General features: G+C 41.4%; 1 protein-coding gene and 1 non-coding gene across 2 annotated transcripts; one reads left to right on the top strand and one right to left on the bottom strand.

Moving 5' to 3' along the window:
• The first annotated feature begins 1,100 nt into the window (after positions 1–1,100).
• Positions 1,101–100,449, top strand: LOC124604877 (serine protease snake-like). The gene is made up of 7 exons (XM_047136516.1): positions 1,101–1,231; positions 62,470–62,796; positions 63,624–63,778; positions 68,367–68,473; positions 82,315–82,577; positions 90,697–90,860; positions 98,869–100,449. The coding sequence occupies exons 1-7, from the start codon at positions 1,138–1,140 to the stop codon at positions 99,034–99,036; spliced, it is 1,278 nt and encodes a 425-aa protein (XP_046992472.1). The 5' UTR covers positions 1,101–1,137; the 3' UTR covers positions 99,037–100,449.
• Trnal-caa lies at positions 50,297–50,371 on the bottom strand. Its single transcript has one exon. It is a non-coding gene; the product is annotated as a tRNA-Leu (tRNA).
• Positions 100,450–144,179: the final 43,730 nt, after the last annotated feature.

Raw genomic sequence — 144,179 nt, forward strand, 5'->3', positions numbered from 1 at the left:
TTTTGTGGGGAGCATGGGGGCTATGTAAGTAGGCTGTTTATGTTTCCTTATTGGCAACGTTACGTAGCGCTCTGTATGAAAATCACTGGCTGTGCTGTGTGCAGTCTGTGGCTAGTTTGCATTGTTGTCTGCCATTGTAGTGTTGGGCAGCTGGATGTGAACAGCGCGTAGCGTTGCGCAGTTGGAGGTGAGCCGCCAGCAATGGTGGATGTGGGGAGAGAAATGGCGGAGTTTTGAAATTTGTAAGACTGGATGTCATGAACTGCTATGTATATTATGATTTTTCAACACTATTAAAGTAAATACATTGTTTGTTCTGTATTAAAATCTTTCATTTGCTAACTATGCCTATCAGTAGTTAGTGCCTTCCGTAGTTTGAATCTTTTATTTAGCTGGCAGTAGTGGCGCTAGCTGTATTGCAGTAGTTCGAGTAACGAAGATTTTTGTGAGGTAAGTGCTTTGTGAAAGGTATAGGTTAATGTTAGTCAGGGCCATTCTTTTGTAGGGATTATTGAAAGTCAGATTGCGTTGCGCTAAAAAATATTGTGTGTCAGTTTAAGCACAATCATGTATAATTTTTCTAAGGGGACGTTTCAACTTTGTCATGTATATTAGAACTGTATTTAATTTCGCGCCCAGTGACGAAAGACGAACTTTTGTCAGGCAGTTGGCGCGACAGCGCAACACACGCCACAATTTGTTGTGGTGGAGTGAGGGGGGGGGGGGGGTGGTGGTCGGTTGCCGGATGGTGCTAACCGACCGACATCCCTACAAGAAAAGTTAGTCAGTCGCTTGGCCAAGCCCCTACGTCCAATACGTCGGTCGGTCTGGGATGCAAAAGTGAAAGATCTGACGTACACACTGTACGAAAGAAGAAGAGCTGCACTCCCCCGAAGGCTTTCCCGGAACTGAAGAAACATGAGATCCGCTGTCTACAACCTTCTGGAGCTCGAGAACGGAAAGAGAAGCGGCGCTCGGTTGTTAGTTCCTTTCCAGGAGCAGACACGCGCCACGTCATTGAGAGCCAGGGAAGTGCCGGGCAGCGCAGGAAGTGTTTCGGCCGCGCGCCTTGCAACATAAGAGACCGAGGTGACCGCTTGTGGAGGCCGCACAGTGCTGCTTGAGACGGCGACCAGGATGCACGCTCTGTGGCTGCTCGCGACGCTATCCGCGCTGCTGTGTGGGACAGCGCATGCGCAGTGGAACCTCCCGTCAAGACGAGTCGGCATCGGTCAGTATACCGCTACGGTGCATGCCTGGTGCACGGCGCGGAATGTGTAGCATAAACGTGACACTTTGTACGTCACATGTCTATCTTATTGCACGGTTTATTTCGCAGTGGTGGTGGTGCCCGATGTTCTGTTAAGTTTTCAGCTCGTTAGGAAGAAATACGTGGTTGTCCACCTATTCCATACAGAGGGCCCCTCTTGGGTCCCATTCGTGCTTTCCTTGTGTAGTTTTTGGATGTTTATGGTGTTTTTCGCTGCTCGGTAGTATATGAGGAACGTTGCGCTGTTGCAACAAGAAATGTCGAGTGAGTTTCGCTCTAAAAATACCTTAGAACATCGAAACTCGTCTCCCCTGTTGTTTACATATCTCTCGTACGCTGCTGAAAGTCGTAATAACGACTGGAATTATCAAGGTTGCCTAATAGATACTTCACTGCATGGATCTTCCTCCTGAGTGAGCACCTAACGTTAGCGTCTGTGAAACTGCTTGCCATATCCGATAGAAACCGAATGGATTTATTATTATTATTATTATGACAGTAACGCTTGGTGTCAGCCATCTGTAGATTTGTATAGTGTTGTTGACCGTTCGAGCTGAAGTGTATTCACGACGACACAGTGCTTTAAGGATTGCATTAGGTGCGCATACAGTACTGGGTTCCGGGGTGGTGGGGGAGTGAGCCAGGTGTTAAGTTTACGGACAGCTTTCTCCTTCCCCCCCCCCCCCCCCCCCAAATATAGCTTTTCAGCACCCACATTTCTAAGTGCCTCAGATACCTAGAAGCTTAATAATAATTACAATAAAATGTTTTACGTTAACAATTAGTTTGCCAGTGCTTAGTGCGAGTCTTTATCATAACTATCAAGAAATAGTTCAGAGAAATAAATCATATGAAAAGCATTTGTCCGAAAATTTGAGAGTATAAAATTGAAGCGTCCTCTGCGTCATCAGTATTTCACTTAGCACTATGACTGTGAACACAGGTCGGCAGTCTATGGACAATCAGGCATGTAAATGTGAAGAGGGTGGGAAGGTGTTATTTCTTTCAATATTCTCTGCTAGAGAAATTCAGTCATTCTTTCATCGTTATGTGCAGTTGAAGAGCGCGTTTGAACTTTGTAGCTTCGTCTGACAGCTTCCATTTTATATCCCCTTTCCCAAAATCATTTCATGAATTCGCTGTTTCTTGCGTTTCTCTGTTGACTGTTTTCCATTGGCGTTTTTATCCTTGTCTACGAACACGTGATTTGTAACTAGAATTTCAAAGTCTTTTTGGTCTCTGTGGTGTCTTCTGTAGCCTTCATCTCTCTTGAGTCCTGCTTAATTTCTTCTAAAAATAGATTTTTACCTTTTTTGTATTTAGTGTATTAAGTAGTTATAAATCTAGTGTTCTCAAGATCTGACCGTAGAGCTTCTAGCATCTTCTACGTATTGTATCAGTGAACTTGTCTATTACAATGTATAAGTTTGTAGTTCTTTCAGTCCTTATGCCATTTATATTAATGGGACTACAAACTTTGCTTAGAATTTTTCATTCTTTTTTTTCAGATTCCATCAATGTTTCAGTGGTCTCTTAGAGATGTACTTCCTGAGTCATATATTCTTTTAGGCAAAATAGCTGTCTAGTAATACTGAAGCTTCACATTATGAAATATCGCTTGTTTATGGTAGTGATTCCATGTTATTCTGTATGCTTTGTTGAGGTTGGTAGCTCGTTCTAAATTGGCGTTACTCAAAGCCAAAGCATGCTGTAAGTCAAGAGTTATTTAAGACGCACATGAAATTGTCCCATTTTTCGCTTGTAGCCGGTCTTTTTCTCTAATCGAGGGTCTTTCCCTTTGTCTTGCCTTACTCAGCTGCCTGTGGGTTGCTAGTTCTACGTCTGGACACACGAACCGTGTCAGGTTTGTTGACGTCAGCAGGTACAGTCAGCCTATGAATGGGCACTTCTCCTGTCTGGATTGTTTTCTGCAGCCGGCAAGCCCATCCAAGCGGCCTAGCCCTCAGTGCTGCTGAAAATTAGTTCGTTTTAAAAACAGCTTGTAATTTCACCAGAATGCCTGCCATTTTCAAGAGTATTAGTTGTTTAGTTACCTTATTCCAAAAAAAAAAAGAAATAGCGATGTATGTAGAAATATAAACGCTTGAAGTAAACTGTCCTGGGGGCCAGAGAGGGGAGAAAGAAGGGTGCGGCTATCATGATAACCCGTGACACCATTCCGCTCCTCTCTCCCCCCCCCCCCCCCCCCCTCCCCTGGTACTTGAACTGCAACACAAATACGCTTTACCATTAGACTGCCTGTGAGATGAACCTGCACCACCTAATTTCATATGCTAGTTCATCCATAGTTTCAGAAAATTTCCACTTCATAAGAGTACGTTCTGAGTGAGTCTCTTGTGAACATGACAGTTGTGGTAAATATTGTCATCCATGAAATGACTGTTAATTGAAATTGGAGTCAGCTTTGTAACTGCCGATATAAGTTATCTTAAATTTGTAACTGTCCGTGTTATTGACGTAATCGTGTGAGCTTAATGTGGGAATAGGATGGGATGGAGAGGCGGGGACGATTTGTTTCTATTGAAAATACTATTGTATTTTATTCTTTCCGTGGGGAGTAAAATGATACGCTGTGTAATTAGTTGTACTTAATCCAGGTCCAGGGTTTCACAGCGCGTCAAAATAAAAATTCTTCTTCGGTTACGAACCGCGTGAGTTGGAGTTCCCGTCAAGTCTTAAGCACCAAATTCTGTCGTCCTGTGTTATGTCTTACAAGCTTTCATAATGCTTACTCTAGAGTCTAGAGCATGCTGACTAAATATTAAGTTAACGGGATATCTAGAAGAATATGCATTTGGCTTGAACACACGAAATGTTACTGTAAAACATGAGGTGAAAAAAGGTGAGAGTAAGAAGTGCTTTTGGCTCTGAAGCAATTATTAATCTCGCGCACTTGCCCGAAATGCAGAATGGTATACGACAAATTTCCTCTCTGAAACAGACTAATTAAGCATAGATATATCTTTGTGCTGAAATTTTATGTAGATCACTTCTGGAATTTAGACTAAGTTCAGACGACTAAAATTTACTCACAGGAACTGACGAAATATTACCAAAGGCAACTCAGTGTTTTATAATATCGTTCCTCTGAATAAATGTGCCACACAATGCATGAAAAACACGCTGTTTCTTTTTCCTCGAGAGATTGATCACCCATCAGGTGTATTCGCTTAAAATTACTGAATTAAAATTTAATTTCATCTGAAGCTGTTTATGTTCGACTTTAAGCCACTTAAATACCTTAAACGCATTGTGAACGTCCTAAATGAACGTGAAAACTGTGCACTTCTTCCATAACTTGGTTTCTCTGATGTTTACAGCCCTATCACACGTAGCTGCCATTCGAAGCGACATGAATTTGTACTTGTGAGATTTTGCATTATCTGTAAGCCAACTCCGCAGATAATCGGATACGTTAGCAACTCAGTTTTTGCGCTAAAATGATTTGGGAAAAGTATATAAATGTCGAGTGCAAAATTAATATTTGATGTCAGGGCTTCCTGTTGACTGCGATTCGCGTAACTCGATGCGGAACGAAGTTGGAGGGGGGGGGGGGGGGGGGGGACAGAATAGTTTATATATCGCTTTCGGGATTTAGACCTGGTCCTAAACAAAGTTTCGATCCTACCGTCCGCTTTACTGGAGTTTATGCCAACTGCTATTTAAATTCATCTAGGTGAACCATGGACATGGCCATCGGTGGAGAGAATTGCGTGCCTCTGCGATACAGATAGCCATATCGTAGGTGCAACCACAATGGAGGGGTATGTGTTGAGAGGCTGGACAAATGTATGGATCCTGAACAGAGCAGCAGCCCTTCAGTAGTTGCAGGGGCTACGGTTTCGATGACTGTCTGATCGGGGATTGAAACAGTTGTGTAAGACTTCATGCACTTCATGCACAATGGTGAGGAGAGGTGTGACAACTGTCGTCATAGAATGGTGGATAGAAGCAGAAATGATTAGTGTACAAAGACTCACTACAGATAATGAAGCAAGAAGTAGCCCAGTTATTTGTGTCGAGAAGGATGAAGCTCTCTGTACTAAATCAAGATTGATGCTGTTGGAGATGCGACCATATGACATGAGCATAGCGTCACTTAGCAAACAGGCTCCAAATGTGAGTGGGCCAGCTGGCTGCTGATGACGGTCCTATATCGTGGCGGCAGAGTGTGCTCGTGGTAAGGAGCTGCTGGAGCCATGGCTCAGCAGCCATGCTCCATTGGGTGCACCAGATCACACCGTCCACCCCGATAGCTGAATGATCAGCGTGACGGATTCCCGGCTGGGTCGGGGATTTTCTCCAATCAGGGTCTGTGTGTTGTGTTGTCTTAATCATCATTTCATCCTCATCCGGCTCGCAGGTCTCCCAATGTGGCGTCGAATGTAATAAGACCTGCACCAAGGTGGCCGGACCTGCCCCGTAAGGGGCCTCCCGGCCAATGACGCCAAACGCTCATTTCCATTTTACCAGATCCCACTCGACTATTGGCATCTGACGGAAACTTGCAATTCCGTCGCCAAATTTGAAACCCTTCGGGTGGTATCAACACATGATACCCCAGTAATATCAACCAAAACGACCTTGCTGCACTGATAAGGTGAACATCAGAAAGCAATGGGAAACTACAGCTGTAATTTTTCCAGCGCGCATACAGCTATATTGTATTTAAATGACGGCATCCTCTTGGTTTACCGAGCGAGATGGCGCAGTGGTTAGCACACTGGACTCGCATTCGGGAGGATTACAGTTCAATCCCACATCCGGCCATCCTGATTTACGTCTTCCGTGATTTCCCGAAATAGCTTCAGGCAAATGCCAGGATGGTTCACTTGACAGGGCACGGGCGACTTCCTTCCCCATCCTTCTCCATCCTTCCTTAATCCGATGAGGCCGATGACGCCACTGTTCGGTCTCTTCTCCCAAATCAACCCAACTAAACTCTCTAAGTCTACCTCTTCGTTAAAATATTCTGGAGGTAAAATAGACCCCATTAAGAGATCTGGGAGGAGGGGAATACTCAGGGGGACATCATCAGGATAAACAAAACTGGCGTTCTACCGACCAGAGCAGGACCCTGAATTGGGCAGGTAGCTTAGAAAATTTAGAGAGAAAGGCTCAAATGGCTCTGAGCACTATGCAACTTAACATCTGTAGTCATCAGTCCCCTAGAACTTAGAACTACTTAAACCTAACTAACCTAAGGACATCACACATCCATGCCCGAGGCAGGATTCGAACCTACAACCGTAGCGGTCACGCGGTTCCAGACTGAAGCGCCTAGAACCGCACGGCCACACCGGCCGGCTACTCTCCTGGCTCCACAAACTGCAGTCGGTTTTTGGCCTCGTCAGTTAGCCTATTCCTCAGTATTGTCTTCGGGATCTTATTTCCTTGCCCCCGGTACATGGAGAGCCTTGGCAAACTGGTCTGTGTCTCATTTTTGGCCTGCCTTGAGGTCTTCGTCCTTCTGGTTTGTTCTGAGGATTCTCTCAGTTCTTTCTTATTCGCCTTTCTCCTCCCTCATAGATTGGTCCAAATATCTTTCGAGGATTTTATTCTCAAAAACTTTAGTTTTAGAGTTTTAAATACAAAATAAAGTAAGAGTAATGCATGAGTAGGTTTAATAAGGGATAATAAAGTAGGAATGCTGGTAAGCTACTATGAATAGCATAGTGAGTGAATTATCATAGGCCAGATAGACACAGAATGCTCGCGCTTCACATTAGTACAGGTTTATATGCCAACTATCCCTGCAGATGATACAAACTGAAGAAATCTATGAAGGGATAAAAGAAATTATTCAGATAGTTGAGAGACGAAACTTTAATAATAATGGACTAGAATACGATAGTATGGAAAGGAAGGAAAAGTAGTAGGTGAACATGGACAGGAGCAAAGTAGTTCTGTAGTGCTGTATCATCATTTGCTAATAGGTGACCCGTAGTGTCTTTGCTCTGTAAGGCGTTGAGTGGAGTTCTGCTGCCAGACCGGTTCCTGGCTGTTGCCTCACCCAGTTGAGTCAGCGCAGCGTCGTGTCGGCGACGACCCTGAGTCGCCTTGAAGCGCAGTCACGGGGAGCGACTCTGTTCAGGGATTCCCGGCGTGGCCTGCGCTCTCACGCATGGAAGAGGCGCGCATCGTCCCAACGAACAGTTACGAAAAATGCCGGCCCAAAGTTAACGCAGGACGCAACCGGATTTACTATTTCTGTTCAGTTGAGTTTGTAAAACATGGAGTGACAGCAACATACAAGTGATCTCATTTCATTTATTTATTCATCCAGGGATCGTCTTACAACTACATTGGAGTTATCTTTATACAATGAAAATAAATGGCTCAAAAATGTGCGTGCACGTACAATAAACTTTATAAGGATGGGACAGAGGACCGGCCATGACCTTGATGAAGGAACCATCCCAGCAATTGCCTGAAATAGTTTAAGAAAGCCACGGAAAACCTAAACAAGGATGATCAGCCACATTAAGAACGACATCCTTCAGAATGCAAGGCCAGCGCCTTAACAACTGCACTGCCTCATTCGGCAGGTCCCCAGTGTACAATGTCCTTTTGTTCATAAACACACTGAGCGAGGTGGCGCAGTGGTTAGCACAATGGACTCGCATTCGGGAGGACGACGGTTCAATCCCGTCTCCGGCCATCCTGATTCAGGTTTTCCGTGATTTCCCTACATCGCTTCAGGCAAATGCCTGGATGGATCCTTTGAAAGGGCACGGCCGATTTCCTTCCCCATCCCTCCCTAACCCGAGCTTGCGCTCCGTCTCTAATGAACTCGTGGTCGACGGGACGTTAAACACTAAATCTCCTCCTCCTCCTCATCTTGTTCATAAACAGTTTTGCGAGGGTTTGGGGGGAGGGCAGGGAAAGAGCATCGGTGATCGCTCCACTGGCTTCTGAGTGCAGATGCGGAGAGGAAATACCTTGCGTTTAAGTCGGCCATTCTGCAGTAGCACCAGGAGGGCGGCTTCTGTGATTCTCTGAAACGACAATCTCCTTCCGCACGGGCGTGTTTGCGTCATGAATTTGAATTCAGCGGCCCTGCCTTTTACCGATTTTCACCATATTGTGACTTTTTCAAATGAATCATCCGTTTGACATTCAAACTGATTCGCCTCCCCCGCCCCACAATCCCAATCATATGATCTACCATCTAGGAAACATCCGAGGGTCCAGAAGCTGGAAGAGAATTGATATTACCGAAATTTGCCTATCAGTTTTTCCGACTTGTTCAACAGTCAAATGGCCAGTGATTAGTCATCAGATTCGTAATTTTGACTCCTGTACGAATCCGCGATGAAAAAAAGTCAGTTAATTAAATACTATTCCTCAATTAGGAACTGGAATGTACAGCTACTCAAGGAATCTCCACGTGTTAGTGACTCGTCGTGAAAAGTCTCTAGTTTAGACTAGATTTCATAAAAGTGAAGCATTATTTAAAAATGTTATTTAATTGAAATAAAAGGTGAATCACCTAAAACTTGCACCAAACATATTGCGGAAAGGGAAAATGCTACTGATGTGCGGTTTTCGCAGGATGGATTGGTGGTGAGGGGCTCCTATTGTTAGCCAATACTCAGATTGTAATAATACTCAGAAAATGTATCTTTTGTGCAAACATACACCTTTTTGGAACAATACCCTTGTGGAAGGTGTGCTGTAATGTCACATTTTCGAAAATTCGTTATACTTCAGCTGCTGCACGAATTGTTTTGCTTCTTGCAGTCATTTTGGCACAACTACTAAACTGTATTTCTCATTCGCCAGTGTTTACAAATGGAGGTACGTGTGCAAATTTAGGAACTATTGCGTCTTAGCGCCGTTAATTGGCTTCCTGCACGTCGTTTTACCTTCTTTAATAACTTTCAGTCCACTACTCCTAAGATATTTTATTACGTCAAAATCGTGTATGCCAGATCGTGCCGATCATAGATAACTGTTTCATTCTTGTCCTCTCCACCGTGAAAAATTACATCCTACGTGTACTGAAGGAAATGCTATGTTAATAAATCCCTAATTATCTTTTGTACTTGGCCAAATACTTCGTAGTAACTCACATTTACAATCATTTGTTTCCAACCGTATCATATGCTTTCTCGAAGTCTATTAGAATACACAAGAGTCGCCAAATTTAAGACAACCTTTCTTCTGATAGTAATAATGCATTACATCGTCGTTATTCAAAACCAAAGAATTCCGTTACTCTCCTGACTTTTAGGTCTGTCTCCCAGAATTTCACTCTCTTCGTGGCCTATGATGCGCGAAGCTTTTCATGAGCTCGGAGGGTAACGTTGTCAGAGTCGAACCGATGTACCACATTTATCGCTGAGCGTGATTTAAATAATGATAGGTGGATATGTCTGTATTTCTTTTCCTGGCTCTTGCGTACTAATCACCCACGTTCACCATATACCCAAAATTACGACAGAGTTCGCCATTCACCTCTTGGTGGTTTACGAATTGCCATTGCGGTAGTGTACATGCCCTACCCAAACACCACACTTTACCATAAATTTCAACCCGTAGTCACCAAGTCCAGCTACTCTGGTTACTTCTTTCATCAACATTTATCCTTAAACAATCACTAGTGAGCATCGCCCCAAAAGAACCAATGAAGAGGTGTCACGTAATCCTAAATGTGTCCACCAATTTTTATCAGTATAACGGACCTAACGTCCCAATTGGCTATAACTTTACCAATCAGTGACTTGTACTCCTTCGACAAAATTAAAATTTACCGATGAACTGAATAAGGGCATAAGTTTAACCCAGTGCATAAAGCAAGAAATAGCTCGTTTCGTTTAACGATCGGACCTTAAAACATGGATAAAGAACAGACGTACTAAGGACCAAATGGTAAAGGGACATACTTAGTGTATATACTGTTGTGCAGTGGAATGCGCCCAGACTCGGAAGTACATAGGACTAGAAAGCTGTCATGATCGAACTCGGTGGCAGTTTACCATTAGTTCACGAGACTTGGTCAGTCGAGATGGTCATTTTTAAGGGACCACCATCACAGAATTAGTGTAAAAACAAAGTTGATGGCTGGGGTCGCACCGTCATTGTGAAAATACCTAATCCCCAACTTCGTAACTGATATATTTTCGTTCGATATTGTGAATTTACAACAAAATGTAGCCCTTCTCAGCTAGAAACGGTTTGTACGTCGCAGTGTTTTATCAGCTTTGGTCCTACCGAAAATGGCGTGCCCTTATTTTTCTCCGATCTTCGAACGCATTGAGAAACCCAGTTATAGAGGGACCTATAAATTAATATGGACTCAAAACTTACGGCGAAACATTTCTTTTTCAAACTAACAGATCACTGCCATCGGTGAACGAGTGATAACAAAAAAATCTTGAGTCGATTGGACATTTGACACTGAAACTTTAGGTGTGTGCAACTTACCTACTGAGCCACAGTGTGTCAGGAATATTACGGTCAAGCACTTTTCTCGGGAACACCTGTTCAGCCAGTTAACTAACAAACTGTTCTTCGGTGGCTATCTAAACGCATTTAAATAGCCTGTCACATACGATCAGGTTCTCGATCAGTCCTAGCGAATAGAAAACCCAGGCCAACCGTAGATTTATTGTTGGCACACGCATTATAAATGAACTGTAGAAGTTTCAGCAGCGATGTTTTTCCAGTTCTGCTTGAAAGCCTTTTCAGTTATAATGTTACTCTAAACCCTAAAAAATCACTGGATTGTACAAGTTGACGGGCTGCATGATCTACACTCCTCGTGCACACCGAGAAAGGTAAAGGTACTTCAGAACTAATTATATTTCCATTGTTAGGTCACTGCCTATCTGACTACGTCTCTATCAGTAAACGCGGTCGTCGTTGGTAAACATCCTGAAATAACTGTCTGTATTTCCCGTTATGCTATTAGTGCCGCCAGACTCGGGCACGCTAGTGTTCTAACGCACCATTCGGAAGGGCTACAAGAAGACTGCTTTCAAAAACAAGGTTATTCGTGTTCATAATGGTAACGGAGGGAACTGGGGACGGGGCGGGGACGAGAAGGAAAGAGAGGAAGGGAAGGTAAGAACTGTGGAGGGAGACCCAGCCATTAACACAGGGAGCAGGTTGAAATGGATGTAGGTTCCAAGAAATATGGTGGTGCTAGGTACGAAAGTTCGCCGTTTCAAATACTCATTTCCTTTGCTGGAAGAAATTTTCATCTGCAGTATTGCGATGGTGGCGGAGGGAGAGTTGTACAGTTTTTTTTATCTGGTTTCGGAATGTGTCCGTACAGCCATCTCAGCACGCCAAATATTATATTACAGTTGGTGAGTTGGTTTTGACGATTCATGATAGACATTAAGTCGCACACTTGTATGAACTTACATAGGCTTAACGAAGGACTGATTCGACATAAAAAAAGTTTCTCGATGAGTATACAAAAACGAGTAAACAAGACCCAAACCCAACACAGGATACGCTGTGGTGGTATGCTATAAAAGTCCTACTGGTAGCACAATAAGAAGTGATAAATCGCCGTTGGTACACATTTGGGATATTCTCTATTCATCTCATACTAATTTCTGTATCTAAATTAGTAATAACATGCTCTTTTATGTCCTGTAGGAATTGCTTCAAAAGCCGCGAATGGAGAACTGAATATTTATGCAAGTCTATTAAATACTATCTAGCCAGAACATAAGTTTACAACAACAAGACTTGTGTGTTACAGCCAGGCGTATAGATACCCCAGTATTCAGACTTAAACATATAGAAGGTACTTAGTGACGTAAATTTAGAGGCTGTGCGTGGAAAGTCAATTAATTGAGCTGTCGGTTTTCCCCTAACATTCTAAGCACCAAGAGTATTAGATTAGAAGCGCAGGAAGCTACATCTCGAAGAAGTTGCCACTGTTGGCGAACTCGTACACCAGCTTATCCGTTGCTATATCGTCGGGAGCTAACAAGGATTGGATGCTGCTTACAAGCTGATGGCAAAGAGCCCGAAATTTTGAGGTGTACAGTTCATAATACCAATTGCACAACAGTTATCTAAGTCGAATCCCAAAACCCTCTTCGGTGTCTCATTGTGTAATGACACTTCATACCCCTGACCGCTAGTCTCTTTCATGGGAGAGCTCGGTTTGGTGATGATACAAAGTGATAGCCTTTGTGCCTACGCGTGGTTTCACCTTCCTTTAAATCCGTGTCCAACCGTAACACCACACGCTTAACACGTAAAGGCACTTGTTACCAGTCATCCACTCGACAGAGGAAAACGCTTAAGTCATTGACAAACAAGGAAAAACTTTTCATATTTTGTATATCCGTTCAAATACGTGAGGAAAGATCAGAAATTTCTGTTTTGAGATAATGACTAGACAGTCAGACGTAAGGTACATCTGAAAATTTGCGGCAGCATTTATAAGATTGGGTGGTCTTTCTCGGTTCACTAGATCACCTTAAAGTACAAATGTCCGAATGAGGTGACTATATTACTTCTGTGGAAATGTGTATCCGTAAGTCCTGTGACCGAAGTAAGGGGAAGGAAAGCGACGACAGACCTTTACTGAACGAAGAGAGTACATTGGTTAACTCCGCTGATGGCTGAGAGAGAACTTTCTGGTAGGAACCCATGGACTGTGGAGAAACCATTCTTGTCTTATACTTGTCCCCGGGTACGCAATTCCAGCAATGTGGAGTATAGGAGGGTGGTGTTGGAAGACTGAAACTTAATCTGACTGATATTCGTGGTCGGATGTTCAGCTGGTAGGAACATTTCAAACAAATAAGTGTATTTACACTATTCTTTATCTCCTCCCCTCCCATAATAATCCGAAAGTATTGTATTTGTTGTCGGTGACAATCATGCCTTACGATCTTATCAGCTACTACGTGCTCGTACGTCCTTGAAAGATTTTTCGAATCAGACCACATCTAATAAGCCACCGGCTACATGGTATATTCACAGGATGCCATAAAACACCAATAAGCTAGTTTATTGATGTAACAACAAAGGAGCCAAAATCTCGCCTGGACTCGATTAGTCACTCGTTTGACTTCTGAGTATTTGGTGAAATGAGTAATGGAATTGTTTCTAGCTGGTTGTTTTTGGTATGGCGCTGACCACACGAGGAGAGCCCTCATGCTTGTCAACAGTTAGTTCATGCTGTTGATGAGTGCTAATAAATTGAGTTTGGGTTCAGCGATTATCCTGCACAGATTAGCTGATTGTGTCCACTCTGGATGCTCGAAGAATAATGTGGTGCGCACAAGCGCGTAGGACAAGTATAGTTTTATGCGTACTATAGAGATTTTCAAATAATTAACAGTTCAGAAATTTGTCTGGCACCAATCCACACGGCCATTTCTGAGAGAAGTTGTACAGGTCTGTGCATTTTAAGAGATCCCACAGCCACAACTCCCAGAAAGCTGAGAGCGTTTTTGCAATAGCAGGTTCACCATGAGCCTTACCTCATTCTTTGCGTGTGTTGTAGAGCTATAAACAACTGTCTCATGAATCAGTACTGAGAATGTTACGTACGAGTCATCAAATGTGTGATACACTTAAAATATATTTCGGACTACGTCATTCAGTTCTCAAGTGCTTTATAAAACAAGGAAACAAATCAGTACTCGCAATGCTACACATGCTACCAACCATGTAGAGATCTGTATTGTCCTGCAGTGTAACATACCTTAGTTTCTACGTCATTAAGCACGGTTAAAGTAAAAAGCCAGAAGTAAACATGCATTGTCAAACATAGGTCTTCAATCTCATGTTGCACATAATATACTCATAAGGCTCGGTTGTCAATTAAAGATAGCTACCTTCACCTAAGATAGTACTATCATATAACGTATAATGTGTATCACTGCGTCCAACGAAACAAGTGTCAAATTTAGAGGAATTTGAGATTTTTGTGCTCTGAGAGGAGTGTCAGCGTGTTAAATGAGAAGACATAAGTGTTCAAAAGGGCATTTCTTGGCTCACTTCAGCGATGTCCTCATTAATAATCAACCACCAATTTGTTCTACTAAGCAGTGTCCTGCTAGTCAATTACATGGATGCACAAATTGAAAAATAAGTGCTGTATTGGTTTTTAGGATTTTCTAGGACTTGACATATTGTTTAACGATTTTACGGTAGATAGTTGCATCGTTAGAGGCTGTGATACATACGTTACATGATTATATTGTCTTTGGTAGGTGGAAGCAGCTGCCCTTAGTTGACAACTGAGCCTTACGAGAGTATTACACTCCAATGTGAGATGTTCGTGGAAGACTTGATATTTGACAATGCGTATTTGCTTCTGACTTTTTATTTTTGACGATGCCTAATGGTGTAAAAACTTTAAGGTGTTATACCGCAGGACAATTTAAATATTTGCATGACTGGCAGTGCGTGTAATATTACGATGTATTGATTTATTCCCTTGTTAAATAGTACTCGATAATGGGATAATGTAGTCACGAAAAATGTTGTGTTAAATACAGCACACACAGCATAGCTGGTGCGTGACGTCCTGAGCAACGATCTGTTGCGCCGATGGCTCGATCGACAGCAGAGCTACAACAGGTTTGACATGATTTGGTAACGGTCAGTGTAACTTCGTTAATATAAGTGACTATGCGTAGTGATAGTGTCGTGAGAGTGGGAATGGCACTGAAAAGGGGCTCATAAAATATTTTATCCGGAAACTGGTATAGCCTACAGAAAATCGTAATACATACTGCACTTCTCACAAAATTTAATTTTGTGGCCGGTGATTCACACCGTAAGTATACCTGGGTTTGACACAATAATATTAAACTCTTGACATTTTACGGGATAATGTAGACGCCAACATTATTTTTTTCCAATCCTCGCAAACAAAATGCTGCTGCTTTGTGAACTACAGTGGAGAACAGATTCCCTAGTCGTTTTTCCAGTGCAGATGATAATGGCTTGATATTACTAAACGTAAGTTGGTGCATAAGTTCGTAGTGTTTCTTTTGCATGTTGATATTGCGATTACCATGGGTTTATTTATCGATTGTCATTTTGTATTTGTAGTTCACTGCTGCTGTTTGAGTCCGTCATTTTGTCGCTTCGAGATAGTGTTGTGAGCACTAGAAAATTAAGCACCAAGTGGAGAAATAGCAACATTTCCGACATATTCTTCTGAGTTCAATAGAGGGATGAACGCAGTGGAGGCAGCCAGAAACGACAGAGCATGGCAAAAAAATTGTTTTCTCGTTTTAAGGGATTGTTTTGACACTAGTGACTCCCCGCGTTCGGGAAGACCTTGGGGTTTTGACGAAGATATTTTAAACCCATTACTCCACAAAGATACATCTCAGTGTACTCAAGAACTGCTAAATGTAATGAACTACGATCATTCTACAATTGTGACATTTGCGTGCAGTGGGGAAGGTTCAAAAAAACTTGTTTATACGTAGCGCCTGCTCTAAACCAAAATTACATCTCCCACTACAAAGATCTGCACGCATCCACAAGAGATGTTTTGAATCTGCTGCAACAGCGACGGTGTGGTGAACTAGGAATTGCTTCCCCGAGATATCCATCACTGGTGACACTTGTCGTCAACAACTGAGATGAGTGGCGACGACAGCAAGACTGCGTGAAGTGATGTGATGCTACTTCACGATAACATCCGCAGGCATTCTGCTAGACATGAGAAACACTATCAGGAGTCGGACTGGGCAATATTTCCGCACCCACTGATCTTACGCCCTCATATTTTCACCATTTCCGCTCTCTGTCGAACTTCCTATCTGGACGAAAATGCTCTCCGAGCATGGCTCAACGTTTTCTCCGCCACAAAACCACGTGATTTCTACAGTCGCGCAATTGAAAAGTTACCCCAGTGTTGGCAGACTCTCGTAAATAGTGAATGTATTATTTATGAACTAAAGTTTCTGTTGTGTGTCTGTTGTCTTTATTAAACTTGGGGAAAATGCTACGAACTTTTGCAACACCCTGATACTTAACTCACGATGTAGAGACTTAGGCAGCTGTACACTCATTCAACCGACCTTGAACATTTTCTAGGAGCAATACCTGGTCGAGTGGGACCGAGAGGTGGCGCTTACGCCACCTATGGGGTTATCATCCAGAACTAGATTTTCCCGCGATTTCCTTAAATCAAGGGTTCCTTTCAAAGGGTAGTCATCCTTACCTATTCAGAGATTGTACTCCTTGTTGTCGACGGACGTTATTGTTAATCTTTCCTTCTTCCCTTCCTGAGTTAGTGTGCGGAAATATGTAAAATTATCTCATAGCCTCTATCGCGTACTTTTGCTTTTAGTGTGACCATAGTACCCGATGAAAATCCAGATATGACAGCCGTTCGAACGGTTCCTCGACCAGGCTTCACAATTGGAGGAAAACAGGTACTAGCCGCTTTGCCTGTATACGTAGAGATTATCCTGGTCATAGGATGACTAGATAGATGTGTACCGCTTCTTTGAACTGCATAGGACTGTCACTGATTCTTGCTTTAGCCTCCAAAATGACTTACGCTTGTTGGATTTGTTTGTGGGGTTATGCGAAGCAGATGGCTTACATGTTTTTGTCAAAGCTGAACCATGTCTTCTTGTAGTAGTCACTGAAGGGTCATTCAATGGCTACGGATGTAACATTTGTGCAGTTTACAATGGAGTATTAAGATGAAAATAAAGAAAAAAAAAGCTAGACTTGAAGATGACAGTCGTATGTACAGCGAAGGTTTGATGATGCGAGCTTTGTTGATCTGCCACTAAACAACGGAACAGGATATGTTACAGCCGTGACAAAACCTTCACCTTCCACGGAAAGACCCTGGAGCACGTGAGACAGTACGCTCTGCGTCAGGTGCATTCGAGAGGTCTCGGAACTAAATACGATGGCGAGGTGAGTATTGCATTCAAACGGAAAGTGGGCACATTGACAGTGTAAAGTAGTGTTAACATTGGTAAATTGCAGCAAATGGCTAGGTTAATGAACATTTGCTTCAACTGATGACGTAGAATAAGTAGCAGTCGTTACAGGCATGGCACTGTACAACGTAGAAGATCTTAACTTCAACTCTCAAAACGAGTAAAAAAACAGTGCTTCGTCTAGTCCACAGGGTTAGCATGAAGTCTTTTCCCTGCTTACAAAGATTTTACTCTGAAAAAGTGATACAGCTACACGGTTTGTTACAAACGGTAATTTAATTCCTAAGTTTTTTAAGGGGTACGCTCCCACATGTGCTCTGTTTGTTGCCCGTAGGAAGTCTAGGTGGTTCTAAATTTCTCTCCGTGTCACTACAAACATCTCTTATGTAATTGCCTTTATAGCATGCCGTATTCGTGCCGCGAGAGTCTGCACGTCAGAAACTGGTGAACTGAACACTTTATTCTTAACGTAACCCTACAAAAACGTGAAGAGGAGTTTTGTTTGCTCTTCAAGGTGGCCTTGATACCGGACCGTCTCTGCCGATCCATGTGTGCGGAAGGTTTCATGCGAGAACTGGCTAAGAAATAACACCCAGTGGGGCAGTGCCCTTATCATATTGAAGCACTACCCACAGTTGAAATTTCTGCAACTGAGGTACAGCGTAGAGTGCAGAAGCGTGTCCATAAAAACTTCATGACTTAAGCTGCTATTTGCAACAAACAGAATAGCTGTTATACAGCATAGTTCCTTGGAAATAAAAGGCGACGAAGCTAAAATTTCTGAATTCATAATCATTCAGACGGATACAGTCTCTTCCCGCGTACTATGCGAAAATGGGATAGGAAGAGAGGAGATGATAGCGTATGTACCCTCTGCTATTAAGTGCACAGATGTAAATGTGCTGTACGTGGCGCGTCCCATAAATGGGAAACATTTTCTAGACCCGTGTCAGTACGTGCTTTTTACTTTTTATGCAAGGAATGTGACTGCTCGCCATTTTCGAACAAGCTGTCTAACTCCGATGTATTAATAAATAGTTGAAGTAATTTATGTGCAGTCAGTGAGACGGAAATAGTAAGAATTAGATAACTGGATGATTTTACATCTGAGCAGAGTCGGTTCACTGTAGTACGTGAACTGAGTTGATCGTTAACTTTCAAATGCAAAGTTTCACTGAAAACTTTGAGGACGTTGCGATCGCAATTAAATGTGATTTTACAGCATTCCTGGATGTTGTGTAGTAATAGGTCTTTTTAAAGGCGGTGCCTCATAGCTCGTAAATATTTGAAAAAGTTCTGATTCATGCCTAAGAGCTGTTGAAAAATTTCGTTATTATACAAGCAGTTGCGATCCGCAAACTATCATTGTGCATCATAAAATATTTACATCATCTTACAAAAACAGCTGCGTCAGATAAAATCCGTGATTCGTCGCTGTTGTCAGATAGCAACATAAATTGTTTCGCCAGTAGTAAAAATGGCGATTTAATTAATATTACTTTTCGACAACTGTGACGGTTCATGCATGTTATACTGTCTGACGCTGTTGATTTTATATAGTCTTCTAAGCTTTTTGTAGAAATTTTATGATATCTGATGTTGGTCTAAGGACAGAATTGCTTGTATAACAAAAAATTTATATCGGCAGCTCTTGGCAGTGAATCACGACGTTTGTCATCTGAAGTACCCACTTCCAGTTACGTCAGTTTTACTAAAGATAGCTTTATAACAGTGCGCTAAACACACATCCAGTATCGCCACCACCACCACCACCACCACCACCACCACCACCACCACCACCACCACCACCACCACCACCGTCGTCGCCGTCCTCTTCATTATCATATGCTGCAATTGTGAATAAACACTGAACATGTGCAGCCAAGATTTAATTAGGAGCCGTGCCTGAGAATTGTTCAGCATCCGGGAACTTCGCAGTGCATGTGGAAGACTACTTTCTAGAGCTCTTGGATCCAGTTCAACGAGCTCTAGGCCGGTGTAATTGCTCTTTGATGCTTCTGGAGAAGTGGAGCGCCCCCTACCTGTCTACTGGTACACAGGTCTCTTCCTTATGGTGCCTCTAAACATTTAAAGACATTTTTATGCGTTGTTCCCATTTCTTCGGAACCCATGCCATGGCCTTTAAGCAACCGCTTTACTCGTGGTCAGCTTGTATCAGCGCTCTGCGGTGCTAAGTAGAACTTGTTTCACAGCCTGCGGACTACTGGAGAACTGGAACCGAGTCCCGTTGCAGCGTCGGCGCAACTTCATCCTTTCGTAGACCTATAATGCTTTCTAGGCATTTAGACCAAAGGAATGATCACAATTTTTCGGGTGAGGTTACAGACACAGGGTCAGTGAAAAAGGACTTTAGAACTTCGGAATGATATAGAAATTTATTGAGATAATTTACAGATACGTGATTTTGTAGCAAACAACCTCAAGTTGAGACGAGGTACTGGCAGAAGTAAAGCTGTGAGGACCGGGCGTGAGTCGTGCTTGGGTAGCTCAGTCGGTAGAGCACTTTCCCGCGAAAGGCAAAGGTCCCGAGTTCGAGTCTCGGTCCGACACACAGTTTTAATCTGCCAGGAAGTTTCAACCTCAAGTTTCACACAAGTCTAGTGTCGTTTCGGTTCGATGTGAATACCATTTTTGATGCAGCAAACATCCCACCGGTAATCAATTTCTTCCCACACTCATTGCAGCAAATTGAGTGTAGCTCGTGAAACACAGCATAGACTCAACGCAGTACTTCCCAAACAGTCTTTTGTCGAATACCAGTCCCGCGAGACGCACATAGTGTTGAATTTTGTGGACTGCAGGCAAAGCTCTCCCTAACCTATACGACATGATCAACACCTGGTGATCATGTCACAGTGAACAACCCATCTCAACAAAGTTATTGTGCCAAGAGTAAATTGTAGGCCTGCTTGGAGGTTGTTTAGCGTATTCGGCGCGAAATTTAGGCCGAAAATTTGCTGCAGAGTTCATTTCATGAAGCCAAAACACACAGAGCACACTCCGCACCAGTGAAAGTAGACTTTTGTGTGTGCACTACGCTGGTGCTCCTGGTGGCGGATTGGAGTACTGATGCACTACGTGAATATTGTGATGAACCTTTTGCATTTCCTTTATGTTTTCGTCTTCCTTAAAGGCAAAGAGACAAGATGAAGCGGTAGCCCATCATAGAGCCTATGCCTACCGTCATGTATCTTTTGACTTTCAGTTGTTAATAAACAGAGGATTTTTTTCTGGTACCGGTAGGAGGAAGGAGGGATTCGCGCTCAGCTAGTGAAAGAGTGAGAAGCACGTCAATTTTTTAGCGAGTAATTGTAGACCGCCATTTTGGGGTCGCTATGAATAAGTGAGGAGTGTGGATTTCATATGTGCACCGTTTAGAAAAATACAGTATTGTTTTATTAACAGAAAGGTCGTGTGAGTTGTTATTTCAAATAGTACAATAATTACAATAACTGAAGCCCACCTGTGTACTTTGGAAAATTACGAAGATCCGATAAGCTTAATAGGAACACGGTCAAGACTTCAAAGGTGAACGCGGCGACCAAACATAGTATTATAAAGAATGGTAAGCACAAATCTACAGCGGAGAAAGAAACTACTCCGCCCTGCAAAATATATGAACTAATACGGACTTATTTCCAGGCATAGCTCAGCTTATTGTGCTTGTCATTCACGCCGAAAAATTAATCTCATTAATTCAATACATTTTAAAAAGCCACGCATTTTATCATCATCTATTCCATTATTTTATTATAATATCTACCGGTTCTGTATGTCATCGTATCTCAATAAATTTCTGTATCATTCAAAAATTGCGAAGTCGTTTCTGACTTACCATGTATTATTTGAATATTATGGAAAAATGAAAGCCATGCGGACAGAAGGGTGGGTTTAAACGTCGCTTACGGGATTCTGGGAGTAGAGGATGCCCCCTGCTGAACAACGAGGGGTGTGAGCCAGCCGGCCTGATTGTGGTTACTAGGCGATTTCCCACGCCCATATACGTAATTACTGGGCTGGTGCCCACACCCTGCATCAGATACATGCTACTCAAACATTTGGAAAAAGTTCTCACACTTGCGCATGAGATTTACTGTAGACGCAAACAATGGGGCACACAGATTCCGTCGGGGTGAGTATTGGTGCCAGGGAGGGCATCTGGCCAGTATCACTAAAATTGACAAAACCTGTATAACATATGCCGACTCGTCCAGAAACGGGAAAAAATACAGGAGGCGCTGGAGGAGGAGGAAGCAGCAGCTTATGGAAAAACGAACATGTCGAAGTTCTAGTCCTGAAGTATGCAAAGTTTGCAGTCAGTCTGCAGCAGAATGGTGAAGGTGCCTATAAGAACTGTCCTGACTTCAGATAGGTGGAAGTATTTTTTCCGAAGAAAACGTTCTTTAAATTCAAGAACCGAATGTAACACTCACTCATTCACACACCCTAAAACACTCTTCGGAAGCTGAGGTTGACGATGCATGTTAGTACCAGCTGGTTCGAATCCCTGTAATCGAAGAAATTAAATCATTAAGGTTCGGACCACAACAACAAGAATTGTTGTGATGCACAATTCCTCATCACACACTCCGTACCATTGTCCTGGCTTAACCACAAAGCTCTCTAGCGTGTCGTGAAGCGAGGACGTGTTAACGCCAAGGACAATGATTGTCCTTAAGATGAAAATATAGAGTTCGCCAGACTATACAGTGTTGCTCGATTAGAGAGATGTAGACCAATATCTCCCTCCCTGTCTAATTTCGCGAAGGAAATGTTGCAATATACAAGAAACAACGTATCTCAATGACACGAACGAGAAACGCCGAGAAGTATATTCTATTTTTCTTCTATTACGTCAGCATGTACTTAGTTTTATAGAGAACTTCGACTAAATTTGGTGCTCGAGCTTTCATAGCATTACAGCAGCACAAAAAGCAAACTGACCAGCCTATCCTAGATACTGAGATCGATTAGAGTAAAAGAAATATGCCGACCGCAACTGAAGAAAGAAATATGTTTAGTAACGTTCCAGATTTCTCGTGGATAAAGTTTAATTACGTGAGCAGCAACGGTTACGGTATTAGCTAAAGGCAATTGTATAGGTCCTTAGCGACTGATGTTGTTTGTTGCCCGCGCGGAAGCGCAGAGTCGTTAGTCACTTAATAGCGACCTTGCACTCTTGACTGTCGAGAGCAGCAGCTCAGTCTCGCCTGATTAACATTCTGTTCAGTTTGTTTCCAACTCTGAACATATCTGAACGCCGGCAGGTATTTCGCAGCGGCGAAATACTTACGCGAAAAACTTCTTCCATACGCAGATCCTCATAGTCCACATTCGCAACAGAGATTTGAGTGCAAAGCGGTTTTAAGACGAAACCCTTAAAATCCAGTGTTGCATGATAAAGGAAATTTGCTTTTACACCATGAGCTGCATTTCTAATGCATATAATTTCCAGATCTCTATTCGGGCACATAGCCCATCAGTGGCATCTGACACAGAAGACAAAAACAAACGCGTGCGTATCGATGACGGTAGCACAAGAACATTTTGTATAGATTAAAGCAGAGACATAAGATTACTTCGTACTGTGCACGTCTACAGCAAACGATGTGTTTGTCAGGTGTAAAACCTTCATGATGGCTAAAAATAATGCAGAGCTAAAATACACAGAACCCCGTGAAAAAAGAACACGATAGGGCCCATTATGAGTCAGATCAGGGTGAAGAGTCTTTAAAGTTCTGCTATCTTCTTACCTCTAAGACCATAGCAAGATAGATCTGAAGGATGGGCTCAGTGTAATTTAATGTAGCGTTTTACGTTTCAGTCGCTATAAAATCTTACTTCTGATCTGATAAGTGTCTAAATATGTCATTTATCATAGCTACGTACCACAAACCATTAACATCAGACGAAATTTTTAAACTTTTCTTGGTCGATGTGTGAAACGTCTGTTAGGCCAAGTCCAGAATTGTCGAACCTGTTGGACGAAGACGTACACGTGGTGTGTGTAAAAAGGTACGTTGTTTGTTTGTAATTCATACAAATCTAAAGTTTTATTCCGATCTTGATGAAATTTTGCACACCTTATATTCAAGACAAGAGGGAAAAACGTTGTTAAAAAGCATCTCGAAAAGTACTTGACCGATGTACTTAGAAGTTCTTTGCTTTAATTTTTAATTTAAAATGGAATCGAAGCATAATCTATGATGTAATCGTTATTACTAAATTTTGGTTTGAAGTTGGTATATAGTAAGTCAGAATCGGAAGCCTAGAACATGATTTTTATGAATGCTGTAGGTGAAAACGTATTTATTGGTCGCATTCCGTTGACAGGCATTGATTCAAATATACCCTTCGATTTAAAGCGCTTGTATTTTCCCGTTCGGCTTGCATTCGCTACGATGATGAGATCCAGTGACCTTCAGCAGCAGATATTAAACACCCCGGGCCAAGGCAGCGTCGAGCACTGCAGTTAGTATTATCATCTTTGCGAAACTGGATCCTGTCAGTTATACCTAATACTTGAAAGGGTTCAGAAATAATAAACACTACATTCTGTTTGACGACGAATTATGACCGTGACGAAATCTTATATATTTGTGGCAAAACGGTGGCCATTTATTAAAGCTCATGTAATTAATTTCATATCTACAAAAATAGAGGCAATTTTCGTTCAAAAATACTAAAATTGCAAAACATCAGAAATTTACGCATAGATGTCCATTTTTACATATGCTGGGTCGATATGATGAGCAGATTCAGGTACGTGGCTGTTTCGTTTATGCGCAAATTGACTTCCGATGTCTTTGTAATTTTGGTTTATTTTTGTTAGACAAATTGCTTCCGTAATTTTTAGAACGGAAATTAATTACCTGATGTAAAAAAAATTGTGATCCGTAAATGGAAAAAGGAAATTTATATATTTCTTCTCGGATTATTGCGAAAGTTTTGCAACAACTGTGTCAAAACTCGAGATTTGTTACATAGACTCTTTACCCAACTGTGAAACTGAAAATAAACTAGGTATTTATTGTATGAAGTCAACGTAACTGTCTCTTCGTATTTGAGATGTGTGATGATCATTGGCTGGAACGTTGACCCTATTTTGAATTCCCTGTGTTCCTTCTAAAAACAATTTGTCGAAGGAGAATGCTAGAATTTTTCTACGATATTCTCGTAAACTGCTGTCCGCGACAATGAATTTCTTGTAATTAGCATGAAGGCTGACGCGAAACTTTTCTCTGTACATTCATCCAGCTTCCCACACATCATACCATGCTGCGAAAATATATAAAATGCGTGTCTGCTATTTCTTCTAACTGGTAATGGTCCTGCTTGTTAAATAATCAGTCATGAACTGTAAAAAGCTGGAAACTCACTGTAGGCTATCACAGACTATTGTATATTGTTTTCCAAGTTAGAGCCAGCAACGTTGACACGGCAGGCTCTTGTTTGTTATCAAACATAAGAGGTTTACGTAAACTTATCTCACGCTCACTGAACATACAAATCCAACTACGCCTCGCCAGAAACACCCATTTCCTACCATTGGTTCCTGATCTCAAAATACTCATTGTAGGATCCTTTGTCGTCTCAATAATATTGACACAAAACCTGTATATTTAAAGTTACAGGTAACAGATTTCAGTGATTTTTATACGTCGAATAAAGATTAGATTACTTCTCGCTTCAGTAGATCAGTAGTGAGGAGATTCTCGCGGGTTCAGAACATACCATAAAACAAGAATACACAATATATATTTACGAAGGAAAAAGATACTCTAATATACATTCCACAGACCCCGAGCGAAATGGTCCTCGTGGGTTGGAAGACGTCAAAAAATCTTAAATGTATTTTCATTTAAAAAGTAATAAACTTGTCTAAAAAGTGGAAATGTGCAATACGTTGAGATACATGTGATAGTTCTCACAGTATTGTAGCACTCATCATGAGGTGAAAATCAGTTTACAGCACATATTCATATTACTGCACGGAGTATGTACAGAAGTCAGATCTTACGCAGTGCGCGGTAATTTGAGATTATTAGTAACACACAGCTTTTGGTGGATGTAACTGAGTTCAATTACGGGAAATTTTAGAAAAGAATGACATACTCTAGCATCTAATAAATGTAATTCTAAGTGTGTACATAGACAACATCAAAGTACAAAAACGACTTCCCTTTGTGAGAAAAGTCTGTGAAGGAGTAAGACAAGGATGTCCTTTATCACCCACATTTTTAATGTATACAGAGACGGCGTCATAAAGACGTGTAGAATAAAGTAGCGCACCATTATAAGCTTAATTATAAAGTTATAAATTTGAAGAGGATCAAATAATCTTAGATTTGGAGGATAAATTACAGAGAGCAATTTGGTCCTTGCACAGGATAGCAAATGATTATAATATGACAATGTCTAACGGTAAAACTAAGAATGATGGCATTCCACGGTAAGACGAATTTAACAGCAAAAACAACTGATGATAAACGGCAAGAACAAATAAATACTTTTAAATGCCTGGGATGTGAGGTCTCGTATGTCACACACAATTATCAAAAATACAAAATGCAAAACTTCCAGCAGTTCGTAGGCACTGTAAATCGCACTCTCCTCAAAGTTAGAAAAGAGACTGTACTAAAATTTTATAATGTGATGGCAGTGCCAGTTCTGTCAGACCACGACCGGAACCATCGTTCAGAGGAGGAGGATTGAGGCAGCAGAGTGAGACTCCTAAGGCCTATAGCTGGTTACAAATTCATAGATCGGATAAAAAATAATGAAGTAAGGGAAGAGCCGGGTGTCAAAAGCATACTTCAGAAAACAGAGTACGCCAAGAAGTCCTGTAGGCTTCTCTTAAAATGAAATTTATTGCTAGTTACACTTTTTATGGCTGCTAGTAAATTATTGAAAATTTATGTACCTGAATAGTGGACACGGTTTTGGATCAAAGTAGGTAACTCCTTGTGAGGATTCTTATTTATGATTTCATCGACTCAGCTGTTGGATTGAAAAAGAGAGAGAATTTTAATGACATGTTTCAGTAAGGAATAAATGAAGACCTCTGGTGTAAACATCGGTAAGGGACACTGGGTGAGAAACAGTCGTTGCAAGTAAAACATGGTACGTTGTGGGATTTGTTCACATTAGTTGATAGGTACATGATAAACCGAGAAATGGTGGCTCTCTTTCTAATTTGAGATTCTCACAAATGGCAACTCTGTGTGTGTGCATCTAAACAGTGATAAGTGTTGGTTGCCGGATCATGGGGTCCCGGCTTCGACTGCTGGCCGGGTCGGGGATTTTCTCCGTCCGGGGACTGGGTGTTCGTGTTGTCCTCATCATTCGGGAAGTTCCGAGACTGGAAATGGAAAGATTTGGAACTTGTACGGGCGCTGATCACCACGATGTAGAGCGCCGCACAAATAATCGTTATAGTTAGTGATAAGTGTAAAAATGATGGCTGACAGTAACGATTTGTACAAATCTGAGGCTGACGGGGTAGTTAAAACGAAACTCAATCCGAACAGGCCTTGAAGACCCCCAACGGACCGACCACAGGCGTCATTGGATGCGGATATGGAGAGGCATATAGTCATCAGACCGCTCTTCCGGCCGTTGTCAGTTTTCGTGACCAGAGCCGCTACTTCCCCCATCAAGTAGCTCCTCAATTGACCTCAGAAGGGCTGAGTGCACCCCGCTTGCCAACAGCGCTCTGCAGACCGGATAGTCATCCATCAAATTGCTAGCCAAGCCCGTCAGCACTTCACTTCGGTGATCTTACGGCAACCGGTGTTACCATTGCGGCAAGGCCGTTGACACGAGGATAACTAAGGACTCCGATAAAGACCCTGAAAGTGTTCCTGAATGCAAATACGTTTTAGAAGCTATTACGAATCAGGTAAAAATAAATAACTATATTGTTAACAATATGTTCTCCTTCTTACCACTGTTTGTGGATTTACATCAGAGTGTGATGGCAGAAATGTTAAGGGTTATCTTGAACATTGTGCTGAATCATAGGTTAACTTTTGAGATTTCTGTACTCCATTAATTAAAAGTTAGTAATACAAATCTTATTATTATAAAATGAAATACTGCGGACCATTTTTTTAATTTTTGAAATGTTTCACAGTAATGTTTCGTTAACTCGCCCAGCATGTAAAGAGTGGTATTTCAGTGCGAACTGATGCTAAATACACTGTTTGCATGTAAACAATGTTAAGTAACCATTGACGTATTTTTAAGAGTAAAATTTTGGATGGCATTTACGATATTAAAAATGTCGTTTACCTAGAAATATTTGAAAACAGTGACTTATCTGAATTTAAAAAAAAAAACACAATGGAAGTGTTCGAAATATCTTCATAAGGGTTTATGAAACTATGCTGTGCAATTTCTGAAAACAACCTACTTGTCCCTTAAAATTGTTCACAGCCAAGGTCTTCGAATACATTAGGGAACAGTCGTTAGGATGCTAATTTCTTGAACAGGTCTCTGCAACACGTTCTTGAATACACACAAGAAATATTCGTATTACATGATTTTGGAACTGGAGGATTTTAGTTTCGCTTGACGAGTTATTACAAATAGTAATTCCTTCTGACACAATGTAAGGAAAACAAGTATACTAGCTTTTTTATTATGTCACGTGTGTCTGACAACATCCGCATTGGAATAGTAGTTCAAGACACCGACGTGAAAGTATTAATCAGTTCATATGAACTAGAAAATAACTTGTTCATTTCTGTGCCGATTCTTTTCTAGAAAACTGTAAGATGAATCGAGCGAGTCAAATTAAAACAAATGTGGCGGTGAAAGTTGACTATTTAATACACTTACCGAGAGCACTTGCGCACTGCAGAAGTTGCTTTGGAGCGTAGCAAAGAAAAAGTGTGTGTTGTTTATTTAATAGTGTAGCAATATTTCAAAAAGCCTGATTTATTGGACGTAACTCTGCAACGTCTCCGCTTAATAGCCGACTCTTGAGTACTGAGTGCTCCGTTTCCGTTTTGTTAATTTGCTGAAGCTGTAAATCTAGGAGGGGAACCTCAGTTATTAATGTCTCAGGTACTGCGTGCGTGCGTGCGTGCGTGCGTGCGTGCACGTTCATCCACATTATTTGTATTGTATACCACGATCTGGATGATGAATAATTAATAAATAAACTGGTCGCTCCTTTGATTGTAGTTTTGCCATAAATTTCCTTTCCCCAGTTTGATTCAGTACCGTTTCATTAGTAACCCGATTTACCCATATAATCTTGAATATTCTTAAGTATTCTTTATTAGTTCTACTTTTCCGAAGCTCATATTCTCTTCTTGTCTGAACTTTTTAACGCCCACGTTCCACATGCGTACAAGTCTTACAGATAAATATCTTCAGGAAAGACTTAATTATCCTTACATTTATATTCGATGTTAACAAATTTCTATTTTCAAAAAGTGCATTTCTTGCTATTGCCTGTCTGTATTTTATATCATCTCGACCATTTCTGGACAATAGCAAACCTCATCTACTTCTCTTAATGTCTCTTTTTCCAATCCAGTTCTCTCAACATCACCTGGCTTAATTTTACTACACTCCATTAATATTATTTTACTTCTGTTGATATTCATCTTATCTACATGCAAACAAGTTCTTTGCAAAACGCTACCCCCTTCGTTCCATTGAGCTTGCAACTCCTTCGCCGGCTCTGATATCACAATGGCATCATCAAACCTTAAACTTCGTTTCTTTTCCCTGAACTTTAATTCTGTTTCCACATTTCCTCTGTATACCTAATATTACTGCCAGGTATTTAAGCGATGTGGAACGCCATAGTGATTTACCACTGATAGATCCTTGGCAACTGACGATATTCACGCTTCAGAGACATACAGTTATGGTTTCAAAAACGACATGGAAAGCTAATTTTTCTGTTACGCAATTGGAAATATACATCGAATTTTGCTGGCCACTTAGATCAGGGCGCACGTGACACTGAAGTCTGGGAACAATTCCGGACGGTTTGCGCGTAGCGCAGTTAATTGGGCGTTGTGACGCACATAAGCTGGTTTCACGGGACCGCACGTGACCGTGTTAACACGAGAGTCCGTAACCCGTTCTGGAGGACGTGGCTTCAGGATTCTTGCTGACCTTTTGAGGCGGTCGAAACTAAAACACCTCAGGAACAACATAGCCATGATGAGATATAATAATATGCAAGTACATACCTTAGAATTAGAACATTCGCGATTATTTGATATTAAAATCACCGTCTGATAAGAGGGCTGAAAAATAAAGTAATTCGTCGAACACTGATTAAAGAAGAATGATAAAACTAAACAGAATGATAGGAAGATCATGACCTGGATGGTTTGCCTTAGATGAAATGATTTAGGAATACCGTGCGAGAACATAAATCAAGAACAAGAGGATTTAAACCCAGCACTTTTGTATAAGATAAAGATGTCACGCAGTTTAGTTAGTTATAAGATATTCATCGTGTAAAAGAGAAAAAAAGAATTTAATTATTAATCCAGTGTCTTGCTTTAACACTACAGCGTCATTCTGTCCACATGCAAATGTTCTGACTCAGCCACTTTACAGTTTCTTTATAGCTTAACGTCGAATACGAACAAAGAGTGTAATATGATGCAACTTCCGAAACCTTGCGTGAGCGATTTCATACTGAGCGTGAGCAAAAAGAAATATCAGATTGTGAAGTCCAAAGTTCTAGTACAAGAAATGATATTTTTTAAATTTATAATATTTATTATTAGATTTAAAAACAGCCGACCCGTTGCAAAGGATAAAGTAATCTTTACCTAGGTTTCGATAAGTTTAAACCTATCTTCTTCAGAAGTCGGCACTAAAGGGCAATATCTGATTTTGACTAATGGAGCTACGGAGACGTTTGTAAAAATGGCAACGACGTATTACTCCATGTTAATATAATAGTGCCGACTTCTGAAGAAGATAGGTTTAAACTTATCGAAACCTAGGTAAAGATTACTTTATCCTTTGCAACGGGTCGGCTGTTTTTAAATCTAATTACGTGGAACCGTTGCTGTTACGCAGCTATGTTTAAAATAATATTTATTATATTTATTTCATAATACTGTATCAATGCCAGTTGACAGTTGACAGTGGAAATGCCACTGCATTAAGGGGAGTTGGAACGCCCTATCTCGACAGTGTTAAATTAAATGACTGGGCTATCCTATATTTCAGGCACCACTGTAGCCATTGACATGAAACTTTTACAGGACATTAAACTGTATGTTCTGAGTCTATTGAACTACAATAACTGCATTTCAGCCATTACTTTTGGAAGTACAATTTTTAATTACACAGTTAAAATTTTGTGTACCTTTCTTGTGATTTATCCTAAATAATTTTAATTATACATAACATTATGTTCTTATTTTAGTTCAGTAGACTCAGGATATGTTTGTTATTACTCCCAGAAAATTTGAATACTCTACCAGAAGTGGTTTCTGAGATTTATGGAAAAATGTAACAGAAAATGTAAATTTTCAGGAATGGCTTCTAAAGTTTCACAAGACTGTAACTCACTTAATATATACTTAATTTTTTTTAAATTTTTAGTCACTCAGAAGCACCCTGCATCATACTGTATATCATCCTCTTGATCTTTTTCAAAGTTTTTTCTTGTTTTCCTCTTTGTGGACTCCTTGGTGGCCAACTGTGCTGCACACTCTGCTTTATCAATGTGAACCTTGTCCATCCGTTCAAGTTCACTGATACGGTTTGGTCCAGGGTTAGTCCCCACATGCTGTAGAACTTTCACCCTAACAATGTTGCCATCATTAAAAGCAATAACAGCATCACTCACCCCACACTTTAGTGTCTTCATTCCAACAAAAACATTTTTTGGTAAGCGAGTCCATTTAAGATTATTGAACAACTCATTGGGATTTCGAGTGTGACAATGCAGACACTTCTTCAGTAATTCAGGATTTGCCAGGTCTCTGTAAATAGGTTTTACGATATCCATGACTGCTGCTGGGATGGAACGTTTATAGCTGTATGAACTGTTTGAGTACTGGGCATTGCAGTAATTGCACGATGAATCAGGTCCAGGAGGGCAAAGATGCTGTGGCCATCATATAATACTACTGTAGTTCATCAATCATTTTGTCTGTCAGTCTGCCTCTTATGGTTTTACCATTAGAAAGTTTCTTGTCCCTCAAACTTTGTTTCAACTTCCTCAACCTGGTGCAAATCCTCTTGTAGACATGACCTTTATAACACAGCAATCCACAGCCTTCTATATAAAAAAAATACCGATTTTATAAGATCTTGAAGTAATGCATGTAAAAATTTTAACATTTTCAACCAGTGTAAATTATATTAAAAAAAAATTCATATGTGAGTCTATAAGTGATGTAAGTATATATCATTTTATTCGGAAAATTGCAAATTTTATGAAGATAAAAATCCGAAGATGTGAAAAAAATCCATTCTAACTCCCCTTAAGTGAATAAGATACTGTTAATAATATGTGGGACTGATGACCATAGATGTTAAGTCCCATAGTGCTCAGAGCCAATAATATGTGACTATATTAGACTTCGTTACAACTATGTCATCCGTTTCTTTCAACCTCTTTTGAAAGAATCCCTGCCTTGCCAAAGAACTCTTCGCATTCCTCTTCGTCCTTTACTAAAAAGTTTGCTTTGCTCAGTCCTCTTCTCTTTTGTGACTGCCATTCCAGTACTCTCCTGGGCCAATTAGCTTCTCCCCTTCAGATTGTCGATTCTGTTTCAGCCAGCGCTCTATTTCTTCAAGCAAATCTTTTTAAATCATTATCTTTCATTACCCTATCGTTGTAGCCCACGTATTCGAAAACTTCTCATAAAATCATTTTCCTCTAATCTTCGTTGATCAACGTGTCGTCGTCCATCTTTTAAACGACTGTTTCACACAATCTTCCATTTGTCGCCTTCGAAATTTTTCCTGGCTTATAAAAGGAAATAAAATTCATATGTAGCTAGCTTGGCTTGATACCCTTGCTGAAATGTGTTGTCAGTTTCTAAAGAACGTAAATAGTTGTTTCTCACAACAACTGATACGTTCTTCGCTTGCATCAATATCCTCTTTGTGCTGCCCGATTGTCAGTTACTTTGTTTTACTGAAATTTACGGTAAGTCCTTTGTTTCCCGCCAGTAACGACACCTGTTTAGTATTCCGTATTAAGCTGTAACTGCCATAAGATATTCGCCTTGTTTAGACAGCTAACCCTCCCAAATTCAAGCTTGCTGCCATACTTGGAAATAATTTATTATTCCTGACAAATATATTTCCATTGTGCCCACAACTTTCTAGAGCCTCCGCAAATTTACGATAGGTGTTATCACACATCTTCTCTAAATTAATTTAAAAAAATAGGTACGTATGTCAAATGTTTTACTCTTTTCAGACAGCTGTTCTATTGGGAGGCGTCATCAGTACACGCTGTACCTGCATCGAAACCGCACTGTGCTTCCGCAGTGACTTACAACAGTAAACATAGAAAAGATTACAACCGTAAAGATAACTATGCTGGATTTCGTATTTTATCACTATTGAGACATTTCCAAAGTGTCTAGGACTGGGTGACATATCGTCGGATAATTCGTGCTTATCACAAGCTCACGTTCTTTGGTTTGCGCCGGAGTCGCTCAAGCTCGATTTTCAAGTCCTCGTATCATAAGTTTTTAAAGTTGATGTTCGCCGATTCTTCAATCACCTGCGATGGCATTGTCAGTGATAGACTCTTTCTTTTTCTCGACAGTGGTGCACTGCGTTCGAACGTTCTGTATGTATGAAGTCGGAAGTGCCACAGTAATTTACATTTTCATTTCCGAAAACGTTTTTCTGGTTTGTGCCGCCACTTCTTTACCACCAGCAGTTGGTACTTTTGACGTACTTTCCAGCGGATCATTCGTGCCACAGCCTTGTGCCTCTGCTTTTAATTAGTCGTGGCGATGTTTTTTGCAACAGCTCAAGATGTAGTCAGTGGTTTCCTTAGCTTCTCCGCAGAATATGCACTTCTGGGATTTCTCTGTTTTGACTTTGATAGCGTTAGTTCTGATGGGTCGCTGACGCGCAACAAACAGCAGTCCTTCAATTTCCTTCTTTAGTGCTCCGCCGGTCAGGCAACAAACGGTCTTTTTTTAGCTATTTTTGCCTTCGATCTTAACCAAAAACTGTTGTTGTTTCATTGCGCAGGCTGTCAGTCCGCCATCTGAGAACAGTCTTTCCGGCGTCGGTTCTTCGTTTTCTGTGTTTTGAGAAGCTTTCTGTTGTTGTCTTCAATCATAGCTGATTTTTGGCTATCTTTCACACCGAATGCCAGCGCATGCTTCTCTTCGTATGCTTCCTGCCTCACTTGCAAAAACATACTGCTTGCTTTTCTGGAAAAGTACAAACTGTCGACATCGCGAGGGTGAAATATATAGTGGATTATCAAGAGTTTTCTTCTGTTTCTGTCCATATTATCCTAATGTATTTGTCTAGTTCACAATGCCTGCAGTGTATCTGATGACGGGTATGGCCCTGTTATTGGGTGCATCGATGCCATTCAGATTATTTTCAAACTTTTTCTGAACCCCTGGGTGGACTCTTAGCTGATCTAACTTTTTACATGCCCATGCTTGATGGTGTGCCCCTGCAAAAAGTCTATGTATTTGTAGAGTCCTGGTTAGTGGGACTTGACGGCATATCCATTTCGCTTTTCGATGCGGTCACTTCCTGTGATTTTTGCCCTTTTTGGCGCCAGTGTGGCGCATTTGACTAAGCCAAATTCCATGCTGATTTCATTGCTTAAGATTCTGACTGTACACGCCAGAGACTACATTTCGTTTTCTGATTTTCCTTAGAGCTTCAGATAATACACGAACAGCAGGTCGGATAGTTTCCGATAATTTCTTGTTTCACAGCCCAGGTTTACTTTCTGTATGATGGTTGGACAGTGGAATCAAAGTGATGATGAACTGCAATGGAGACATAGTTCATAATATTGACCCGTCCGTAACTTTCTTCTCCAAGAAATAGCTCGGTCTTCCAGGGCTGCATCAGATTTTCTGTGAATTTAGATACATTATTGCCGTCCCCGATGGTTTTCAGGCACTTCATGATTGAACTGTGTGGCAGTGAGTCAAGGGCTTTTTCGTTGTCAGTCCAAGTCATGTATAGATTGGTTTTCCGGCTTTGACAGTTCTCCAGAATTATTTTGTCGATTAAGAGCTCGTCTTTTGCGCTTCTGCTTCTTCGCTTTGTTGCCGTATTCTTGCGGAAAGTTCTGAAGTCTGTCGGCGATGTTGGTGTTTGTTTGTTGTTGTTAAAACCCACAAGTGACCAGATTCCTTTCCTACGGGAAAGTGAGTTCGAAATGCTTCTTTATGAAAATGCTGTTTCATATGTTTGGCGAATTTGCAGTTCCAGAGTTGACGGAACAAACTGCGAACATATAGTTTTTGCAAAAGTCATACTTGGAGTTACGTGTATGACCGAAAACCAAACAACAATCGAACCCGTGAAATAATGCCTCATCACGACTGATGAAATCAAGACAGTTAAGAACCAACGTGGTAACAATGTTGTCTTTGTTTTTCAAAATAAATGTGATAGTCAAATATGAATTTGTTCTAAAAGATATCATAGCTAACCAGCATTACTTCTTTAGAGTGACATTGCAAAAACAACAGTGGCCTACGCTGCGGGAATCGAAAGAGTGGCTGCTCCAGCGCGTCAGTGTTCCAGTCTCTCGGCGCAGTGTCGAGCAGCTCTTGCCCAAAAACAAATGACCACTCTGCTCACTGCATACGTCCGCTTACGACCTTGTCGTGTTCTCTAAAATGGATAGCCGCGCGGGATTAGCCGATCGGTCTAAGGGGCTGATCCCGGCGGAGGTTAGAGTCCTCCCTCAGGCATGGGTGTGTGTGTTTGTCCTTAGGATAATTTAGGTTGAGTAGTGTGTAAGCTTAGGGACTGATGATCTTAGCAGTTAAGTCCCATAAGATTTCACACACATTTCAACATTCTAAAATGGATAGGATAGCGTTTTCAGGACACGGGTTGTAACAAAAATCACAGAGCGCGCGAAGAAACGAGAAACTGACGCGTCGACTTATTTTCTACTGTTGATCGCCATTTCCATTATTTCAAACTAACCAGTTTCGGGCAGCGTCGCCCGTCTTCAGGTCATTTGTCGTACTCAAGAGTAGCCAGTCTTAATGGAACTGTCAGTGAATGGGAGTGAAATTAATGGTTCCCGTAAGATTCATTCCTCTAAAACTAAAAGAAATGATCTGAGGATGAATGGCACTGCCTAAACAGTCAGTCTGAATTAATAAAAACAGCGACCGATAGATGGAAAATACGTCTATGTAGTCCTAAACCACTATTTCGAAACTCGATACCAGTTCAAAATGTTCAAATGTGTGTGAAATCTTATTGGACTTAACTGCTAGGGTCATCAGTCCCTAAGCTTACACACTACTTAACCTAAATTATCCTAAGGACAAACACACACACCCATGCCCGAGGGAGGACTCGAACCTCCGCCGACCCAATACCAGTTGCAGGTTGCCTGCCTAACAGGTTCCAAGGGCAACAAAAAATTGATTTGCAATACATCGCCTAATTGTTTTAAGACAAATGTTAAAGATGCAGACACTGTGTCTTGAGGCACCATAACTGAGGGCGCGCAAATACCCGGATCATATTCAACTAGTATTTGAGAATGAGAGAACTTAACGACTTCCTACAAACTTCACACATAATTTCAGACCTTTACGTAACATTTTCCTGCTGATGTACTTCCCCCCCCCCCATTCCTCCCCCACCCCAACAAGAAGATGAAACAAAAACTGTTTATCGCTTACAGTATCGTTGTTCATGAAATCAATCTGCAGCCTCAGGCGTGACATTATAATGTATTACTGCTCTGCTACCGATTCTATTCCCAGCAGGAGTTGCAGACAGTATCCACAAGTGCCATTTAATATACCTGCAAAATTATGTCGTCATACGATACATAGTTCAGGAAATATGACGTCATAGTGCCAAATATATAAAACATTAACTCTTCTGTGAAGTAATCAGCCGTTTGATGCTGTTATATATATATATATATATATATATATATATATATATATATATATATATATATATGCAAGTTAGGTTCTTCAAAGAACGGGAATTTCCTGGTTTTCTGATAGCAGGGATCTCGGTAATTCCCTGTGACAAGAACGTCCACTTTTGATAAACTTTTCCAAGGAGTCAAGCGATATCCGAAGAGCTGAGCTAAGGTCATCTTCAGTGGCCAAGGCGCTGATGGTTCCTTAATGTCGAGCAGCCAGTAAACATGAGGCCGCGTAGAAAACACAATCGCTTTAAATGTGGATAGCTAATGATCGTTTCAGCAAATTGTCTGTCTGTTATCCGAATGATTCTTTCTTTGAGTGCCGGAAAAATGGAACTTCAGATTATCGAATCTTCCGCGACCATCTCATGTTGTCTGGAGGCCACTTCATAACTCTCCTCTGGTGTCAATAATCAGCATTCCTGAGCAGTCAGTGAACTTAAATTGTTTGTAGCTTCAGTAGCGTCAGTTGAAAAACCAGAGCAACCGCCTTCTTGCAGCTGAAAACTTCAACCTGCCAGTACCTCAGGGTTTTCTGCATTCCTTGTAGCTACCTTGAGAGAAAAGAGAGATACAGGCTAGTGTGTGTAATCAAAACGAATGTTTTGCTTTGTTTCTTTAAAGCTGTACGAAACGGAGAGAATGGAAGCGGTATTTTTTTTTCCACATAGGATGCTTCTTCGTTACAAATCTTCGTTCGGGTTTTTAAGCCATTATCTAGTGCTCATCTAGAACAAGGTTTCATACTCAAAGAAGTGGCAGCGCCTCACATGATGTGCTACCATTCGCGATACTTTACAAATAGTACTTTTATGAATAGCTTGAGTTATTAGGTGAAGTATGTCAAAATATCAGTAACAGTTCAATTTAAAAAACGTGTAAAAATGCTGCTTTCAATCAATAAATTTGTGACTGTGTGGCCTAATATTGAGAAAAGTACCAACAAGACGTACTGTCAGTCTGAAAATGAGTAACATCTTCAGGAGCGATAGGATGGTTTTTAATTTTTAATTTTTTTTTATTGGCTTGTTATCAGCTAAAGGTAAAGGTTCCGCCTAAAATTTTCCAGCCCTGCACGTTGTTTCAATCTGTTACTGTTTGATGTTCATGTTTGATTTGTATGGTGCAGCGAAGTTTTGACATAATAGTTACACTCGTTTACTTAGACGTACTTCGTTGCTATTAAAATTATTTGTATCTTTATGAATATCTAATGTACTCTTGTCAAAGTTAGCCGGTTAGATTATTGAAGACCACCGCTTAACAAATGTTTGCGTTACGCCATTGCCGTGCTTGACAATAAATTCTAGTTTTTACGATATTTTCACTCTCCCTGGCGTAATTCACAGAAGTGATGATGTCAGGTTATGTTAGGCGCTCAGTTGCACCTTAATCAGCGCCCATGGAAAGTCCCATTTTTTCACACAGTCCAATTTCTTTACGCAGTCCAATTTAGCCACTGTCACGAATGATGATATACATCTCAGTGACATGAATGACATTATAGACGTATCAGAGACGCAAAACAGACTATTCAATAATTTTTGTCTTTCTGCTTGCCCGCTAATTCACATAAAACAGATTCTGCTCTAAAGCTATCCATATTTTATTAAAATCTACCCAGACGACACATAGCTGTAAGTAGCTAACGTATGCCCTACATCTGTGCACCGTTTATGTTGTAGGCAAAAAGTATCCGTTGTCTCCAAGAAGTAGGCTAGCCATATTCCATGTCTAAAGGCCTTCGTGATTCAAAAACATCAATCGTTATTTGTCGTTAAGCAAACAAGGTATCGTATCAGCTGCACCTGCTGAATAGTTCTGTAGCGGCAAAGACAATAGTAAAAGTTGTAGCCAGAAAGACACGGCAACACTAATCTGGAGTATCTACCGCCTCGAAAGATAATGGCATTGTATAACTCTTTTCAGCTATTAGAAATGTATTACTAAGGCTGAATAACTTACAGGTGAAATAGAAGGGCCGGCCGGCCGGAGTGGCAGAGCGGTTCTAGGCGCTTCAGTCTGGAACCGCGCGACCGCTACGCTCGCAGATTCGAATCCTGCCTCGGGCATGGCTGTGTGTGATGTCCTTAGGTTAGTTAGGTTTAAGTAGTTCTAAGTTCTATGGGACTGATGACCTCAGAAGTTGAGTCCCTTAGTGCTCAGAGCCATTTGAACCATGTTAAATATACAAGAAATATATTTGAATGAATGTGCGTATGCGGACAAATCCGAGGGTAAGAAGCTCATCCTAAACCCAAAAATGATTTCGATTACACTTGTGTATTGTGTATTAAACCAGGGACCTAGAAACGACGGAGAGGCTTCATCCCGCCGTAGCGTTCACTGGTACACAACGCCACAATAGGGCACAGCAGTCCACCCAGCTCACCACTGCCCCACACCGAGCCCGGGATTACTGTGCGGTTCGCCGCCCCCTCCCCCCTCCCCAGCCCCCATTCTGTGGCCGCACACTTGCATCGTCGTCAGTTTTTCTTATTAATTATGAAACGCCTTGCAGAAGTCATTTTCTCTGTTGTCAATAGTGCTAAGATATTCAGATCATTAGCATATGGTCAGTACCCATCAATTTATCGCAAGTTAATGTTGAAGGACAATGAATTAACACACTGCATAGCATGCTCAAGATTTCACCATTCCCACTCCACTTTTCCTTCTCAATCCTATCGAAGGCAGGCTTTCGAATATATGCTGTGGCAGGCAAATGTTTTAAACCAATTTTTCATCGCTTGCTTTTTGAAACTGACGTGACGTATACAAAGAGCAATGGGGAGCAGTGTCCTTTATTTGACGACCAAGGTTCAAATACCCGTCTGCCAATCTTGATTTATGTTTCCTTCGCTTCCTTTGAATCACTTTAGGTGAGTAATTGTATGGTACCCTCAAAAAAGCCACATTCATCTCCATTACAAGGTGTCTGTTCATCTCTAAGAAGCTCTTAGAAGGGACGTAATACCACTTAAAGTTTTTTACAGAGTCAATGCAATGTATCCAACTACAAAATTGTTCTTCTTTGTTTTTTACGTTTACTTTGTAGGGCTTTTATCTCGCTGAGCGAGAACTGGAATACCTAACCCCTGATTTCACCTTCTCATCGGAGAATGAAAGCATTGCAAGAACTGACGTGCAAAAGGACTTGGGCAAAACACGTCATTAACGAGCAAAAGGAACGGTCTTCGTATATTAGTTATCTACTACTATCTGTAATGACCTTGTTGTTCCTAGGACGCTAAATGCCTGGGAAAGGGCAAGAAACAGAATAGTTCGATGGCGATAACTTATCGAGAATGTTCATGTGGATGATGTGGTTCCTATATGTAAACATGGCGTGGACAGTGGAAATAATGCAGGAAATCTATTCTACGCTGACACGCACAATGTATTTTTTATATATTTCGTCAAATGGACCCGTTCCGCGTTCAGTTGTATTTATTAGTATGTTTCACATGTTACAGTCAGCTATCTGTATTTTTGCTGTTTTTATGTGCAATATTTTATCGATCTCATATTGTGTATACGAACAGCAAAAATGAACACTGTTCAGTTGTCAAACGTGTTATTGGCATACTATTTTCTTGGTTTTTTCTTCTTTACTAATTGTAAGTCTGTCTTCTGTTATTGCTTGGGAGATGAAAAACTCCGGTATCCTTCAAACCATTCATCTTGGTAATGTACACAATTTTCCCAGCGTTTTCGCAATTCTTCGAAACACTTCTGGAATGTCTTTTCTCCAATGCTGTTCAGAACGGTCTGTCTTCTACAGAAGGTCTCTTGAGTGGGCCCTTTTCAGCTACAGAAATAGCTAAAAGTACTATGCCGGTTTAAAAGGAAACAAGACAGACCATAGGAACGCTTCGTTTTGCATACTCGGAATCCATACACACAGCCAAAACTTTGTCGCTCTCGGGTTTTGTCAAATGTTAATTCGTATCGCTGTGGCCGTAAGGCATCTATACCGATGTTATGCACTGCGAAGTGACGAAGTAGGAAATCCAAAGCTTTGCGATATAGATACACAATATGTCATCTACTGACAGATGATCGCATTAAAAATCTGACCTACTGCCTACAATTCTCATTTGCATTCGCTCAAACTCACATCATAGAATAGAATTTCAGTTGTGATACGTCGTCTAGTTACTTGTTAATGAAACACATCCGTGCGCAACATGGCATGTTCTAGCACTCCGAGTGGGAGCTCCATTGTAACAGAAGCAGTAGTATTCGAAGTTAAATGACATCATTTTCTTCAATAAACGTCGGTATACATAGTGATGTTAGCATGAATAAAGTATGAGCATGTTATCACGTCGGAACATTGGCACAGAAAATTTACACGTGATTAATTCAGCACTTGCTCCGAAACACGTCGATTTTCCGAGTAACAGTAAATACAGTTACACCACTTAACTGTCGGATATTTTATGAGATATATTGAGCCTTTGTACTGATCAATCACTTCCAAAGGACTTGCGGAATGTGAAACGTTTACGATGAAGTGACTTTTTTTATAAAACGCCTTGCACTGACAAAGATGATATGTCGAGATTCCGATGTGTAATAGTCTTATGGATATGTCTGGATTGTTACAGCGTGACAAATTCAGTCCATATATCCCTGTCGTCCACAACTTCATTTAACTTCCTTAAGAGGAAAAAGATGACACGAAACGTACTGACACATCTAAGACTGTTTAAGTTACTTTGTAAATTGTTTAATGCAGTAATTCTTTTAAAAAATAATTGTGTTAAGTCTCAGTTGCAAACTGTCAAACTATTACTAACATCGATCATGATTTACTCACAGCTGTATTGTCACTTTACTACACAACCGGACTGCAACAAACAGACCATCTTCAGGTATACTGTGACATAATCAGATGTACGACAGCCTACAACCACTATCAAGCATCCTGTCAGAAACCAACAACTGGATTCACCTACAAACCTGGAGCACCTCTAGCGTGGCAGTAGATCTGTGGTGAGGAGCAAGCCACTTCAGTCTTGTCATGTGCTTCGCCATGGATCTGCTGCATGCTATATGTACCCCAGATATATAGTTGAATTGACATGCCGGTTTTTGACATGATGCTTGATAACGGGCCTGGATCATGGTCTGCTACACTCTATATGTGGTCCACATCTATAGTTGAATTGATATTTTGGTTTTTGATATCACGCTTGATAAAAGGTCTGGGCGGTCATAATGTAATTATCACAATACACTCGAAGAACCTCTGTCTGTGAATGAAGCTGTTTGTGTACTAAAGCGACAATGCAGCTGTGTGCAAACTATGATTTTTCAAAGATAGTTTCGATCACTTTTAGATCATCTTCAGATCTAGTTAATGACGAATTATGAAACGTCAAAATCATCTGATGATGAAATTTCCTGGCAGATTAAAACTGTGTGCCGGACCGAGACTCGAACACGGGACCTCTGCCTTTCGCGGGCAAGTGCTCTACCAACTTTTTTCGTTATGGTTCGCTGTATTTCGTCGTAGCGGACGTCGCATGACATCCGTTGAAGCTCGTTGTTGATCGTTTCACTCAGTTTTTTTTATTAAAGAGAGCGCGCAGCCCTCTGACCGAACACTCTGAACTACCGTGCCGGCGAACCAACTGAGCTACCCAAGCACGACTCATGACCCGTCCTCACAGCTTTACTTCTGCCAGTACCTCGTCTCCTACCTTCCAGACTTTACAGAAGCTCTCCTGCGAACCTTGCAGAACTAGCACTCCTGAAAGAAAGGATATTGCGGAGACATGGCTTAGCCACAGCCTGGGGGATGTTTCCAGAATGAGATTTTCACTCTGCATCAGAAGTACAGCTGTGAGGTCGGGTCGTGACTCGTGCTTGGGTAGCTCAGTTGGTCGAGCACAGCGAAAGGCAAAGGTTCCGAGTTAGTCTCGGTCCGGCACACAGTTTTAATCTGCCAGGAAGTTTCATATCAGCGCACACCCCGCTGCGGAGTGAAAATCTCATTCTGGATTCATCTGATGGTGATTAAGTGATCGAAACTTGTAAGAATTTGTGAAAATTTGTAACTGAGACTGTTAATATTTTTTTAAATGTACGGTTGCACCACTTGTCATGACAATATATCATGCATTACGAATGATTTTTCGTTCTCCAGTACATATCGCTAGGATAAATTAATTGGAGTCAAATGAGACTATAATTAAAATCCTGTTTTGACACTTACAATAGTGGCAAGTTCCCATTAAGACAAATTTCGTTATGAACGTAAAATTAAACCCATTATTTTTACTGGAAATACATTTTCTTCGCTACTCTTCTTAGTGTGGTGATTTTCTACCAATCAATATTTGTTCCCAAATTTCTTGAACGATATACGATTCTTTTCTTTCGACGGAAGAGACGGATGATCAGCCGTTGGCAATCCAGTGTATTTCTAAAGCTCTTGTCTAGGTGTGGCTTAATCTCATCACAGGCACGTACTGTGGAAACAGGGTACTTATATAAAGTGTGAAGATTAATCTAAAAGCACAATTATTGTAAATATGGAGTAGTTGCTTATGTATATATACGGAAGAACCGACACATAAAGACTTCTGGCCGCCGGAAGAACGAATGCCGTCTGTTGGCGTTTGGGTGTGTGACGCGATAAAGACAGTGCACAAGTGGAGAAGATACGAACAGAGACTACTTCTAGCGACGATATGGGCCGCAAATTGGAAAACTCACCAACATAAGCGACTTTGGAAAAAGGCAAACTGTTATGGTCGGGCTCCTAGGAGCGAGCATCTGTGAAACAGTGTAGTTGATCGGCTGCTTGTCGTTTACTTTTGTGAGCTTCTGCGGAAAGTGACTGAAGGATTCTGAAACCGCGAGCAGGCGATAAGGTGTTGGACGTCCACGTTCCATCACATAATGTGCACGTCAGATGTTCGTCCACTATGTAAAGCATGTAAGAGACAGTCGGCGATTTGTGACAAATCTAACAGCATACTACAGTGCCGGTGCTTGTAAAGTGTTTCGAAGTACACCGTTCAATGGACATTGTTGAACACTGGGATCCACACCAAACGATCATTGTGTTGCCAATATTAACAACGTCAGTTATTGCTGTGCTGGGCACGAGATCATGGAGGTTCGACGGTAGATCAAGGAAATGAATCTGCTGGTAAGGTGATTCACGTTTCTTGATACAGGAAGTCGATGATCGTTTCCGGATATAACGACATCCTGGAGAACGGCTGCTCGAAACACGCACCGCGCAATGAACGCCAGCAGGGGGGAAGTAATTATGAGCTACTCGTACATTCACGCGGGCCTCCATGAGACCTGTGGTAATAACGGACGACATGACAGTTGGACGACGGTTCAATCCCGCGTCCGGCCATCCTGATTTAGGTTTTCCGTGATTTCCCTAAATCGCTCCAGGCAAATGTCGGGGTGGTGCCTTTGAAAGGGCACGGCCTACTTCCTTCCCTGTTCTTCCCTAATCCGATGAGACTGATGACCTCGCTGCCTGGTCTCCTTCCCCAAACAACCCAACCCATGACAGTTGGAGTCTACGTGAACAACATTGAGGACCACTTGCATCCCTTCATGCTTGATGTTTTCCTTGACGGTGATGCCTTCTTCCAGCAGGATAACTGTCCGTATCTCAAGACGGTAATCAAGCTGTATTGGTTTAAGAATCGGGCGCACGTATGCGCCCACATATCAACTGTATTGCGTTCCAAAGGTGTAGGGCCTACCCTCACGCTTTTAAGTAGGTGGTCATAATGTTTGGCTAATAAGCGTGTGCTTCGTGAAACTGCAGCTCACCGTGTTGCACCAGAGTAAGAGCCTGATGCTGTGCAACAAGAGACGCGGCGGATGATATCGTCTGCTTGAGAAACGCCTTGCAGATAACGTAAGGCGCTCATCACTTTTTGTCGTGGTCTGTTTGGATACACATGAACCGTTTCTGAAAAGTCAGCTATTTTTTCCGACTGGATGGGTGACTTGCTTCAGAAAAATGTTTTTTTTTCCGAATGAGAGCAGAGGTTCCAAGCTGGCGCAGTTAAAGGGAGAGTCTGACAGTTGCCTCCTTTGACGTAACTGACTTCCAGTGGCGTTCGTCGTTTCGGAGATGTAACTTGCTGACAATTAGATCTCGTCGAATGTAATTTACCAGCGGTTAGCGGCCTCGAAAAAGATAATACACATATCGTACTCGATAGCGGTAGTCAACATGCTAGGGAATGTCTGAGCTGTTCTTTTGTCATACATCGCTCGCGTGGGTTGCGTCAGTGTGTGAAAGTGCTTGTGATCGTTTAAAGTAGCATACATCAGTCACAACAAAGACGTACTAGAGAATTCGACGCGCGTATTGTGTAATCTTTCGCGTGATATCCCTAAAAAATTGTCTGCATGCACACTTCCGTGTGGTTCTTATAGAGAGGTTATTCTGCAATCTCAAGGCTCTTCTTAGTTCCTTCCAGAGCACAATTCATTTCTTTGCTGCAGGTCTGTTTTTCACACCAGCTTTTCATCAGCACCCGAGCAAACAGTGCTGCTACGGTTGCAATATTGAAGACTTGAGTCTCGATAGGCGGGACAAAAACGTTGATTCCTGATTAAATGTTTGGTAAGGATAAATAAAAAAATTTGGGACAGCATCTGTATCAACCAACTGCTACTTTTCGCATTCTTATTAACAGAAATATGAATGAAGAGGTAGAGAACTTTCAATGAGCGCCGATGTCCGACTGCGAGCTACTGCGTTGGAAATTTCATATTGCGTTGAGAAGCAAACTGTCTGAATTTCTAAATAGCAACCATGTAAAATCTCAGTTTATCCACTTGCCTAGAGCTAATAGCAGTTTCATTTCGTTTTGAACCGTGTCAGTCATAATATTCGTGTCTCCTTTCCAACATTTTTTTTTTCCTGAAGGGTAGAATGGCCTGTTCAAAATCAGACCCCAGGCATCGCTGACTTCGTGCGTTGACTTGAGCAGCAGACGCTGTAATTCTACAGGCGCGATGTTGTTTTCTCTATTAATGTTCCGTTTAAGATTGTCTATTGTGCGAGGATTGTCAGCATACATCTTGCTTTGTAATGTGCCCCATAAATAAAAATCTCACGGTATAAAGTCCGAAGACCTTCGGGACGCAGACGCTCTTACCGACAGTCTGTCTTCAGGAAACATGTTGATGATGTGGGCCGTACTTCGGTTGGATGTGTGGCGGTTGCTCCATTTTGTTGGAGTACTGGATACAGCTTCTCTGCATCTGTTAATTGTGCGTACAAAGAGTCAAATATCTCTAGATATCTGGCATTATTTAAGATGTAATTGGAAAACATGGGACCTATCATGCACGTGCCGGACCACACACACACACACACACACACACACACACACACCAAACAAACATCGCCTTATCTTCTCTGGGTGGAGCGGTTTTTCATCCAGAATATGTGTGGTATCCTACGACTAGTATCTGCAACTCTGGGAGTTCAGATCTGACAAACGAAAACAGGACTCATCTGACATGAGGTAAAGCAAGGATCCAAGGAACCGTTAGCAGTTGATGTGAACTGACATTTGCCACAATGAACTCTTTTTTTCTGGTCTTCTGACTTCAGTTCTTGCACCACACTCACACGACAGGCATTTAATTTCATAACTTTTAGTGAACAATGACACGACATACAACATACGCGGACTTGCGAGGATTTCTCGTAATGTCCATGCGAATTCTGTCTACAGTTTCAGGGGGTCCTCACAGCCGTCGCCTAGTCCTCTACAAATACTGAACAGATACTCCAGCCTTCATTTCCTGTACAAATGTTGAATAATGCTGGTCGTGGGGAGTTTCCTACCAGCATATTTTGCTTGAAAAATATCCTTACATTCCTTGATGGAGCCCTTCTGTAATACTCCACAATATCAATTTGCTCTTCTAATGCAAATTGCCCCATTTCTGTAACAACAATACGAGCTTCTCACAACAACTGATTCCAAACACACAGCTGCACTAAACTTTCCGACAAAATGCAGTGTAGCCAACTGCCCAGACAGTGTTGCCACTTCACAAGCAATTCGACTAGAGATAATTAACTGGTAAACGAGGTGTACCGGTTTTATGTGGGACACCCTTCGTCACACCTTTTACTTGACTGCAGTTAATGAAAATGAAGTAATTAATTTTTGTACCATCTTTCAATGGCACAGAAGTACTAATTTTAGAAAAACTGTATCTTTCCGTACTTTACATGAGGTAACGGTCCTACCGACCGTACGCCTGATCTACTGTAAGAGCCTCTTGCTTTCGTGCTTGTCGAATGCACTGTTTATCCGTTCTGTGTTGATGTTCATCCTAGCTATTTCAACCTGGGTGTTACCTCGCTACCTAATTCTTCTTCTTTGCCTCCCTCTCTTTCCATCTGTTGGCCTACCGAATGCTATTTTGGAAGTCTACTTTCCGTTATTCTTGTTTTATGACCCGCCCTGTTCAGTCTTCCTTCTTTAGCACCTCAACGATGTGACTGTGTTTGTTCAGCTCTATTGATTTTTCATTTTTTCTTATCCTTCATACCACGTCATTTTCATCGTATACTGGCTAAAAGTTTTTTTCTTTTGAATTTTAAGTTTTCTTCATCGTTATTTCTGAATATTAATATTCGCATCGGTATAATGTTACTGGTGCAATATTAGATTGATGTAAGCTGTGTTTGAAGTTCGATGATCTTTTCTTTGCGATTCTCGTAAAAATAATTACTGTTTTGTTCACTGTTGCGAGGTGGGCATCTATTTCCATACCCGTTCTATAGTTTTTACGAAAAAGACTAAGTATCTGAAATGATCAACTGTCTTTAAAGTGAATGCATCTACTTTGGATTTTCTTATTTATGATAAGATATTCTGTCTTTTCTTCATTAACACACAATCTGGTTTTGTCAGCGATTTTGTAATAATCCTGCATCGTTCTGATTAATTCTGTTTTGGAACTACTTTCATCATCTGCATAGGTAAATAGGAATGTTCGCCTCCTGCATTTCGATCGCTTGTGGATTAGTTTAGCAAAAGTTTCCATCGACCTTCTACAACATAAGGTTAAATAAAGTGGGTGAAATGACGTCCCGTTCCTTCGATCCAGTGAACACCTTAAAAATTTCGGTGTCCTTATATGACACGAAGTTTCGTCTGTACAGATTTTAAGTAATCTAATTAGTGTTGTTTGGAATTTCAGATTCCCTCTTTATATTTAGGGGTGTCTGTCGGTGTTTGCTATCGTAGGCCTGTTTCAAAACTGGAAATAATACTAGTATGTGGTCATCTACACTAAATTCCCACGTCTTCTCAGTTATTCGTCTTAGTGTGAATATATGACCTAATGTGTATCTACTTCTGCGGAAACCGCCATTAGATCTTCAGTTATTGGGATCAATCTGTTTAACAGGCATATTTCTAAGATTTTATAAGTGGCATTCAGTAAAGCAATTCCTCTGTAGTTATCGCACATAAGGGGAACATTCTTCTTAAACATGGGGCGTAGAATTGCGGTTTTCCAGTCTGGAGTTATGTTTTATGTCTTCCATATTGTTTCTGTTAAATATGTAGTTCTAATTCCAGCTACGGCGATCTATTCTTTAATAACTCAGCGTAAGTCTGATCTTCACAAGAAGCCTTGTCATTCTTTAATTTAGCCGGCCGCGGTGGTCTCGCGGTTAAGGCGCTCAGTCCGGAACCGCGCGACTGCTACGGTCGCAGGTTCGAATCCTGCCTCGGGCATGGATATGTGTGATGTCCTTAGGTTAGTTAGGTTTAAGTAGTTCTAAGTTCTAGGGGACTGATGACCACAGAAGTTAAGTCCCATAGTGCTCGGAGCCATTTCTTTAATTTATTTATTGCTGACTGCATTTTTACAGTCTGGTTGGTGACTTGTACATCAACTGTATCAGGTTTTTCAAATCAGTCTGAGTCACTACATCTCCATCTGGTGATACCCATGTCCCTGAATGAATGCGTTTGTTTTGAAATTTTGTGCTGCTTAGAATGAGATCATTTGTCGTAGCGAAGTTTATAAGCTAAGCCCTATTATCTGAACTTTCCTTGTGTAAGCTGTAATTGCCAATAGTTAGCCTGTAACGTACCTAAAGCTTAAAATTCCATGCTTCCGGGAAATTCATTTGAAGTTTTGGATACGATCTGTTCAAGCTACACTTCTTCAAAGTTAAAACTCACCAGGTCCATAGCCGTCATCCGTGCGGGTTTTAGTATACTCCAGTTTACGCTTGGAGTGCCTCTTTTGAATTCTGGTCGCTTTTGTAATTTGTAGGGCACTTGTCTCGTCTCCCGCACCCATGGTTGGTTAATTGACTCAAGCGCATTCTTAAAAATCATACCAAGTTCTATACATATATCACTGAAAACTTTCACATGATTGAAACATCACAATGCGTCCACGACCACAATTTTTAGGGTTCTAAGGCTCACGAATACTGTTTTAGGCTTGTTCCCCACACATTTATCGGAACTTTCGTTAGGATACTGAGTTTTACCATGGATGCATTTAGCAAGCAAGTTTATGCCATCTAAGTCTCTGTAGACTGGTTGCAAAACATTTGGCATTGACGTTGGTAGGGGATGCTTGTGTCTATATATATATCACCAGTTACGCTAGCTCTCTGATATTTACCCAAGGACTAAGGACCTTTGGACAGGCGAATGACAAGGATCCTCGTCTGTAGCAATCTTGTGAAAGGTGGACCACACAGCTTTTGTCATTCCCTTTAAATTATTAGTATTTCTCCGTATTATTTGGTTCGCACTTACGATCTTTACGGATAAAATAAAACTATAAACACAGTGAGATTACTTCTTGAAATCAACTGTCTTCTTCAAATCACTACGGTGAGTAAAACGTAAACTGAATGCTCAATTGTTTTGACGTCACGCACAATATCTACGAGCGCAAGAACTGCTATCAACTTTCGTTAGCGTTCGATACTGGCCTCCTAAAAGACGTCTTGCACACATGTTGGAATTTTATAAAAACTCATCATTCTTGGTACGATTTATTATGGTTATTGTTATGATTCAAAGTCACATAATGATTTATCGAAGATTAATGGTTTCATATACGTGTGTTCTCTCAGGAGTAAGTTATCGTCAATAATTTACAAATTAAGCATGAAGCGCGGTTGTATTAAAATTTAATGTATCACAAACACGTCAATATTCCCCATTAAATGTTAGTTAATAATGAATCAACGATATTAACCTTCAAAAGATACTATAGCAACCGAAACAGGAGTCTAAAATCGGATGTCCAGACGCTAGTATTATGGATAATGTCATTTATGGAGTCAAAGTATGTATATTAGAATAATACTGCTACAAGCAAACTTTTTCATCGTAGCATTGTTAACAAATTCTGTGATTTTTTTATGAATTTAATACAAATATGTTCTGCAGTATTCGATGTTATTTGCATTTCCGTCTGATTAGAGAACGAAGAATAAAATAAACATTTGGTGATTTTTGAATGTGTGCTTAGGCAGGAATCTAAGAGCGCAGCTTAAATAGCTACGACTGAAACGAGAAGCAATATAATTCATAATCTTCCTTTCGACACAGGCGATAGCAGTTCCTGCGGTTTTCGATAACTGCGCGTCAAGGCAACTAGAATGCGCGTGACGTCAGAATGAGTATTACCCTTGGCTCTACGTCTTTTTGACGTCACGCGCAGTATGGACGACCGCTTGTGACACGGCAGAATATGAACTTTATTGCTGCTCGTTTCAGTCGCAACAATTAAATCTGTACTCTTAGGTTCCTACCTAATCACACCCTCGGTAAACGCCACACATTCGTAAACAAACAACGAAATCCAGAATGAGATTTTCACTCTGCAGCGGAGTGTGCGCTGATGTGAAACTTCCTGGCAGATTAAAACTGTGTGCCGGACCGAGACTCGAACTCGGGACCTTTGCCTTTTGAGGGCAAGTGCTCTACCAACTGAGCTACCCAAGCACGACTCACGCCCCGTCCTCACGGCTTTACTTCTGCCAGTACCACGTCTCCTACTTCCAAACTTTACAGAAGCTCTCCTGCGTACCGTAAAGCTGTGAGGACGGGGCGTGAGTCGTGCTTGGGTAGCTCAGTTGAACGCCGGCACGGTAGCTCAGCGTGTTCGGCCAGAGAGCTGTTTAGCCCCTGTAATAAAAAAACTGAGTGGAAGGATCAACAAAACGAACTTTAACGAATGTCATGTGACGTCCGCAACGACAAAACACAACGGCCAACAACGAACAAAATTAAAAAAAAAGTTGATAGAGTTGAACGCGAAAGGTAAAGGTCCCGAGTTCGAGTCTCGGTCCGGCACTCAGTTTTAATCTGCCACGAAGTTTCAAACAACGAAATACTTCCTGCCTAACCACATACCCGGAGATCGCTAAATATTTATTTCGTCCTTCGTTCAAAGATCAGATTGAATACGATAACATCCAATACTGTAGAACATTCATAAGAAAGTAACAGCGTATTAACAACGCTAACATAAGAAAAAAAGTTGTATGTAACAGGATGCGAGCCAACAACTTCAGACTCTGGAAACTACGACGTTATTCTTTACGCTTACACTTAACCATTCGATGTTTAACTCCGGCCTCCGTTAACATATTCTATGTTGAAGGCTCGTATCGCTGATGCGTTATTAAGTGGCATATAAGGATAATGGCAATGAGTTTGTCATAAATATTGAATGCTAAGTGTGTTTCATTCTTAATTTGTTAATTTTTTGAAAATAGTAACTCGCTCTTATGTGAAGGCATTCATCATCGGTAAATCATTATGTGACATTTTATTATAGCAATAATTACAATAGTCATTCCAAGAATGTCGAGTTTTTGTAGATCTACGGTGCGCACGCATGGAATCTTCTGAGAGGCCCGCATCGAATGCTAACAAAACTCTATAACCTACCATGCGGTCGACGGTCGTAGATACTGCGCGTGACGTCAAAATGACGTCACGTTCGCGGGAACTGTGAAACGAGCATTACTCTTGAAAAGTAGCGGTCAAAGAAACATCAAACATACAAAAACCATACATATTCTTGTTCAGGAACTACTGGGGTATAACTTAACACGATAACAATATTTCGACGGATTTCTCTTCCTGGTTTCGTTGAGTAGTCACCGGGGAAATACGTACCAGCCGGACTGGTAACACCCAAATTTAGCAATTTCAAACGGTTCCTTCCTGTCCAATTGCTCCATCGTAATTCTCAGCCTGGGGCAACACCATGTAGCTGGTGGATCCTCACTGCACTGTCAGCGAACATAGTCATAATGACAGAGTTATCTCAGTGACACTAAGCGGCGTCGCCAAACGGCGATGCCAGCGCAGTGGTTCTGTGCCAAGCGGGAACTTAAGATGTGGCGGAATATCGGGTACAAAACTAAGACAGTAAAATACTATTTTCCTAGATCTGGAAGGCAATGGTAGTCGAATGCTTAAGAGTTGACGTTTCTTATTTTGATGACGTGAGGTGGCTGGTCGTCTGGTTGTCAAGAGGTTCTCGCGAGTTTTAAGTGTGTCAGTAAATAGTCTTTACTAACAAATTTTTATGATCTGGCAAGCTGAGGAAATATGTTCCGTCAAATAGTATTCTCTTTTAATTTTGCGGGGAAATATAAAAGTAGTATCTATGTGAACATCGCGACCATGTAACTATGCAAAGAAAGTGAAAAGTTTATACTGGCAACCTTGATTTGGATTTCTATTTTTTATGAGCACGTGTACTTCTAAACGTTGAGAGTTGCACATTTCGAATGTCGTCTGTGTTATATCCGTTTCCGTACTATCATCATGCTCTACCAACAATCGACACGGAAATTGTATGAAATAAAATGTATTCATTTATTTGGATGGCTAGGTAAAATTGTTCGAAAGATATTCCGTATAATATATTTTTTAATTACATCAGAATTCGTTTTGTCATTAAGATTTTCTGGTTTCGCATTGCGTTCCACTGTGTTTTTACAAGACTTGCACTTTGTTGTAAGATGTATCGAAATTCCAGTGAATTTGACCGTTAATTAAACTTATTGGATTGATAGGAGGTTAGGGTTTAACGGTCCGTCGACAAACGGAACCGAAGGATGGAAGAGAAAACTGGCAGTGCTCTTTTGATGGGTATCATTTCAGCATTTGACTTAAGCGATGGGTTCTCACTAGCCTACTCAGATAAACCCACTTGTATCCTGCAAGACCATTAACTTACCACTGATGCCTGGAACTAATTTTTATTGACATGCATAGTTCTACGTATACAGGTCGCAGGGAAATGGAATTAAGCAACAAATACTTTTAATATCTAGCCTACACGCTTATCAACCTGTTTCATGCCCTTGGCGTCTCATCTTTCTCATTTATACGACGAAAATCTCAATTTCCTTCATACATCAACGAACCGAGAAGGAAGTGTATCTTAAAACTACATGTGAAATTTGTTAAAGAAACGTCACCAAACGGCCTATGATTTCAGAACTTAATTTTATTTAGACAACCAGTTCCGGTATCTCATTAATCCCATCTTCAGGCCCCCTCTGCACTCCATGTATACAGAATATGGCTCTGAGCACTATGCGACTTAACTTCTGAGGTCATCAGTCGCCTAGAACTTAGAACTAATTAAACCTAACTAACCTAAGGACATCACACACATCCATGCCCGAGGCAGGATTAGAACCTGCGACCGTAGCGGTCGCTCGGTTCCAGACTGTAACGTCTAGAACCGCACGGCCACTCAGCCGGCTACACAGAATAAGATAGATCGATACATGCATAACTGGAACCAGAGAGTTGTCAAGTTCTACAAAAAAATTCACGGAATCCAGATATTGATTGCTCCAGTTGTGTATGTATCGATCCATCTTATTCCGCATACATGGAGAGCTTACGGAACTGAATATGGGATTGATGAGATGCCGAAACTGTTTGTCTAATCAAAATAACTTCTGAAAACACACGGCTACTTGGCGACTTTCCTTTAGCAAATACCTGACCAGTCGCTTTCCCGTATCCATGGTGGATCAACAGAGATTACATTTGAAATGGATTTTCTGATCTGTGATCCCTCCGCTTAGTTTCTGACGCAAAACCGTCAAGAATGTATTGCGGCATTTGTGTGTTCGTTACCTCAATGGGCATTCGGTTAACCTCTGTGTCGTTCCCCGTGTCTCGTCCTAGCTGTTTGTCACTCGCAGGACAGTGTCGTGACTTGGAAACACTCGGCCCCTTTTCTAAGAAGTTTCCAAGTGGAGCGTTATGTAAATTAAATGCGTTGCCAAATGTGGAGACGACTACACTTTCTCGCCGCGGGCTAGCGGTGCTTGATGCAGTGACGCGGAACGCGTGCCGCCGCGAGGTGCCGGCTGATCAGTGGCTGTGGCCGGTGATGGGGGAAGAGTGGGGAGGGAGAGGGGGCAACGGGACGCGCCAGCCGCCAGGTGCCTGTCACCGCTCTGTCACCAAGGCTACGCCGGCTGTCTGCTACTCAAGTGATAGTACCAACAGGCTACCTTCAAATTCATTTCTCCATCAGAACATGTGTCTGATACTCTGCCACAAAACCACTGGAACTGGCAGCAAAAAGGAAAACAATGTGTTGTGTTAATCCTGTTCTGAGGAAATGAAGCCTCTAGAGGCGCGAATAAGTAAAGGTATCCTCTATCGCCGTCACGTATTTTGCCCTGTGGCCAGTGTCCTTTCGCTACAAGCTCGGCATCTTTCATTATTTCCTCATTTTGGAAGTTCCATGCGGCTTCTCGCGGATGATGTTGTAGTATACAGAGAAGTTGCAGCATTAGAAAATTGCAGCGAAATGCAGGAAGATCTGCAGCGGATAGGCTCTTGGTGCAGGGAGTGGCAACTGACCCTTAACATAGACAAATGTAATGTATTGCGAATACATAGAAAGAAGGATCCTTTATTGTATGATTACATGTTGGCGGAACAAGCACTGGTAGCAGTTACTTCTGTAAAATATCTGGGAGTATGCGTGCGGAACGATTTGAAGTGGAATGATCATATAAAACTAATTGTTGGTAAGGCGATTGCCAGTTTGAGATTCATTGGGAGAGTCCTTAGAAAATGTAGTCCATCAACAAAGGAGGTGGCTTACAAAACACTCGTTCGACCTATACTCGGGTATTGCTCATCAGTGTGGGATCCGTACCAGGTCGGGTTGACAGAGGAGATAGAGAAGATCCAAAGAAGAGTGGCGCGTTTCGTCACAGGGTTATTTGGTAAGCGTGATAGCGTTACGGAGGTGTTTAGCAAACTCAAGTGGCAGTCTGCAAGAGGGGCGCTCTGCATCGCGGTGTAGCTTGCTGTCCAGGTTTCGAGAGGGTGCGTTTCTAGAATATATTGCTTCCTCCTACTTATACCTCCCGAGGAGATCACGAATGTAAAATTAGAGAGATTTGAGCGCGCACGGAGGCTTTCCGGCAGTCGTTCTTCCCGCGAACCATACGCGACTGGAACAGGAAAGGGAGGTAATGACAGTGACACGTAAAGTGCCCTCCGCCACACAAAGTTGGGTTGCTTGCGGAGTATAAATGTAGATGTAGATGTAGAACCTCCCCTTAACCATACTAAACTAATCTACAAACAAACATGTGCACTTCTGTGAATATGCTCATATTCCCAGTTCGTCCTATTTAGTATGGGTCCCACACACTCGAGCAATGCTCTAAGTTGGAACGCACGATTGCTGTCAGCAGTCTCCTTTGTAGTCTAATTGAATTTTTCCCAGCGTCCTTGTAACGAACATAAGACTGCCATGGGTCAAGGTAACCATATACGGAGAGTCATTGATTATTGTAGAAGTAACTTCATGCTTGCCTGAGGAAATTCTTTGGAATCCTTGGTGGTCATGTTGTATATTAATGACCTTGCAGACAATATTAATAATAAACTCGGACTTTTTCGGAGATGATACATTTCTACAATGAGGTAAATGTAAAGTCTGTGGCGTGAGCCTGTCACTCGGCTATTGACCTAAAGCAGGGAGCCCAGCCTTCCATTGCCGCGGCACTAGATGGGGAGAGTGGCGAGCTGATCACCACGGCTGCCTCCCCCGCCCCCCCCTTTTTCGCGAAAGATCGCTGTTACTGATTTGACAGCAGGCAGAGTGTACTTGTAGACGTCCTGAAGGGACTGGAACAAGGAAAAATTCCCGCCCGTGTTCGGGATTGAAGGCGAGACTCCAGGTTCGGAGATAGGTGCTAGACACTATTAGCCTCTCTGTAATGATGTAATGAGGTACTACACGAAAAAGCTACACTAGTATCCAGTTACATCTTGACAACAGTTCGAAGTGATGCAAACATTGACAACTTACTTTAAATGCACAGAAAAGTTAAATTCGCGCTTTACAAGACGAATAAACATACTGTGACTAAAATACCAATGAGTCACCATTGCAGTTAGTCAACCCACACAAATACCTGTGTATAACAATGAGTGGGGAAAATGAAGTGGAATGGTAATATAGGCTCAACTGTAGGTCAGGCTGGTGGCGGATTTCATTTCTTTGGAGGCACTGGGAAAATGCAGTCATTTTGCTTAGGAGTCTGTTTAGAAAACAGTAGGGTATCTCTTCTTAGAGTACTTTTCAAGCGTGTGGGACCCATATCAGATAGGATGTTAAGCTTGTTCAAAGAAAGGCAACAAGAATGGTCACAGGTTTGTTTTTCTCAGAGGATAGCATTACGCAAATCCTGAAAAAAATACATTGATAGGGTAACACTTTTAGCTGGACATCAATTATTCCGTGAAAGCTACTGCAAAAGCTTGTATATAAGTATTCAGTGAAGAGTCTATAGAGATATTTTTATTTATCACTGCTGTAGGTATCGTACAGACAAAATTAGTCCAACTGCAGCATGCACAGACTTGTTTAGCATTCATTATTCGCGCGTTCCATTCGTGATTGGAAAATGAAGACACTGTAACGTGGTATCATTCTAAGTATCCTCTGTCATCCGATTTACATTGGTTTGCAGAGTATAAGTGTAGATGTAGATGTGATCATTCCATTGCATATCTCCATAAATTGATACACTTCGTTGTAGGACTTGTCTGGTTGCAGTTGTGGCTCACTGGCATTATAGACGCAGGACACTGCGTTTTTGCCTTTTGTGAAATGCACTACTTTACATTTCTGAACATTTAAAGCGCGTTCCCAGTCTTAGCATCATTATGAAATCTTATCAAGATCCGACTGAACATTTGTGCAGCTTTTTTCGGACAGTATCTCATTTTAGATGGCTTCATCATCTGAAAAACTCAGAGCTTACAATTAATGTCATCACGTCATTAATATACAATCTGAACAGCAAGGGCTCCCATATATTTTCCTGTGGCACTCGTGAAGTTACTTCTAGATCTGGCGATGACTCTCCATCAAAATAATCAGGTGGTGCAGTAATTAGCATACTGGAGCCAGATTCTTGTAGGGGAGAGGGGTGATGGTTCTGATCCCTGTCCGGTCTGGCACCCAGATTCAGGTTTTCCGTGATTTCCCCAACTCCTTCGAATGTTTAAAATGAGGAAGCTGCAACCAGCGTTCGGTTGGCGTTGGAATCGTGAATCATGCTGCTTGCTGTGTGGTCCGTCCTTGTCTCGACTGCCCAATGTACGAAAGAGTTGTTAACAGTGATCGCAGCTAAACATTTGTCTCAAGAAAGAATATAAATGCAATTTAAGCTGCCCTCTTACGTCCTCACTATAGGACTACTTTCGAAAATACACACATCCGGAGAAAACGGCCAAATATTTGTGGTCAGCTGCTGGTCTCACTCGCAGGAGTTTAACCTTTTATTTTTTAATCAGACTTAAGTCGCAAACTCGAAGAAAATCATTCCTGAGAGAGCATGCTGTTACATGTGAATATCAAGCCTATAGCAGGATGCAGACCTGCTTTTTTCAGTTCAGTGGCAGCTAGTGCAAAATGTCACCAGTGTGCTGCAATGTGGTGGCGTAAAGGCTTTTGGCTTAAAAGAATAATAATCGTAACTAAATTGAATATATTAATTTTAGATGCGTAAATTGAACTGTTTAAATGTATTTAAATTTCATAATTAATCGTTTAACATTGTGAGAAATAAAAGAAAACGACAACAGTGAGAATCGAACCCACTTTGATGAACTGCTAGTCCACGTGCTTGACCAGTAGGTTATACAGTTATTTGTACCACTGCTCAAAAATTCCTCATACTCTAATTTTAAAGAACTTAAGCATTGTTGGCTTGTTTACATGTCTTGTTCCGCCGATCCTCTCACTGATGCAGACGAGTTACTTCCAAATCTTGCTGAATAAAATATTTTCGAGTGTTTATCATAAAATATAGGTGCCTCTTTGCGTGCTATCGTTTCTAAAATACCTCTTCTTGATATCTTGAATCGTTTATGAAATATGACTATTGTTATGGCCATATGATTCCCGATGTGCAGGTACAGAAATGGGCTCGTCGTATGTAACAATCACACAGATATAAAAACAAATGTTGTAGTCTATTTTGACAGCAAACTGAGATATCGTTCTGCACTGTTTTAAACAAAACTTTTGATCTTGTCTACATTTCACACACAGGAATTATGGGCTAAAATCAACCAAACGCAAAGTTTCCACAATACCTCTCCAAGCTCTTTAAAATTTCGTACTATGCTTTACTTATTATGCAGCAAAGTAACTATGATAAATATCGAAAAGAAATTGTCCAGCCGGCCGAGGTGGCCGAGCGGTTCTAGGCGCTACAGTCTGGAATCGCGCGACCGCTACGGTCGCAGGTTCAAATCCTGCCTCGGATATGGATGTGTGTGATGTCCTTAGGTTAGTTAGGTTTAAGTAGTTCTAAGTTCTAGGAGGCTGATGACCACAGAAGTTAAGTCCCATAGTGCTCAGAGCCATATTCAGTCCAAACTGGAAGATGTGAAAAAAATAAAATTATTTCACTTTATAGTTTTATTAAAATCATATGATAGATACCTAATAGTGGCCAGAACGCCATGTGTCTGTCCAGGCAGCAGCATTAGGGGAGAGCACAGTGACGACATGGCTGGTCTCAGCACGGGAAGTAGAGAGCATGTTTGTAGCACTCAAACTGTTAGTTTAGCATTGAGAGAAATAAAATTAAATAAATAAAAATGTTGGTAGCATTGGGATTAGAAATTAGGCTGCCAAACTGCCATCCTGTGCACTAAACCACCTTGCCATGGTGCCTTTGTGACAAGTATTGCTCTAAAATCCATCATGCTCTGCCCATGCACAATACTTCACCTACAGTGATCATAGAAAAATACTTACCTGGCGATGTGAGCAGTGTAGCACCCCCATTGCCGGCAGAGCATGCACAGTCGAAAACCAACAGCTGTGTCCCTTTTCTGCGCTGATGGTAGTGCAGTTGACGATCATTTGGCACTTGACATTGTTTTCTATTTATTGACATTGTTTTCTATTTATTGCCGAGAGAGCACTAAAAAACGTTTTCGTCTGTTTTCTTTTCATGCCAGCATGTATTAGAAGAGAACTGGCGTAATTTTAGTGCAATTTTTGGCTCGCTTTCTAAGAGAAATTGCGTAATTGTAGTGTGATATTTACAGTGTGCTGCAGCACATTAGCTCATGATTATCGGCCGCCATAGCTTGAACTAAGTAACTGCACGTCTTTAACCACAAGACCACACCAAAAACCTACGTCGAGCATTATCCTTCACGTTAGAATTTCCTGAAGACTTTCACTTTCCTTATAAACTATATTTTACATTACAAATGAAATGTGGTAGCATACTGCCCTTGTATTCAGAAGGGTGGGAGCTCCAATATTAATCTAGCGATACTGATTTGGGTTTTCTGTGGTTTCCCTAAACCACTTGAAATGCCAGAATAATTCTTAGTGTAAACCCAAAGCTAAATACCTGTCACATTCTTTTCAAACTAGATCTGTAGGTATGTAAACGTCTGCATATTTGAATAGTGTCATTATCATTGTTCTTAATTTAATACCAAGACATGTCTAACATCTTTGTACCAACACTCCTCCTCCTCATACTACTACTACTACTACTACTACTACTACTACTATATAACCTTTTACAGCTGCATAATTCAACTGGAAGCATCACAATTAGTAGCGGTCATGTGGGGCACCATGCTGCAGCGGACACCAAGGGCCTAGCACAATTACAGTGAAACCCCACTGTAACACTTTTCAAGGGACTTCAAAAGAAATGGTGTAAAATGCGGGAAAATGTAAAATGTGGGAAATAATGTTTTAAGCTGTAAAAGTTACCTATAGGAGACCCCCTTGCACTTTATGTATGATGTATGTACATAACAGGTATCAAATACTTGACAGGGACTTTTTTATTATCTATGAAAGGTTTATTATCTAATAAAAATAGCTGATGTAGCCGGAATTGATCTGTCAGGGAAGTAGAAACATTTGACTTAATTTCAAACGCCATAATCGATGTTTTTGAAAAGCCTGCAGATGTCATTCATTATTTAAATAATGAAATACGGCGCTAGTTACATATTTTTTTCATGCTTAGCACGACGCGTTTCGAGAATTTTTTTCTCCTTGTCAAGTGTAAATAGTAAATACGTAAATAAGTATTTTGTATAGTGTTTGAATATGTGTTATTCTCGTTTACTTGCACTGTACTCGTCTTTTTGAGGTTATCAGGTACTGTGCCTCATCAGTTATGTAGAACACACACACACACACACACACACACACACACTGTTTGTTTGTGTAACATCACAAAAAATACATACGTAAATACTACACTTGACAACGAGAATAAATTCTCGAAACACGTTTTGCTGAGCATGAATACAATACGTAACCGGCGCTGAGTTTACACTAAAATCATTTGAGCAACACAATGTGAATGACGATGTCAACTAGCGATCCACGTGGCTATACGCCGAAACGCGCTAAATATGGTTCAACAAAGGTGTCACGATGATCACAACAATGACGAAATTGCATTTGCGTAGTAGACACAGTCTGAAAATGGTTGTGATAGGTCACGATAGCTTCATTCGAACGAACCTAGTTACTCCCATCAGCCAACACGCCACGTAGAGCTCGGCAGCGGCGGGAGATATGGCACAAATTGTTACAACTTTTACTCGTTTACCCATTTAAATCCGCTGAATAGAGTGCCCTGGTGTCAAGAAACTTAACCATTTAATATCTGTAAACACTACTGGACGGCCAACATTATACCAGCATCATATTTTCTCCACAAACATTTTTTCGTAATGCGTAAATCACAGGAAAATTCAGTATGTTGAACCAAAATCAGGTGCAAATTAACATTGTGGGCGTAGGAAATTTGATGGGACCGATAAAAAATTTCGCAAACAGCGGGAAAATGTTAATTCCAGGAACGTAAAAGCGGGGTTACACTGTAGTGCCAAAAGTAGACAAAGTCTACAAAGGACAAGGGGCCAAAGGGGGCAGGGCTGCCAAATAAGAAGTCAATTTGTGGAAAAGGTTCTCAAACCAGCCCTGGCCATGTTAAAAGGTAGAACTGTCGATTTAGAACTCTGCTAGAAAGATTTTAAATGGTTTCTGGTATGCATCTGGTGAGTTTGGTCAAAGTCGTAGAAAAATAGAGGGGGAGAATCTACTGAATGACACCACCCTGCTTAGTCTGCCAACTGTGTTCACAAATTCTTGACGTGTGTTGTGCAATTTTTTTTTTTTCAAGGTCATGGCACCTGCAGACTTTTCACTTTCAGTAACTGAGGAGAATCCTTATGGGCACGTATTTTGTACATATACCACATACCAGATTTAATGAGTTTCCAGCAGCTTTATAAACATTGTTGGCAGTATGCCTGAGGTCGATGGAGATTACTTTGAAGACAGGGAAAGGTATTGTTTCTATCTTCCATTTTTTTGTTTCATAACAATATAAGTATTTCTTTTACACACACATTACAGTTGGCCTCATATTTGATGCCAGAGTGATCTTTATACTGATTCTCTGCTATGCCCAGTATATCAAGGGCCACAAAAACCTACTGAGCAGGATGTGAAAATCACTGTCTCATTGTCTCCAGAAGGCACCATGTGTTCTTGTATAAATGGGAGCAAAGAACCAGTCTTCATGGTGTGTCTTAAGTTCTGTGAAATAAAAGCTTTAAAGAGAATGAAATGCTTGATAATAATTCAGTGAACCACACCACGTGGATGTTCCTTTGACACCATTTCTGAGCCTCAAATGGGAATTCATTCACTTAAAGTGCTTTCTCATGAGAACTGTTTACAAAGTAAAACTTAAGTTCGACTGTTATATTAATTAATCTGCAGTAACTATGACTACTACTATGGGCATGGATATCTGCAGAAATTTATCCAAGACGGAGGTAAGATTCTAAATTTGCCATTTTTATATAATGTGAACTAAATTTGAGAAAAATGTAGTAAAATTATTTTTTTCTAGTGACTGATAGTTATCTATGGTTATCTACACAATACATTCTTGAAGGTAAATTACTCCAATATCTAAAGCACATTTCATTAGTATATATGAAGTACGTAGTACTTTTATTTTATTAGCACAGAAGCATTTTGATTTTGAACTAATTATCTTCCTACCTCATTTATTTAAATTACTTGATGTGATATTTATGTGTAAAGCACTAGAGAAGAAAAATTTCAGAATAGATAATTAATTATAGTAACATTAGATCTTGCCAGGTTTCAGCTGTATATTTGGGAAACATTGTGGGCCTTAACTTCGTTGATATGATATTGACATGATAGATTTTACACTTTTCTTGGCCACAGAAAAATAACAAGATAAAAAATATAGCGACTGCACTATTAATAATTCAACCTTTCCTTCCACTGTCAACTGTAAGGTGATAGTGAGTGCATGTGCATATCTTTCTTTTACATACATGCCCAGTGTTCATGTACTGCGTCTTCTACATTGTTGCAGCTGCTGTAACACCAGACCATCTTTCCTTTTTTTTTTTTTTTTTTTTTTACAGATCTATTATTAGAAAGCAAAGCTAATATTAATTATTATGTATGTGCAGGATCCTCTTGCGCACTGAATGATGGAAGACAAGGTGTATGTAAGAAGTTTGAACAGTGCCGAGAGGCCATTGAGGAACTACGGAAGGGGATCCAGCCTACAACCTGCTTCTTTGATGGTTTTGTGGGTGTCCCATGTTGTCCAGTGAAAGGACTGTCAACTCCGTCAACACCTGAAACTCCTCCCAGAGTGACAACACCATCGAGACCCATACCAACTCCAACTCGACAGCCAACACAAGGACAGCCATCTTCATGCCACGATCCTATAGAAGACTGGTCACCAAGTCCTGCAGAGGAACGCTCACTACTTCAGCTTGCACAGCAGAGTAAGTACTTGTGCAGTTGTGTGTTGTTGCTGCATCATAGAATTTCGAATAAATTTTTGCATTCTTTAATAATGAATTACTCTTTCTATTTTACTTTTGAGGACTATTATTCAAGTAGTATTGTATAAAAGAAAACATTCATTGAGAAAAATAATAATTTATGAGACAGCATTGCTGACAAGTATTCACCTTCATTAGTACTGCAAATCGTTTTCGTCTTCATCGTTGTCATCATAACCTGTATCTTCATAGGGTTTGCATATTAATCTGCATTTAGCAAATTTAGTTGCAGATGGGATCCAGATGCAATTCCTGCCACCACCCCTTCTTCCCAGGGACAGAATTTATGCATTCCATCTATGCCTGTCTCTTAGTGTTATCCCATGTGAAATTGTCAGACTGTTTCTAAAAAGTTTTCAAATTGTGTAACCAAGGTGGGACCATGAGGATCAGGCCAGTATTCACTCAGTCATATATGGAAAACTCCCTAAAAACTACATCTAGGCTGGCCGGCACACCATCCTTCATTGTTAATCGGATACGTTTGGGCCCAATGCATCTCCCCAAATCCAGAAGTGGCATGCTAACATGAACAGCTGTTTGGGTGGGTGTGGGCCTTTAGTAGTGTGAAAAGGCACACAGTTTGAACATCCCATAACTGAGCCTTGTATTTATTTATACAATAAATATTTTTTCTCAAGCAGAATGTACAAATATTACATTATACTACAGTTTTACTTGAAAATGCATATTAACAAAATATTTAAATTTTTATCAGGTCTATTGGTGTACATAGTGCTTTCAGAGAACTTTCTTTTGTGTTATAGAGTGTGTTGAGTATCGGCAACATGTTTACCAGTTGGTGCCGGACCCAATTCTCATAGATAATCCAGGACTCCTCAACCTGTCAACGTGTGGTATGGACAGAGAACCACTCATTGTTGGAGGTGTTCCAGCTTCTCCACGAGAATTTCCACATATGGTGAGAACTGTGTAATTTTAATGCTTTTTGTCTGTTGCAGGTAACATCCCAGTTTAACTTAAATTACTTGATTACTACTTGATACTTTCCTTACAGAGAGAGGAGACAAGCAGACAAGGGTAAAGAACTTGTAGGTGCATTGGTGGATTAGAAGAGGTGTGTAGTGCTGGTGTCAGAGTAGGGAAGGGCTTAGGTAGGTGGCAGACAGGGCTAGTGAATTTTTAGGATGGAGGGTTTACAGGAAAGGGGGATATGTTGTAAGGAGTGTTCCATGAGCTCAGATCAGAAGAGCTGGTGTTGGCAGAAAGAATATAAGTGACATGGACTGTGAAGCAATCATGAAAGTGAAGCACATCATGTTGGACAGCGTGTTCAACAACTGGATAGTCCAGCTGCCTCTTGTCCACAATTTGGTCATGGTCAGTCTTGCAAATAGCTTATTAATTTTCATGCCCTCCTAGAAAGTGGCACAGTGGTTGCAGCTTAGTTGGTAGATCACGTGAGTGGCAGAACACCACTGTGGGAGGGTGGAGATGATGGTCCTCATTTCAGGGTACACTGACAGGTAGTGAAACCCTAGCAGAGAATGTGATTCACTTGCTGAAATTCTGGGTGGTACTGAGTTGAGAGATGTGTTCTTTTGTGGTCAGACAATAGATATTTAGGATGGGGTAGGTTACTGGAGAGACAAGGCATGGGAGAACTGGGTTGGGTGATTAATTGTGGTCTGAGGAACCTTTGGCCTTTTTGGAGAGACTGCTCATAACTACACATGTGATGGCCACAGATGGCTAGGTTATATGAAAGGCTTCTTAGTATGGAATGGGTGGCAGCTGTTGAAGTGGAGGTATTGTTGGTGGCTGGTAGGTCTGATATGGAGAGAGGTACTGATGCAGCCATCCTTGAAGAGGAGGGTGTAATGCACTACTTCAGTGCTGCATATTCAATGACTCATCTTCAAACCAGATGTTAGTCTTTCTTTTTGAGTGAGTTGCATCGAAGGACACATCCACTCACAAAATTGAGTAATATCTTGTTGATAGCTTCATTGTCCATTGTAGGAGCATCATAATGTTGGCAGTTCATCTTTATACTACAAAGAACATTAATTAATAAAAGTATTGGGAAATTAAGGTAACTTTTAAAAATTACTGAATGAAGTAAAGTTTCTGAACTTCAAAACATTTATATTCAGCAGTATTTCATTCTCTGAACAAACACAAAAAATACAGCTGCTCTCGGCAGTTTTACAAAAGCATTTGACCTACAACCACTTTCCACCAGTTCTGACCACAACATAGAAGAGATACTATGCAAGGTAAAGAGTTTACATCTTCATCAGTGATAAGTGGTGGTACATATTTAGCAAAATTGATGAAATGAATTTAAGAAAATGTGTGTAAAAATGACAACATTGTTTTAAACACATGAAATATAAATATTTATGCATCTAATAACACATTTTTATAAACATGGATTTACGTGAATTTATTTTTTATGCAAACGAAGATACTGATACCCTTCTGATATTGTAGGATTTTTAATGTATCATTGGCTTGATTACATGAAAAGTTCAACATTAAGGAAGGTGGTTTGTTAGGTTGAGGAGGACCAGGTGAAGTGAATGAGGAAAAGGTGTTGAGTTTCTGGAGGACTCACCCTCAGTCCAAATCGCAAAGATGTCATCAATAAATCTGAACCAGGTGAGGAGTTTGGGATTCTAGATGGTTAGGAAGGATTCCTCTAGATGAGTCATGAATAGACTAGCATAGGATGGCACCTTGTGGATGCCCATTGCTGTACCATGGATTTGTTTGTAGGTCATGCCTTCAAAGAAGAAGCAGTTGTGAATGAGTTTATAATTGGTCGTGATGATCAGGAAGGAGGTAATAGGTTTAGTGTCAGCTGGGCATTGGAAAAGGCAATGTTTCATAGTCAGAAGCCCATGGATGTTCAAGAATACTTTCGGACAAGATTCTTCCTCTGCAGTAGGAAGCACACAGACATTCACATAAGCACAACTCGCGTGCACACACACAGCCACTGTCTCTGGGCACTAGTGTAATAAGTGACTTGAAAAGTAACTATGGGTACTAGAACTGCAGACACAACTCACTAACATAAATTTGCTGTAAAGTTATGTAACCAGTTTTGTGCTCACATATCACAACTTCCTTTTTAGGAAATGTGGGTGTCCAACCACACTGATTGTGCTTGCTCCATTTGTTCATTTAACCCAGATGGCTTTAGACAGGGGAGCCTGGATTAATGTTGTTTTCTTGGCTTCTGAAAAGCCTTTGATGAAGTACTGCATTTTAGTAAACAGAATGCATTCGTACAGAGTACTGAAATGTGTAGCAGTTCAACAGAACACTTCCTCACTGTTGAATGTGGTGTGTGGTTTGTGCTGATGAGACAATGCCAGAAGTGAAAGGAGCATCTGGAGTGTGGGTAGCTCAGGGAAGTACGACAAGAATATTATCGTTCACAATATGCGTTGTGTCAAAGAAGTCTCCATACTTAAATATCACAACAGTAGACTATATTGAATTAATATGTACCCAGCAATCTGTATCTACACCGTCATGTTTTTGTCTTCTTTGAGATACTGCAATGAACTGCAGGTGTTTTGCTTCAAAAAGCTTCCTTAGCACTCTTGTGCAAATCTTCATTGATCTTGCACTGATCCTGAAATATCTGCCATGGCAAAGTCCAGCCTTTGTAGAGGCCATTAAAATGAAACTGAAGGTGTTGCTCAATCACAGCCACTCCAGCACCCTTGAAATTGTTATTCCATTGCATGAGTCCCTTAATAAACAAATTGTGCTGGAGCTCTATCCTGTTGCAATTACACATAATACAAGATTCTGACACATCTGACATCTGCAACATGTCTGCACAAGAATTTTCATTCATGTCCACTTGAAAATGGTCTGAGCACACATCATGTAATATTCCAGCCAATATCATAATATGAGGCAGGTTTTTTTCCAACACTTGCTCATATTGGGAATTTTCCTTAGATCATAAAACGACATTCCTTCTGTACAAACTGCAATGTATCAGACATTTATCAGAAAGCAACACAGTGAGACATGGAATTTGGAAATTGTGTGAACAAAGCATGACAGGCTGGAATTTGCTGCTCTGACATTGTCAGATAGTTCATAAACAAACATTGGTCTAAATAATTATATTTATTTATTTATTTATTTATTTTTTTTTTTTTGTAATGTGGTCATGGATTGTTGACTGCAGTTTTTGAGGTTCAGGGAAATGGATACTACTAAAGCAGCTATTTTTTTTCACCAGTTGTGCAAAGTGAGGAGGGGTACAGAGACTTTGACACCCTGTATATAAATGTCCTAACAGAGCATGGTTTTAGATTTCTGAGGCTGTCCACAAAAACCTACAGTTGTATGTTGTTAGAAAATGGTTGTGAATTGTAGGAAGACTTGAAGATAAGTGGCATTTGCTGCGAAGAGTACCATCTGACTCTCAAAAATAATGTTATGCACAGTATAGGTCAAAATATTTAATATTGTTGTGAGTGCATAGTCATTAATCAGTGATTGATCACTGATATCGGACACCATTATCAAACACCAAGGAGAATTGGTTTAGACTGATTTCAAATGTAACGACAATGTACATCTAGCCACAGGGAAAATATCAAGATTACTCAGCAAAGGGCTTAAGTAGTGAATCAATAGCTGCCTTTTAGATCACGTCCTCCCTCTCATAAATACCGTTTCTTTTTAACTATACAGTAGGAATAATCCATCCTACTTAAACTTTGTTGTTGCCGTTCTACTAAACTAAACTCTGCTGGGTCCTTTTCCGCTCCGTTGCCAGTTCAATTACTTTCCCTCTTGTTATTTTCTCTCATCTTATTTTCCACAACCTTTTTTTAATTACAACATTTTAACAGAATTTTGTTTGTTTGTTTGTTTGTTTGAATAGAGAGAGTAATTTCTAAAGGTGATAGTATACAACAAATATTACTAATCATTGATGAGAGATCACTCTTTACATTGTCAAGAAGTGAAGCATCGTAAGTTCACACATTGTGAGTGAAATTTGCTTGTCATTTTTATCTAAGATACAAAACAAAAAAGCTGAAGAAAAGTCATGAAAGTGCTACTTAAGGTTGTATTTGAAAACAATAAAGTATATGCTTTCTAGAAAGAAATTCCGGTTATTTTTTGGTCCCCCCTCGTAAATATAATGTGTGTTTATGACATTAAAACCATGTCACATGTTTTTTATTTTTATTTATTTATTGATATTGTTTTTAGTTTCCAGATAATTAAGATTTTTGATAGTCCATATGACCTACAGTCAAATCTGCTACCAGATAAATGTGTTTCCATTGTATTTGTATTTTGTTTGTATAGTAGTTTGGTGCTATATAGTGAGCGTGTGAAAGTCACACTGCTCTTATATGCATATGATTTAGTTTCTGAATGTTACTTTCTTTTGTCAGTTATGCTTTTTAGCTTACTGATAACAATCCTGTTACACTTTAGATTGTGAACATGTTTTTATCTGTGCCCTTGATACATAAATAATTACTGTATTGCTTCAGGCTGTTATAGGTTATGGTGATGGGAAGACAAGCTGGCAATGTGGTGGAAGTCTTATTAGTAGCAGACACATCCTTACTGCTGCTCATTGCGTGACGTCTCCTAGTGCGTGAGTGAAACATTTATATGTAGTTCAGTGTAACAGTTCATAGAAGGATAAATTTAGTTCAAAGAAAAGGCAGATGGAAGTACAGATTTGTTTTTTTAACAAGTGAAACAGGAGAAGGGCAAGGATCAAAGTAATTCTGCAATACATTGAGACTTAGGGGATTATTTGTTTCCCGTAAAATTTTACTAAAATTTAGAAAAGAAAATGTATGGAGTTATCAGTAAAGGTCACCCAGATGCTAACAGTGTATAACACAAATCCATAACAGTTAATCTTAATAACACAGTACCTTTACCCTGCTACACACATGCTTCATCTGGTATTTAGTGTGTATGTTTACCCTAACACAGTGAGAAAAGTGTCCAAATAGTGATATTATTATTCTTAGCTATCTTTACAATCTTGACACAAAGATGCTGTTAGCTTTTCTGTTGTAACTTAGATTGACAAAACCAGTAATATTAATAAAGGTCTGGGGATAATGGATAATTAACAATGGAAAATTTAGAATGGAATTGGAGGATGGGCTGTAAATAATCTCTGCTTGCTTTTGCATTGTTTTACAGGTGACATACAGAATTATATGTTGTCATAAACATGAGAACCAGTAATTAAACCATTTGTAGTTCATTCTGCTCTTCAAAGTTTTTGTCCCACTATCTTCTCTTTAGACTTCCAAACTTTCTTTCCCCATATTTTGGCTTACAGTTCAGCACTGTTTTTTGTACTGTGGTTCTCTTCATGAGTTCCTCACTTTTCTTACTATACTTTATTATTTTCTGATTCACGTTCAGCATCTTTAATTCTTGTCTGTTGTCTTTCTTTCTCATTCTATATGGTAATATGCATTGTGCCACAATTACATTCTCATCTCTGTATAAATTATTTGTTCTGGCCTGTTGTTTAGCTAGTGTGTCTTATTCATATTCATAAAGCAGTGTTGGCACCACCAGTATTTCATCAGATTTAATCATTATTTCCTGTCTGTTGTTCCTGACGTGGGTGTGTACATAAGGTTGCATTCATAATGTACAAATTGAAGGTCTTGCTGCATAATGCTGGTAGCTCTAATTTTTCAAGTTTCCATTAAACCAACAGTAACCTTCTAAAAACAATTTGGATTCTGGGTTGTGTGAAAATTTTGTATGATCCTTAATGGTTCTTATATATTATGACAGTATTTTCACACAAACATTTATCCTCCAGATCTTCTGGCATGTGTTTCATTATTAGAGTTACCTCTTTCTTGCCATAAAACAGGTCTGTTTTTGTGAAACAGATTCCATAAAAAAAGACCATACTTCATCTCGAAAGTTATGCAAACATCATGTACAGCTTGCAAATAATGTTAATAATACTACTGTTTTCTTTTATCTGGTCAACAAGGCTAAAAGTTGCACAGACACTATCATGAAAAAAACTGAAAAAAAACATAAAAAGATAGCACAGCTCAGGAGACAACAAAATCACAACACACAAATGTGAACCATAAGGAACCTAAGCACATGCACCAGTTTTACCCAAGACTGATTAATCTCACAGCCACAAAATTAAACAATGAAGAAAAAGAGCTGTTAGGAAAAGGATTGAAATATAATGTGAATGCAAAAGTAGATGAGCGATACATGGAAAACCTCATACAGTCAGAAGCTATTTTGAAACGGGAGTAGTAGTGTGAAAACACCAGTGTGAACACTGGGCTAGCAAAAGAACTGATAAAAAAATAAATTCTTAAAATTGAAATGGGCATGGAAAAACAGAATGAAAAAACAATAAAACACAGAATCCATAATGCTCAATAAACTCAGAAAGAAACTCTGAGATGAAAACATCATTATTTATGCAAACAAAGGAAATACAGTTGGCCTTACAGAAAAACAACAATACACTGACAAAACACAAGAGTTCATTTCACAAAATAATAATAGAAAATCGAAATCAGATCCAACAAACAGATTTCAGTGTAAGGTAAAAGATATCTTTGAAAACATATGCTACACATTAGATGACTGAGGAAAAGGAAAACAAATACCAAGTAAACCCACTGTACCCATCCTTCGATGCAACCAGTGATCAATAAACTAAATATCCTTTACGTTTGATTGTAAAGTATAAAAAAAAAACTCTGTCCAAACAGGCTTTGGAAGGCCCAACGGTGTCGACTGGCCGCTGTGTCATCTTCAACCCACAGGCCTCACGGGATGCGGATATGGAGAGGCATGTGGTCAGCAAACCACTCTGCCGGCTGCTTTGTCAGTTTACAAGACCAGAGCCGCTGCTTCTCAATAAAGTAGCTCCCCAATTTGCCTCACAAAGGCTGAGTGCACCCCGCTTGCCAACAGCTCTAGGCAGACCGGATGGTCACCCATCCAAATGTTACTCCAGTGCGACAGCGCTTAACTTCGGTGATCTGACGGGAACTGGTGTTACCACTGCGGCAAGGTCGTTGGTGATTGTAAACTATGAAATTTATTTATTTTATCCATCTTTCAGCGTTAACATGCAATTGATGTGGTCAGAAGAATTACAGCTATTTGTACATTGTTTTACATAATGAAGTTCCCTCTTACAAATTTGCAGGATACATGTTGAAATTACTGGCTGAAACCTATAAAATGGAAGAACTACTATAAGAAACATCTCACAGTTACCACAACTCATAAAAGTTTTGCCTGGGATTTTTATATCTATCCTTCTCTCTTTCAACATAGAAAACATGGCTCTGACATACCAGCAGCAGAAATAATAGACATCATACAACAAAACCTGAAGGATAACAGTCAGCTACCACATGAATACGTCACAGAAATACACAGATTGTTAGAACTGATGACTGAACAGAACTACCTTCAGTTTAATAATGAGTACTATTTACTAAAAGATGGGCTACCAATGGGATCCTCAGTGTCAGGTGTCCTAGCCAACATTTCCATAAACCATGTAAAAACCAAATTTTTGGAAACATTATCACTAAGAATTAAAACGTACTTTATTGGATCAGATATGTGGATGATATCCTTTGTTTAATTGGTGAATGTCCAGCAAAAATTGATAAATTGCATGCAGATATAAACACAATACAAAAAATATGAGTGTCAGAATGGAGAAAGGAGTAACAACCAAATAAAGTTCTTAGATATAACCATAAAAAAATAAAGCAATCAGCAGAGCTTTGAAATTTACCGTAAACCTACAACAGACATTTTCATATGTCCGACTTCAAATCACCCACTCTCACAGAAGCAATCAGCACTCAGATTATGTGCTTCATAGACTCAACACAGTACCAGTCAGCACAGAAAGAACTAGACATCATCACACAAATAGCAACAAACAATGTGTACAACAGCAATCTAGTCACAAAATTAAACAAAAACATTAAACAATAGATACAGGCAATAAACATGACACATACTCACGCAAAACCAAGAGCACAACAAACAATCGCACAACCAAGCATGCACAGCAACAGAACAACACACCACAGAAACAAGCACACACAGCAACAGATCATAATCATCACACAGAATACATCAAAACAAGAAAGAAGATTAAAGATGGTACACAATGACCTACAAGCACAAACTCGCACATAAGGTAACAAACATTTTCAAAAGACATGACATAAACATAGCATTCAAAACACAGTTTGGTCCAAAAGTACTTTCCAAAAATAACAAAAGACACAGATATCTAACAGAATGAAGGAATATACCAACTACAATGCAACATATTTGATGAAAAATATGTAGGGCAAACCAGCAGAACATTTGTCACCCAGCACAAAGAACTTATCATAGCCTGGAAATATGGGACAGGCCACTCAATTTTTGCAAAACATTTAAGAGAAAATAATCAGAAACCTACTAGGAGAGAGAGAGAGAGAGAGAGAGAGAGAGAGAGAGAGAGAGAGAGAGAGAGAGAGAGACATGAGTATAGTTAGAATAAATGATGAGACACCTCCTAACCTTATAGGAAAATTACCACACATACAAAACAAAGACTGAAAGGAAGAGACTACTAAATGACCAAGCAAATATGATTGGCTACTAACTGTTTACACTGATCATACGACAGACAGTAATCTCAGTTGATGATCAAAAATCCCATTTATATCACAAGAATAAAACCATAGTAATAATAATAAAAATTAAAAAATGTGCGCACACATTCTCTCAGTTCAAACTGGTCTCTCTCAGTTCAAACTGCGTAAACTCATTCTGGAACCTGGAGTATGCAGTGATGTGCTTTTAAATTAGACCAGCAGTTTACTCACTCTATATTTAGGAAGAGGACAAAGATTTAATGGCTCATAAGAATGCGGAAATGTATGCCAATGACCTGAGGCACTTCAGCAATGTATAGGTTTTCTGAATTTAGGGCAAACATTGGTTGAAATAAGAAAAAAATATGGCTTAGTGGACATTAAAAGCTACATCTGGGGGTATGAAATATAAGTGTGAAGAAAGCTTAGTATGAAAAAAAAAGTGTTTCTTCTTTCATATGTATACTTTTTAGATTAACATAATATGAAAAATGAACTTCGTGTTTGTTAAAATGCATTTGGCAAATTTAGAATTGAACCATTTTGGGCACTTAGAATGAATTCAGCAAGTCTGCAATACGTATCCTGGAAAAAGTAAAAACTGGTATAACTGGGGTCATACTTGGCTGAAACACAAAAAAGCTAAGACATATTTAGGTTTTTAGATGCAAATGATCTCAACTTTCCCGAAATGGTTCAACTTACTTCTGTATTAGAGCTGACCTGATGCTGGTTCAATTTCAGGGCAGCCAGCAGTAGCCAAAAGGGTATGAAGTTGCAAAGAAAACCATTCATATCAAAAGAAATAAGTAAGCCATAATACTCCAAAAAGAAAAAAGGGAAAATAAAATCATTTTCTGGCCCACAGCGATTCAAAATGAATATATATTTCATTGCATCCCTTGATTAAAAAATGAGTTCTCATCAACTTAAGAACCTTACTCATAACTTTACAATGAAACTGTATAGAACCAACTGCTACATAGCGTAGCAGAGCGAGCCTGCCTGTTGTGCCAATAACATATGGCAGCCTGCCTGCCTGTGAACAGGCAAGCACGTGCAGGTTGAAAGTGGAATGAATAAGCTTCTGGTGTGTGCAAATCAAAAAATAGTGTAATATTTCAGGACACGCACTGAAAATGCCTTGTAATTAAGGCTAAATGTGTCTGGGTGTACAAGATAAGAAAACTTAATGTGCAGGATGCAAAGGACATTTCTCTTTTGAACCACTGTAATTTATATTATTTTTTGATTTGAAGCAATGTGATTCAGCACTGTAAACAGAAAGTATGACTGAGAAAGTTCTGGCCTGACCTTACCTATTCTTCACTCTTCTCTGTTGAATGTGATTGAACTAATGATGTATCCTGAATAAACATGGTGTACCCAATGTATCAAAAGAATCTCATAGATGTATTTTTTCATGATTGGCAAATTTTACGGTAATGCAATTTCTCAGTTATATAGTCACAACCAGCAGCTTGGAATAATTTATCTTATGCACTTACAGTTCTGTACATCTTACAGCCAATCATTTGTCATTTATTTGCATCATATATCTGTTCACTTTCATTTCAAAACTTTCCACTTCTCCTGCACAGAGATGTGGTTGCTATTTCTTCACTAAAAATGATTCTTTCCCATCAGTTGACTCCTGTCTTTGAACAAATGCACTATTATGTTTATTAGGGCCAAGAATACAGGTCATGATTCAAAAACACTTAAATGTTAATAACACTGTTGCATAAGATATCTGTAAAAAAATTGCATCAGTTAATCTCTTGAATAACAATATTTCTAATGACTGGAGCTAAATATTTACTAAACAAACAAGAGAAGTGTCATCATCTTCCTGCCCCCACACCTTTGTCTTAGCCCATACTCAATCATTTTCTTTAAATGCCAGAATTTAGTGTTGGTGGTAGTGAGATTCAAATTGTATTGGAATGCTAGGTTCATCAGGGTTTTACATTCTCTGCTGAAATTCACCCTCTAATTCATCTAAAATCATTTGGTCACCTGCAAAAGAAAGATTTACATAAAAGTAATCGTAAATATTTGAAAGAATTTTAGAGAGACAACACAGGGTCAGGGGTCACCATAATGATTAATTGAATTAAATTTCCATGTAAAGATAAAAACTAAAAATCTACTCAGAAGATATTCTTCGATACTTCCATGGATTACAATAATTTTTCACTCAGAAAAGCTCTAGACATTTTCAAGGATTCTATAGCCTCAGAGTTTAAAAACACACAAACAAGCTGTGTGTTAAGGTTATTAAGACCCAATGGATGTTGGCTGATACCATATCATCCTCTTGCAATGCAATGGCATAAAATGGATGCAATATGAAGGGGCATATGATCAGCGCACTGCTTTCCTGGCCATGTTGCCGACTTTCCAGAACTTGGAGCTGCTAATTCTCAATCAAGTAACTCCTCAGTTGGTATCACAAGCTGAGTGTGCCCTGTAGCAGTCCTTCCATCAAGAAAAATTGATGGCAGTACCGGAATTGAACCTAGATCCCTTGTATGTACAAACAAGTTTTTCCACCATATTTTATTTTACTTACTGATGTTCAGAATTTCGTTTTGTCCCTTCTTTGGTGTAACAATGATTCCCTGGTGATTCTCTTCTCTTTTTTTTCTGTAATCAATCCTGATTGAAAGTTGGTAATTATTTTGTTTTTATCTGTATGAGGATAGCTGTTATTTTGATTTTCGTACATAACAAATCTCTCTTTATTATTGGTTAGACCTTACTTAACAAGATGGGAAATCTTCTTGCTTTTAAAATGAAAAGAAGCAGCAAACTACAAAATAAACATTTCAGTTTTAAGGCACTGGGTACCTGGACAAGTCATAAACTTAGGTCTCTCCTACAAGAAAGCAGTAATTATTTCTCATCTTAAACTATGCCATAGCATCCTACATGCCTAAAAAGTACCAATAATTACAAACTGAGTCTAAAAATGGAGGGAAGTCTGAGTTAAACAGCTTATCACTTATATTTGAACAAAAAGACTAAAGGGCATCCAAAGAAAGGGAAAAATATGTGCGAGTGTGAGTGGGGTGTGTGGGGTGGGGGTGAAGGAGGGGGTGCCTACAAATGTGTGACGATCTCTTAAACCCCAAGCTTAATTGAGCCAGAGACACAAATGTAGTGAGACTGCTGTATTTGATGACATACTTAAAGATGCAGTTTAAACATTTCGACAAGTAGCCTGAAATGGGTCCTGTATCTCTTCACTGTTTCCAGTATAAGTACATGCCAAAAGCACAGCCTAGGAAAAATCCCAATAGTTGCCAGATCAAGAAAATAACTGTGAGTGACAAAATATTAGCTTGTATAAGGGATTGGGTAACTGGGTGAAACATGCACAATAAGGAAACTGTAGATAGGACAGATAATGATGATGCTACACAGGAGCTCATAATCCACCCAATATGATTGTCAATGAATGTTGAATATTTTGTAGAAAAAGGCTACAGAAAACTTAAGTCAGAAAGTCTCGTATCATTAATCGTAAGGCTACTTGAAGAGAAAACTAAAATGTCTTCAAAAGCTCAAATTACATAGAGGCACACTCGTAAAGCTTATGATCCTTTTATCAGTGATTGGACGAAAGTGGTAGTTGCTTATTATTAGTTATTATTTATTTCTAATTTGTTAGTCATTGCTCTTTTGTTAGTCATTGCTACCATTTATTTGTTACTAGTGCCATATTTGGCAGATGCCACACTCCATTTAATCGAGGAGACAAGATGAACCCATAAATTATGGACCTTAGCCCAGGGGGGCTGGTAGTGGACTTTAGCTCCTTAATGTAACAGATAGCTAAACTGTAAGTGCACCTACATTGGCTGTATCTGTGGAGAGGCCAAACTAACATACCATTCTTCAAGAGCGTCAGCAGTCTTTTCAGTAGTTGCTGGGGAACAGTCTGGATGACTGACTCATTGGGCATAATAAGATTTAAGCAATATTGCATAGCTATGTTGGTACTATGAATAGCTGAAACTAAGGGGAAACTACAGCTGTTGCACTTCCTGAGGACATTAGTTCTACTGTATGTTTTAATGATGACATTTTCTTGGGTAAAACATTCCAGAGGTAGAAAAGTCTTTCTTTCAGATCTCTGAGGAGGAACTACTCGGGAAGATTTTTTTCACCCAGAAAGACAAATCTGCAGTTCTCTGGTCTGGAGTGTAGAATGTTGATCACTTAATCAAGTAGGTGAGTTGGAGGATTTAAAAAGAGCAATGGACAGGTTGAAACTGAATACAGTAGCAACTATTGAAGCATGGAGCCAGGGATAACAGAGCTTCTGGTTATCTAAGTACAAAGTTATCGTATAGTGCTAGTGGAGGAGTAGATCTCAAGATTAATAAGAAAACAGAAATGTAGGTGGGCATCAATAAATAGTATAGTGAATGCATCTCACAACTGAGATTAATAAAATACCAACATTCGCCACAGTAGTACATTTTTATAGACCTACTAGCTCCACAGGTGAGGAAGAGATTGAAAGAGTATGACATTAAAAAGTCAGGTTGTTAAGAAAGACAAAAATTTAATTGTAATGGGGGATGGATTTCAGTAGTAGCAAAAGGAGGAAAACAAGACAATAGGAGAACATGAACTGTAGGAAAGAAATGAAAGGAGACGCACAATTCTATCACTGCTAACACTGGGTTGAAGAATCATGAAATCAGGTATATAGGAAAGATTTGGTGTTCGTATAATGGTAAGACAAGAGATTTTAAAAACCAGATTTTAAACTGGAAAATATTTCAAGGGCTAGACATGGACTGCCCATAATTTACCAGCTACAAACTGAAGATTAAAAAAAGTAGAAAGTTAGGAAATTAAGAAGTGTCAGATAAATTGAAAGAATCACTGCTTGTGGAGAGTTTTAAAGGGAACTTCAGGCAACAATTGACTAAAACAGGAAAAGATAATACAATAGAAGGCAAATGGGTAGCTTTGGGAGATGAAATAGTGAAGGCAGCAGTGGATTAAATAGGCAAAAAAAAAGTCCGTACAGGTCCTTGGATAACACAAGAGATATTGAATTTAAATGACAAGAGGAAAAAGTATAAAAATGCAGTAAAAGAAGCAGACAAAGAGGAATATAGATAACTAAAAGTGAGACTGACACCGTACAAAATGGCCAAGCAGCAATGGCTAGAAAGAAATGAAAAGTTGTAAAGGCTTGCCTGGCTATTGCAAAGATAAATTGTTGCCTGTGAGAATATTAAAAAAACTTTCAGAGAAAAGAGTAGCAGCTGTATGAATATCAGGAGCTCAGATGAAAAGCCAGTGATAACCAAAAAGGGGGGTGGGGGAGGGAGACTGAAGGTGAAAGGAATTTATAGAAGAGCTGTAGATTGAAACAAATTTGAAGACAATATAATGAAAAGTGAAAAGGAGTTAAACAATGAAATGGAAGATATGGTACTGCAAGAAGAATCTCGCAGAGCACTGAAAGGTCTAATTCAAAATGAGCCACTTTGAGTAGATAACATTCACTCAGAATTTTTGGTATCCCTGGGACAGCATGTCTTGACAAAACTACTCAGCTGCTATGCAACATTACAGAGATAGGTGAAATTCCCATGGACTTCAAGAATAATATATAGTTCCAATTCCAAAGAAGGTGGTGCTGCCAGTGTGAATATTACTGTAGAATCAGTTTAATAATTCATGGCTGCAGGACACTGATACAAATTATTTGCAGCAGAATGGGAAGACAGGTAGAAACTGACCTCAAGGTAGATAAATTTGAGGTCTGAGGAAAAATATGCACATGAATGGCATTACTGATAATAAGAATTTTCTTAGAACATAGACTGAAGAAATGAAAACCCTCATTTGTAGCATTTGTAAATAGGGAAACACCTTTTGACTGTGTTCACTGGAATACACTTTTTGGAGCTGTGAAGGTAGCAAGGATAAAATTCAGGGAGGAGAAGATAGCCTGCAACTTGTACAGAAACCAGACCAGTTATTAGTCAAAAGATATGATAGGGAGGCAGACAATCAAAAGGGAGTGAGAATGGGTTGTAGCCTACTCCAGTTGTTACTCAGTCTGAACATGACCAAGGTGAAATTTGGGAAAAGGATTTAAGATCAGCAAGAAGAAATTAAAACTTTGAGCTTTGCTGAAGACATTGAAAGTTTGTCAGAGATAGTGTTGTGTTTGGAATAACAGCTGAACAAATTGGATATAGTCTGGAAAAGGTATTATAAAACTAATATAAACAAAAATAAAACAAGAGTAATTAAATGTAGTTGAATCAGATCAGATGATAGTAAGGAATTGAATTAGGAAATGAGACAGTAAAAATAAAAAATAGTAAATAGCTTTTGCTATTTGTGTAACAAAATAGCTGACAGTGATTAAAGTAGAGGGGATATGACACGTGTGTCAGTAATAGCAACAGAAATGTTTGTGAAAAATACAAAGTTCTTAACACTGAAATTTATTGACAGCAACTATAAATTTAAGTGTTCAGAAGTAATTTCTTCAGATATCATGGCACAGTTCAAACAAAAAAAGACTAGCAACTTTTGAAATGTGGTGTTACGGGAGATCATTTAAGATTAGGTGTGTAGAGTGGATAACTAATGAGGAGGTACTCATTCAAACTGGGAGAAAAGAAATTTACTGCACAACTTGGCTTAAAGAAGGGCAGTTTTGTAGGGCACATTGTGAGCCTTCAAGGAATCGTCATATTGGTAATGCAAGGTGGTTTGCGGGTGCAAGGTAGAAACTGTAGAGGAAGATCATGGCTTGTCCATAGTCAGCAGGTTCAGATGGATGTAGATTGTAGTAGTTATGAAGAGGATTGCACAGTTTAGTAAATCAACACAGTCTTCGGACTGAAGGCCTCAGCTATAAGATGGTGATCATTGCAGTTGAGCATGTTTTCCTTTCAACTCTCTCTATATCTACTTCGTAAACAGTGACAGCATTGTTAACATTTGCTATGGCAACTTGGTGCTTTATATACCTGACCAGGGACCTGGAAAATAAGATGATTCAACCACAACAGCTAGTGTACTTTATGTATCTTGATATGACATTTATTTCAGGGAATAAGTACTCTCAGCTAAATATGAACTTTTACAATGGGCTCCCCATAACCTACTTTACTCTCATTCTGGCAACATTTTGCTTGCATTAAAATATTTTCATGATGAGTAAACAGAAACATACAACGTTACGTCTCAAAGAAAAACTGAATGCACTGAAGCGGATAGACAATGGTGAAAATGTATATAAACTGGCAATGGAACTAGGTGTTAGTAAAGCAACCATTTGTGATTGGAAGAGGAACCGAGTGAAGCTTGAACAGTCCTGTGCAACGTCTTCAGGGAAAACACTTGAAATTCGACACTTTGAAACAGTCCCAGTATGATAAAGTGGATGAAGCTCTTTCCCTTTGGTTTACGCAAGAAAGAGGAAGGGGAACTCCTTTGAGTGGAACATGGTTCAGGAGAAGGCTGTTAACCTGTACAAGTTAATGAATGGTGATGAGTCTTTTAGTGATAGTATGGGTTGGTTGGACAGATTCAAAAAATATCATGGAATCCACCAGCTAACAATTACTGGAGAGAAATTTCTTCTGACTGTAATGCAGCAAAGAAATACTTGGGCGAGTTTGAAAAACAAAATAAGAGAGGAAATGTATTCTCCCCAACAAATTTATGACACTGACTAGAGTGGCCTTAATTTTAGGGCATTGCCGACAAAAAGCCTGACATCAAAAGCAGAAGACAATGCTCCTGGTTTTAAGATGTGCACAGATCATGTGACTTGATTAGTGGGCAGATATGCTGCTGGTAATCACAAGCTGCCTTTAATGCTGATCAGCAAATCTGCTACGCCCAGATCTTTTAAAAACTGCAACGTGGAGTCCCTACCCGTAATTTATCACAACCAGACAAAAGCATGGATGGGTGGTAAGCTGTTCAAACAAATTTCGGGCTTGCAGCCGCTAGTCGTTCAATACTTCGCACGATATTTCAACTGGGCACCTGCCAGTCATCTTCAGGTGAGCCATCACAGACTGGCAATAATGTCCTCCGCTCCGCAATATATAGCGTACTGTAACTATTCTGTGCATGCGTCGAAAACTTGATAGTTGAGCCAACACTGCCCGCTGGCAGTGCCCTCGCTGGTGGAATAGCGGAACTCAGTCGCCCTCCGCGTTGCTGTTTGCCACGGCCGTCGACGCACTCTGTCGTCTTCGATATGAGCAAATCGTGGAGATGATGGGATTCCATGCACTGTCCAGCTGGTAGCTGCTGTCACGGTTTAACAGATTTTCTGCCAGTCGTATTTCTATGGATTCTTTAATAATGGAGTCCCAGAAAGACGTTGCTATGGACAAAATCATTGTTTTCTCATACTCCATTGAATGTCCAGTAGAAATACAATGTTCAGCAATAGCGGACTTGCTTGGCTGCAAAAGGCGGGTGTAACGTTGATGTTCAGTGCAGCGTTCTTTCACGGTGTGTGTGGTTTGACCTATGTAAGCCATACCACATTGGCACGCTATCTTGTGGTAAGCTGTTCAAAGAATGGTTTCATGGCAAGTTTGTTCCTTCTGTTCGACAGTTTTCTAAGGAAAATCATTTGTCTTCCCATGCAATCATTTTGATTGATAATGTGCTATCTCACCCCAGCACTGAGGAATTATATGATGGAGAAATTGTGGCGAAGTTTTTGCCGCCGAATGTTACACCACTTCTACAGCTGATGGACCAGGGCGAGCTGCAAACATTAAAACAGATTTACAGAAAACAATTTTTAAGAATGCTGGTCCAAGATGATAGCATTCCTTTAGTGGAAAAAATAAGAGACCAAAAAAGACCAATGTGAAGGATGTTGTTTATTGGGCCGCTGAGGCATGGCAGAATATTTCAGAAAATACTCTGAGAAAATCATGGAGAAAACTGTGGGCATCTCTTGAATTTCAGGACAACTTAGTTGCAAATGAAGAGGAAAATCTACTACAGATGATACAGAGACTCCCTAGATGTGAAGAAGCTAGTGAAGGAGATGTTAGATGAGCAGATGGCAGCGGATGGGGCATGTGTGAAGAACCTTACTGACACTGATTTAGTTGCTGCTGTGACTCAAGACCAGGAAGAAGTGGACTGCTGTGACGGAAGTGAAAATGAGCCTGAAAGCGACAAAGGAGAGCTGGTGCCACACAGTGAAGCAGCAGAATCTCTTGACTCGCACTACGTTATTTGGAGCAACAGCCCATTGCTACACCTGCTAACTTGATGTTTATGAAATGATGGCACAACTATGTGTCATATGACAGACTGTCTTCATTATGCCAAAAAACAAGGACTGTGTTTCTGTCATCTAAAAAGTAGGGAAAAAATGTCTGCTGTATTTTAGTAAGTTTGACAGCTTTTCTTTCATTGTTATGTGTTGTTTAAATCTAATGTTTTCTTGCCAATTTTTCTAATACATGTTTACTGTACTGTGTAAATTAAAATAGTGTGTATGTACAGCAGTTAACCGCACAATTTTCCATACTTAGATTTACATTTTTCATATTCACATTAACTGAACATTCAGATTACCGGGGTTTGGATTAGTGGGACTCGGCTGTATATTTCAAATAAAACAAAGTAGTATTCAAATCATCTTTACATGTGTTCTCTGTGGTTTTCTTGGCATATTTATTGTATTGAATAGACTTTGTTTTTGTATTTTTTGTTTTGGTTAATAAACTGCAGTATAAAAGTAATTGGTTTTTGTATCCAGGGGGTGTGCTAGGCGAGTACTTCTTGGAGCCTTGTTGTTGAATGAAACAAATACTAATACAGAGCCCCAGGAGTTTAATATTGTACGTCGGATACGCCATCCAAGATACAATCCGCCCAAACGCTATAATGACATTGCCATCTTTGAGCTGGACCGTGATGTTTCGTTTACTGGTTTTGTAAGGCCTGCATGTCTGTATGACACTTTTGCCCCTCCAACGTCTGATAAGGGCATTGCCACAGGATTTGGTCGTCAGGATTGGCGTAAGTTTGTTTTATATAACAATTTTAAATACCATTGTAATGCATGCTTACAAATGGCTTTCTATTAGTTTCTCTATATAAGTGTCTAGCATATTTTGAATACTCTTACAGAGCTTAACTGTTTCACTCCTATATTGTCCCCAGTATGGACAAGAATAAACAGATGTAAAAAAGACGCAGGGTGTGTACATCAGTTTCTCATACTTTATCTACCAGCTTCCTCTGACCGGGGAAGCTACTAAAGTAATACGCAATCAAATAAAAACAACACAGATGGGAAAAAAGTACTATGTATACTGTTTATTATTTCAAAAGCAATCACCACAATTGTTAACACATTTAATCCACTATGAGATAAGATGGTTAATGTTATCATGGAAAAATTTTTGTGGTTGCCTATGGAACCATGATTATACCCACAATATTGTTGTACCTGTGTTATTCTGATTACGATGTAAAGTTCCATTGGCCATGCATGGATGTCCACAGGAACTGGCACTGTGGTGACCACAGCTGTTACAAAACATGTGAAATGAATTCGCAATTGCAAATAAGTGCTGCTATCACCTGTAGAATGGTATGATGACAACGAAAATGGGTGCCAGACTGAGACTCCAATCTGCCTATTGCAAGCAGTCACCTTATAATTTGGCTATCCATGCATGACTCATGGCCAGACCCAAACTTCCATATGTTGTCAACCATGTGTCTATGACTTGTACTTGTACATCCGTTGTGTATATTCCCATATGGTTTAGGCATTGTGCTTGGAAGTCACTTGCCCAGTATTGCAGTGCCTGTGTTACTCTGATTACAGTGCAAATTTCCTTTGGACATGCAGGCATGTACACAGGAACAGGCACTGCAGCGACCACAGCCATTACGAAACACATCGAATGAATTTGCAATTGCAAATAAGGACTACTATCAGGTGTAGAGTCATGCACAGATAGCCAAATGGTAAGGCAACCACTCACAAAAAGCAAAAAATCAGGGTTCGATTCCTGGTGTGCCACAAATTTTCATTGTTGTCATTCCAGTCTACTGCCAATGGTAGTCTTTATTCACAATTGTGAATTCATTTTATGATTATACCCAGCTGGACACCTCTTCATCTGAAACGAAGTGTTGCCATGAATGTTTTTCTTCAGAGCTCCAAAAATATGGAAATCACACAGGGAGAGATCACGTCTATACAGAGGATGTGTAAGAGCTTCCCAGCTACACTTATACACCATACTCAAAACAGCCTTTTAAACATGTGTGGAGACCCTTACACATCCTCTATACAGTCCCAAACTCACCCCACGTGATTCCCATATTTTTGTAGCTTTGAAGCAAGACATTTGTGGCCATTGATGTGCTTCTGATAAATAAGTACAATCACTGTTTCGTAGGCAACTGCAAACTTTTTTCCATGAAGGTATTGACTGCCTTGCATCACAGTAGGACAAATCTTTTAACAGTTGGTAGAGCACTTGCCCATGAAAGATGATGATCCGGGTTTTGAGTCCTCATTCATCACAGTTTTAATCTACCAGGAATTTTCATTACCTGCATTCCTTCAGCATCTTAATTCATTCCATGTGATTATTTACTTTATGATGGAGATGGAAAAAGATCGCACATTACTCTTCCTGGATGTTGTGGTACAAAGGGAAGCTGATGTAACACTGGAGCATAGCTTTTGGTGCAAGCCTACTCTCACTGATTGCAATTTGTAGGCTACAAGTTATCAATACCCTGCATGACACGATGGTGAATTGCATGCCCTTGTTCATGGAGCAGACATTGTATCTGATCTTGACAGTTTTTTGGGTAAGCTTCAACAACTGCAGACAGTTTTCTGACAGCATGGACATTCTGAAATATGAATTCATCTCACTCTGCAGGAAAAAGAAGTCCAGCTGAGGGAACAAAATGAAGAAACAGAGGCACCCTCTATCAGAGCTTTCTTATTGTACTTTTATTGTATTTCCTCAACTATCATAAGAGTCTTCAACTGGCACAGCATTAGATTTGTCCATTATCCTCTTGCCAACTGAGAAATTCATTGAATACTATTAAAGGTGAATTCATCTTAAAGAATCAATGTGTGTTAAAGATTCTTTGCGAGTGTGGAATGGTATCTATTGGACAGATAGGGAGGGAAACCATCACCATATAAATCTGTAATAGCAGAACATTGCCTTGGTACAGGATAGCACATAATGTATGAGAAACTATGATTATGTCTTCATTTCATTTATATGGGACTCTGTGATAAAGGAGGCAATACGTATTCAAATGGCAGATAACTGAATAAAAAGGGACTCAGGATTCCAATTAAGTACAGTGTGGAACCCTGTACCTGCTGTCTTTCTCTATACATAAACTTGGGAATTTTTTGATGACAGTTCCACTGTAACATGATGGTGAAACCATCTAGCTGCCAAGTTTTGGTTTGATTCACAGACACAGCAGTACTCAGCAGGAGCACTGCTGACCTGGTGCATGTCTGAATGCCACAGCTAAGCTCCTGCTAGGGGTCTCTGAACGTCCAACATTCATCAAACTGGAAGCAACTGAGTTGCACATGCACAACTTTCAGATGGGGCTTCCTTAAGAAGGCAATTTGCTATTTATCAGCAGTAGCCTCACAATGTCAAGCAGATGCCTTGAAGAAAATTGTGGGATTTACAAAGTGTGATCTGGCACCAGATCTGAGAATCATATATTGAATCTAACTAGATATTTCTGCCTGCCAGATCATTAACATAAAACATGAATGGCATGGATTCCAATCATAAACTTTTTTTGTTACCCCATATAATAATATTTTTGTTAATGAACATCTATTTGGTCATGAAAAATATACAGAGGTTCCTTGACTAACTTGAAGGCTCATAAATATGCTTGTCAAATAAAAAAAAAAACTCCAGTTGTGTTAGCAAAACAGCCTGAAAAATAATGTATAAAGAGTGTGAGAAACAGCAATATTGTAAACACAATAGCATAACATTAAAATAAAGTAATGAAATAATAAATAATATGAAATAAGCGTTTGTGAAATTCTTACAAAACTTCATTAAGATTGGCACAAGTAAAGTACATGACTAGATACACAATTTTTATGTTAGAAACAGCAGCCAATCTTTTCTCACCCACAGAGTTACCGAGAGGGGCCTCCTAGCTGTTATCTCAAAATGTCAAGCTAAGATGTCCAGAAACCGAGATGACATTTCACCTAAGCTGCTAAAGAAATGCGGAAGAGAATGAGTGAAACGTATGACACACATACTACATACCTCCCTCTGCCATGGTGATTTCCCCAATCTCTTGAAAAATCACTTAAATTCTATGAGTGTACTAGAAAGGAATAAAACTGACAAAAAACTATGGGCAAATATCATTAACATCAGAACAGAAAAGAAAACCTACTATGATTGCAGTAACAACTTTTATGTATGAAATACTAGTATTAAACAAGGTGGCTGAAGGAGACAAGGTAACAGCCACTTTCCTCTGTATGAATAATGCTTTTGGTACCATTAACCATACCATTCTATTACATAAATTAGAAGACAACAGGATGAGCGGAGCAGCCTTAAAACTACTTACCTCCTATTTGAAAGACATGAAACAGTGTGTTAAGCTAACTTACAAGAGGAATGAACAGTTACTAACAACTAAGTCAACCTACAGAGGACTTCAATGTGGTATGCTTCAAGGATGTATGTTAGGGCCTTTCCTGTTCATTGTTGTATGTTAATGATTTAACCGAACACCAAAATTGCAAGATTGTAAGCTATATGGATGACACACCCCTTGTTAGCTGGGGCAGTGATATGAAAAGTGCTGCTAACAGAAGTGAAATTAATTACAACATTCTGTTTACTTAGCTGATTGTAAATAAGCTACTTGTAAATGAAGAGAAACAGTGACAGTGCAGTCCTGCATGGTTATAATCTAAATATAAATCTTATTCCATTCACAACTCCACTGGCACTTAGATATACAAATAAACACACATTTTTGGTTGTTACTGTTGATGAACACCTATCATGAATAGAGCACATAGATCAAAATCAGTACAAACGTGTATATACTGAAACTTGTCTTGGTTTTCCTATCCTAAGATACTTTAAGGCAAATATATTTTAGATTGATACATCTGCATTTTCAGTATGGTACTAAGGTCTGGGGTGGGGTACCAGCAGTCTATACAGACAGGCTTCTCAGACCACAAAAAAGACAGTAAGAGTGGTAGCTATGGTAAACAAGAGAAAGCATTATAGAGGAATCTTCAGAAAAAATTAAATACTTACCGTCTATTCCCCCCCATGAACCATGGACCTTGCCGTTGGTGGGGAGGCTTGCGTGCCTCAGCGATACAGATGCCGTACCGTAGGTGCGACCACAACGGAGGGGCATCTGTTGAGAGGCCAGACAAACGTGTGGTTCCTGAAAAGGGACAGCAGCCTTTTCAGTAGTTGCAGGGGCAACAGTCTGGATGATTGACTGATCTGGCCTTGTAACATTAACCAAAACGGCCTTGCTGTGCTGGTACTGCGAACGGCTGAAAGCATGGGGAAACTACAGCCGTAATTTTTCCCGAGGACATGCAGCTTTCCTGTGTGATTAAATGATGATGGCGTCCTCTTGGGTAAAATATTCCAGAGGTAAAATAGTCCCCCATTCGGATCTCCGGGCGGGGACTACTCAAGAGGACGTCGTTATCAGGAGAAAGAAAACTGGCGTTCTACGGATCGGAGCGTGGAATGTCAGATCCCTTAATCGGGCAGGTAGGTTATAAAATTTAAAAAGGGAAATGGATAGGTTAAAGTTAGATATAGTGGGAATTAGTGAAGTTCGGTGGCAGGAGGAACGAGACTTTTTGTCAGGTGATTACAGGGTTATAAATACAAAATCAAATAGGGGTAATGCAGGAGTAGGTTTAATAATGAATAAAAAATTAGGAATGTGGGTAAGCTACTACAAACAGCATAGTGAACGCATTATTGTGGCCAAGATAGACACGAAGCCCATGCCTACTACAGTAGTACAAGTTTATATTCCAACTAGCTCTGCAGATGATGAAGAAATTGATGAAATGTATGATGAGATAAAAGAAATTATTCAGGTAGTGAAGGGAGACGAAAATTTAATAGTCATGGGTGACTGGAATTCGTCAGTAGGAAAAGGGAGAGAAGGAAACATAGTAGGTGAATATGGATTGGGGGGAAGAAATGAAAGAGGAAGCCGCCTTGTAGAATTTTGCACAGAGCATAACTTAATCATAGCTAACACTTGGTTCAAGAATCATAAAAGAAGGTTGTATACCTGGAGATACTAAAAGGTATCAGATAGATTACATAATGGTAAGACAGAGATTTAGGAACCAGGTTTTAAATTGTAAGACATTTCCAGGGGCAGATGTGGATTCTGACCACAATCTATTGGTTATGAACTGCAGATTGAAACTGAAGAAACTGCAAAAAGGTGGGAATTTAAGGAGATGGGACCTGGATAAACTGAAAGAACCAGAGGTTGTAGAGAGTTTCAGGGAGAGCATAAGGGAACAATTGACAGGAATGGGGGAAATAAATACAGTAGAAGAAGAATGGGTAGCTCTGAGGGATGAAGTAGTGAAGGCAGCAGAGGATCAAGTAGGTAAAAAGACGAGGGCTAATAGAAATCCTTGGGTAACAGAAGAAATATTGAATTTAATTGATGAAAGGAGAAAATATAAAAATGCAGTAAATGAAGCAGGCAAAAAGGAATACAAACGTCAAATTCTGAAGGTGGCAGGGGTAAAATACAGGGAGCGAAAGGCTACTTACAATTTGTACAGAAATCAGATGGCAGTTATGAGTCGAAAGACATGAAAGGGAAGCAGTGGTTGGGAAAGGAGTGAGACAGGGTTGTAGCCTCTCCCCGATATTATTCAATCTGTATATTGAGCAAGCAGTAAAGGAAACAAAAGAAAAATTCGGAGTAGGTATTAGAATTCATGGAGAAGAAGTAAAAACTTTGAGGTTCGCCGATGACATTGTAATTCTGTCAGAGACAGCAAAGGACTTGGAAGAGCAGTTGAACGGAATGGACAGTGTCTTGAAAGGAGGATATAAGATGAACATCAACAAAAGCAAAACAAGGATAATGGAATGTAGTCTAATTAAATCGGGTGATGCTGAGGGAATTAGATTAGGAAATGAGACACTTAAAGTAGTAAAGGAGTTTTGCTATTTAGGGAGTAAAATAACTGATGATGGTCGAAGTAGGGAGGATATAAAATGTAGACTGGCAATGGCAAGGAAATCGTTTCTGAAGAAGAGAAATTTGTTAACATCGAGTATAGATTTAAGTGTCAGGAAGTCGTTTCTGGAAGTATTTGTATGGAGTGTAGCCATGTATGGAAGTGAAACATGGACAATAACTAGTTTGGACAAGAAGAGAATAGAAGCTTTCGAAATGTGGTGCTACAGTAGAATGCTGAAGATCAGGTGGGTAGATCACGTAACTAATGAGGAGGTATTGAATAAGATTGGGGAGAAGAGAAGTTTGTGGCACAACTTGACTAGAAGAAGGGATCGGTTGGTAGGACATGTTTTGAGGCATCAAGGGATCACAAATTTAGCATTGGAGGGCAGCGTGGAGGGTAAAAATCGTAGAGGGAGACCAAGAGATGAATACACTAAGCAGATTCAGAAGGATGTAGGTTGCAATAGGTACTGGGAGATGAAAAAGCTTGCACAGGATAGAGTAGCATGGAGAGCTGCATCAAACCAGTCTCAGGACTGGAGACCACAACAACAACTACCATCTATTCCCATCTATTCTATGTACATCCTACTGACAATCCTGTTTCTGAAACTATATTCAGAATGTAATGCATTAAGCAATAAAATCAAACCATAGAAACTCCAGGTTGGAACATCAACAATATTAGGAAATGATCCAAACCTCAACCAATGGTGACCTACTGTCCTCACATCGTCCACCCACCAGTTTCTGCCCCCTTGTCCTATCACCTCCTCTCTTTTCACGTTCCCTCACCCTCTGTATGTGATGCCCTCTGCCAATGTACCCATCCATCTTTCCCCCTTCCCCATCCTCTCCTTCTCTCCTCCCTATTTTCCCCCCCACATCCCACATCCTGATGCTCACTTGGCAGTCTGTAGTCCCCGCATGCCCCACGAGACAGCAAGCTCTCTTCTCTCCTCACACCTATACCCTGCTATCTATCCACCTTCCCTGTCTCACTCCAGATTGCTATTCACGTGAGTCATATCCCGGTCGGAGCTGCCAGTGGTAGCGGTGATATGTGCGTGAGGTGTGCTTGCTTGTGCAAGTGTTGTGTGTGTGTGTGTGTGTGTGTGTGTGTGTGTGTGTGTGTGTGTGTGTGTGTGTGTGTTTTCTGAACAAGGCTTTGGCTGAGAGATATCAATATGCATCTTTTTGTTGTGCCTGTCTGCGACTCAGTGGGACATGTTTTAGAGAGCAGCAATGTATCCTTTTCCTAATATTGTTGGTAATAAGCAGGATTGTACATAGCTACAGTACACAGGAGAGGGAAAACTTTTACAGAATTACAAGTAATAAAAAGGCTGCAGACCGCAGTCCACACACACTAAGAACAACTTTTTACAAACTGATCTTAACATAGCTAATTTAGAAGCCTTAAAGAATAAACTGAAACATTCATTAATAGAGAAAGGCTGTTACTCAAAAGAAAATTTTAAGCTGTAATCTGTCTGCAAAATTGTTAGTGTCTATTGCCATAAGTTTGTTTGACTACAAAAAAAGGTAATTATTAATCATAACTTTTTATATCAACATATGCATTTATGTGTATGCAAACTAAAGCCTTGTGCATGTGAACTAAAGCCATGACAATGTCTGAAAACTGATTGTTAAACGGACAGCAAAAAAAATTATTTCAGGAAATTGTGTGGGGAAACAACTACTCTGCAGTTGTCACTATTTGCCTGCAATGTTCATTTTTCACAGAATGACTGGAATGAAACTTTGTAATAACATTTTTTTTTTAATCTGGCACTTAAAAATTATTTTTCTGATATCTAATAACATGAATAAGATCATTATAGTCATAAAATACTTTTAACTTATGTTTCAGTTGATAGAGAAGGCAGCAATGAGCTCATGAAAGTGACATTGCCATTTCAACCCTTCTCTGAGTGTAATGGGACATACAGAGCAAACTTCAGGCTTCCAAATGGCATAGATGATAATGGTATGCTTTGTGCTGGTGATCCAAGGGGAAGCAAGGATACATGTCAGGTAAATTTATGTTAATAGAGGTCAAATATGTATTTGACAGTACAACATAACTCTTTAATGTAGTTATAATGTAGCACTCATAACTTCCTAATTGACCATAAAATACTTAAAAAATTTCTGCTGTTCTTGCATTGAGGGTCAACAGGCAGTTCATAAACATAAAATTGATCCTATGAGGATGTGTTTGCAGACTGATACAATTGTATGTCATTAAAAGTTTCCTATATACAACACCATTGTCCATGAGGCCCTTTATATACATCAACATCACTAGAAGTGTCATAAAAGCAGATGCCTTTTGAATAGAAATGCCATTTATTGCATTTCCAACAGGTGATGAACAGATACACAAATCGACTAAGGCAATCACAAAAGACAGACTCCCACAGCATCTGATATAATGTAATGACAATTAAATCATTAAAATAATGACATATAAATAACCAAGACAGTTAATTCTAGACTTTTAAGTGTTTTCACAAAGTTTTATGTTACACTCTTTTTCTAATATTTCAATATCATCTTGAGATTTGACAACTACATACCTTTTCATAATAATTCATAATTTCTTACTTGACAAATGTGTACAGTGTTTTTGTAATTAAATTTTTCATTAGTTTTGAATCACAGTTCACAGCTGTACAGTGATTATTTGGCCACTTTTGTGTAATTGAGGTTTTCCATATGGAATAACTATTCCCATAAGAAATAAAGAAATGCTTCAAGTTTAACGATCAACTATACAGTGTTAGACTTGCAATATAAGTTACACATATTGTGAAAAATGTTTCACACATTATAAATTAGGCCAATAAAGTACTATACCTTAATTACCTAGCTACACAAGAATCCAGAATCTACCTCTTAATTTCAGAAAAAGCAATATTTTTGGTCATGCACATATTAATATTGTACACTAAAATTGGTCTTGCTATTGGGTACTTTATTTACTTCAAATTGCATTAATTAGTGTAAAGCTCTCTTTACTTTTGCAACAAGTCCTTAACTTAGCTTCAAATCACAGCAAGTCTTGCTAAACCATATCAAACCATACCAAACCATACTAAACCATATCAACCTTCGCATGTTAAAAACCTGTTGAAAGCATGCTGTAGAGCAATCTTGAACATTTATGATTGGCAGCTTTGAACATTTGTCACTGATCTGCCACCTTTTCAATCTCGTCCGGTCTGTGTGAGTGGTGCATACACCTAATAGCACCCAAGGGACTTGCTTCCATCCAATAACTGCAATGACACATAAGGGCGGCTTTAATTGTACAGTGTGATCGAACCTTGAAGTCATTGCTCTAAGGGTGGTAGGCCATTGTGCTGTAACATCATACGCAACAGGTTGTATAGTTTGTTAAATAGGACTAATTCAAACTGTCTTCATCAGTCAGTTGTTATAGAGTTCGGGCAGCTGAAATTAGATATTCATGTGTCAACAAATGCTCTTGCAATCAGCTCTGTCATAATTCCCTTGAGGAGAATGGCTTCCACCCAGCCCGTCACGTGATTGATAATGTAGAGTATGACCAAGTAGTGGTTGTACATGATGACCCATCTTGCTGTGATGTCAATACATGCATATACATGTGCAGTATATGCACTCCTTTTAAATATTAGGCATTGTAAGACAGCATAAGCCATTTCATGTCAGTGAATGTATGCCAGGGTGAGACAAATTGGATTTGGAAGAATATGTCCTTCCTTATTGATGTGGGCACAAAAAGTTGAATTAAGTTTTGCAAAACATCACTCAGTACTTGCCTGGTGGAACCAGGGATGGGAAACTTTCTGTAAGTAAGTTGATTATAGAATCTTGAAGGAGTTGCATAATTTACCAGTCTTGCACTGTGCCTCTGCAAATTTGTTGGTTTTGACTTGGGTGGCAAGGGCATTTATTCTTGACAGGTAGTCGACAACAATGTTGTCCACTCTATGGAGATGTCACACATCAATTGTGAATTGTGTTGTAGTCCAGGGGATGGAACTGCTGAGGGTAGTTTAATATTACTGGTATTTAAAAAAAATGGAATATTAAATTCATCACTTTTGCTGGTGGCTATGCTTCAGAAATGGTAAAATGGTGCATAGAAAATTTTTACTTGTGTGTAATGAAATTATATATTCCACCAACCGGCATCAGATTCCCATCAGACCGACGAGAATGTTGACAGACGGCATTGTTTATAGGCCAGTGACCGATCTAAAAATTGCGTCATTACATTGCCCGGATACTGACAGAAAAGATTGGTAAAAGAGATCTCGGGGATGCTGGAATAAAAGTTCGCTAAAGTAAAAGCCGACTGAACACTAGTAGCATTTGGCTGTGGCCACCAAACAATTTGTTGGCAACTCTCTGTTGTTGCAGCCTACAATAGTTCTAAAATGCAGCATAATAATTTGATATGTGAAATTGTTTGCCAAACTTTACAGAGCGACACTTACTTTTTTGAAACAGCCATCAAAAACAAATGAGAGAGAGAGAGAGAGAGAGAGAGAGAGAGAGAGAGAGAGAGAGAGAGAGAGAGAGAATGTCCATGAGGTGAGGTACTCATATTCAGACCCATGACAATCAGAAAATATGGTCTACATATGCAGTCAAAGACGCAGAGTTTTACACTCTGCTAAAGAAGTGGCATGTGTAAGATGTTTCATTGAAATACTACAGGATGAGATGGCTTGAATCATCACTGTGATCGAGTGCATCTATTGTGGATCATGCTTTGTTTTCAGATTATCACACAGTGGCTGACAGTTGCAATCAATGTTGCCAAACTGTGTGTGAACTCAGTTGAGCCATCCCCATAAGGAATGTCAGTGCACGAGGCATGGTTGTCGGTTGTCTGAATGTTTGTTATGGTCAGCTGAAGGTCATCACCTCTAGCAGAGTTGATGTCATGTTCTGCATTGGTTTGGCTGCACCTAAGTGGTTAGTGCAGCATAGCTGCTGTGAGTCGGGCTCAGAGACATTTTTACCTGCATGTTTATACATTGTTGATGATGCAAAATAGTAAAAATCCAGCCTACTAAAATGAATTTGCTTTCCAATGATTCACATTCATTTGAAATCTTGACCAGTTGTCTTTGGGATGGCATCTTGAAGATCCGTAGTCTAAAATGTGTGATCAGGTATGGGGTTAATATCCCAGAGTGTACATAACTGGCACCAAAGTCGTGAGAGTTTATTGCTGTCTTGGGGGAAACAGAATAATATCACTGATTCTGTCTGTGGCTTAGCAAAGCAACAAATTGTACACTGTCATCTCAGAGGCCTTAGGTGACCAGAAGGCACTCAAAAATTGTGAACTACATCACTGGTTGATCTGAGCAGAACGGAGACAGCTTGAGTTGTGAACCAAAATGGATGGAGGAGTTGTCGGTGAATGGTTGTGCAGATGGACTGGATATGGCATGGTATTCACATAAACATCAGTGAACATTTGAGAATTGCCATGTGCAAGAAGCCGGTGTCCAGTATGGGGATGATATGCAAGCATAGTGAAGTCTGGGACAAAATCACCCAAAAGATTGTCTTTAGGAATCATTGTTTGGTGCTGTAGGTATCATTACCAGCACTGTTAACACTGCACTGAGAATGATTATTTTTCTGCTTAAACAGTGTTTGTTACTGGGTATTTCACTGTAAAACACAGAACACATGCTTTCAAATGTCACTGCCCTGTCTAAGGAATTTAGGTACATGACAGGTGCAAATTATCACAATCATTGACATGAAGTATCCAAACTGAGAATGTAAAAAGCATTCAGATGAGCTGTACATGATTATCAAAGGTCACCAATGTGGATTTTACCCTGGAATGGACACAGTTCTAGGTAGGATGCACTTTATTTCATAAGGGACACAGGACAAATACAGGCATAAGTTTGTGGTAGGAATAAAGCACACTGAATCATTTTTCCTCAGATATCCCACATCATGCTGCTGTTGCTAATCAGTCTCCTCTCTGTGGCAGTTGCTGTCACCTGCAGAGTCCCCACACCTACAGAGCTCAGATGAGAACATTACCACTGAAAGGCAAGGTTCCAGCTTAAAATCCTGGATTAGCACACAGTTTTAATCTTCCAGGAGCTTTACAAACACCACACATGGCATTACAGAGTGAAAGATGCGTTTTTGAATTTTTTTCTGTACTTGGAGGCCAGAATTATTTTCTTGCCCTTCTTAACCTAATCACATCAAATGATGAGCTGTAGTTGCAAGAAGTTGATGTGGCATTTAAATCGTATAATAAGATCTGCTCACAAATGCATGCTTCACTATGTGGATGCTCAGAGTTGAAGTTCTAGCAAATAGATGGCTCTTTACTGTATTCTAAACTGGAGCACAAGCCAAGTGTGTCACATGGTAGTTGATCTTAACTGCCAGTCAGCATGGTGAAGAGTAGGTTGTTGTTGTTGTTGTTGTGGTGGTGGTGGTGGTGGTGGTGGTGGTGGTGGTTTATAGAAGCTTGTTGATTGTTTTCAAAAATGATGATGAAGCAAGTCATGTGTCCTTCAGTGATTCAGATTTTTGAAGAACTGAAACTGTTTAAAGTGAATCTAGTTGTGAAAGTAGTGACAAAAGTGTTGGTAATGATTTTAAATACTATCTCCTTGGATTAATATGCCTTTCATCAATTACAGTCACTGATAGCCTTATCAACACTGGTACCCCCTCCTAGGTCTATGAATCAAAACACTTGGACCATTTATCATGTTGTTATGTAAGACTTCATCCTGTCAGTTGTTTCTCTAATTACACAAGCTAATTTTCAGCTAAGACATTTGGCACAAAATCCATCCATTCTGGTCCTAATCACCTATCTAATCACATAAAACTTACAGTTTGTAGTTACTAAGTGGAAATCTCTTGTCATTACATTATTGGGAAATTTACACATGGCCATCTTAAATTTTTCCCTGAAGAGTTCTGCCACTGCAGTACCTGAATCTGGTGGTCTATAAATGTTACTTTTGATTTTTGTCTTCAACAAAATAATTTCACACTCATGATTCATTATAACCACAATATACAAGACACTTACTGTAGTACATATGCCACCAGTATCTATCCCAGTGTTATTTATATTTTAAGATTTAAAATTTTACTGCTGTTTGCTCTTGGTTTCAGCCAGATTCCTAGAACTATATGGGCATTAATTCTGGGTTTTCCTGCAGGCAACTAACATCATATTAACATTTTGTCTTCTTGACCTCCCACAATGAACATTCCTCTCTGTAATTAATGTGGGTGATTTGGTAATTAATCAGAAATTAAATGTGTAATTAATTGTACCTATGTAGGCATTTATGTAATAAAAAGAAAATCCCGTATATTTATACCATACATATTCTTTAGCTAGCACAAGCAATTTCTGTTCATTTCATACCTAACTTACTCAGTAATCTGAATGTTAAGGCCAGGGGGTTTACAGGAACAGAATATGTTGCAAGGAACAGTCAGAGTGGCATGTTCAGCAACTGGGTTGTGCACCTGTCTCTGGGGCATATTTTGGCAGTAGCCATTCAGGAATACAGACAGCTTGTTAATAATCATGCCTATGTAGAATGCAACACAGTGGCTGCAGCTAAATTTGTAAATGATGGCTGCTTTCACTGGCAGCTCTGCCTTTGGAGTAGGAAATGTCTGAGACAAGGTTGGAGTAGGGTGAGAAGAGTTATCCTATGTGGCCAGACTGTAGTGCGACCATAGGCATATTTTGAGAGGGATTACTTGTCACTAAAGATGCAACAACTACAGGTGGCTAGGCTGTATGGAAGGGACTGCCTGGTGTGGAATGAATCACAGCTGTCAAACTGGAAGTATTGTTGGTGGTTGGTATGTTCGATGTGGATGGAGGTACTGATGTGTACTCATGTAGCCATCATTCAAGTGAAGGTCAACATCAAGGAAGGTGGTCAGTTGGGCTGAGGAGGACCAGGTGAAGTGTTTATACATCTGGTTGTGTAAGAACTTCTCATGCACAGAGAGTTTCAAAAACACTCTTACAGACTTTGGGGATAGGTTCCTAACACAAAAAACTCATATAAATATATGTCCAAAAATGATTAGTTTTCAAGTTATTAATGAAAGTTGATGTTGAATAGTTTGCCAAATACTGCCCAACTACTTCATGTATCTATGCACTCATTTGACTCATTATATCCTAGACTGCCTTGTGTTGCCAGGAAGACTAGTTTATGTTCATCATTCATCAGGCATTATGTACATGTACAAATGTAGTGAGTTGGCTAAAAGCAGCTGGATATTCATTTCATGAGAAGGTACACAAAATTTTTAAGTGTGGCAGTGGTAATGCTATGTAAAAAAGGCTGCAGAGGTTTTACAGGCCAAAGACAACTTGGTTAACCAGCCTTTGGTTCTCTGTACCATTGTCTTACTGAGACAGGCTCTGTAGCACCATAGACAACTGAACGAGGAAGACCAAGTGCTGCACGTACACCTGCCCAGCAAGACCACTTTCTATGGACTGTCAAAGAAGAGCCAGGTATCAGTGCAAGACAAGTGGTTCATGCGTGTGGTGCTTCTCAAAATTCAGCATGGAGGGGCTTCACAAGCAGCTCGTGTATCCATATCATCTTCAGCACTGTGCGGGGCTCTATGCCTGCTGGTCACTGACTACAGGATAACTTTCATCTATGGTTTGTTGTGCAAACTGGCAATGCATTGTTAGTCTCTTCAGTTTGCTTAAGGATCAGGCAATGACTGGAAGAGATGGAATAACAGATTTCCACAACCAGATCATATGAGCTGATCATAATCCCCAGACTAAAATACAGGCTAGACTTAAGCATCAGTTTAATGTTAATGTGTGGACTGGAATTGTGGGAGACTATCTAGTAGAGCCATATGTTCTCCCAGCATGTCTTACAGGTGCTGTCTGTTGGGATTTTATTCAGAACATCGCCAAGACATACTAGATGATGTGCCACTGTAAATAAGAAGAAACATATGGTTTATGCATGATGGAGTTCCAGCAAATTTCAGCCTCGGTATTTGAGATACACTGGCTGGTATCTACCCTGACTGATGGATAGGTGGAGGAGGATTGGTTCCATGACCTATACATCCCCCATGACCTCAATCCTTTGGATTATTATCTCTGAGGGCACCTTAAACAGTTGATGAAGCACACCATCCAGATGCAGAAAATCTTCAGTGTGTGTAAGGGAATCCTTCAAAACTATCAGGAAGTATTTGAAAGGGTGCAACAATCCATCATGTGATGACTGCATGCACGTTCAGAAGTAAGAAGGCATTTTGAGCGTTTATTATGAGTTCGTGTGTTGATTAACTCCAGTCACCTAAACTGTGGACTTTCATTAATAACTCAGAAATAAAAGATATATGCTTAAATAAACTTATTTCTTGTTCTGATGTAAGAAACCTGTCCCAAAAGCTTATAAAAGTATTTCCAGTGCCCTAAAATATGATGTGGCAGTACACGCGGTGTAGTTGCCAAGCAAAGTGTGCAAAGGATTGTGGTTATCTATGCACTGTGCTAGTGAAGTAGGTATGCATTATGCAATGTGTACATTTATTTAACAAATTGAATAATTTTTTAATGTAGTTTATGTTCATTTATATAAAAACGATGTTCAATTCTGTACTACAACCTTTTAGTGCCCCTTTTTTTGCAGTTCAGTCATGATAAACAGACATAGTTACTCTCTCATTTAATGTTAGTATGGATGAGGAAAGGAAGTAGTAATGTAACAGTCGTGGAATTCAATAAATATGCCATACACAGTTAAGAAGTGCAAATATCTAAATCTACATCCATATTCTGCAAACTACTGTGAGGTACAATAGAACATACTTTCCGTTGTACCAGTTTTGAGGGATTCTTCCTGTTCCATTCACGTATGGAGTATGGGATGAATACGTAATTACTAACACAGAACAAAATTTAGTTTAATTTCCTACAAATATAGATGTTGGTAATATGTAATATATCTCATTGTTGTTACTTCAACAGGGCGATTCAGGTGGACCACTGCAGGTACGAGACATTGAACACTGCATGTACAAGATAATTGGAGTCACATCATTTGGGAGTTCAGTATGTGGAGCTGAAAATACACCTGCAATATACACAAGGGTTTCCAGTTATGTTCCATGGATAGCAAAGATTGTTTGGACTTGATTAGTTTTAACTTTTGTACTGCTAATTCATTGTAAAAAAAACTCATCACATATGAACGAAAACCTAATATTTTATTATTTGTTTCATGTAATATGTATTTAAGTGTAAAGTTAATTTTTCAAAAGACTGAATATCAGTTGATTATTGCTCAAATGTGAATGCATGTTATGTAGAATCATTGTCAAGTAATATGATGAAACTTCCTAGCAAATTAAAACTGTGTGTCAGATTGGCACTCCAACTTGGAACCTTGCCTTTCACAAACAGTGTTCTTGGAGTTTAGATACAGATAGAAATAGAGCTGTAGGCTTGGGTCACCAGTCATGACTGGACAGCTCAGTTGGCCAGAGAACTGCCCAGGAAACGCCAGGTTTCAAATTAAAGCCCCAATTCAGCATGCAGTTTCAATCTTTCAGGAAGTGTTAAAACAGTACACACTCTGTTGCAGAGTGAAATATTGTTTCTGGAAGGCATGTATAATTTTTATTGACTTGGTGCAAAAAACAAAGTCATGATTAATTCTTCTTAGGCCAACACCTGCATAAAGTTTTTCATGCGCTATAACAGCCTGAGTCTTTTTACTTATCACTTTCATTGGTGTATATGTGGATAATTATTTCATGTGGCCTTAAACTAATCCTTGATCAGTTGTATATTACTTACTTTTTGTCTGGTTTTAGTCTTAGAAATTTTCCCATGTCTAATGAATTCATTTATTGATGAGGATACTGATGTCTCTGCTGTTGTTGTAATTCATTTCCTGTGAGCTGAACATTGTGTGGTGTCTTTGTCAACAAGAAATTGTTCTATACTAGGGAGCAGTGAAACTAATGACTGGATGGGCAAATATAGAAGGTACCCACTCCACCTTTTCCGCACACTTCCCTCACTAGTGTTACTCTTTAGGGCTCAGTCGTTAGAATTTTCGGTTTTTGTGTTTAAAACCAAATTTGGCAGACTATTGGAAAGGTTTGCTGGTGGCAGCATAAATGGACAGTGCTGATATATCAATCCTGTTAATGAGAAGTGCCCATTCAGTAGCTATTGATTCCTATGATGCTACCCGGACTGTACCTGTGGCAGATATGATACAGTGAGAAATGTGTGCTTAGACATGAACCAAGTAAAGCTGCCACTTTTGCTGCTCCATAGTATAATGTTTATGTACAGCTTTCAGCTAATCTGTCACATGGAAAACAAGCTCGGAAAGACTAATGAGAGTGCTTAACAGTAAAAATAAAATTCCATAATCATTTGTTAAATTTGATGTGTAGTAGCACTAATTTATATAGTTATGACTGGTACTTAGCTGTCTAGGAGATTGTGGAAATATGTTACTGTAAAGACATAATTTAAATTAATTTACTTTCCTATTTAAATGAAATAAAAATGTATTTTTATGATAAAATACAATTTCCAGTTTTGTGTAGTATTCAATGCCAGTGATCCTAAGCATTATGTAACAAGTACTTATACCTTATAAACAGAGTACGATTATGCTAGCACATGTGTAACATCAACATATGCTGATTTAGAATTAAATGCTTCTAGGGAAGAGGTATATATTTTGCAATCTGGACATGCAAAAACAATTCATTTGGTAAAGGAAACAAAATCCTAAGTTGGCAAAGCTGTAGGAATAAATGTGTAGATGTCATCATTATTCCTTGTTTACAACTACAGCCACCATCTTCTTTCTTTCATGTTGTGCAATTGTGCTTCAACTCATACAATTTACTAATGTCTTCCTGAATTTGCTCTCCTTATTTTCCTTGTCGTCCTGTTGGTGCAGTTCACAAAGTGAGTTGGTACAGTGGGTATGACACTGGAATGTACTCATCCCAAATGCAAATCCGAACTCCTTTCCAGCCATCTTGCATCAAGTTCTCTGTAGTTTCAGATATTCCTAGGTTGAATGCTGTGATGGCTCCTTTGAAAACATCATGGCCAGTTCCCTTCCTAATCTGTGCTCAATCCAATATAGTGCTCCTTCTCTAATGACCTCATTGCTGATGGTAGAGCACCACGTAGCCTTCATTCTTTTAACTATATAAAGCCCTGTCACAACTGTCATTTTGGCATTTTTTTGTCAAAGTTTCTTCATACAACCAGGCACCTTCCTTCTTTCTTCTGTGTATCCTCATGTGATTATTTCAATCCATTTTTAACTCTGGTGCCTTTCCTTAGCTTTCAGTATATGATACAATTTTTTTGTAAAAATGCAATTATTATTTTTGCTTAGTGTTAGCACTAAGTGTTAGCACTAAGTGTTAGCACTAAGTGTTAGCACTAAGTGTTAGCACTAAGTGTTAGCACTAAGTGTTAGCACTAAGTGTTAGCACTAAGTGTTAGCACTAAGTGTTAGCACTAAGTGTTAGCACTAAGTGTTAGCACTAAGTGTTAGCACTAAGTGTTAGCACTAAGTGTTAGCACTAAGTGTTAGCACTAAGTGTTAGCACTAAGTGTTAGCACTAAGTGTTAGCACTAAGTGTTAGCACTAAGTGTTAGCACTAAGTGTTAGCACTAAGTGTTAGCACTAAGTGTTAGCACTAAGTGTTAGCACTAAGTGTTAGCACTAAGTGTAATATACAGTTATGGTGACCTACAGTAAGTTCAGGGTATTATTAAATAAATAATGGAATTTTTTCATGTCGTAATGTATGTTGATCTACATTTACTTACTGCATGTTTACAGTGGTCCCGAGCTTTTTAATTCCATGTGCTCAGGCATTAACAAGCACCATTCTATATAGGTTTCTTTATTGATAGTTTTTGTTTATCTTCTTTATTTTTTGTACTTTGAATGCCTCACTCTACTTCAGTTTTCTTTTTTAAGTAATATTTCCTCTTGCATTTCTTTCTATAGCCTTTGAATGTGAAACAGCCTTCAACATCTTCACTTTTCAACCCTCTATGCTGACTTGTGTTGCATTGTGACAAAAAAATAGGGCTTTTGTTTTCATGGTTTCTCTGACCACTTCAAATTTTTTTTCCATAGGGCTATGTCTGAATTGATACCCAATTACTGGCCAACTAACCTAGTATGGTACTCTACAGCTAATGACCACTTACCAACAGGACAAAAACTCATATCTTCCCTCCTTCAGAGCACTACAGTCTGTTTTGACCTACAGTATTAATATTACTCACAACATAGATAAGCTCTTGCTCCACCACTTACTATCACAGTTCATCTGAAATAACAAAAACTGTCAAGGGTTTAATGTACTGGGAAGTGAATGTAAGAATTCCAAGATGCTTAAAAACAGATCTGGGGTACAGCCATGGGAAACAGGATGGCTCCTTTCTATGCCAAAAGTTCCATGGGTTGCTAGGAGGGGGCTCCTGGAATCTATAGGTCTTCAGCCCCTGGTCTGGTTTAGGTACATTGGTGACATCTTTACCATATGGACTCATGGTGAGGCTGACCTGTCAAAATTCCTGGAATATCTGAATACCTCCTCTCAATTAAATTTCACTTTGTCCTATTCTGAATCCTGAGCTGCTTTCCTGGATGCTGATCTTGTCATCTGTCATTTCATATCCCTACCAAGCTGGCAGATTCCAACAGTGACTCATTTGTATTATAGTTATAGGATGCAATGTTTTTTCATTTTTGGACGAATTGGATTTTTTGTTGTTCGGAACAATGTCAGGATAATATGTTCCTAAATGCTCACACAAATACCACTGGGTGTATCTTTTATGATTCCTGCCAAAAGATCAGAAATTATTTGTGTTTGAGTAAACCTTCATCAATTGGATTGATGATACCCCTTGTGGTATTTCATCTGCGATGTTGTTCTCCATCTCTTTTTTTTTTTTTTTTTTTTGATAGTATGGCAGTGTTCAACAACGCTGGCACATTTGTGTAATTATTTGCAAATTATTCTGGTTTGCCTGTATCATATTGTGATCATGGCGAAATCATGTTTGCATGATTATTTCGATAGCTGACCAATTCTGGTTTGTAGCTACAGATGGACTGTTTGAACTATTCTTTTGTAGTCAGTGCAGTTCTTAAAATAGCCCCAACAGCTATAGAGGGTAAGGGTCCACATTATTGGGAAACAAGTGCATGACACGAGGTCATTGTGCACAAAAGTTTTGCGCTCACCAAGGCATCGGGGAGGTGTCAGCTGTGGGTGTACCATGTAGTCTTGGAGATGCTGAATGTAGGCTGGGATAGATAACGTAGCAGGGAAAGGTTGTGGCTCAATAAAGTCACCTGGCAGGACCAGGAGCTGTCCATGTACCCCGTTGGTGTGGGAAGATTCCACGTCGGGGTGAGCAGCCTGCATGCCTAACAATACCAGTGGCAAAGCAGTAGACCATTTGCCATCACAGCAGGTAAGAGTGGATTTCAACATGCAGTGGAAATATTCCACCACACCATTTACTGTAGGATGACAGCTAGTGGTAGTGTGGACCAGGGTACTGCAGGTCTAGGCGAGGATTCTCAACAAATGTGACGTAAATTAGTGCCCGTGGTTGGACGTTATGTGGTGGGGAACTGAAACGTGAATCCCATATTTTGATGAATGCAGCGGCGACTATTTTGGCCAAAATGTCCAGGATGGGCATGGCTTCTGGCAGTGTGTGAACCTGTCTATCATAGTAAGGAGAAAGCATCAGCCATCTGAAAGGGGGAAAGTCACTGACAAGGACTTTGAAACGTTGGCATGTGACGCAGACACACGTGGCAGTCCCATTAGACACTGGGCCAGAAAAAATGCTCCTGGACAAGGGCAGCAGATGCAGACCCCAGGATGTGCTAACCATGCAAGTGGTTGAAAACCGGTTTGTGGAAGGCCAGGGGAAGGTAGGGGTGGATGCTGTCTTTGAAGCCGGTGGGATGCACGGGGTCAGACAGGAGATCACACCAAACCAGCAGGTCAGTGCCTGTGACTGGGTGGAAGTGGAGGATGAGATCTGAATTTGGATCCTGATGTCAGTGGGCTAGTATGGGGTCGGTGGTTTGGGCTTTTGCAAGGGCCTCGTAATCTAGCATAGGGCTGAGGGTACATGAACAAGTGAGGTAACCGGCAACAAAGTTGTTGACGCCAGCTACATGTCACATATCAGTGGTAAGTTGCGCTATGTGCTCCTGGTGGCTGAACTCCTGAGGTGATATTTGATCACTGTCTTTCTGGCAAAAACCTGCCGTGAGTGACCAGTGGTCTGTAAAAATACAGAAATCATGACCCTCAGCAGAGGAGCGGAAACACTTCACTGCCTTGTACATTGCGAGCAGCTCCCAATTGTACGCAGCTCATATGCATTGCAGCTAGACAGCTTGGCTGAAAAGAAAGCCAGCAGCTGCCAAGCATCCCCAGTATGCTGCTGCAGGACCATGCCAATCACAGACCGACTCACATCAGTGACAATAGCGAGGGGTGCAAAGGGGTTGGAGTGCCCCCAGGAGGGCCACCTAGGCAAGGTCATGTTTGGTGTGCCCGAAACTGGCTGTAATGCCCACGGTGCAGGTCTGTCACCTTTCATTTAGCTGTCTCGCAGTGTGGCAGTGATCGGTTCCTGCAGAGGCTGTCTTTTAGAAAACGGCGAAAAAAAAAATTGCCATCCCCAAAAGTCTACATAGTTCCTTGTATGTTGCAGGGTGTGGAAACAAGGCGACCGCAAGACTTTCTTGGTAGGGGGGGGGGGGGGGCGCAAACAAGATATGGAAATGATGTGTCCCAGGAATTCAATCTCGGCTATCCTGAACAAGCATTTGTTGATGTTGAGGATGATTGCTGCTCATTCCAGACATATAATGCCCCCCCCCCCCCCCCCCCACCGTGGAGGTGTTCAGTGTTCGGTTGAGTTCTGGGCATAAGTAAGAAGTTGTCCAGATAGGTAAAACATTCCAGTGTGCCACAGAAGGCCGGCCGGAGTGGCCGTGCGGTTCTAGGTGCTACAGTCTGGAACCGAGCGACCACTACAGTAGCAGGTTCGAATCCTGCCTCGGGCATGGATGTGTTTGATGTCCTTAGGTTAGTTAGGTTTAATTAGTTCTAAGTTCTAGGCGACTGATGACCTCAGAAGTTAAGTTGGATTGTGCTCCGAACCATTTGAACCTTTTTTTTTTTTTTTTTTTTTTTTTTTTTTTTTTTTTTTTTTTTTTTGTGCCACAGAGGACATCGCCCAGGAAACACTGCCACATTTGCATGGCATTACGGAGGCCGAAAGGCATAGAGGGGCTTTCGAAGAGACCAAAGGGTGTAAAATGGCTGTCTTCTCGACACCATCTGGTGCAACCGGGATCTGCATAAAAGCTTGTGTGTAGTCTACCATACTGAATATGGCAGAACCCAAAATTGATTTGCTGTAACCACGCAAAAGGAGGAATGGGATAACGGTCGAAAATTGATCATTTATTCGGGTGCCAGTAATCACCACAAGGGCACCAGGTGCCATCCTTCTTGGGAATTAAATAGAGTGCAGAGGACCATGGGCTTTATGAAGGTCATAGGATTATGGCAGCAATGTAGGCTGCAATTTCTGCCTGCACGAACTTGCTTACAGCCAGTGGGAGAGAATGGATGTGGCAGTGTACTGATGGGCTCAGTGTGGTCATGATATAGTGCACTGTGTTGTTCTGATATAGTGCACTGCGTTGTCAAGATATAGTGCACTGTGTTGTGCCCGGGGGGGGGGGGGGGGGTGAGGTGGGATGCGGGACTGATGGTGTAGAGTGCAGAGCGAGCGATGTGCTGCTCCATTGATCAGGCAATGAAGCATGAGGTTTGGGGGGGGAGGGGGATTGATGTGGGAAAGGAAATCCACACTGAGGATCAGGTTGGTGACGTCAGCCACAGAAAGACCAGAGAAACACCTAACTAAGGCCAAGTTCAATACGATGGGTATGGGGCCATAAGTGGAGATCACGGAACTGTTTGCAGCATTGAGCAGTAAGAGGGAGGATGGGTAAGAGCCTGCATGGGAAAATGGACAAGTCCAAACTGGCATCGATGAGGTAGAAATAGGGAGGGTGGAGTAGTGCTGGTCCGATAGGAAACAATTGCTGTGAAATTGTGGAGCAAGCAGGTGTAGCAACCACTGGCCGCCGTGAGCACGGCAGATGGCAGTTTGTTGTGTCACTGGCAAAGCCCTTGTGTTACCAGCACACATGATCAGCATCACATGGCTCCTCCTGCTCGCTAGACGGGTCGAGGAAGGGGTAGAGATTGTTTGACCTGCAGGGACTTATGTGCTGGCTGTCATGCAAGCCATGTGGGTAGTAACTTTGGGCTGTGTAGGACGGAGGTGGGGGGCATGGGGTGGAGGTGGGCAGATATGAGCATGTGAGGGCAGCAGTTAGGTTGGCCATCTCACTACTGACGCACACCATGATCTGTGCTAAATCAGACTGCTTGTCCTGAGGCACAGGCAGTGGTATCCTCTCCAGCTGTGTGGCTGGGAGACTTGCTGCTCTGATGGTGGGGGGCGTTCGGGATGGCGGAAGGCAGATGAGAAGAAAAGGTGGTGGCTACTGCCAGCGTGAGGTTGAGGGATTTGAACACCTGATCTGCCATCACGGTGGTCACGTTAATTCAGTATGATCCTGCATGGCGAGGGTGGTACAGATGGCCGCCAGGAAGTGAGAACTCCAGTTGGTAAGAGGAGACTGTCCTGCAAGATATGGGGTTCGGCTAAGGCATGGAGGTGCAGTAGAAGCTGAGTGGGCCTCATTTTGGAACATTTGCCTGATGGAAACAAGGCCTGGGAGTGCTGTTTTTCTAACAACACTAAGCATGTGATCAGGCGCTTTTTCATTTTATTGCAGCTGCCGGACAGTGGAAGTTTAGTGATTATGTCAAGAGCTTCCGCTACGACCATGGGTCCAAGCTGAGCTGTGATAAAAGCGAATTTCGTTGCGTCACTCATAATTCCAGATCCAGAGAAGATTGGATGCAAACCATAGGCGCGGGTCACAGACATCAAATGCGAGGAGGTGGGTGGAAGTTCTGCCCGGCTGACTGGTCAGCACTAGGGCCTGTGCAAGGGGTGCAGTGGCGCTCATGAGTTGGGAAAACTGTGAAGAACTCATTAAAGCCAGCCACCTGAGATTGCAGGTCAGGAGGCGCACTTGCATGGCCAAGATCAGGGGGAATGCTTCCCACTGCAGAAGAGGTTCTGAAGGTTTGTTCTGTGGAACCACTGCCCGACATGCTGCACCTCAGTAATAAGTGTGGCTGGATAGATGGGAAGACAAAGATTGCATGCTTGGTGCCAACATGAACGATGTGTAGCACAGAAGTTTACAAAGGGCACTCTGAGAGATGTGCTGCATGGAAAAAATTCAAGAATCGGGATCAACAGGCTGGGTACATGTGCAGTGCCCCCATTTCTTACCGGATGGCTCGCCTTGCCACTTAATCTAAAGTAGTAGGCAAGAATGCAATGGAATGGGATGCTTGTCTTAGAAACATGCACGAGGGCAGAAATTTAACCACACGTTTATTTATTTAAGCACAAACTATACACAATCAAACTACTTATGAATTGTTTGACCATCTGTTCACTACGGTTTGTGTCCTTGTTGGCACAAAATTTACTGTCTCGGCATCTGAAAAGGGTGCCTACAATGACAAGACGGTTGTTTTAAGGTAGGTAGCTCGAATCACGCCGGTGGGAGGTCGCCACTGATCCTGTTCGGCAAATGAGGTGCGCCTGCAAGCTAATTGCACATTACAAAGCAAGGCCGACTCATCGAAATAAATCCGTGCGCTGCTGGCAGGACGCCATCGGGTCGCAGCAATCACAAGTCTTCGTATGGCACTCGGGTCCTCATTGAAAACACTGCACATTCACTGAAATTGTGTAGGTGCTGTTGCTACCGCTCCACACATGTGCACACACAAGAATGGTGGTGCCGCCAGCTAGCAGGAAATCCGACGGAAGCATCAGTTTTTGCACATTGTCGTAGGGGAAAGACATTCCTGTCAACAGTTGCCTTTCACGCACGGGCTGTTTTGAGAAAGAGCAGGTGCGGCTGCGTGGATAGCGTCGCTGCTAGGGCAGACTGTGTGCGTCTCGAAATTTGGAGTTTAGTGGCGTCACATTATTACTGTCACATTGGGGGATATTTCAAATGTGAGTGCAGAAAATTTTTAGCAAAACTTGGCACGAAAATGATACTTCCGAGCACCAGGCTTTGGGTGCAGAGCAAGCGAATGATTTTTGCCCCAGGTTACGAAAATATTTGGTTAGCTGACAGTGCTGCATCAAATCATATGAAGTCACGCAAATATTGGTTCAGCTCTTTTAAACCAATTCAATATGATGACTCCTATGTTCAAATTAAAGACAACTCGATCGTTAAAGCAAAAGACAATGGACCCGTTGAAGTATTATCGTTAGTTGAGGAAGAATGGCAACCTCACACTTTGGAAAACACTATGTAGGCCTATTCCTAAGCTAAAGTAAAATTTATTTTAAGTGGAAGCAATCACAAAAAGAGGAACGAAAGTTATCTTTCACAAGAGAACGGAAGTTCGCAATTCAGGTCTCACTGCAGCAGGAATATAGATGGGCAATCAGTGTTACCGGTACCAAATTTTGTTTAAATGTCCGGATCTACTACAGACGAACACTATTTCTTCGAATTCCACAATGATTTTGCATGAGATCTAAAGAATATAGCTGACATGAACCTAATTCCTGGTCTAAAAGTAAGTAAAGATGAAGAGCCTCATTGTGAGTCATATCAGTATGACAAGATGAAGAGAGAACCGTTTAATTCAAATTTGGAATCAAGATCAAAAGTACCTGACGAATTTATTCATGTAGACTTGAGTGAGTGGATGTGAAAAAACTTTTCTTGGAGGTGCGCACTTGCACATAGTTTTCAAGAATGATTGCAGTTCTACAGATATGTATATTTTCTTAAAAGCAAGCATGATATTTTGCTTACGTTTTGGAGATTTTAGAGACTGGTTGAAAGGCAAACAGGAAACAAAATCAGAGTTTCGAGAAGTCACAATGGAACCGAGTTCAAAAATAAACAATTTGAAGATTATTTCAGGCAAAATGGAATAATAAATGAGAAAACAAAGCCCTAAACACCACAAAGGAATGGCTGAATTGAGTGAGAAAACAGGTCCATTGTTGAACGTGCACGCACTTTGTTATTGAGTACAGACTTGCCCTACGAACTGTGCGCATGTATTTTAAACCGACGACCATATAAAGCGAACAGTAACGTTATGCCGTGTGAAACATGGTTTGGAAAACCTCCATCTATAAAACACATGAGCACGTTTGGATCAGCAGAATATGTACACTTTCCTGATCAGTTTAGATCAAAATGGGATAGTAAACAGAAGAAATTGATTGTGGTTGGCTATGATGGATATAGCGACATATATGACATTTATAATCCTGAGTCGAAGATAATTATAATCAACTGCAATGCCTCTTTCAATGAAGAGGAAACCCTTGACTTGAACATGGAACAGAGATATGCTGAATTTTACCTAGGAGGCCATCCTGCCGAAGATGTTAAAGAGGAATCTGAAGATGATGATACTAGAGAATAAGTCAAAGAAAATGAAAGGATGAACCTGCTCGTTTTCGGGACCAACAAATAGCCTGTTATGCGATTATCTTTGAGCCTCAAACTTTTGAAGGAGGATTGGCGTCACAAGCAGTGGGAGAGGAAAATGGTCTCTGAAGAAGAACAAAACTTGGGATCTGGTACCATTACATACAGTTTAAGGCAGTTGGATGTAAGTGGTCCTATCGTGTGAAGCAGAATAGTGAGGTAAAAAAGGACCACTTTAAAGTAAAAGGTTATTCGCAACGAGATGGCATCGATTGTGAAGACATTCTCTCGTGCAATGAGATGCGACATAATTAGAGTTTTACAAGCCTTAGTAGCTTCACAAGATATGAGAATCAGGAAGTTTGATGTTAAGACTCCATTCCTTAATGTTCTTCCTCCTGAAACAAAGACAGAGATTCATAAGTAGAGTAAGTTTAAGAAAGAACTAAAAATATTTCTGCTAGAAAAAGCTTTCTACAGTCTAGATGAATTTTTAAGTAAATAAACTGTAAAATTTTAATAATACCAGTAAGAATATTATTTAACTTGAGCTCTGTATCTGTTTGTGCTCTGTATCTGTTTTTTCCGTAGTGCTTTAATGATTCTAAGAAAATATGTATAGTCTTTTTTCTGTATTGCTGCTTAAAGAATTTACTGTACAAATTTTGATATAATTAAGTACTCAAATGTCTGTATATTATCAAATTGTATTTGTAAAAAAACTGACAGGTTCCACGTCCTTGTGAACCCAACACAGTTGGACCTATGGAACACGAAATAAAATAAATCAATCAATCAATCAATCAATCAATCAAAACACACACACACACACACACACACACACACACACACACACACACACACACACACACACACACACACACGAGGATTCGAACCTGTGGATAATGGAAAATAGTTCTGTGGACTTGAAATTGAAGGCAACCGTTCTGAAAAAGAAATCTACATAGGTCAGCAAGGTTACATTAATCGTTTACTTCACAATTTAAACATGGGTGATTCGAAACCGAGCTCCACTTCTTTTGATGCTGGAACCATGCTGCAAAGTGAACAATCTCCTGCAAACCAAAGTGAGGTAAAGGATGTGGACAGTAAGCCCTATCGACAGGCAGTTTGTAGCTTAATGCTTGCAGTAACTGTCTCGCGGCTGGACATCACCTTCGCTGTGAGCATGGTGAGCAGGTTTCTATATAATCCAGGTCATGATCACTGACATGCTATTAAAACGATTACGAAGTATCTGCAAGGTCCAAGGTCCTGGCTGTAAGGTATAAAGCCGACTCAACTGGATTGGTGGTCAGGACTTTGCTATCTGCCGTTAATGACTCACCAGTGTGTCAGTACAGGACACATCACCTCACAGTACATTTTAGATTGCGGCGCACTCGCAACTGGAATTTTGTGATTGCCGATGTATCTGTGCCAATTATAAGGGCCTATTTTCTTCGTCATAACAAACTTTCACTAGACTTAGCAAATGGAATGGTTAGTAGCACTACTCTAATGGCCATTAAAATTGCTACACCAAGAAGAAATGCAGATGATAAACGGGTAATCATTGGACAACTATATCACACTAGAATTGACATGTGAGTACATTTTCACGCAATTTGGGTGCATATATCCTGAGAAATCAGTACCCAGAAAAACCTCCTCTGGCCGTAAAAACAGCCTTGATACGCCTGGGCATTGAGTTAAACAGAGCCTGGATGGCGTGTACAGGTACAGCTGCCCATGCAGCTTCAACACGTTACCACAGTTCATCAAGAGTAGTAACTGGCATATTGTGACGAGCCAGTTGCTCGGCCACCATTGACCAGACGTTTTCAATTGGTGAGAGATCTGGAGAATGTGCTGGCCAGAGCAGCAGTCGAACATTTTCTGTATCAAGAAAGGCCCGTACAGGACCTGCAACATGCGGTCGTGCATTATCCTGCTGCAATGCAGGGATCGAATGAAGGGTAGAGCCAGGGGTCGTAACACATCTAAAATGTAACGTCCGCTGTTCAAAGTGCCGTCAATGCGAACAAGAGGTGCCCGAGACGTGTAACCAATGGCACCACATATCGTCACGCCAGGTGATACATCAGTATGGCGATGACGAATACACGGTTACAATGTGCGTTTACCGCGATGTCGTCAAACACGGATGCGACCATCATGATGCTGTAAACAGAACCTGGATTCATCCGAAAAATGACGTTTTGCCATTCGTGCACCCAGGTTCGTCGTTGAGTACACCATCGCAGGCGCTCCTGTCTGTGATGCAGCGTCAAGGGTAACCGCAGCCATGGTCTCGGAGCTGATAGTCCATGCTGCTGCAAAAGTCGTCGAACTGTTCGTGCAGATGGTTGTTGTCTTGCAAACGTCCCCATCAGGGATCGAGACGTGGCTGCACGATCCGTTACAGGCATGCGGATAAGATGCCTGTCATCTCGACTGCTAGCGATACGAGGCTGTTGGGATCCAGCACCGCGTTCCGTATTACCCTCCTGAACCCACCGATTTCATATTCTGCTCACAGTCATTGGATCTCGACCAACGCGAGCAGCAATGTCGCGATACGATAAACCGCCATCGCGATAGGCTACAATCCGACCTTTATCAAAGTCGGAAACGTGATGGTACGCATTTCTCCTCCTCACACGAGGCATCACAACAACGTTTCACCAGGCAACGCCGGTCAACTGCTGTTTGTGTATGAGTAATCGGTTGGAAACTTTCCTCATGTCAGCACGTTGTAGGTGTCGCCACCGGTGCCAACTTTGTGTGAATGCTCTGAAAAGCTAATCATTTGCATATCACATCATCTTCTTCCTGTCGGTTAAATTTCACGTCTGTAGCACGTCATCTTCGTGGTGTAGCAATTTTAATGGCCAGTAGTGTATTACTGGCCATTCAGTGGAGAGACACGTGAACAATATAGGCGCAATAGCACAGGGAGATCGCCAGGACTCGCAGTAGGTTACAGCAGGCGGTACAGCAGAAGGCGTCACTATGTCAATTCACAGTTACAGGAAGCAGTAACGAACCGTTATGAGCAGCTGGACAGCAACCACAAGAGATTAGAAGATTGGGAGCATCAGGAGCAGCAACCTCAGCCTCAGGTGCAGCGGCTTATCGACACACTAGGCTGGCGTGACGAAATACACAGGTCAGCGGAATGCAAGCCACCACGAGTTTTAAACGAACTTTTGCACTCAGGCATAGTTCAGTCTTCTGCTAGAGTGGGTATCGTCTATCCATTTGGTACCTAAAAAAGACAGTTCTTGTAGATTATGCGTAGATTACAGATCACTTAACTAACGCATTATACCGGATAGGTGTCCCATACCCAATTCACAGAATTTTTCACAAATTCTGGCAGGTACCAATATGCTTAGCGTGACAGATTGCAAAAATGGCTATCATCAAATCCCAAAGCCGCGGCTAAACATTCCAAAAACGGCAATTATCACGCCGTTTGGCCTCCTCGAATTCGTGCAAATGCCTTATAAAGGGGGAAAAAAATGCAGCCCAGTATGAGGAGAGTTCCCGATCTGTTTTTGTTACTTGGATGATATACTGCTTTTCTCAGAATCGGCGGAAGAGTTTCAAACGCATTAAAAAATTATTTTTGATACTCTGAAGATACATGGTGTCGTGATCGATGAAGAGAACTGTCAACTTCGGAGAAATGAGGTAACCTTTTCGGCTCATTCTGTAACTACATCCGGTATTGGACCTGCAGCTGATAGGATTGAAACTATCCGCTCCGTGCCTAGACCTACAGCTTTCAAAGAGCTGCGACGATTTCTTGGAGCAGTCATCTTTTACAGGAGACGTTTGCCTCAAACAGTGCATTTGCAGGCTACCTATGACAGCCATCATGAAGGGGAAAAGATGATCACGGGTAGCGTGTGCTGAAGTGGTCAGATGGTATGCAATGGGCTTCAGAGAAGGTCAAATGCAGCTCTGAACAGGCAGTTACATTAGCACATCCGGTAGTGGGTGCCCCTTTTGGCTAGGCGCAAATTGAGACGCGTATAGCGCGTGTGGCGCGGCACTGCGCAGCGCAGCGCCCTTTTTTTTAACTACACAGGTTCAAATTGGATCGCGTAAATTGCGATGCGACGCGACTGGGACGCGACACGTGCCTGCGCCAGATAGCGGGGCGCTGTGTTTGTGGCACAGTTCTCTCGGCGCGCGTCGTGGTTAGGGAGGGGTGAGGCGGGGAGCGGGAAAGCACTCCTGCCATATGCTCACTTTGGCATGGCGCATATGGGTAGTGGAAGTATTGCCCATCCGAAAAGTACGGCCTTGCGGTATACTGACTTTTATTGTCAATGAGTAGTGTTTCGTTTTTCGCTGTTTAAGCGCTCCATCTCTTGTCGTTAGTACACTACAGTTTTCAGTTACATATATCTGTATACTTTTTTGTTTTGTTTGTTTTTTGCCAAGAACAACGCACAGTTCAATAACTGGTGAGCCATTAGCCACTATAATTATATCTTTGCATCCACAATGTTTTCAGATCGTAAAAAGGGGGAGACGATTTATCGTAAGGGTAGTGAATAAGGAAGTACGGAATATTATAAAATAATGTTATCTAGAAGCAAGGCAGGATAGTAAAAGAAGGTTATGTACTTGCTGCCTGCTGACGTATCTCTACGATCTGTTAAAAAAAGTTTGAAAGGCGTAATTTCCACAGGTATGACGCCTTTGCGCTCCTGATAAAAAGCGTCCGAGATATGAAGTACACAACTTTCACTATCATTATTTGGATTTGGATGTAATAAGAGATATTATACTACGCACATGTTTCGAGTGCAAGCTGTAAACAGTCGAGAAGCCCTCATGAATAACGAAGTTTTAATCGGCTCGCCGTGACGAGAAGCATTTTAGTGGTTGCATACACACTGTCAGCATTAATAAACTAATTATACAACAGGTTACACAAATGAGGTAGTGGTCGGTATTATTTCGAAAGTATGAGTACCCTGAAAGAGTGTGGTGATTTGGTATATTTAATTTGTTGAAATGTATTGCTGATAAAGACAGATCTAATTACATGACAACGTCATTCGAAAGACACGAACTCTTCCTCTCACAAAGCACACTCGGCTAGCTTCCGCATTCCTGTCGCGCGCATTATTCTCAGGTGCTGATGATACACTGACCATTGTGTTGTGTCACGTATCAATTCTTTGCTTTTTTCAATAACAACCATTTTATTCGCGAATCACACGTTGTCAGTTTGGCAAGGCATAGGTGAGTAACCAGCATCTGGTATGTGCGAGTCACATTGCCCGAAGGGTACACTCGTCATTATTTTAATATTACTCAGACGAAGAAAAGGAATAAAATCCTTTGGTAAGTTTCCATTCCAGTCTCTCAGTGTTAAAAATACGATGAGTTATGTGATTTAACCAAAATTCCAACAGAATTGGCGATTTATTTTTGTGTGAATTGTTAACCTTTTCTCCTTCAAAGAAGCATCAACTATTTATGAGTAACGACCATATTTCTCTTTTTGACAGTTCAAATTGTACTCACTTTGCCAATACACAGTATAATTTGCACAAATTCATTTTCGCAGCGGCTACTGTGACAGAATTGTGAAACAGAATGTCTCATTAAACAGTTAACGAAAAACCTAATTGTGTCGGTTTGTGGTAGCATAAGAGAAGAAATTTTATGTTTATTTTCATACTATGAAACTCTTGTTTCACTAGCTGTCGATAACTCTTAAGGAATTACAGTCACTGGAATGGAAAAAAAATATACAGTACAACTTCAGATATATCGCCATAGATTCGAAAGTTCAATGTGTAGACGAACTGGTAAAGGACTCTCCTCCTTGTGTTTCATCATTCGCCAAAACCTCGTTTCGGTGTCTCGAGCGGTTTATATATAGGGCAATTGACCTATGTCAGAGGGGGTACGGGAGGACAGGTATGGGACATCTAGCTACACTGCATCATCGATAATGTCACTGGAAATCTCGCAACAGTGCACCATGTTCCGGAACTGTGACTGTCTATCTACTTGCCATTGTGTGTAACACAATCTCCTCTGGTTCGCATAGCTAATATTGGGACAGGAGCCATTACATTTCTGATGTGGTGAGGCCAATGGCAGTGTCCTATTTTCAAGGTCTATGTGGCATTACCTTTCAAAAAGACCACATGTTGCCTGTGCTGTTCTGACCTATCTTGAAGCACAGCCGTTTAACTTGCCCTGGTCAACACATTCTCTAGATTTTTCACCACTCATCAGTCATAGATTGTCGAGAGACTGGCATGTCACTACCCATCAACCACTTTGAATGATGTGCTGCCAGAGGAGGCAATTATAGTACTACATGTGGAATCCTATGTACCCCATGTTGTTGTTGTCTTCAGTCCTGAGACTGGTTTGGTGCAGCTCTCCATGCTACTCTATCCTGTGCAAGCTGCTTCATCTCCCAGTACTTACTGCAACCTACATCCTTCTGAATCTGCTTAGTGTATTCATCTCTTGGTCTCCCTCTACGATTTTTCCCCTCCACGCTGCCCTCCAATGCTAAATTTGTGATCCCTTGATGCCTCAGAACATGTCCTACCAACCGGTACCTTCTTCTTGTCAAGTTGTGCCACAAACTCCTCTTCTCCCCAATCCATTCAATACCTCCTCATTAGTTATGTGATATACCCATCTAACCTTCAGCATTCTTCTGTAGCACCACATTTCGAAAGCTTCTATTCTCTTCTTGTCCAAACTATTTATCGTCCATGTTTCACTTCCATACATGGCTACACTCCATACAAATACTTTCAGAAACGACTTCCTGACACTTAAATCTATACTCGATATTAACAAATTTCTCTTCTTCAGAAATGCTTTCCTTGCCATTGCCAGTCTACATTTTACATCCTCTCTACTTCGACCATCATCAGTTATTTTGCTTCCCAAATAGCAAAACTCCTTTACTACTTTAAGTGTCACATTTCCTAATCTAATTCCCTCAGCATCACCCGACTTAATTCGACTACATTCCATCCATTCCCCATATCAACTACAAATTCAGTCCTGTATTCTCCCTGCTATATTGTAAATGAATAACAAGTAAAATTTCGTTACTCGCTATCCTTCTTGGTATTGCAGTTTGAGTGGCCAGAAGTGTAGTATCACTACACAAATAAGTTACGACCGGAGTGATTGCAATGCGGTATTCCCATATAAATTTTGGTGCCAGCCTGTGCAATTTATATTGAAATGACCTTGTATTAACTGTGGCAGTTCCGAGACACAAACCCCCAAGTGCAATACCAGAATATCATATTAAATGGTTTTCTGCAAAAACTTAAACTGATGCACCAAGAGCGCATCTGCTCGGAAGTAACACCATACGAGTGGTAACCACAACGTTTTAACTATCGCCAAATATATATAACTATGCAATTAATTTTTTATTTGTTTTTAGGTAAATGTCAGATGTCCTGGCACGCAGTTACATCCCCAAGCCTGAGTTCATCAGTACTTCGCCAGAGGAGCCAAAACAAAATAGCGCTGCTGATCCTCACTGTATTTCAATTTTTAACAGGATTTCAGACATGTCGCTATAGCAAACCAAACATTAATTATCTACGGGGTGGTTATAATTAAACTCCAGCTACTGTAGAGAGTCCCCGTTAAAAGCGAGTTATTAGGACAATGAAACATTGTGGAAACATTTTGTAACGACATGAGGAAGGGAAAGAGTGAATACACTATTGAAGAAAACACATTTAAATTTCCACATGGAAGGGTAACAGTTGTTAACTGCATAACATATTTATGTTCCAGGGTACAAATTTGATCAATGTAATGATCATCTGCGTCCGCAACAACCTGGATACGATTTCACAGCTGTTCGCAGGGCTTTTGAATGGGGGACAGTGGAATGTTCAGCTGTCGTGACACAGCTCGTGCACTGCTTGAAGAACGCACATTGCGTCCGGCATTCTCAGCCATGGTAACAGTGACTTCTTCAACAATTTGTGGAGCAATTGGCAGTCGGCCTCTCCCAGGAGAATATCCAAATTCAGCAGTTAATTCGAATTTTTGAGCCATGTTCTTCAACCCTGACGCCGAAAGATGTCTTCTCTGTATTCCATCAGCTTGTCGATACTCGTCAAGAGCAGCAGCACTATTGCTGTTGTTTTGATAAAACAGCTTAACGTGTAAACTTTTGTCTGCAACCGTAATGCAGACTGATGGCTGTGGTTCAGTCCTACGTCGCCGTACTAGCACCGGCACCTAGCGGCAAGTCGCCACATTGTAAATCATGCAGCGCTCAGTTTGAACAGCACTCCTATAAACTTGGGTACTAAACTAAACCCCGTACGAACAGGCCTTGGAAGGCCCAACGGTACCGACCGGCCGCCTGTCAACCTCGGCCCACAGGTGTCACTGGAGGTGGATATGGAGGGGCATGTGGTCAGCACACCACTCTCCCGGTCGTATGTCAGTTTACGAGACCGGAGCCGCTACTTCTCAATCAAATAGCTCCTCAGTTTGCCTCACAGGGGCTGAGTGCTTCCCGCTTGCCTACAACGCTCGGCAGACTGGATGGTCACCCATCCAAGTGCTAGCCCAGCCCGACAGCGCTTAACTAAGGCGTTCTGACGGGATCCGGTGTTACCACTGCGGCAAGGGCGTTGGCCTCAAAGGTGGGTACCCATACAGTAAATAGTTTTACTCTAGAATAATGTTGGAGTCGATGCTCTGGGCCTCGGTGCTTGTGGCTGCCAGTTCGGGGGTCCAGGGTGAGATGATGAGTACTTAGACATAGGTGGCGCGGTTAGTGCGCCTCCAGATGTCTCCAGTACTGCCACAAAGGAAAAAGGGAGATTGATATGTTTCAAGCACACACACATGCAATAGATATACATGTTCATCAATAATTTCAGATACTTTTTAAGCTTTCTATACAAATGTATCGTCTTTATATGAGAAAACTGAATACATTGGTTTGAAAAACTTTCCCCTCATGTAACGTGTGTTTTAGAAAAGTATTCAATTGCTAAGCAAAACTGACGGTTGGTTGCCCTGTGTTTCCTATGTGAACAGTGTCATGAAATAGAACTTTAAACTCCATGAAATGCAAAATTTGAAATAAAAAAATGAATCCAATTAAATGCCAAAAGAAACTAATTCTGATTGTGCCGCGCGGGATTAGCCGAGCGGTCTAAGGCGCTGCAGTCATGGACTGTGCGGCTCGTACCGGCGGAGGTTCGAGTCCTCCATCGGGCATGGGGGTGTGTGTTTGTCCTTAGGATGATTTAGGTTAAGTAGTGTGTAAGCTTAGGGACTGATGACTTTAGCAGTTAAGTCCCATAAGATTTCACACACATTTTTTTTAAAATTCTAATTGTGTGCTCAATGAAAACTATAAAACTCAGTACCGAAGCACATTATTTAACGACACGTGGTATAAAGTACAATATTGGACTAAGAATATGCAAAAATAAATTGCTGCTGTACTCGTGAGAAAATAACTGTTTCAAATTATCAACGCTGTTCACTGAAAATTAATGTACTTGCTAGGACGACACCAGCAATCCTGACTGCACAGTGTTTGCACAAGAATGCAAGGTGAGATCTGCCCTGAAATAAAAGTGACTTACCTCAACACGCTGTCCATTTTTTTTTTTTTTTTTTTTTTTTTTTTTTTTTTTTTTTTTTTTTTTTTTTTTGTCTGGAGTACTGACGTTCACGAAAGGAAATACAAATCAGCAGGTGCAGCAGCTAATGATAAATAATCTACTCTAAGCTCTTTTTTGTCAGAAGCAATCTGTTGCTGGATGTGGCGTAACGTGTAATGTACACACGACAAAAATCAAAACTTTACCATGACTCATGGACGTAGGTTTTACTTTAAAGAAAATCATTTTTGATATATCAAACTCTGATTATTGACAAAAAGACTGCACAACATAACAAGACTAACAATTACAAAATTCTCTCATTACAGAGAAACAACAAACATACCTTTGAAATTGCTCCAAAATCTTCTCTGTTAACATAAATAACAGGAAAGTATTAAATGAATTGCCATTTCCAAAATAAAGTATTCCAGATAGCTTCTCCCAGATTCACAATAACAGATCTTTTTTGAAAAACTCAGCTGCACGCTTCTGTGCCCCAAATAAGAATATTTCACCGCTGTACAACTGACTAGCTGGTCACCCATAGATCATACTAAACACAGGGTCAAGGATCTTATTTACTACTTCTACAGTGCGCTCATTCATCTTTGTCCCAATATAGAAAAGGTGAATTATTGACAACAGCAGAAAACACGTGAGAACTGTACAACTTACGACTTACGTTATGGTTCACAAAGTGATTTTAACCATGTCAAACTTACGTCATCTGGGATATTATTAGCCATATATTGATTCATTTTCTCATTCATTAAAACGACCTCACCACTGGCTATGTTGTCGTCAAGTGCGTGTAAAGGAAAAAAAAACACATTGTAAGCACTTTATGCAAGCATAATTTTTGTTGGCAGAATAAGTAGTAATATTCATACGCGCTCCTCATTGATTTATGACATCCCCCACGAACACAGTCTAGAGAATGGTGCCATGGCCTGCGGTATCTCCTCGGCTATATTGTTATTAACTTCGTATAAAGGAAGAGGTGCGAGCAGGACTCGCGCATCGACACTTTCGAACAAATTTTATTGTGCAAGAGGGGCAGTCAAATGAAAACCAAACACCCGCCGTAATGAGGCAATTGAATGCTTCCATTCAAAGCGATAATCACCACACTCGTCACGACATTTACCCCACTGGGAGACGTGAGCGATCGGCTGCTGATGGATCCACAACACTCTCGAACTTCCTCGTCCGATTGATACCAATGTCCATGCAAGTCTTTCTTCAGGTTGTCAAAGACGTGAAAATCACAGAATGAACGATCCAGGTTGCACGGAAGATGTTACAGTGTTTCCCAGCTAAATCACTGACATGTAGCCTAGCCATTCCTCCGATTAGCACTGTGCGGGCTGCCGTTATCGTGTGATTCCGTCCGACAGCATTCCTGGGCATTTTGACGTATGGTGCGTCACAGTTTCTGCAAACTGCCTTCATAGCACTGCACATTGATTGTGGTTCCGTGCTCGAGCTCGAGAAACTCTACCAGCAGAGTGTAATACCCCTTTCTAATAAATTTCTCGTTTGTGTAAAATTATGTGTAAAGATTTACATTATCTGTGTAGTGAAAGAAGTTGCAGGCTTCATATTTACGAGGGTTGGAACCTTAATAGTGGCAACTATTTATTTACAGCTCGTACAAAATAGATACGTGTTTCATACTTTTACTGGCCTTCAAAGTAGTCACCAGCATTGTGTATAAACCGTTGCCAGCAATGTGAAACTCGTAGGATACTCTTAGCAGTGCCAGTTGTGTTGACAGTTCGAGCGGCGCGGTCTACTGCCCGACGAATTTGTAGCAGTTCTGAAGCGAATGCTGTGCAGTGTTCCCTTCAGTTTAGAAATCGAGTTGAACTGACAAGGGCTTAAGTCATGGGGTGCAGTAGGTGGTATAGCACTTAGCAGCCCCATCAGTAACAGCTTACACTGTGCGTGCTTGAGCAATGTCCTGCAAAATGACGGTCAGGTCCCGCAAAAAGTGTCATCACTTCTGTCTCTATGCTGTTCATTTTTGGAACACAACGTACGACCAGCTTAGAGACAGAAGTGATAACACTTTCTGCAGAACGACACTTTCTGCAGGACCTGACCATCATTTTGCAGGACAATGCTGAAGCACGTACAGTGCAAGCTGTTACTGATGGGGCTGCTAAGTGCTATACCACCTACTGCACTCCTCTGACTCAAGCCCTCGTGAGCTCAACTCGATTTCTAAACTGAAGGAAACACTTCACGGCATTCGCTTCAGAACTCTACAAATCCGTTGGGCAACAGACCGCGCCTCTCAAACTGTCAACACAACTGGCACTGCTAAAAGTATCCTACGACATGCACATCGCTGGCAACGGGCTATACACAATGCTAGTGACTACTTTGATGGTCAGTAAAACTTTGAAACACGTATCTTTTTAGAGTTACTTATTTAGAGTCACTAATTCATTGATTCTTCATTAATCCACCATATCATACGTTCACCTCAATATTTATTGTATTACGAGTTCTATTTTTCAGCATTTCTCGCAGGGAATCCACAACGCTTCGATGTGGCACCGATTTGTTACTGGACGACAAGAGCCTGCAGCCACTCAGAGAAGTAGCCTGGGTTTCTCAAATCAATCATACTGCACAGAACGATCATCGAATTGCGATATGGAAGTTACATTTTATGAAAGTCCATCGGTCCACATCCTCTGTTGCGCCACTCCCAACACGTCTGGGAGGCTTACAAATTTCATTTTGGTAAAATTTTGAAATATTTCAGTTGGCGAACGTGGAATCCAACTAACAAGAGCCTCCCTACAGTCGAAGAGGAAGGTCATCATAACTTTACGTGGCGCTACCATTTCGAGTCCGAGAGTATACGGCAAAGATGACAGTGGAAACATTTCACATCGCCCTCGCCAAAGAAATCAAAAGCTGTTCACGGAAGTGCCAGCAAGGTCACGATGTATTTGAATGCATGGTGCCTGTTCTTTCGGACACGTCCGAAAGAGCAGACACCAGGCAGAATCTGCAGCTATGAAACATTGTATGTAAATTGGAGGAGCGGCTAACAGTGATTCCGCGTAATGTCCAGCTACACCTGATATCAGTGACATCCTCCAATTTACATATAATGTTTCATAGCTGCAGATTCTGCGTGGTGGCCGGCCGTTGTGACCGTGCGGTTCTAGGCGCTTCAGTCTGGAACCGCGCGATCGCTACGGTCGCAGGTTCGAATCCTGCCTCGGTCATGGACGTGTTTGATGTCCTTTGGTTAATTAGGTTTAAGTAGTTCTAAGTTCTAGGGGACTGATGACCTCAGATGTCAAGTCCCATAGTGCTCAGAGCCATTTGAACCATTTTTTATTCTACTTGGTGTCTGTTGTTTCGGATATGTCTGAAAGAACAGACACTATGCATTCACATAATTGATACCGCTAGCTGGGCAATGGATCCACCTTATTCAGTGTTGATGCGCAAATACGTCCGAGCTCCTGTGGGAATTTCAGAGTAGCGAACATGGAGTCAATGGACAGGGACTGGGGATGGTGGCGCTCGGTGGGAATGTGGATAGGCCGTGACGCGTGCCGAGGTAGTCCTTGCAGCTGCGATAACGGTGTCTCGGATGGCGCAGCGGATGACGCACCTGCCTAGTAAGCCGGACATCCCGGGTTCGAATCCCTGTCCGGTACACAAATTCACTCGTCGCCACTGATTCCGCGTAATGTCCCGCTCCAGCTGATAGCAGTGATCCTCTTGAATTTATATGTAAAATCATGATGACCTTCTTCGACTACAGGAGCCCCCTGCTGGTCGAGTTCCTCGAGTATCGAACCACAATCAACGAGCAGCACTATGAAGACGCTTTGCTGAATTTGCGACGCGCCGTAATATCAATACGCCCAGGGATGTTGACGGATGGAATCATCTCGTATGTTATTGCGCGCACACATACTGCAAATCTGAAGAAGGTTACACTTCAGTGATTTGACTGAGAAACACTGCAACATATTCCGTACACCCTGATCGTTCACCGTGTGATTTTCACATCTTTGGCAACCTGAAGAAAGACAGGCATGGACGTCGGTTTCAATCGTACGAGGAAGTGCAAGAGTAGGTGCGACTGTGTATCCGTCAATGGCCGACTGCGTTCTGTGAAGCAGGAGTTAATCGTCTCGTCTCCCAGTGAAATAAATGCCTTAACGCGTGTGATGACTACTTTTGAATTCAACCATTCGACTGTCAGGTTGTGGCGGGTGTCCGGTTTTCATTTGACTGTTCCTTATATATAGATCATCCACCGCAGGAATCGAGAAACTGGACAGTTTTTGCGTATTATCGAAGTTGATACTGGCATCATAGTGCTCCTAGGAATTGCAAGATTTTCTAGAGGGTGTTAATTTTTTTGGTTTAAATTCTTTCTGTAATTTCACATTTGCTAAGATGTGTTGACTTCGTCTGCTCTCGTCCCTATTGCGATTTCTGATAAGCCTCGACAGAAGTGTCTAGAGAGGAAAATGGTGCAGCCGATCATAGAGCTAATGTTTTCATGCAGAGGTCGAATTATTCTGCGGAACGCTAGACTGTATATTCTATGGGATATAGTAGTCGGGGCCCCATACGCCTATCACCGCTAGTTGATATAGGCCCCGTTTTCACAGCGGCAGTGAACTTCATTTAATCACAGTTCAGCCAATTAGCACGAAATACTTGTCAATTAAATACAAAAACCTTCCTTGTACTATATATTATTGAAAAACAGTTTAAAATCCCTACAGTAGTTCCTGAGATTCTTGAGAGACTACGAATGCAATGTAAGTTTGTAATGGTAAAAAAAGAATTTTTATGCGATATAATTACAGTTGAATATCAGGAGTTTCCCCTTCACGTGCACTTTGAAACCTTTCTTATTGCCAGATTTCCTGATTCCAGGTCAGCAGAAAGTATCCTATAAGTATCGGTAAGTGAGTTTGCGAGTATCAAAATAAGTGACATATACGGCCGTATCTTTCGATTTTATTGGAGTAGAAAATTAAATAATCTACACCGACAAGGGACCTTAGACATCAGTATGTGACACAAATTTCAACTTGATACGTCTACCCGTTCCTTTGTAAAGGGTTTCTTCACTGTCAGACAGACCTGCGGCATGCATGTCCAAAGGAACTCTGCATCGTCATCAGAATAATATAGGCACTGCAATATAGTATTTATCTGCTGATACTGGGCAAGTGAGTTTCAAGTACAACGTCTGACTTGTACGGGAATATACATAATGGATGTTCGAGTATCGAGTATGTTCGAGTATCGAGTATGGTTGACGCTGTATGGAAGTTTGGGTCTGGCCGTAAGTCGTGCACGGATAGCCTAACAATAAGACGACCGCTTGCGATAAGTGAGAAACCCGGATTCGAGTCCCGGTCCGGCACAAATTTTCACTGTCGCCATTCCTTTCTAAAGCTGATGGTAGTCCTTATTCGCAACTGCGAATTCATTTCATGTGTTTTTTAATGGTTGTGGTCGCCGCAGTGCTTGTTCCTTTGGCCCTTTCGCATCGGAAAGCCACGATCAAGCTGCAGTTCGACGCTACGTACTCTAGATCCAAGGGCCACGAAGTAGAGAGATTTTTACGCGACGTGATACATGTTCACCCGAAAAAGCTGCTAGGTATCCACTTATCTATTGTCTCCAGGTTGTATATCTTAAGTTTGTAACGTCCCCTTAGAAAAATTAATGAACGATTGTGCTGATAAACCTCTTACATTATTTGATTTTCAAACAGCTGAGCAAAACTAAACGTACTCAGACATTCACTAAAGTGACACACAATATTTTTAGCGCAACGCAATCTGACTTTCAATGATCCCTACAAAAGAATGGCCCTGACTAACAATAACCTATACCTTTCATGAATCACTTACCTCACAAAAATCTTCGTTACTCGAACTACTGGAATACAGCGAGCGCCATTACTGCCAGCTAAATAAAAGAGTCTAACTACTGAAGTGACTAACTACTGATAGGCATAGTTAGCAAATGAAAGATTTTGATAAAGAACAAACAATGTATTTACCTTAATAATGTTCAAAAGACATCATATATATGTATCAGTTCATGATATCCAATAATACAAATTTACTGTCTCTGATGGACACACGTCCAGATCATTCGCTCTCAAAACTCCGCCATCTCTCTCCCCACATCCACCACTGCTGGCGGCTCACCTCCACCTGCGCAACGCTACGCGCTGCCAACAGCCAACTGCCCAACACTACAATAGCGAACAACAATGCAAACCAGCCAAAGACTGCACACAGCACAGCCAGTGATTTTCATACAGAGCGCTACGTGGCGTTACCAATAAAAAAACCTAAACAGCCTACTTACAAGTTCACTGTCGATGAGGTGTGTGACAAACTTCACAGGCGCTCGACGGAAGGTTATAGGTTCTGCCACTCTGACGGAAATGTGGGTGTGGTAACGCTTGAAACTGCTGGACAAGGAATACAAAACGTGCGCGTGTTCGAGCTACCATTTGAAGTTCCAGCGGATCTGGTCACCCTTCTCTTCAACCCTATGGCACAGTCCACGGCCATACGGCCGAAAAATGGAAGATCTTCGATACTTACCCTGTCCCTAACTGGATGCGACAGGTCCGTATTGAAGTGCACCGCCATATACCTTCGTATCTCACGATCGCTGGTTGCCGGGCGATAATTATTTACAACGGCCAGCCGAGGACCTGCTCCGGATGTGGACAGGCAGGACACGCACCAACGCAATGCCTGCAACGGCCGGCCTTGTGACCGAGTGGTGCTAGGCGCTTCAGTCTGGAACCGCGCGACCGCTACGGTAGCAGGTTCGAATCCTGCCTCGGGCATGGATGTGTGTGATGTCCTCAGGTTAGTTAGGTTTAAGTAGTTCTAAGTTCTAGGGGCTGATGACCTCAGCTGTTAAGTCCCTTAGTGCTCATTGCCATTTGAACCATCTGCCTGCAACGCAGTCTCATGCAGACGGCCTCAGCTGGTTAGATTCGACCGCCGATAGCGACCTCTGTGCCAATTACGTATGTTGGTGCGGCGAGACGGGAGACTCCAGCTGTCTATGACGACCTTTCTATATTGGTACAAGCCTTGGAGGCCGCTGCAACAGTTCCTCAGGAGCCCCCACCGTCTTCCAGCGCCGATGCCTCTGCTGCCCTCTCGTCGAGCCTAGGCGCACTGCTACAACGACAAGCCGACGGTGCGGTGGAAGTTGAAGAGCAGGATGCCGCGTCCACCCCCTTGCCCTGCGCCGGACACAGAGGCGAGACAGCGCAAACAGAAATCGCGGAGGTGTCATAAGAAACGGAGCATATCGACCGACGCAGTGCCGGCCGGCGTAGCCGTGCGGTTCTAGACGCTACAGTCTGGAACCGCGCGACCACTACTGTCGCAGCTTCGAATCCTGCCTCGGGCATGGATGTGTGTGATGTCTTTGGGTTAGTTAAGGTTAAGTAGTTCTACGAGGGCAGTTCAATAAGTAATGCAACACATTTTTTTTCTCGGCCAATTTTGGTTGAAAAAACCGGAAATTTCTTGTGGAATATTTTCAAACATTCCCGCTTCGTCTCGTATAGTTTCATTGACTTCCGACAGGTGGCAGCGCTGTACGGAGCTGTTAAAATGGCGTCTGTAACGGATGTGCGTTGCAAACAACGGGTAGTGATCGAGTTTCTTTTGGCGGAAAACCAGGGCATCTCAGATATTCATAGGCGCTTGCAGAATGTCTACGGTGATCTGGCAGTGGACAAAAGCACGGTGAGTCGTTGGGCAAAGCGTGTGTCATCATCGCCGCAAGGTCAAGCAAGACTGTCTGATCTCCCGCGTGCGGGCCGGCCGTGCACAGCTGTGACTCCTGCAATGGCGGAGTGTGCGAACACACTCGTTCGAGATTATCGACGGATCACCATCAAACAACTCAGTGCTCAACTTGACATCTCTGTTGGTAGTGCTGTCACAATTGTTCACCAGTTGGGATATTCAAAGGTTTGTTCCCGCTGGGTCCCTCGTTGTCTAACCGAACACCATAAAGAGCAAAGGAGAACCATCTGTGCGGAATTGCTTGCTCGTCATGTGACTGAGGGTGACAATTTCTTGTCAAAGATTGTTACAGGCGATGAAACATGGGTTTATCACTTCGAACCTGAAACAAAACGGCAATCAGTGGAGTGGCGCCACACCCACTCCCCTACCAAGAAAAAGTTTAAAGCCATACCCTCATCCGGTAAAGACATGGTTACAGTCTTCTGGGACGCTGAAGGGGTTATTCTGTTCGATGTCCTTCCCCATGGTCAAACGATCAACTCTGAAGTGTATTGTGCTACTCTTCAGAAATTGAAGAAACGACTTCAGCGTGTTCGTAGGCACAAAAATCTGAACCAACTTCTCCTTCTTCATGACAACACAAGACCTCACACAAGTCTTCGCACCCGAGAGGAGCTCACAAAACTTCAGTGGACTGTTCTTCCTCATGTACCCTACAGCCCCGATCTCGCACCGTCGGATTTCCATATGTTTGGCCCAATGAAGGACGCAATCCGTGGGAGGCACTACGCGGATGATGAAGAAGTTATTGATGCAGTACGACGTTGGCTCCGACATCGACCACTGGAATGGTATCGTGCAGGCATACAGGCCCTCATTTCAAGGTGGCGTAAGGCCGTAGCATTGAATGGAGATTACGTTGAAAAATAGTGTTGTGTAGCTAAAAGATTGGGGAATAACCTGGTGTATTTCAATGTTGAATAAAATAACACCTGTTTCAGAAAAAAAATGTGTTGCATTACTTATTGAACTGCCCTCGTAAGTTCTAGGGGACTGATGACCTCAGAAGTTAAGTCCCATAGTGCTCAGCGCCATTTGAACCATTTTTTGAACCGACGCAGTAGAACGGCGTGAGGCAGCAAAGATGGACATCATCCATCGTTGAGGTGCGTCAGTCGATAAACTGATCCGACACGGCCGATACTAACGTACCACACGCTTCGACGTCTTCTCCCGCTACCTGTGGATCTACGCACTGTCGGGATGCATGAAGTCACCGAAACTCCGACCCCGGGGATGCACCCACCACTATGTCTGCCTCTAGAGATCCACTGGTACGACATTCCTGGGAGACTCGGTTCAGGAGATGGAGATGCAGGATGCGTTTCAGGAGTCTGACGATACATCGATGCCTTTGGCAGCATCTACGTTGACGGCGACAGACGCCTAGGCCGGCATGACCCACACCCGTCGCTTCCTAGCTCTATGCCCTGAAGACTCTCCACACAGCGACTACTGCCCACCTGTAATACCACGGACAACCCCCGCGACTTACTGGAACAGGCATACCGCCTCGCCGCGATCAATGTCAACGGCGTTACTTCTGCTCTCAAAACCCGTATGCTGCAAGATATATTACGAGCTTCGGATCTGGATGTTGTTTTCCTTCAAGAAGCCCGATCAGGACTCTGTATCGATACTGCGGATATGACGCCTACGCTATGTAGGCAGAGGAGGTAAGGCTATTCTGCTGAGGGATGCTGATGTATCCTATTTACCGTCGGCCCGGGGGTCGCACTCACGGTTGGTACAGCACGTCTAGTGAACTTGTATGCTCCTTCCGGCATCGATAGAAGGAGAGAACGCCGCAGCTTTTTTGCTGAAGACATAGCACTGCTCTTACAGGGAAATGCCGACCACTTGTTAGTAGTAGGAGATTTCAATTGTGTGCTCAGACCATCCGGTCAGATGCCGCACTATACCACCTGCCCAGCACTTCAGGCGCTTGTAAAGGCTTTGTCGGACCCTTGGGTCATACAAAACAGCGACCGAAAGGCATACACCTACTCTACTAGTCATTCCGCGAGCCTTTTGGATCGAGTCTGCGTCACACGCTCCCTGCGATCGGCAGTTACCGACGCTGAGATGTGGCCGGCAGCGTTCACGGACCACTTAGCGTACGTGTGTACTCTCACCTCACCCCCCCCCCCCCCCACCCACCCCTCGCCAACGTGTCCGACGAAGCAGAGGTCCGTGGCGCCTCAAAGTAGCCCTTCTTGAAGCGGTAAATTGCAGACGCGAAGTTGCCACCGGCGATTACCCGCCTACGGTTCCGTACTTCAGTGGTGGTTACGGTGTGTCAAACCCGCGTTGTGCCGCACATTAGCCAGCTATGGACGAGATAGAACGCGCTGGTATACCGCGACCACTGATTTCTACTACACTGCTCCCCGCGAACTGGCTGTGCAACCGCCGTCGCCGGAACGGCAATCGGCAGAACACCACATCAAGGCACAGTTGCTACGTATCACCGCCGTACGTCTCGCGGGTGTGCGGGTGTGAGCGAGGACAACTGATGATGTTAGTGGAGAATGACATTCCGTCCACCATATCATTCAAGACAGGAGAAGGCGCAAGAGGCAGCTCACTACCGAACCCCGATTTTCAGGTATCATCTGATTTCACTGAGGGTCTCTTGATTCCGGTGCCCAGATCTGGAGGAGACTGTCGCCCACTTGATTTCCGCTCATTGACAATGATAAACACCGACTACAAGCTGTTGACACGCATCCTCCGTGAAAGGCTCAAATCTGTGGTAATGGCGGCCATCCACACTGATCAAACCTGCCTCGGAAGCGACAGTAATGTGTTTACGACTTTAAGCACCTATAGGGACGTGGTGGCGCTCGAGCAAACATGCCGCCTCCACGGCGCTCTTGTTGCGCTGGACTTTGACCTTGGGTCGAACATGGTTTCCTACATGCAGCTATGAAACACATCGGTGTCCTACGCAAGACGCCAAGTGTTGTGCTTCGTTTGATCCATGGGGCGGTCGCGAGGATTTTGGTAAACGGATATCGGTTCGCCCCCGTCCGTGTCAACAGGTCCGTCAGAGAGGGTTGTCCTCTTTCTGCCATGTTATTCACCATTGCCCGCGAACCAGCTCTTCACGCTCTACGGAGACGCTTGGAAGGTCTTAGCCTCCGTTCCGTGACCTTTCGATGTAGCGCGTACGCCGATTATGCGATGCTCTTAGAACGGACAAGTGACGATATATGAACGGCGCTTTCCTGGCTCCAACAGTATGGGGCGGTGGCAGGCTGTGTGATCAACCTCCGGAAATCACGCTACATGGAGGTGGGACGAGGCATGCCTGCAGAGCTGGATGTACCCTGACAAAGGTCCCAATGCTCAAATGTTTAGGGATGTCGCTCCATCGAGAAATACAACGTACGGTGGCCTTTGCGTATCGTAAGGTCTTACGACGATCCCGCATATTGGCTCGCCTCAAAAAATTGAAATCGTTGGACATTTTGCAACGCTCTCAGTACGTCAATGTGTACATGGCTTCTCAACTTAACCATTACGCCTACGTATTACCAATGACAGACACGATGGCTTCCATGATACAGGCAGTGTTTGGACACGTGGTGAACGCTGGTGCAGTTTTTAAGACCCGTTTTGTTACTCTTACTTTACTCATCCACGAAGGAGGTGTTAGACTCACTCACGTCAAGCACAGAGCGTTGGCGCTGTACCTTCGCTCAATGCGGCGACTCTGGCTTTCACCAACAGACAGTCTTCATGGCATCCTGATAGCAGAGGTGGCCCCATACACGCTGTGCCCACCGGTACCTGTTGGACATTTATCACCCTCATTATCATGGTTTTTCGTGGAGCACAGCTGGGACTTATACCTGAGACACGGAATCCGACAGCAAAGATATATTATAGTGTTCTCCAACGCTGGAAACTGGCTAACGACATTGTACGACGCAAACCCACGTTCGACTGGACGAGGATTTGGCGAGCCCACGCGGCCTTCCTGTCAACTTTCGTGCGGTCGACATGGTATGTTGCTATGTAGTCACTAAAGAGAAAATTCCGACCCGACCAAGGCTACGTGCCTGACGACCGTATATGCCCCCGTTGCACGACAGTAGTCACAGACGAACACAGACTGAACTATGGCCCCGCACGCGAGTGCTGGAAACTAATCCGCCAGATACTGGCTTCCATGCTACGCCGCCCCTATGTTTCGATTGTGCCGCTGGACCTCTTTCATCCCGACGCCGTCTATTTCCCAATGACCCGGATGAATGCGGTCAGTTGGATACAACGAACAGCGATGCACTACATGTACCGTGACGGCGAAAAGGAAGTCCTCAAATTGTAGCAAAACATGATCGACGAATTACTGGTTTTAACGAACAGAACGCAATACTGGAACCTTTTTGCTAACTGTTTCGGGGCCTTAATTCATGGACCCACCGCCCAGCTGGGGTGTGAAACGTGTGAGAAGAAATTGACTTGCAGACGTGATGTTTCCACGATTCTCCTACGGCAACAGAAACAGTCTCTGGCTGTGTGCAGCGGCCCCGGACGCTCCGACGGTTGATGACTGGTGACGCCCATTGCAATTACGACCACCTCTTACTGGCCGCCCGCTTCGATAAAGCGATCCCAGCGGGCAAGATGGCCCTTTTTAGTTCGCATTATCGGCATAATTTTTGGCGTATGGGTCATTTGTTTTTGTTGCTTATTATAAAAAATTAAAAAGGAAACAGAAAAAAAATGTGATGGTGCGTTTCGGTGGTAGGAGGAGAGAGACATCGTGGCTAGGCCTCGGAGTTCAACCCCTACCTGCCTTGCTTCCTCGAGCCTGCCGCTGACTGAGCTATTAAAATAATTAAAATAAAATAAACTTGAGAGTCGGCTGGGTTCGATTTCCGGCCGATGTATTTGTTTTTAATTTATTGTTAAAAATGGTAAGGCGACCGCTCGCAATAAGCGGGAAATACGTATTCGAGTCCCGGTCTGGCGTAAATTTTCAGCGTCGTCATTCCCTTGTACAGCTGAAGGTAGTCCTTATTCGCAACTGCGAATTCATATCACGTGTTTCGTAATGGCTGTGGTGTCCAAATGAACTCTGCATCGTAATAAGAATAACACAGGCTCTGCAATATCGTAGGTATATTTACGATAGCTCTCCTGGAATCTTATAAGTAGTGTCTACAGAATTTTTTAAAAAGAAAACACAGGCATACGTATACTTCCATTCCTGGGGGAAAGCCATACTTTGTTCATCAAAGAGTGGTCACGGTATATCGTCGTCACTCAATAAACGATACCAACTGACCTGCACCTCCGCCATTAGCACTGCCGGACTGGCGCTTCATTTTCGCACGAAAGTCGACGATAGTAATGGAAGTGAAAAGGGGCTGCTCAGGTCGTCTCATTTGCGTCTAGCACCGTCATGCATGCCCCATCCTGCTCATGCTGATATTGTAATAGTCATCTTGCTCGTAACACGTATTTCATTATCTCGACATATTCTTCAAAGGAAAAAGTGCGACTGCGTATTGTTTTTTTATGGTACGAAAGCAGCCAGCATGCATACGCAAATTTAAGAACTCAAATCGCCTCATCAGTGTTCTTCTTCAGTCTGCTTGCGGATAATACATATTTAATCATTTCTACGCTACCTGCTAGGAAAGCAGTCGGCTGTGCGTGATCTCATATACTCGGCGTTCCTTTTTCTCCAACTAATGCTCCGGCTGTGCACTTACACGCGGTATCCGAAAGCCTGCGTGGATTCATATATTGAACGATTGGCAGGGAGGCCAGCATTGGAATATGGCAGCCTGCAAGACCGCCTCCGATTTAATCGTCACACAGACGAACTTTTGAAATTTATTTTCCTCACTTTTTCAAAAGCAGCATAGACGATGTATGTTACTTACCTGAAACCTGAAAGCGAGGAGCTGGTGAAAATACGAAGTGAATAAATAAAAAGCTCTTTTTTTTCTTTTTTTTTTTTAAAAAAAAGAACGGATTATTTATTGATAATAATCCGAGTCCCAGATCAAGACATTATGCGTGTTTACTTTTCCGGAGATGCGAAAAGTGGCTTAAGCGGAAAGCAAACTTCAGTAAGACACTCGTTGTTTGCATCGGTTCGTTCCAACATGTTGCTACCAAACTAAGCACTTCTGGGCCTATCATCTGGCTGCAAAGCATGCAGGAGTTGCGCTTTGTATACATGTAAATGCAACAGTTTGTGTAAAATCTTCACCACCGTGCTGTGAGGTGTACCTGTTTCTCTGGGAACAGGAGGTGTCGATTTCTGTGGACTGCATTGAAATGCTATACGCACGGCATCAACGGTGTCGTCACTCACTCCAGGTCTACGGGCTCTTTGCCTGTCACCAGCCCTGCCATTCTTTTAAACTTTCCATACCATCCTTTGATGCTCTTTACATTAACCAGATCTCGACCATAGGCACTGTGGAACTGTCGCTGCATTGTAACAGGCAACCGTCTTTCAAGAAACTACAAAACGTATTGCGATTTCTCCTTGAGACGACATTGTGACGGCAGCATTCCTAGATTGGGCTGACTGTAACAAGAGAGAGAGAAAAGGAGCAGACGCTGTCAGAGCACATGTAGAAGTAAATGAGAACCCCGCTCCGTAGCCTTTCCTTACATGCAGAATGTACAGAATATACGTAGAATGCGTTACTCCAACCTACTTTGGCTGCGCTGAAACGCTAATCGTTTCCATAGACAAGTACTCGGTGCCCTTCATGCGGCTTATATATTTCACGCTTGCTGCTCTCAAATGGAAGCGGCGAACCACAAAAAGTTGAGTAAGGAAACACGGATATTGAAAGCGCCTTAATATTAAGAAAAAAACTAACGGAAAGACTGATTTTCCTGAAAGGACGCGGAAAGGAGTGAAAGGAACAGCATCTGTCTCCTTTACACACTCACGCACCCATGGTCTGCAGACTTGTGTTCACAATCGCAGAGCTCAGGGAAATGGTGATAATGACGAGTGCACACTTGGATTTTATTTTATAGCGAATGGTGTTTATGGTGTCTTTCATGCGACGCCCAGTGTCGATGGAAAGCATCGCTTTCTTTTCTGTTATAAATACAGTGATTTTTTAAGTGGAATTTTACATGTCCATTCGGTAAAGTGATCCCAGATTAGTTTAGTGTGATAATTGTTTTATCGATATGTATTAACAGGGACAGTAAAGCTCGAAGAATAACTAGTACTCGAGTAGCGACAGTATTAGCCTGACCCGTGCTGAGGCGCTGCTGGATTGCTGTTTATTCTTCGGGTCAGTACATATCGATAAAAAGAATATTGTGATAGACTAATCTGGGAGCGCTCTATCGGATGGGCACGTAAAATTCCGATTTAAAAATAATTTTGTTTGTAATGGAAAACAAACCGACGCTTTCTGTTGATACGAGGTGTCGAATGAAAGACATTACAGAGCAGTAATTGTTTGGGTAGACTGCAGCTACACAACGCAAAAACGAAATAGGAAATACGTGCCGAAACACCAGAGAAAATACGCCTGACGCTCTTAGGAAAGACACTGGGTATACTTCTCAAATTTTCGGAATATGCACCTCAAGTACTAAATTTCTCTGAAATGATATTTCCTGGACGTTATGCTACAGAGGTGCACTACCAAGTTAGCACTGAACAGGCTACACTGTGAAAAAAAAATTCAGTGCCCTGAAGGGCTGAGTTCACTGGCACCAGGATATTACACGTGCCGTTGTAGTCTTACTGATATAGTCGTCACGATCAGTGGCGATCACATGGCGCTCAGAAGGACTGATTCTGCAGGCAGTAACTGCGCTGATTTTACAGGTGACCAGTATTTGTAACATTCATCATAGGGTACAACCATGTCCCAGGTACGAGTACGTACTCCGATTGAACAGCTTGAAACATTTGAACGGTGCCGTATTGTAAGCCTGCGGGAAGCTGGATGGATGTACCGGCAAATTGCTGCCTGTGTTGGCCATAACATGTGGGTGGTGTATCGCTGGTTTCAGAAGTGGTCTGTAGAACTTTCCCACGCCTAAAGACCCGGTTCTGGCCCCGCAGGGTAGCCGCACGGTCTAGGGCTCCTGGTCACGGGTCGCGCGGCTCCCTCCGTCGGAGGTTAGAGTCCTCCCTCGGGCATGGGTGTGTGTTGTCCTCAGCGTAAGTTAGCTTAAGCCTAGGGACCGATGACCTCAGTAGTTTGGTCCCATAGGAATTTACCACAAATTTCCAATTCCCCGGTTCTGAACCTTCGCTTAATACAGACGCACGTAAGATCGAGGCAATGTGCGAGCAGCTGTAGCCTACCGAATATAACCTTGGGACGAAATCCCGGCACATGTTGCGCCTGCTGTGCCATCAGGGACCACTGGGAATCGCCTGCTTGCAGTAGGATTGAGAGCAGGTGTGCCTCTGGCCAGGCTACGACACTGCCAATCTTGGCTAGTCTGCTGTCGGAAGCTGACTGGAGGGTGGAAGGCGCTCTGTTCTCTCCAGCGACGAGAGTGGGTTCTGTCTGTCCTTGGACGTACACACGTCTGGCGTAACCTGGTGAGAGACCTATTGCAGAGTGCATTCGCCCACAGCACACAGGCTCCATCCCAGGCTTCATCTTGGAACGGGAGGATGGGTAAAGTAACCGGTGGCTACTGGTTGCTTAGTTGCACAGGCTTTTATCCTCGTGCTACTGCTATTTCTTCGATAGGAGGGTGACGTGCTTTTTCAGCAGGACAATGCACGTGCACATAAGGCAGCTGCGACGCTGCTCTTCACGGTGTACAACAGCTACCCTGGCCAACAAGATTGCCAGATCTCTCTTGCAGCGGAACTTACGCCTTCCCCAGAGTCTGCAAGAACCATTGCTGTATTGCAACAAATGGCGCAGGAAGCTTGGGGCAATCTATCCAGGATGGCTTTCGGCACTTTTATGATCGTTCTCATGCGAGAACACATGCCTGCGTTGCCGCCAGAGAGAGGTACACTATGTACTGATGCGACTGTTTGGGTACTGTTACTGATCTGAATGCGTTATGATGTATCCTTACAATGTGAATTACCTGCCATCTCAGCTGTCAATAAAACGATGTCGTTGAGGCTGTTGCATTTTTTTTTCTGGAAATGTATTATTCTATTATTATTATTAGTTAATTCTCCCAATAAATGGAAAGCGTTAAGCAAATAACTCAGTCAACTTTCCTTTAGGTTCTTCTTGTTGTTCCAATAGGCTCTCATTGTTTCCGACAAGGCTTGTTTACGTTCTTCCGACCACTCTTCTCTGTACTGTTTTTGTTTTGCCCACTCTTTAAAACTTCCCAGTTGTCTACTTTGTGTCCGAATATGTCTCTTTCCAAAACGTCGGTTGATCTTGTATTTGCGTTTTTGAGGTCCTTTCGAACTCGTTCAGCCAAGATGAGTTCTTAAGTGATGTTTCGTGGTCTATTACCCTTTTTGTCAATCGATTTTCTGGTAGTCTGTTGAGATGCCCAAAGAATATCATTCACCTTTTCTTAATGTCAGTTTCGACGTTTGAAAACTTTTCTGTTGTTTTGAATGATGGTTGCCTGTAACCGTCTTAACCGTCTTGGTTACGTCTTGCACCTAAAATTTTCACAATGATTTTTTTCTGTTCTTTTGTGACTTCTTTACGTTTGCGTTTCGCTTGCGTAGCGGGCTGTTAATTTTATGACTGTGTTGTCTGTCTTAACATGGATTATTTATTGTAGAGGTTTTGGACTAATCCCAAGGCTCTTTTTTTACTTTTTCTAGGCGATTTTATTCTGTGATTTTTTCAAGGCCTATTGGTTCGATGATTTCTCCGTGGTATTTAAAGTACGGGACACTGTTGATTTTACCGTAACTTGTCTTCAGTCTCACGATTTTTGCCTTTGAACGTAAGAACGTAGTTTTCTCGAATGAGATTTGTAATCCTGATTTTCCTTTACCATCCTTTGAGTATTTCGAGCTGTTTGACGTACTCTCTTCGTCCATCCTAAGTATCGCAAGGTCGTCCACAAACGTGAGGTAGTATTATTATTGTTGTTTGTATTACAATCGTAGATGTCTTTGGCACTTTACAACTGAGAGTAGCGCGAAGCTAAATTTGGGGACGCGGGAGACAGAGGAGATCCGTTGACAAGCCTTATCGAAAAAATACCGTGATGATGAGACTCGCTCAATATGGCAGGCGTGTGTAGCTGAGCATTATGACGCATCAGATGGAGCCCAGGACCACGTGTACCACGAGACGTGTGAGTGTACGACGACATGACGTCATCGCTATAGGGGGAGTGTCACGAGGATCGTAACTCCCAGTAAAGATCATTTTGTTAGTACCATTTATATTTCTGCATGTGTAAATTTCCCAACTTTCAAGCCAATAACGTAACATGAAACTTAGAGTTTCGAAAATGGAAAGGCATTTCACATACAAGTATTAGCTGCTCGCCTGAGGGCTAGGCGAGGTTGAAGGGCTTGTGGCCTCACCGGCTGCACAAAACATTCCAGCCAGGTAAAAGCGGCCACCCAAATGCTGACCGTACCTGCTGCCAATAATAAGTCGACACGTTAATCAGTTCACAGAAACTGAGTGAAAAAAGACAGAAAGGGAAAGAATTACCACTCACTAAAGAATAGTAGAAAGATGTTCCAAAATGTAGGCGGAAATAGGCAAAATAGTGAAATTGACCTACATACTAAAAAACAACAAGTGTAGGCGGAAATAGGTAAAACTAGTGAAATTAACCTACGTACTGAAAAACAACAAAAATATCTTGAGGGGTGTATGTGTCACACTCATCTTGTTCCCCGTAACAGAGATACTGAAGGTAGTAGGGTAAGGGCGGCATGACTCCAGTTTTGATATCAAATTGAGAAGCAAATTAATTAAATTGATAATTAATTACCCACAACCACGCCCACACCCACACCCACGCCCTCTCAGATGGCATCATGTGTTTTTCTCAACCTGCACATGGGTCCCCGCACCTTCTCCCTCCCTACCCCTACCCCTCCCCCTTCTCTATTGGCGGGCATTTTGAATTTTGGCTGGAATTTCGAATTTTAGCTTTAGAATTCAATTCTCAATTCAGAGGACGTAGTATTAACGGAAATTGTTTGTAAAACGGGAATATGTGGTAGAAATCGACAAAAAAAAAAAAAAAAAAAAAAAAAAGAAATTCAGAGGACGGTAAATCGGTGAATTACGTTCTGAGAAGGACATAATTCGCATTTCGTAGGACATGGATACTCTTGTTTAACTTCCGATCACTTCATCGCTTCATAAACTGCGATCGCAAAGTCATTAAAATACTACGCGGGGCGCTGCCGGGCGCGAGTGCACTAGTGGTGTGCCAGGCTACATCCCTTCCCCCGCCTCCTTCAATACGCCGCCTCGCGTGACCTTGTGTGGGGGGGGGGGGAGGGAAGGGGGGGGCTTCGGTGCATCCTCGACTGGACCGCATTCATGACGGCTGCTGCAGCTGCCTCGCCTCGCGGGACATTGCCGGAGACAGCTACCGCCTCCTGCCCTGCTCTGGGGCTTGAGATGAGAGGTTGCAGAGCCACGTGTGTTCATAACTTTCTGGCAGCCTTAGATGATACAACTCGCACCACATGCGCCGCTTGCGTTGGTGTCTGGCGGTCTGCATGGTGACCACTTGCCTGCCTCCCGCGCCCACACTAACAGTCCACTCCACAGCGGGGCGGCAGCCAGCAGTTGGAAATCGGCAGATGAATGTAATGTGGTAGCGGTGGTGGGAAACGGCCAAACTTGGAGCAATTGCCATGTAAGTGTTTTTTTAAAAAAGTTATGAGTTCAAATTGCAACAGTTTAAAATTTGAAAGCAAATTCTAGATTGTGATACATTTTCGCAACAAGCGGTTACAAGAGTTCTTTTTTTTTCATGCTACTTCAACATTCATTGCTGAAATGTTGGAAGAAATAGAACGTCAGCTGGTAGCTGAATGTCGCCAGCAAGCTGACGAGGTTGTGCTACCACCATGTAAGTACATATCAAAATTCTGTGGTGGTAGTCTACATGTTCACAAAACATCTCTTGAAGTATTCAAATCGTAACAAGTGCTTATAACATTTCTACTGTTGTTCTAGCATTAGAGCAACAGCAGCTGAAAGCTGAAAGTCGCCAGCAAGTTGAAGAGGTTGGGCTACCATCATGTAAGTACAAATGGTTCAAATGGCTCTGAGCGCTATAGGACTTATCATCTGAGGACATCAGTTCCCTAGACTTATAACTACTTAAACCTAACTAACCTAAGGACATCACACACACCCATGCCCGAGGCAGGATTCGAACCTGCGACCGTAGCAGTCGTGAGGCTCCGGACTGAAGCGCCTAGAGCCGCAGGGCCACCGCGGCCGGCGTGTAAGTACATCTCCAAATTTCAGATTCTGTGTGATAGTTTACACGCTCAGAAAAGAGCTCTTGACGTATTCATATTGTAGCAAGTGTTTATAAAATTTTTGATCTCGCTGTTGAGCATTAGGGCAGCAGCTGACAGATACTGAGCGGCTGCTGGAGGCCGAAATGCAACAAGAACGTAAGTACATTTGTAATATATTGCTGTTAGATTTCTTTTTTTTTTCTTGTATACACTTATGTGAAGCATATATTATCCATATTTGTGGGCGTTGCCGCGGATCAAGAGCAGTATGAGATTCTAGTAGGGCTATGCGTCGAGAATTTTTTTTTGTTTTTGTTTGAGTACACCTCAATATCGGCAACTGCTGCGCGAACGAGTTCTCCACGTACGCGTTCACCACCATTACTCAACCACGCAAACATAGGGGTTCCACTCGTCTGGTGTGAGACGTTCCCGGTGGGGCCCACTGGGGGCCGAACCGCACGATAACCCTGGGTTCGGTGTGGGGCGGCGGAGGGGTGAAGTGGACTGCGGTAGTCTTCGTGGGGCTGTGGACCACTGCGGCTGCGGCGGGGACGGAGTCTCTCCGTCGTTTCTAGGTCCCCAGTCAACATACAATACAATACAATACACCTCAATATCTCGCTTTAGGAAATTCAGTACAAACTTTTTGTTGTTGTTGTTGTTTACTATAATCAATATCTTGTTGAAGATTGAAACGCGTACGTTTCATATGTATTCATTACCAGCGATGGCGAGGCATGACAGAATCTCTGACCAGAGAGTTGTTTATCGTTGCTAGTCTGCGCTTGACAGCGCGAGAGTTCAGTTGCGAGTTGTACTCAGTCGGAGTGGTGTGTGTGGAGTCGGCGGGCGACGACATGGGTCTCTGGTCAAGGTTCGGGACGAGGTATATTGTTAAATAAGGTAATGAAGCAGCATTGCGCACATCTGATAATGTAATGTATGTTAATTGTAATTAATTTTTTCAAGAAATGCCCCAATAATAATTTTGTTTTCAAAGCAATCGTTTTTAAGAAAAGAATCATTCCAATTGAAACAATATTTCCTATGCTTTTCCTCCCAGAATCAATTTATCAGATTAATTATTGCACAGGGCCTAAGGTCAGCGCAGCTGCCCTTATAAAATTTATCAGGTTGATCTTAACGTTAATTTTTTGGGGACTTAACATTTTTGCACATTTTTGTTATCATTGAGTTTTATTACTGTGGAAAGCTAACATTTGGCTCTATTTCATTATCATAGACTTTTCTTTTATTTCTGCTGGGAGGTTACGTTTAGCACGATGCCCATTCACATTTAATTATTTTCTTTTATTATATTTGCGGGGAGGTTACAAGATGACTTCCGTGAGATGGATCAGTGGCTCCACAACAACAACAGTTCTGCCGAGGATGAAATACCAGAGTGGGAGCATGAGACCGTGGCTGCTCAAAGGCAGTGTGAGCTCTCTCTTCTGGAAAAAGAGATGGAGATATTTGACTGGGCGAGAGAACTAGCAGGAAGATCGACTGAACTGCTCAATCCTGGGACTAAGAATGTAAAAGGTGACTGTCATCGTTACATCGTTATTATTGTGGAATGCTGATCTAAATTTTTGTTATTTGTTTAGAGCATATATTTAATAAATCTTGAGCATTGTACTTAATTTTCTTCTGTTGTTCGTATGTTACAGAGATGCCACCAACACTGCCACGACAACAGCCTGCAGTGGCACGTTACGGCAAGAAAGGAAGAATGAATTGATAGTTGGTGTCAATAACGATCATCCTCCTTTACCTCCTCTGCATTACTGCAGATGACGTGTCACTGAGCACATTTGTTCCGTGCATGCAGTACACGTGTGGCGCCTAGTTGTTTCCACTGCACTGTGTGGAATACGAAGGTTCTGTTATAGTTCATTAACCTGCTGCCTTCAGGTTGATGTCCCCAGCGCAGAAAACAGCACGTAGGTCGTAGGTTCTGAATCTTGAGGCTGAAACTGACTTTAGCGAGGTTCTGTTCTGAAATAATGTACCACTTCTTTGGGATGCCACTCGCGTATTTTAATATAGCCACACGAGAAGACTACATGATCTTAATACAACACCTTCTGATACAGCAAAGTACATGATCAAACACAGTATGTAAGAACATGTATCTTTACACTATTTGTGGCACGTGTCTGTGCCTCATGACTACCCGAGTGAATCTTTTAATATTGAATAATGGCAAACACATTCTGCCACAGACATGACTGTAAATCTCGACTGCCTAATACAGAGTGACGAACGGGAACTTAAATAAAAACTGGAAACACATCTTGCGACAGACAACATGTCTGTTCTTCTCGACTGTCTAATCCAGAGTGACGAACAGCCCGACACACTTCACGCGCCATACCAGAAAAGGCGTGACCCGAACGCTTCCGAAGTGCTTCGTCTGCATTTTCGTCAGTCTTTTGTTTTTGATTTAAATTGTTTTTAATAATTCTAAAATGACTGATTGATAGTCAGCTGTGCCTCCCAGTGCTGGAGGCAGAGCTCCTCAAAGCCCTAGATAATCCGAGACATAATACATATCATCAAATGTAACACAGTAGTCTGCTGCGAGTTAACTCACCCTCCCAAACAGCAGGGTGCTGCTGAGGAGAAAAGCCTGCACTACATCTGGGGTGATAATGGCGTTGTATGCCGGAGGAATCACCGAGAGGTACCGTGAATCCACCTTGGGTGCTATATTTGCCCGGTTTTACGAGATGGAAGTAAGAGGGTCAGCTAAAGCACGCAGCCAAATACCACACCTCAACCTACATATTCATCTCTATGATCCGTTAAATGCAGGGTACAGTTTCATCAAACTCCCTGAGGATATAAAGAACAAGCAGGCTTGTAGTGACGTTGAAAATGAAATGGATAACGCTTGCTTCGCAGGTAAATTCTGGCTTGCGGAAGAAATTACCATTTGAGTTACCATCCTCAGCATACAACAACATACAATGCACCAAAGAATAAAAATCCCCAGATGTTATAATTTTGATAGTATCGAGTTCCCTGTAAAGAAATTTGAAGCACTTGGAATATTGGCTCACGTTTATAACCTGAAGAAGAAGCAGAAAAGCAAGCCAGATGAGCAGGATTAACATACTGTAGTTGGACTACTCCATTTTTAGCAATATACAGGTGAGCGTGATCTTTATGTAAACATGCTGCACTTCTCTGAAGGTCATAACCATTATTACATATGGATCAAATACATGTCCTGCCTCCTTTACAGCCAGTTGTCGAAAAAAGAACATAAAAAACACATTTGATTCAGGTGTCTAAACATCTTTTCACAAGAAAAGCATTTAAAAAGGCATATGGAGGACTGAGAATTCAAAGAATCGGTACGTGTTGTTATGCCTTCAGGAGAAAACCAGTTCATTAAATTAAAAAATGCTCACCACCAGGAACATTGTCCATTTGTTGTATACGCAGACTTCGAGTGTCTCCTTTCCACTATCACCCGCTGTGAAGGGAACCCACTTAAACTCACATACCACCTTCAGATAAAAACACGTAGCATGTACGGCGGCGTACCAAATTGCATGTTCATATAATTCAAGTTTTAGCCGCTATAACTCTTACGTCGTGGATAAACCTGCCGTTTGGCTGCTTACTCAACTTGAAAAACTCTCAAGGATTGTTCACAGGCTTTACAGCACCAGCATCCCCAAGACCGAATGGGAGGAGGATAAAAAAATTATACAATGATGCGGTTAACTGCATATTTGCGGGCTGCCGTTAGAGAGAAAAGCTGAAACTCCCTGTAGGGACAACTGTCATCTTGCAGTAAATTTGCACGGTGCAGCTCTCAATTCATGCAAGTATCAGTTACCACGACACAATCCCGTTTTCTTCCATAATTTATGTGGGTATGACGCTCCTAGCTGAGCAATTGGCTAATTTCGGCTGGGGGAAAAAATCTGGTCAATGTGCCGCCTGAGAGTGTTGAGACGAATGACGACAAAAATTACTCTCCAATTCCTTGACACGCTATGTTTTATGCAGGCGCCACTTGAGCACCTTTATGATACTCTACATCAGGAGGATATGCATATCACCCGATCTGCATACCTCAATGAGGAAAAGTTTCAGCTTGCATCTAGGAAAGGAGTTTTCCCTTATGAGTTTCTGAACAGTAAGGTGAAATTCGACGAAACCAGGCTACCCGATGTATTTGCATTTACCAGTACTCTCACAGGCGATGCCATGACTAGTGCAGATTATGAGCATGCCGTAAATGTTTGAAGGGAATTCAGCATTCCCAATTTGGGTGAATATGCAAGACTATACATGGAGACTTGCTTGCGGATGTTTTTGAAAAGTTCCAGAGTGTATGCATGGCCAAGTACTCTTTGCACCTTGCCTTTTATTACAAGACACCTAGGTTGTTCTAGAACGCAGTGCTCGAGAAACAGAGGTGTAGCATCGAACTTTTGATACGCTTCTTTTCTTTGAGCTCGGGATTCGTGGTGGACTTCGCCTGTGTGTCCATAGAAACGCCAATGTAAATAATCGACTTATGGGAGCGGGGTTCAGTGCATCCCTCGATTCAAGCCACATTCTATATTTGGATGTAAATAACTTATACGGGCACGCCATGATGCAGCCACTGCCGGTTGACGAGTTTC

Source organism: Schistocerca americana, chromosome 1 (assembly GCF_021461395.2).
Source record: "Schistocerca americana isolate TAMUIC-IGC-003095 chromosome 1, iqSchAmer2.1, whole genome shotgun sequence".
Taxonomy (NCBI): Eukaryota; Metazoa; Arthropoda; class Insecta; order Orthoptera; family Acrididae; genus Schistocerca; species Schistocerca americana.

Coding starts and splice junctions, on each gene's coding strand:
- LOC124604877 (XM_047136516.1), top strand. CDS start 1,138: ATGCACGCTCTGTGGCTGCTCGCGACGCTATCCGCGCTGCTGTGTGGG. Junction 1,232..62,469: donor GTCAAGACGAGTCGGCATCG/GTCAGTATACCG, acceptor ATGTATGTGCAG/GATCCTCTTGCGCACTGAAT. Junction 62,797..63,623: donor ACTTCAGCTTGCACAGCAGA/GTAAGTACTTGT, acceptor TTTGTGTTATAG/AGTGTGTTGAGTATCGGCAA.